Source organism: Salvelinus namaycush, chromosome 14, assembly GCF_016432855.1.
Source record: "Salvelinus namaycush isolate Seneca chromosome 14, SaNama_1.0, whole genome shotgun sequence".
In the NCBI taxonomy this organism is placed as follows: Eukaryota; Metazoa; Chordata; class Actinopteri; order Salmoniformes; family Salmonidae; genus Salvelinus; species Salvelinus namaycush.
The window spans coordinates 28,935,257-29,079,435 of record NC_052320.1 but is presented as its reverse complement, the minus strand read 5'-3'; the positions used below and the strand labels follow the sequence as shown (position 1 = coordinate 29,079,435).

General features: G+C 42.2%; 1 protein-coding gene across 1 annotated transcript; it reads right to left on the bottom strand.

Annotated features, from left to right (window-relative positions):
* Nucleotides 1-38,287: 38,287 nt before the first annotated feature.
* LOC120058686 (multiple epidermal growth factor-like domains protein 6) lies at nucleotides 38,288-105,781 on the bottom strand. The gene is made up of 33 exons (XM_039007430.1): nucleotides 105,775-105,781; nucleotides 102,358-102,480; nucleotides 99,384-99,509; nucleotides 95,557-95,679; nucleotides 95,310-95,432; nucleotides 94,845-94,982; nucleotides 94,577-94,699; nucleotides 92,119-92,241; nucleotides 91,687-91,860; nucleotides 88,080-88,211; nucleotides 87,524-87,652; nucleotides 87,203-87,331; nucleotides 85,421-85,555; nucleotides 85,014-85,148; nucleotides 74,755-74,880; nucleotides 73,304-73,435; nucleotides 73,016-73,144; nucleotides 72,508-72,639; nucleotides 72,196-72,324; nucleotides 69,948-70,076; nucleotides 68,294-68,422; nucleotides 62,390-62,518; nucleotides 47,854-47,982; nucleotides 47,475-47,603; nucleotides 45,759-45,890; nucleotides 45,369-45,497; nucleotides 45,024-45,152; nucleotides 44,768-44,896; nucleotides 44,287-44,415; nucleotides 44,062-44,190; nucleotides 43,747-43,875; nucleotides 43,387-43,515; nucleotides 38,288-38,307 (listed from the first exon to the last, which is right to left on the bottom strand). The coding sequence occupies exons 1-33, from the start codon at nucleotides 105,779-105,781 to the stop codon at nucleotides 38,288-38,290; spliced, it is 4,068 nt and encodes a 1,355-aa protein (XP_038863358.1).
* Nucleotides 105,782-144,179: the final 38,398 nt, after the last annotated feature.

Genomic DNA, 144,179 nt, shown 5'->3' with positions numbered 1-144,179 from the left:
GCACAGTGAGGTGAAAACCTTTGGAGGATGTCCTGGTGTCAAGAAGGGCAGCAAAGAGGCCACGTCTCTCCAGGAAAAACATCAGAGACAGACTGATATTCTGCAAAAGGTACAGGGATTGGACTGCTGAGGACTGGGGTAAAGTCATTTTCTCTGATGAATCCCCTTTCCGATTGTTTGGGGCATCCGGAAAAAAGCTTCCCCGGAGAAGACAAGGTGAGCGCTACCATCAGTCCTGTGTCATGCCAACAGTAAAGCATCCTGAGACCATTCATGTGTGGGGTTGCTTCTCAGCCAATGGAGTGGGCTCACTCACAATTTGCCTAAGAACACAGCCATGAATAAAGAATGATACCAACACATCCACAGAGCAACTTCTCCCAACCATCCAGGAACAGTTTGGTGACGAACAATGCCTTTTCCAGCATGATGGAGCACCTTGCCATAAGGCAAAAGTGATAACTAAGTGGCTCGGGGAACAAGACATCGATATTTGGGGTCCATGGCCAGGAAACTCCCCAGACCTTAATCCCATTGAGAACAAAACCCCACAAATTCTGACAAACTCCAAGCATTGATTATGCACAAATGGGCTGCCATCAGTCAGGATGTGGCCCAGAAGTTAATTGACAGCATGCCAGGGCGGATTGCAGAGGTCTTGAAAAAGAAGGGTCAACTGCAAATATTGACTCTTTGCATCAACTTCATGTAATTGTCAATAAAAGCCTTTGACACTTATGAAATGCTTGTAATTATACTTCAGTATTCCATAGTAACATCTGACAAAAATATCTAAAGACACTGAAGCAGCAAACTTTGTGCAAATTAATATTTGTGTCATTCTCAAAACTTTTGGCCAAGACTGTACAGTACTGTATTTGTTCATCTTTAAGCTTTCATTACTAAAATAATGATAGAAATACTCTTTCAAAATGCCAATGTTTATTTAGATTAATTAAGGATCGGTGTCACGCTAGCGCGTCAACTTCCGGTGAAACTGGAGGGCGCGTAATTCAAAGAACTTCTTATTAATATTATGGATTTTAAACATTTAGGTACATATAAGTGTCCTATATCGGCTGAAAGCTTAAATTCTTGTTAATCTAACTGCACTGTCCAATTTACAGTAGCTATTACAGCGAAAACATGCCATGCGATTGTTTCAAAATATTTTGATGAAACATACATTCACATATAAAGATGAAATATTCACTTACTTTTTGAAAATCTTCCTCTGATTTGTCACCCAAAGGGTCCCAGCTATAACATGTAGTGTTGTTTTCTTAGATAAAATCCTTCTTTATATCCCAAAAAGTCAGTTTAGTTGGCGCCATCGATTTGAGTAATCCACTCGTTCAACATGCAGAGAAAGGAATCTGAAAATCTACCCCTAAACTTTGTTTCAACAAGTCAAAATACATTTCAATTTACTCCTCAGATACCCTAAAATGTAATCAAACTATAATATTTCTTTCTGAAAGAAGTATGTTCAATAGGAAACCGATTATAGCAGATGCGTAATTTCTTTATGGCGCGCGCAAACATGGATTTCCAAGACTGTGTCCTTCTACTAAAACTGTTATTTATTATTTGTTTTTGAAGTTACAAGTCTGAAGCCTTGAAATAGATTGCTGACACCCTGTGGAAGCCATAGGAATTGCATCCAGGGAGCTATTTTACAATATCAGCTTTTTCTTGCATTTCTATTGTGTTATATTCTCCTACATTATTTTAACATTTCTACAAACTTCGAAGTGTTTCCTTTCCAATGGTACTAATTATATGCATATCCTGGCTTCAGGGCCTGCGCTACAGGCAGTTTACTTTGGGCACTTCATTCAGGCAGAAATTGAGAAAAAAGGGGCCTGACCCTAAGAAGTTATGGATCCATAACGAATTACTATGGGAATAAATATCACTGAATTACAGAAATATTGTGTCATGTGTGCTCCCTCTCCGGCCTCTAGGTCACCAGGCTGCCCGTTAAGGCGCACATCTGTTACCATCGTTATGCGCACCTGCGTGTCATCAGACTCACCTGGACTCCATCACTTCCCTGATTACCTTCCCTATATATGTCACTCCCTTTGGTGCCTTCCCCAGGTGTCATTGTTTCTGTTTCTTGTCTGTGTGCTGTTCATGTTTCTTGTTTTGTATTATGTTCCCTTTATTTTATTAAAACACTCACTCCCTGAACTTGCTTCCCGACTCTCAGTGCACATTGTTATAAATTGGAACCAAGTTGTCTAATGCAGGTAAACAAATTGTTGCTTACTGGAAAATACTTTTTCAAACACACACGGTCACGTCGTACAGCGCCATTATGGCTATAAGCAGGTAGCTGGACAATAAACTTGCCTAGAAAGAGGGTAGGGGAAGAATTCTATCGTCAAATGTATTTCTTAGTTAGGTTGGCCGTGATTGGTTGCAATTTCAGTTTAATCCACCAGAAAAAATCATATAACAAAAAGTATTATTATTATGTATCTCATCCGACCGTGATTGGGAGTCCCATAGGGTGGCGCACAATTGGCCCAGCATTTCTCTCCCTCTGAAAATAGAAATAAATGTTTTGGCCTTTACAAATATTATTTTGGCCTTTACTCAGATTACAATCGCTCACTTTAGGTTTTTGAAAATTAAATAACCTCCAAAATATATTTATATATTATCAAGTTGATGGCACGGTCACATAGTCCTGCACCTACATGAGTGACTCACTCATTCATGGCTTTGGATCAAAATAAATAAGTACCAACATTCTTTAATAAAGAAATGTTTTGGTTATCCTGACCTGGACACCATGTACAGTATTATAATAGCCCACTATGGGCTATTAGCAGGACAATAAACCTTTACCAACACCTCTCTGTGTTTTGTTACTTTGTGCTTCAAATCCTATTGCTTCTAACTTCAATATGCTCTTTAAATAAATAAGACCTACACAACTTTTAACAGCACATTACTCAACACTAGTGAGACTCATGTCGCCTGCGGTAGGCCTACAGTATATCGAAAAATATGACGTGACTCTCCACCATTAATTACATATAGAGGATTAGAGGATTCTAAATTAAAACCAAAAGCCGCCTCATTGGTCTCCCGGTGGCAGCCGGCACGGGTATTGAACCTGCATCTGTAGCAACGCTACGTATAGAACCTACAGATGCAGGTTCGATACCCGTACCGGCCGCCACCGGGAGACCCATGAGGCGGCTTTTGGTTTGCTGTTTACCCCTACATGATATGGAAACATGTAGTAACCGAAAAAGTGTTAAACAAATCAAAATATATTTTATATTTGAGAATCTTCAAAGTAGCCACTCTTTGCCTTGATGACAGCTTTGCACACTCTTGGCATTCTCTCAACCAGCTTCACCTGGACTGCTTTTCCTTCACTCTGCGGTCCGACTCATGGAAAACCATCTCAATTTGGTTGAGGTCGGGGGATTGTGGAGGCCAGGTCATCTGATGCAACACTCCATCACTCTCCTTCTTGGTAAAATAGCCCTTACTCAGCCTGGAGGTATGTTTGGTCATTGTCCTGTTGAAAAACAAATGATAGTCTCACCTAGCTCAAACCAGATGGGATGGCGTATCGCTGCAGAATGCTGTGGTAGCCATACTGGTTAATTGTGTTAATTCTAAATAATTCTAAATAAATAAATCACAGACAGTGTCAACAGCAAAGCACCTACACACCATAACACCTCCTCCTCCATGCTTTACGGGAAATGCACATGCAGAGATCATCCGTTCACTCACACCGCGTCTCACAAAGACACGGCGGTTGGAACCAAAAATCTCCAAATTGGACTTGAGACCAAAGGACCAATTTCCACCAGTCTAATGTCCATTGCTTTGGTTTCTTGTCCCAAGCAAGTCTATTCTTATTATTTAGTAGTGGTTCCTTTGCAACAATTCGACCATGAAGGCCTGATTCACACAGTTTCCTCTGAACAGTTGATGTTGAGATGTGTCTGTTACTTGAACTCTGTGAAGCATTTCTTTGAGCCGCAATTTCTGAGACTGGTAACTCTACTGAACTTATCCTCTGCAGCAGAGGTAACGCTGGGTCTTCCAGGAGAGCCAGTTTCATCATAGCGATTGATGGTTTTTGCGACTGCACTCTAAAAAACTTTCAAAGTTCTTGATATTTTCCAGATTGACTGACCTTCATGTCTTAAAGTAATGATGGACTTTCTTTCTCTTTGCTTATATGAGCTCTTCTTGCCATAAAATGTACTTGGTCTTTTACCAAATAAGGCTATCTTCTGTATACCACCCCTACCTTGTCACAACTCAACTGATTGGCTCAAACGCATTAAGATGGAAATAAATTCGACAAATGAACTTTTAAGAAGGCACACCTGTTAATTGAAATGCATTCCAGGTGACTACCTCATGAAGCTGGTTGAGAGAATGCACAGAGTCTGCAAAGCTGTCATCAAGGGAAAGGGTGGCTATTTGAAGAATCTCAAATATAAAATACATTTCAAACCTTTTTTAGTTACTACATGATTCCATATATGTTAGTTTATAGTTTCGATGTCCTCGCTATTATTCTACAATGTAGAAAATAGTAAAAACAAAGAAAAACCCTTGAGTAGGTGTTCTAAATCTTTTGACTGGTACTGTATATATTCTTATTACATTCCTTTACTTAGATTTGTGTGTATTAGGTAGTGGTTGTGGAATTGTTACATTACTTGTTAGATATTGCGGAACTGTCGGAAATAGAAGCACAAGTATTTCGCTACACTCGCAATAACATCTACTAAACATGTGTATGTGACCAATAACATTTGATTTGATTTGATATGGTTTGGGATGAGTTGGACAGCAGAGTGAAGGAAAAGCAGCCATCAAGTGCTCAGCATACAGTATGTGGGAGCTCCTTCAAGACGGTTGGAAAAGCATTCCTAATGAAGCTGGTTGAGAGAATGCCAAGAGTGTGCAAAGCTGTCATCAAGGCAACGGGTGGCTATTTGAAGAATCTCAAATATAACATATATTTTTATATGTTTAACACTTTTTGGTTATTTCATAGTTTTGATGTCTTCACTATTATTCTACAATGTAGAAAATAGTACAAAGAAAGAAAAATCCTTGAATGAGTCGGTGTGTCCAAACTTTTGACTGGTACTGTAAATGTAATAATATTCGACTAGTATTGGACTTGACAGACTACAACGAGCACGTTATACAACAAAAAGTATTATTATTAGAAAGATAGCTTTATTATTAGAAAGATAGCTTTATTTTATTTCTAGACTTTTACAAGGCTTTTGATATAGTTGAACATAATTTTATTTTTGGGACTCCTCGATTTTTTGGTTTTGATCAATATTTTCAAAGTGTTATTAAGTCACTTTACAATAATAGTAACATCTCTGTTAAATTATCCCATGGAACTTCACAGAGATTCGACATTAGACGCGGAATTAAATAATGCCCAATTTCTCCTTTTTTTATTGGTCACACAAGTTATGGCTCTTCATATCAATAAGGATAGTTTTAGGGATAATCAGGCACAAGATAAAGAGATAAAATGTTCACAATTGGCTGACGACACCATCAGTTTTTAAAAGATCATAAGGAAGTCAGGAAAGCTATTGAGTGTATTAATGCCTTCTCACATGTATCTGGTTTATCTCTGAATATGACAAATTGTGAATTATTTGCGTTGAAAAGATGTGACTTAAATTCAATATGTAATATCCCTGTAAAAGATGTGATCACATATATTGCTATTAAAGAATAGCAAAGATCCGAAAGAAAGGGCCAACTTGAATTTCTCACCTATTGTAGAGAAAATTGGAACGAGATTTAACTCTTGGTTATTTAGAAGTGTTTCTTTATTTGGACATGTACTTTTGTCAAAATCTGAAGGTCTGTCCAGATTAGTTTATACCACCCTTGCCTTGGATATTCCTCTGTCAGCAACTAAAATGGTTGATACAAAATGATTAAGAAAAGTGGTAATACTGTATGTAGCACCCAAAGTGAGGGAGGGTTGAACGCTCTGGATTTTAAAACCTCTAATATAATCTTTTAGATCAAATGTATACAAAATGATTTAAGAAATAAGGATTGCATTTGGAAGATAACAGATTGGTGGTATCTAATAAGGTGAAAGAAGAATCATACACACTCATTCATTGAATCTACCCTGTAAAGAAATGTATTATACACAGATTCAAAATAGCTATTGATAACAAATGTGTATTTTGTGGTTGTGACCCAGAGACTCTTGACCATTTATTTTGGGACTGTTCTTATGTCAGAAGATTTTGGAGTGAGATAGAAGATTTTATTTAAAAAGAAAAAACTACTAATGTTGATTTGAAAGACTGATATTATATTTTATTTTGATCCATATGATATGGACTCTGATTAAACTTTCATTGTTCATTTGTTTATTTTTCATGGCAGATTCTTTATCCATGAAAGGAAGTGGGCGGAGAACAAACCCCTCTTCACATTGTTTAAGATAGTTTTGAAATATTATTTTGAAATTATCACTAAGTGTAAAAACAAGAAAGCAATACGTACCATAAAACTTTTTGACAAATTGAAAATATATCTTGATATTTAATACCCCTGTCTGTTAGGTTTATGTACTCTTGTTTGTATGTTTCTGTTTTTGTATTTGTTTTGTTCATACAAATATAATAATAAAAATTAAATAATTACATCCCCCTTCTGTTTGAAAAGACCTGGATGGTGATTGGGACGTCACACTCCCTCTTTACTAGATTAAAGCTAATAATCTCTCAATAACGAGACTAAATCAGGACTGTTAAACTGCATTCTTCTCTGGTTGGTTCCACTGTGTTTTGGCATGCATATTTCCCACAGCAAGTAAGAGTTGATGTTATTCACTTTTGTGAGCAAAAGCAAATGGGTACTTTTATGACTCACCTATACTTGTAAATCAGGCTGATAGCTAGATATAATAATATGCTCAAATTAAGGAGATTGATTCCCAGTACATTTTCAGATTCAAATCTACAGATTTACAGTCATTGAATGATGAACATGAGGGGGAATAGAGAGTCTACCAGGTATGAGTGGAGAAGATATATTTAGGAGGTGTGTTTGTCTGCAATACTCAAATGATAGTTTGTCACATGGCACTCTGGTGGACAGCACTACAGAGCACAGCAGGACCCCCAGTTCCTAGCGGCTCCACTTCTAATTAGATTCCACACCAAATGAAAGCCCTGAGAAAGCCTAAATCACAACCAGAGGGCCCTGCTCTCTGCTATTTTATCTCTCTATAGCTTACACACACATTGCTCATGAACTCAGTGACTAGCCACAAAGCGGAAACTAACACACACGATATCTCTCCACTCATTCACTGAACATGTCCCATGTTAAAGTCCCACCCAGCCAACTTACTTGTCAACAGAAAGCAGATCGTGAGAGCAACAAAAATAAGAAAACAAATAAATTCCTATAAGTAGTGACGAAATAAGTACAGTAATCTACTGAATCCTTTTGACTATGTAGTAAAACCAAACAGCAAGAGAGCTACATAACACAGTTAGGCATAAGTATTGAAAGAAGAAAAAATCTAATCGCTCAGCGTTTTGATTAAAACCAGGAAAAATGACACCATTGTAGATGGTTGCACCCCCCCCCCCCCCCCCCCCCCCCCCCCTGCAGTGTATTGTGGTAAAGGCCAGGATGCCCCTGGTTACCTTCCTGGGAAAGTAGTGCAGGGCTTATAATGAAGTAGGAACTCCTGCTGCAGCGGTGATTAGGACGAGATGCCTTAGCTATGAGGCTGCTAGACCGTGTGTCAGCACAGTCTCCTGCCCTGCAGGACTGAAGTCATTCACTGTAACACAACACTGACCCCAGAGCAGCTGAGTGGCTGAGATCTCACACCCTCTCTCCACACATTTAGTGCGGCGCTCAAGCAGCAGAGGTAGGAAGTAACCCCAGAGATTAAAGATATTACATGGTGAAGAAGAAGGGGAGGGGGGACTTCGACAGCGGATCTTAAAGCTAGACAGTTTTTCTTTACCACAGTGCTCTGCCATACAGCAAGCACCATATAAAAAAGGATAGTGCTGATGCATTCAGAGACGTGTTGGAAAGTATATTTGTTATGCTGGTCAGGACAGTTTTATGTGATTGAGGAAGATGGCAATAGGCCCATATATTGTTAATGTTCTGCACACACTTACGTTACAAAACAGCAGCTGACAGATTATTACTGTATCATGATTAAGACAGAAAAGTGGAGAAATCAAGAAACTGATCATCAACTTCCTCAGATAGAGAAGTGAATAATACTAATATACTAATGTCAGAATTATTTAGCAACTCTGACTTTGTCTAGACACAGATTCAAATGAGTTTGTTTGGGTCCTGTCCTGACCATCACTCTGGGGGGCCACATGTTTGGGAGACAAAGACATTCCAACCAGGAGACAACAACCGTCTCCATATTAGGGAGAAGGACCAAAACCTCGTTCCACGGCTTGACCGTGTCTCTGCTGACGTAATGCCAGAAAGCCGACTGGAAATGCCAGGAATGCTAGACTGCAGCTCGATAGGAGACCATGTTCACCTTATTGGCTACTGGTGAGCAGAGCCTCAGAGACAATGTCCATGATGAGTTCCCACACAATAGGAACAAGACATTTATGACTCTTTGGCCATGGAAAAATGAGAAGAGGTTCACACTCGGGACACACCGGTGCTGTAACCCCGCTGACACCCCAGGAATGGGAATGCTCGGCTTGACTTCCTGACATTTTTTAGCAAAGAGATGAGTGGAGTTTACAGGGCTGGAGAGAGGGTCTCCCCACAGCGCCCAATGAGCCTGTCCCATTTGGGGTGATTTAAATGCCTGGTTATTACCTTTCCCAACCATTGTCTCTGCAAGTCTTACAGGCCAATGCCTTTAACCATTTGTCTCAAAACTCATTATCTGAAGTCAGCAGAATTCCTGAATGGCATTATTCCACTGCAGCGTTTCCCAAACTCGCTCCTCGGGACCCCAAGAGTTGCACATTTCGTTTTTTGTCCTAACACTACACAGCTGACTCAAATAATGAACTAATCATCAAGCTTTTATTATTCGAATCAACTGTGTAATACTAAGGCAAAAACCAAAATGTTCACCCCTTTGGGTCCCCAGGACTGAGTTTGGGAAACACTGTTCTACTGGCATGTGAAAATGACAAGTCGAAAACTAGGCAACCCAAATTAAAATGTTAAGCCAATCTCAATGCAAGGAATGTGGGCTTCCATTGATCATGAACACGACAATCTTTAAAATATATTGTAGGTAAGAGACAAAAATCTATATTTGAAGTGTTGCCCTATAAATTAATTTGATAATAAATAATAAATAAATAAATAAATAACTTCTCATAAATCGGCATTACGAGTCTGAAGTTGTTTATGATTGCCACCTACAGGCGTTAAAGGGACATCACACCTCTTCAATGGAAACGGTGGAAGGACTTATTTCGTGAGCATAGGTCGTGCATCATAATTTCCTTGAAATGACATGTCTGTCAGAATGCCCTATTTTCCCCGTTTCCAATCTTCCAAAAAGATAATCAACGCAGTAAAAAAAAGAAGCATCTCTTAAAAATGCATTGGCTTACAAAATTGTGTTAGAAATAGGTGTTCATAATACTTTGTTGATAAATCAAACAATACAATCATATACAGGTAGGCCCAGGTTGTTCAAATAGGCTATACACCAACAATCAAAAGCATTCAATATACAGAAAATGGTCAGTCAGTGACTGAGAGAAACTGGTGTAGCAGGCAGAGGAGAAGACTATGGCTAACCCACTGGGATTCTATGGGATCATCAGTCGTTTGGTAACAGGTTTAAAATACCTGTGGCTTAATGTATGTTTATCTTATTCTCTAAGGATGTTTATGCAAGTGATAATGAACTATCATACTCAGTAAGTTGGAATGTCTGCAAACTGCAGCAATCATTCATGTCTCTGTGATAGGATAGGCCTAGCCTACTCTATACGTTCATTTAAAATCGCTGACTCCAAGGTGTACATTAAATGTTCATAGAGATTTTACATATTTGTAAAATTGTCTTACATTAATTGCTAGCTAGCTAAATAACCCTAACCCTTTTCTGTCAATTTAGTATTTTCTTCATATTTAGACCTATCCCAATTAAATTGGTGTGCAGTGATGTTATCGGGAGCATATTTTGATACCTATCACACATAGCCCCAATTAGAACCATCTTCCACTTGGGGTTTACTTACTCAAAAGACAGGGAGAAAACAGACCCCCTTTTAACAAGTGTGCTCCATTCTCTAGTTTGCTGGAAGTTTACCCACATCTGCCACAGCCCCTAACCCCTGGAAGAGAATGGGTCGCTGCAAAGGTCAGAGGTCAGTACTTGTCCTATTGTGGTCTAGAGCCAACTCCAATCCAAGGCTACTGTCAGCAGGGGAGAGCGCTCAGGTAGTTTCAGGTCCACCGGGATGAAACTTGAACAGGGATTGTTGCTTTGACATGGTCTGCTGCATGGAAGAGGTTAAAAGGGACGGTTCAGATTTTCTAATTAAGATATGGACTTGCGCTGCTGCGCAAGCTCCACTCTGTCTGTAAGGTGACCTGGTGCTATTCTAAAGGTTTATTACAAACCCCCTCTCTTTCCCTCACTGTCTTTCTCTCTCTCAATTTCTTTCTCTTATCAGCAAGACATCGTCTATAATTGACCTGATTCCCAGATTCTAGTTCCCTCTGTGACCACCCTTGCTGTTGCATAAAAATGGGCAGCGTAGGTGACAGAGACTGCCTGACCGAAAAGAAAGGAACGTACAAGAATGTATTCTTCAAATGGCATTGAAAAGAAAACAGAAAAATCAGCATAATGACCAGCTCCTCTCCTCCCACACGTCCACTCGCTCCCTCTCTCTCTTAGACACACACACACACACATACACACACATACACACTCCTTCACCTCCCCCTCCTCTCTTCCTCATCCAAATCTTGATTAACCTCCTCTCACACACCCCCTTTCCCTCCCACACACATTCACATACACACAATGTGCCTTGGGGGCCCCCTGACAGATGGGGAGAGAGGGGGTTCTTGGGGGTTTGCTTGGGACAAATGGCAGCCTGGTTTAGTGTGTTGTTGTCAGTATTTGAATTGATCCCTTTGGACCACAGAGGCTTCTCACTGCCAGTGTGTCACAATGGCAACAAGTGTGTGGAGCTGGGAGCAAGCTTGTGGAGGCATGGGACCCTCACTCATGAATGATAGCTTAGCAAATGTCCCTCCTTTCATTGCGGGCATCGCTCGTTTTCTTTCACACTCTCAAAACGTAGCAAAGCTTTTTATAATTATTTATTTTTTTTTGGGGGGGGGGGGGGGGGTTGATTGGTTTGAGATTCTGACATGTAACTTTTTGTCAGATTTTTGGGGTATTTTATGTATGGTAAATGTCTATGTGTTAAGTGGGTGAGCTCAGTCTCACGGTACTGTCTGAGGGATGGTGTAAAGCTATCTGTCATCAGCTAAAGGGACTGAATGTGATTGGGTTCCATCTGAAAGGGCCTTTCTGGGAGGTCTTGATGTTTTTCATCCCAGTTAGATAAACGCCATGTGTGACATTCCATAAATTCAACTAGATAACCGCAATAACAGCCTCACAGAGAATAAATCACAGTTCTATTTATGTTGATTCATTTTATTCCTTGCCATTCTGTAGAAATATCTACGGATAAGATCATGAGGGAATTTCCCAAGCACATTGTCACAGCAAACCATAAACTCCACTATCAAATGTGTTTGGTTTGATGTGGCTGCTATGTTCATGAAGAATATCAGACCTGGTTTCATAGCGTTTGTTTTCTTTCAAATATTTAAGCTGCACTTACCTGGCGGAATCGAACCAATGGAACAGTCCCAAACCCCACCCATCTGGCATTGCAGGAAGGTTCAATCAAATGCTCAAAGTATACGGAAGAAAACCAATATTATTTTAACCCAGGTCTGGGCCCGTATTCACAAAGTGTCTCAGAGTAGGAGTGCTGATCTAGGATCAGGTCCTCCCTGTCCATATAATTTTATTCATTATGACTGAAAGGACAAAACTCATCCTAGATCAGCTCTCCTATACTTTGAGACACTTTGTGGATACAGGCCCTTACATGGTCCTATACATGTGAGTAATGAGATCCCCCCCCCCACCCCCGGGATTAGAGCTCAGCTGAACGCCAACTCTGACCCCCTCAATGACCCGGCGGAGGAGGAGAGGCTTGGTTAAGGACGTAAAAAAAAAAATGGAAGGTGATCGATTGATTGGCAAACAAACAGGATGGACAGTGTGGCAGAGCAGAAGGGACTGGAGGGAAGAGTTTGGGGTGTCAAATCAAGTAAAATCTAATTTTATTGGTCACATACACATGGTTAGCAGATGTTAATGCGAGTGTAGTGAAATACTTATGCTTCTAGTTCTGACAGTGCAGTAATATCTAAGAAGTAATCTAACACATTTACAACAACTACCTTATACACACAAATGTAAAGGGATGAATAAGAATATGTACGTATAAATATATGGATGAGTGATGGCCGTGTGGCATAGGCAAGATGCAGTAGATGGTATAGAATACAGTATATATGAGATGACTAATGTAGGATATGTAAACATTATTAAAGTGGTGTTATTTAAAGTGACTATTGATACCTTTATTAAGTCCATTTATTTAAGTGACCAGAGATTTTAGTCTGTATGTTGGCAGCAGCCTCTCTATGTTAGTGATGGCTGTTTAACAGTCTGATGGCCTTGAGATAGAAGCATTTTTCAATCTCTCGGTCCCAGCTTTGATGCACCTGTACTGACCTCGCCTTCTGGATGGTAGCGGTGTGAACAGACAGTGGCTCGGGTGGTTGTTTTCCTTGATGATCTTTTTGGCCTTCCTGTGACATCGGGTACTGTAGGTGTCCTGGAGGGCAGGTAGTTTGCCCCCGGTGATGCGTTGTGCAGACCGCACCACCCTCTGGAGAGCCTTGCGGTTGAGGGCGGTGCAGTTGCCGTACCAGGCGGTGATACAGCCTGACAGGATGCTCTTGATTGTGCATCTGTAGAAGTCTGTGAGTGTTTTAGGTGACAAGCCACATTTCTTCAGCCTCCTGAGGTTGAAGAGGGTGTACTCCTGCTCTGGTGCCTGTTACACCACAATTGATCACAGCTCATTACGCTAATCCCACAGAACAGTTAACCCTCCTTTTAATAGATTTCACTCTACCACCATATTCAAACCACAATATGGGTATAATGCAAATACGACCAATGATGAAGCAGTGAGCAGGTTGTAATGGCAACAGGTTACAAGTGTACTGTACTGTACTACTTTTCATTCCTTGCTGAGGATGTTTTTTGTAACACCATGTATGGCTTGTAAAGGGGTGATTGCATGCATTATAGTTTAGTGAATGGACAACATGTGGGCCAATATCTAGATTCTTATTACGCTTTGCAATAACTTCATTAGTCAATATGATTGTGAAATATGGCCCAAAATGATCTATACATATAATGATGTTCTTGAGATGTGCATCGTCTGAGGTCTACACTGGTTATAGGTCAAATAGCGAATGTACAGTACATACAATTCATACATACCTAGGTTTCAAGACGTTACGTTCTCTCGCACTCCTCATTCGGCCTGCCTAGCAATGGCAAGTACATTACCATGTGTTTGAGTTGGGTAGGTGTAGGGGTATGCACGTATTGTTCAACAGGCAAGGTCCGCATATTAAGAAAACACAGGGCAGAGAACAGCGAACTGACAAGGAGCCTGAATGAGAATCAATTAATTTTCATTTACCGCCATTTTCACTGGGCTTCAGATTAGCACCTGTGTACCTCAGGCCAAACTGGCTGAGGCCTTTTAGTGGGGAGCGAGGGGGACACATTAAGATAATGACACAGGGAGAGAGGGAGACAAAAGAGAGGGAAAGGCCGTCCTCTGCTCTCATTAGCACCATAGTGCCCTCCCTTCGCTGACTATCGTCACACAGACCCCACTGACTGATGGTTAACCACCACTACCAGTGGTGTGCCAAAATCTGAGGCAGGCCACTAATAGCTGCTAATGGGCAACAGGGTACCAGTGAGCTCAGACCCAATCAGGACTGTAGAGAGCACCTTTTTCACACTACTGAGCCAAACTTAACAGAGCCGAGCTGATATGTACTGGGCTGGAGTGGTTGTGCATTCATCATAATAACTGGAACCATGCTGGAAAGGACAATCTGAAAAGAAATGATCTGAGCCAGCAGATTACAGTTGGGATCGGCACAATAGTGTGATGAACAGACGGTCATTCATAGCACATCACCGCCATCTACAGCCAGATCATATAGTATTTATAACTTGTTCTCTTGTGGGCTTTGGAGAATGGTGATCCACCTCCAACCTTTAAAAAAAAAATGGACAGTATGCATTGATAGTCTGTAGGATAACTTTATACCGAAATAATGCTTATTTGTTGTTCAAAGAAAGCATTGTGAGAATTATATATATGCAGTTGAAGTCGGAAGTTTACATACACCTTAGCCAAATACATTTAAAGTCAGTTTTCACAATCACTGACATTTAATCCTAGTAAAAATTCCCTGTCTTACGTCAGTTAGGATCACCACTTTATTTTTAGAATGTGAAATGTCAGAATAATAGTAGAGAGAAGGATTTATTTCAGCATTTATTTATTTCATCACATTCCCAGTGGGTCAGAAGTTTACATACACTTAATTAGTATTTGGCAGCATTGCCTTTAAATTGTTTAACTTGGGTCAAATGTTTCGGGTAGCCTTACACAAGCTTCCCACAATAAGTTGGGTGAATTTTGTCCCATTCCTCCTGACAGAGCTGGTGTAACTGAGTCAGGTTTGCAGGCCTCCTTGCTCGCACATGCTTTTTCAGTTCTGCCCATACATTTTCTATAGGATTGAGGTCAGGGCTTTGTGATGGCCACTCCAATACCTTGACTTTATTGTCCTTAAGCCATTTTGCCACAACTTTGGAAGTATGCTTGGGGTCATTGTCCATTTGGAAGACCCATTTGCGACCAAGCTTAAACTTCCTGACCGATGTCTTGAGATGTTGCTTCAATATATCCACATAAATGTGCTTGTGGAGTGGTTGAAAAATGAGTTTTAATGACTCCAACCTAAGTGTATGTAAACTTCCGACTTCAACTGTATACATCATTTTTGTGGCACTAGTGAACAATGCTCTATAGATAGCAAGTAAGCAAACAACGAACACAACCATGTAACTAGTCTCTCTCTCTCTCTCTCTCTCTCTCTCTCTCTCTCTCTCTCTCTCTCTCTCTCTCTCTCTCTCTCTCTCTCTCTCTCTCTCTCTCTCTCTCTCTCTCTCTCTCTCTCTCTCTCTCTCTCTCTCTCTCTCTCTCTCTCTCTCTCTCTCTCTCTCTCTCTCTCTCTCTCTCTCTCTCTCTCATGTTAAAAGTGGCAGATTGTGGAAAAGAAGCCAAATTAAAATGGGATTAGATGTGAGAAGCTGGGGGGGTGGTCAGCGCTAGGAGCAGGATGCTGTTACTAGGGTCCACGTGTAGGGCGGGATCCAGACAGTATGAAATGGGGCGGAAGGTATGGGCGAAGAAAAGAGGATGAAAGCACAAATGAGGGAAGGTTGCAGACAGGGTCACAGCTGTGACATTACGGAGACAATAGGGGAGACTGGATAAAAGTGTGTAGACATCCCATCTTGCCCAAAGCTGTCTCTCAGCTGGTTTGATCACCTGTCTATTAAATGGGAACATATTTCTCAGCACACACAAAAGGAGAGACCGCTGACAAGGGAGAGGGGCCTTTAAGTGGTTGGATTATAACACTGGGGGCAGTAAATCCCATTTCCTCTCGATTTGGGTGACTGGACTGGACAAGCTTGTTAGACCCGCATATGTGGATGGATATCTACAATATTGAGTGGAGGATTTTGTTAACGGGAGGCATACAGGTCAGGTGTTACATATGACGTCTGCACACTATATAGGACAGACAGGTTCCCTTCAAAAAGGGTTAGTAAGGGACTGGTGTTTCACCATCCCAAACACCGACTGTGTCAGGGCAGCAGGCCTCTAAGTCAACAAGTAATATCAATCAATTCAGAGCTCCTTCCCTAAAGGTTCCTGCATGCACATTGTGCACACACATTGACATACTTATACTCACGCATACATACAAAATGTAAGCAAGTCACTAAGAGAGAGGATTCCAGCCTGCCTCTTTAAGCTGACCACAAGCTGTGCACCCCATGAGCTCTGCATGATTTAAGGCCCGTGTTTGGGGGGCTTTGCATTGACACCCAGACAGATATTGGACTGACCTCAAGTCCTTTTCCACTCAAGAGACACCACCCTAAAACAAAAGCAGACACGACAGCGAAGAGGGGGAGAAAATAAGATGGCTTAATTGTTCTCTCACAATTAGCCCATCACTCAAGAGGAACATTAAGCAATCTAGCAAAAAAGTAGCAAAGGGAGGTGGCAGGAGAAGAAAGGGATGAAAGAGGAGGGGGCACTAAAACACCTACTGAGCGAGAGTGAGTGAGAGGCCCTGCTATTGAAGGCGAAAAAGACAAGGAACAGTTGACAATACTGTACAATGCTGTTATGCACCATTAACTGGCACGGGGGGCAGGGACAATGAGGCTTATGTCCCCAGAGAGAAGGGGACAGCAGCTCCAGAAGATTTGTCCCTTTCAGCCCATATGCTTTCCGGCCGCCTCACAGGATGCTCCTGCCGCCACGGCCGCATGCTCGGCATCTGGACACACGAGGTCCCCGGTCACCTCGTGACCAGGGAGCGAGTAGGGGGAGGGAGGCAGGCAGGGGGGGGGGGGGGGGGTCACTTTAGGAACACTAAAAGTTAATCTAGTTTAGATTTTTTTGTAATTGTGGTTTCCCTGAAGCATGAGTAAAGTGGCTGCACAAGGTTATAATGTTTGCCCCCTTGTCAGTGTTAGAGAATATCATGAGTCTATTCTGTTTTGGAGACAGTATTTTACATGCATTAAAGTAAAGTGATTATAGCATGACATGTTGCTTTCATGAAATCCTTGCAGTTTTGATCCATAACTCTGCCTAGAGTGCTGAAATAAATTCTACTTGGAACCTACCTCTAGCTTTGTATGGAACATGCAGTAAATACATACAGGCTTTTCAGAGATGCTAGTGTCTGTTTTTGTAAGATAATGCATTTGAGTCTGCATGTGGGCAATATCTGTCCTGAAAGTATGTTGTTACAAACTTTCCCTTTACTTTTTGCTATGTTGATATGTTTCTCGCAGAAGCTTGTTTTGTGCAGATGTGAATATCTGAATAATTTATACTATTCTGTGTTTGTTCCTGAGTAACACAGGGTCCTATCTTGTCCCTTCTGGACAAGTGACAAAGAACTGTCACAATGATTGACTGTGGAACTGCTGCCTGCATTTCAAACAAGAGACCTGTCCATCTTTAACACACAGACCCTCAAAAACAAAAGGAGAAGAGAGAAAAGGAGGAGTCGGGGCGCAGCCCAGAGAAGAAGAATCACCTCTTAACAAGTGTTTACCCTCATTCTGTTGCAGAGCTGTGGTGCAATAACCTACCGTAACAAATGGCTGCCCCTGATCCAGAAAGAAAACTCAGAGGCTGGTGAGGTCAGGGGTCACTAACTCTGCCATTGTCCCTGACAGGGCAAGCACACTCCAGCTTTTCTCTAGCTTTCAAAGGCCTGTGCTGAGGGTGGAAAGATAGGCCTGAAAACACTGGGTTGGGACCAGGGGCTTTGTGGTAGCTGAGGAAGAAAGAATCAGTCCCAAAAGGTTAAATGAAGAGCGAAAGGGCCCTTCTGTCCAATTACTGAGGGAAAAATGCTCCTTGTGACCTGTCGGGGTCAGAGTTCAGTGCAGCCTTTGGCAGCGGCACACTCAGGCCCTTTGTGGCCCACATGAGATGAACCTCCGCAGTGTTTATCTAAGTGACTCCCCGGCCAATAGTAAGGGTATAAATAATTTTGGGGCCTGAATGCTGCCACTTAACAGAATTAATTTATAGACCTGGACCTTGGCGGGTCAAATTCTTTAACAAACCTGTTTAGCGCGTGGATGCACATGAGGACGATCCATAGAGGGGATTTCTAAAGCATTTCTCTCATGTTTTCTTGTCCAAAAGAGAAGTGAACAAAACTATCCATGGGGTTGTTCTCATCATGGTTTCTATACCAGTCCTAATCCATTAGCATCACATAGGACCCACTTAGAACAGAGACACATAAATACACTAAAGACTCTCTACATCAGATTCTGTCCCCAGCAAAGCTATAGGGACCAAGTGCTTTTTTTGCTTTCAACTCGAATTGAGAAATGAAAAATGCAAGTCTTGCCAAGTCTCACCTTGAGTGCGACCTCCATCTCTCCCTGCCCCCCTCCCGTCGCTCCCGCCTTTGAGTCCGGGACTTTCCCAATCTTCTGCCCACCGCTGTCTCGGGCTGCACTTGTGGTGCTAATACCTGCTCACACAAAGCCCGTTGGAGTGGCGTGGTGAGGCTTGGATTAGATTGCCGGAACTACTCCCCCCTGAGCACATTGGCCACCAGGGATTAACTGACTGAATTAATCATCTAGTAGTTGTTAGGTTAACAAGCAAGGTGCAATCATATTACTGGTTCTGATCTGACTTTTCCCTCTATTTCCTACCTGTTAACGCACCACAGTCAATTCTAAATCTATCCAGGAATCCCTGGACCATGATGTTGTGTGGTGTTGGCCATGGTGATTACCCCGGTGGGGTTGGGGATGGCACAGGTGGTGGTGGCTGAGCAGGCCAATGACAAATTCAAAGGCTCAAAGCTATGGCCTCTAGTGAGGGACTGAAAATGACTAAAAAGTCATCTCTATTGAACCGTAAATAAAGCTTTGAAAAGATATTTGAGTCAGATTTCAGATAGACGTTTGAACGTTCCAGTGAATCTTTGATTCCACAAGTCGATAACCCAGCTCGTTAGCCAGCATTAGCAGCCATCTTCACAAAAAGGGTTTGCAGAAGCTTGTAGAGTATCCATGTTAACAAAGTTTGCACTTGGGAGTCAAAGGTCATGGGACCAAACTCTTATTGGTGAGAGTTTGTAATAAAACAGCCTAGAAAAGGTATTTTACCGAAACGTTGACCACAATAAATGTGCAGAGGTAAACTCGTCTAAGCAGGAGTTTTTCTGCAAAGCAACATCTTCAACCATATTCAACTATTTCAAAGATTCATATAAGGATAATACATTCATTAGGCCCTAATCTATGGATTTCACATGACTGAGAATACAGATACGCATCTGTTGGGCACAGTTACCTTACAAAAATGTAGGGGTGTGGATCAGAAAACCAGTCAGTACCTCATGGGACCACCATTTGCCTCATGCTGTGCGGTACATCTCCTTCGCATAGAGTTAATCAGGCTGTTGGTTGTGGCCAGTGGAATGTTGTCCCACTCCTCTTAAATGGGTGTGCGAAGTTGCTGGATATTGGCAGGAACTGGAACACGCTGTCATACACGTCGATCCAGAGCATCCCAAACATGCTCAAAGGGTGACATGTTTGGTAGGTATGCAGGCCCTGAAAGAACTGGGAAATGTTCTGCTTCCAGGAATTGTCTACAGATCCTTGCGACATGGGGCCGTGTATTATCATGCTGAAACATGAGGTGGTGGATGAATGGCACAACAATGAGCCTCAGGATCTCGTCACAGTATCTCTGTGCATTCAAATTGCCATTGATAAAATGCAATTTTGTTTGTTGTCCGTAGCTTATGCCTGCCCATACCATTACCCCACCACCACTATGGGGCACTTTGTTCACAATGTTGACATCAGCAAACCTCTTGCCCACACGAGGCCATACACGCTGTCTGCCATCTGTCTGATACAGTTGAAACCATGAATCATTTGTGAAGAGCACACTTCTCCAGCGTGCCAGTGGCCATCGAAGGTAAGCATTTGCCCACTGAAGTCGCCTATGACGCCGAACTGCAGTCAGGTAAAGACCCTGGTGAGGAAGAGGAGCACGCATATGAGCTTCCCTGAGATTGGTTCTGACAGTTTGTGCAGAAATTCTTCGCTTGTGCAAAACCCCAGTTTCATCAGCTGTCCGGGTGGCTGGTCTCAGACAATCTCGCAGGTGAAGAAGCCGGATGTGGAGGTCCTGGGCTGGAGTCGTTACACCTGGTCTGCAGTTGTGAGGCGGTTTACGATAGGGAAATTAACATTAAATTCTCAGGCAACAGCTCTGGTGGACATTCCTGCAGTCAGCATGCCAATTGCACACTCCTGCAAAGCTTGAGACATCTGTGGCATTGTGTTGTGTGACAAAACAGCACATTTTAGAGTGGCCTTTTATTATCCCAAGCACAAGGTGCACCTGTGTAATGATCTCGCTGTTAAATCAGCTTCTTGATATGCCACACCTGTCAGGTGGATGAATTATCTTGGCAAATGAGAAATTCTCACTAACAGGGATGTAAACACATTTGTGCACAACATTTTAGAGAAATAAGCTTTTTGTGAGTATTGAATATTTATGGGATCTTTTATTTCAGCTCATGAAAGATGAGACCAACATGTTGCGTTTATATTTTGTTCAGTATATTTGAAATGAAAGTCTTCAAATAAACTAGAGAACAATCCATCAACGCCTTGCTGCTCTTAAATGAAGCGGCCTGGAACAAAGTATGTGCTATGAAAGCTTTAAGTCGCTTCCGCTGTGGAATCCATTTTGCATGCTACCAGAGTACGGTCCATGGTACTGGGACAACAGGACAATGTGTGAGGGTGAGATGGGAATGGGGGGATGGAGGTTGGAGCCGTTGTTGAGGATTTTCCTCTCCCTGGGATTCTTCTCGGCAGGCCCTCTCTCCATCCCTCAAGACTTGGGCTAAGCCTGTTGGACACGCATCAGGCCTGGTGAAGGGGAGAGTCTAGGGCTCCCAGGGGCTTACAGGCCCTTAGAGGAAGCGGGGTGACCTTTAATCAAGGATCAGGAGCCAGGCCTGCAGCTGAAGGCCCCCAGGAGCCCTGATTATACCGCTGGCCTTACAGCCCACTGCCGCAACATAGCATCAGCCGGGTTGAGATGAAGCGGTCAGCACAGGCACGAGGTATATGACAACACGGCTTAATCTCAATAGGTTAGCGTTATCCTCATCCCCATACACTGGACAACTCACTCCAGAAAACCCATAAGGCAGGGGTGCATGTACAGTATATACCCTACTCTCCAGATCTTCACTGTCTGCAGGTTTGGTCTGCTGGTCACCAACTCAAAGACAAACACAAAAAATGTAATTATGCCTCCCGAACACTGTAGTTGTCCCTGACTGATAGATATTCCCAAGTGAAGTTTGTGCATGGATTGAGATTCAGCTAATGTGCATATTTCCTCTGTGTTTATCAGAGAGCCAGGCTCGTCCTCCAATGGATTGGTCATGAAATACAAATGGTGTCAGAAGTGGTATTCTTAAAGCACATAGTGGTCCGTAAATTGTTACCGTTTAGTATACTAAGTTCAGCTGTGCGGCGTGTTGACCGCTTTCCCCGTCTATCCTTAGATAAGCCAGAGTCGCAGGTCACCAAATGGAGCAGCTCACATTTCTGTCTCTGGTGTTGAGATTGGGGTGGAAAAGGCAACATTAGGGTAACATTAAGGTTAACGTTCTGACCACTTAACTACTGATGTTACAGAAAGTAACCATTTCCAACTTTATTATGCATCTCATTCTGCTGGGTCAGATGGTGACCTGCGACTCTGGCTTATCTGAGGATAGACGGGGAAAGCGGTCAGCATGCCGCAATTGGCGCCCAAAATAGGAGACGTACTTACTTGTTAAATCTGTCATAATTGTCTAATCCAGAAAACGAAGAACATTACTGGTAGGCTGGGGAAATGTTCTTAGTGATGTTGATTGGCAGATTCACTCGTACCGTAAGTGCTTACTATTTGTTTAGCAGTTTCATAACAGATAGAGGCTTAGGACAGCAGGGGTTGTGGAGTGGAGGCAATAGAACCGCTGAAAGCCTCACTGACAGGGAGGCAGCGTGACACTAGCCCTAGAATCATCACTGAACCTACCGCGCAGTTAGTCTCATGCTAGATGGCATGGATCTGCTCTTTCTTTACCCGAAGAATGAGCGGGCACTCAATTAAGGGCTGCCCATTGAGCCTGCAGAGTGAGCTTGAATGCGGGCCCCTCCAGAGGAATGAAGTCCCATGAATAGATGGCAGGCCCTCATGAAATATTAAAGAGCGGACAGATTTCCCACAATATTTGTACACCTCCCTTTGTGGGGATTTCTCCCTCCATTGAGCCTGAAACTGTTAGCACATCCGCTCTGAAGCGCGGCCCGCGGAACTATGCTAAAGAGTCCCGCGGTCCGGGGCATCAAACGACGGGCCCCCTCTTCCCTCCCTTTTTTTCTCTTCAGTCGTTCTCCCTCTCTCGCGTTCTCTCTCTCTATGCCCATGACCATGGCTTACAGAGTGAGAGAAGTCCTGAGCTATTCATGGAAGGGATTACAGCAGTTTTAATGACCACCTGCCCTTTCTCCTGCACTGTATTGTGTAGTGTTGGGCCGAGCAGCTAGGATTTCTCTGTTTTTAAAGGGTCAGAGACCAACTACTGACCCTTGTCTCCACCATCACAAACCTGACGGGCATTGCCCCCAGATAGGTGGTGGGGTCATAGTTAATGTTATTATTAACAGTCATCCATCCATTTAGCCAACATGGTCATTTCATAGGCTACAGCTTCTCTTGTGTGACAAAAATAATGTTCAAATTAAACCCACAGCTTGTCAATGTATTAGTGTTTTAAAGTGGAGTGAGTAATACTGGGCTTAGCATGACTCATATTGCCTATAAGATAATGGCTGACATTTGTAGTGCTAAAGTCTTCTGCAAAGTGCCAAAAAATGACAATAAACCTCAGCATGATTTCATTCAAAATTCTTCTTCAACAACGTGAATTATGAAGAGGCAACTGTTTATGCATTGCTCAGTTTACTGAACTCAAGTTAAATAATTATGAATTGCTCAGTGTACTGAACTCAAGTTAAACAATTATGAATTGCTCAGTGTACTGAACTCTAGTTAAATAATTATGAATTGCTCAGTGTACTGAACTCAAGTTAAATAATTATGAATTGCTCAGTGTACTGAACTGTAGTTAAATAATTATGAATTGCTCAGTGTACTGAACTCAAGTTAAATAATTGCCTACTCATACCACTAATTGTTGTAAGGATCTGGGTGTAGCTGGTGCAGAGGAGTCAGGCGCAGGACAGCAGAGATGAGGAACACAAGGAACTTCACTCAAAATGTCCAAATACATGAAGTAATACCAAGCCCACAAACATCGGACTGAACTTACAATAAAACAATCACGCACAAAAACCATGGGGAAACCAGAGGGTTAAATAATGAACATGTAATTGGGGAATTGAAACCAGGTGTGTAAAACAAAGACAAAACAAATGGAAAATGAAAAGTGGATCAGCGATGGCTAGAAGGCCAGTGATGTCGACCGCCGAACACCACCCGAACAAGAAGAGGGACCGACTTCGGCGGAAGTCGTGACAATTGTTGAAAAATGTTTTAAATTAAATCGCACTGCAAGATTATAATGAGGTTTATGGTCATTTTTGCACATTGCTTTTTCACTAACAAAATGTTGCCCAATGTGTTATGTTAATAGAAATATAATATATAATATAATATGGTTATGTAACAGTTAATGGAAGTTATGATGGGCCCTTACTATTCTTTTATGTCCTTTGTGGGCTGCTCTTATCACAAACAGTTTTGTGCTGATGAATTTTAAGCATAGAACCTACAATGTTTCATACACTTGAACATTATACGGCTTGGCGTGTTCTGTATCTATCTATAATTAGATGACATTTGCAGTTATTTGTGGATTTCACCTACCAAAAGACTTTCAAGAGTAGCTCAGCCATCAGAAGTAAACAAGTGATTTTTGACATTCTCTTTTATTTCATTGCTTTTCTCCCCTTGTCCATCTTTCCTCGCCCTCTACCCATTCCTTTCACAAACGCATGCGCACGCACGCACACACAGGGATCAGGCCTGAGTGCTGCTGCATGGAGAGCTCAGGCAGCTTGGTGAAGGAGGTGGTTCAAGCTGCCATTAGCATCAGAATGGCAACATATTCCTGCCGTGAGTCAACATTAGTTCATTTCAGAATCGAGGGGTTGAAAGGCAGGCCAAAAAACTATAGCTCTCTCCTCTGGATAAGTGCTCTGGGTCCTAACAGTGGCTGTGCCTTGCACCGTGCTTGCGTGTGTGGTCCATCCTCATTGTGGAGTGAATGAACTACACCTGTTCTGTATCTCTTTGGAATGTATAGTGGCTCACAAACAGGTCTCAAGGCCCGTCAGTGGCTTTTCCAGCAAAAGTACACAGCAAAGTCACTCTCCCCTGTGTAAGAGTTGCATTGTCTTCACATACACATGGCTATCACATGTTGTACTTGTGTCAATGGGGGGGGGGGGGGGGGGGGGGGTGAGTACTAGGTAATGAATAGGGAACATAACCAATGTATTTAGGTGCTTGTGCCTTTGTCCCAGCTTCATGCCTTTTACTGTAAGGACACAATTACATCTGATGAAGACCAGTACTGATGAAGAATATTAAACAGCAGACTATAAAATGGGGAGAATTGGCAACCAAGATTTGTACAGTGTTCTTTGTACATACATGTATATTTTAATAGTCTGCTATTTAATAGTAACATTTTATAATAGGGCATCACATTGCCCTTTTACACCACACCTCTTGCCCATCACATTGGATCTGTGTGTGAGTGAGAGAGAGAGGGGTGTGTCTCTGCACTACACTGTCCAATCCACCAGACCTCCAGCTGGGTCCACAGGGGAGAGGAGTCCCATGGTCTGGCCTCCATATGCTAGCGCTCTGGACCCAGGCTGTCAGTGTTAGCCCCAGCACATGGAGGGCAGGCGGGGGTAAGCGGGGGGCTGCGTCCCTACCAGTATTGTGCGGAGGGGACGGGAGCCGAGCGGGGCCCAGCAGGAGAGGAGAGGCCTTTTCTAAAGAGTGAGCCAAATGAAGCTCCTTTCTCACACCCTGCTTTCTCTCTCCCTCCACATATCTCTCTCTCTCTCTCTCTCACACCCTGCTTTCTCTCTCCGTCCACATCTCTCTCTCGCTCTCTCTCTCACCCTGCTTTCTCTCTCCCTCCACATTTCTCTCTCTCTCACACCCTGCTTTCTCTCCCCCTCCACATTTCTCTCTCTCTTTCTTATTCACCCACACCACCTCCATTCTTTCTTCTCTGGGCTGGCAGATTGATACACTCGCTGAAATGTGATTTTTGTTCCAGTGTTCTCTGTGAATTAACCTTTCTGAAACCGAACCGACCATTCCTCTTTCCCACTACCCTATTCTTGGCTAAATTCAATCGAGCCACACTGTTTTTCAATCATTTTGTACACAATCAAGTCGCTCGCGAGAGGATGTAAGGAAGGGACCAGACAAATCTCTTTGGTCTTTCTATACACTGTCTCTCATTTTGAATTCCCACATGTATTGCTGATCACCAGTCTGAATGGTCCTGATTAAGTGTTGTTTTTGTGGTCTCCGCACTTGAATTTCAAAGCCCGAGGGAGACATTTTCCCTTTTGTCTTTGACATCAAAGATATTTGGGACGGAGTGTTTCTCAGCGACTGAGGAATCATCAAGTCTAATGTGTGTTTACCAACCACCACCCAACCAATCTTGGACTATGAAACTATGGGATCACCATGCGGCATAACACGCATTCTTCAGGTGTTGGTGTGTTTTTGTGGTGGTACTGATTCCCATAGAGATCCTATATAATTCTATACGTAATTCAATGGTGCTTCCTGAATTTGTTTCTGTCAAAAACAGAGATATTCTTCCTTTTTTGTGTTTGGTTAAAGAGGACTTTTATTTTGATGATCACCTTAATATATTAGTCATGTCTGCTATTCAGTTCCATAACTGGTGTGGATTGGCCTGGGTTTTAAAGCTCCAATTGTCAATGGTCCCAGTCCAGTACAGGACAGACCATAAATAGGCTGTGGAGAGTCATTCCTTTAACCTCTCTGGGATATGTGGGACGCTAGCGTCCCAACTGGCCAACATCCAGTGAAAATGCAGAGCGCCAAATTCAAATAAATTACTATAAAAATTAAACTTTCATGAAATCACACATTCAATATACCAAATTAAAGCTACGCTTGTTGTGAATCCAGCCAACGTGTCAGATTCCAAAAATGCTTTACGGCGAAAGCAAACGATGCTATTATCTGAGGATAGCACCCAAGCAAACAAACACAGACCATCACATTTCAACCCTCCAGGCGTGACACAAAACGCAGAAATAAAGATATAATTCATGCCTTACCTTTGACGAGCTTCTTCTGTTGGCACTCCAATATGTCCCATAAACATCACAAATAGTCCTTTTGTTCGATTATTCCGTCGATATATATCCAAAATGTCCATTTATTTGGCGCGTTTGATTCAGAAAAATACCGGTTCCAACTCGTGCAACATGACTACAAAAGTTACCTGTAAGCTTTGTCCAAACATTTCAAACTACTTTTGTAATACAACTTTAGGTATTTTTTAACGTAAATAATCAATAAAATTGAAGACGGGATGATCTGTGTTCAATACCGGAGGAAAACAAAGTGTAGCTAGCTTTCAGGTCACGCGCCTCTAACAAAGAGTACACTTCCCTCTACCCTCATTCTGAACAGTGTTACTTCTTCATTTCTCAAAGGAAAAACCTCAACCAATTTTTAAAGACTTGACATCCAGTGGAAGCGATAGGAACTGCAAGAAGGTCCCTTAGAAATCTGGATTCCCAATGAAAACCCATTGAAAAGAGAGAAACCTCAAAAACTAAAAAAATTACAAATGATTTGTCCTCTGGGTTTCGCCTGCCAAATAAGTTCTGTTATAGTCACAGACATGTTTCAAACAGTTTTAGAAACTTCCATCCAAATGTTCTATCCAAATCTATTAATAATATGCATATCTTAGCTTCTGGGCATGAGTAGCAGGCAGTTTAATTTGGGCACGCTTTTCATCCAAAATTCCAAATGCTGCCCCCTATCCTAGAGAAGTTCCTTTAATGAAATAGTAGAGGGCACTGCTGAGTACAAATATACTGTGTGGATTAACAGAACTATCACAGGGAGTTTGTTCTATGTAAGACTGCCCAGCAACTCACATGTCTTATTTCAAGTTTGGTCTACACATGGTATACACCATCCAACTAAATGCTTACTTGTAGGTTCCTTCTCGACAATGCAACAACAATAAGAAATAAGAAAAGATTAGAATACAAACTTAAAGTAAATGGCTCAGTAGAATAGAATAAACATTTTAGGAAGAGTATAATTCAGGAAGGCACAATTTATTGTACAATATTTACACATCAGAGAAAGGGGGATTGGGAGGAAAGTGCTTAAATTGTGCAGTATTCGCAATAGTAAATAAGAATCTGGTAGCAGCAATTGTGATGTGTGTGTGTGTGTATGTCTGTGTGGGCGTGCGTGTGTGAGTGCATGTGTGCTAAGTTGCAGAGAATCAGTGCAGGTGTTCAGTCCAGTTCAAGTGTTCAGCAGTCTGATGGCTTGTAGATAGAAACTGTCTCTGAGCCTGTTGGTATCAGACCTCATGCTCCGTTTTCCCGACGGTAAGGGAGTGAACAGCTCGTGGCTGGGGTGTGTGGTCCATGATGATGCTGCGGTACTTCCTCAGGCACTGTACATATAACAGAGTGAATAGTTGAAAAAGCAAGAGAAGATTGATATATATATCAAAAAGAAGTACTACATTTACTGTATTTGTGTAATCTAATGGTAGGCAACCTAGTGTTACACATTTTTAGGTATACAATATCATTGACTCCAGCAAGGTTATGGTGATTTTGTATATTATAAATTGTGTGTTAATGTTGTACTATAGATTATTAAACTGCTAAAAAGTTTGACTATAAAAGTCAGTATTATTAAAATAACATCAAATTGATCTTAAATACATTGTAGACATTGTTAATTTTGTAAATGGCTATTGTAGCTGGAAACTAGTACAAGGCTGTGTACTACTACCGTCACAGAACAGCGCAAACTGGCTCTAACCAGAATAGAAAAAGGAGTGGGAGGCCCCGGTGCACAACTGAGCAAGACAACAAGTACATTAGATTGTCTAGTTTGAGAAACAGACGCCTCACAAGTCTTCAACTGGCAGCTTCATTAAATAGTACCCGCAAAACACCAGTCTCAACGTCAACAGTGAAGAGGCGACTCCGGGATGCTGGCCTTCTAGGCAGAGTTCCTCTGTCCAGTGTCTGTGTTCTTTCTCCCATCTTAATCTTTTATTTTTATTGGCCAGTCTGTGATATGAATTTTTCTTTGCTACTCTGCCAAGAAGGCCCGCATCCCAGAGCCGCCTCTTCACTGTTGACATTGAGACTGGTGTTTTGCTCCAGATACTCAAGTAGATTGACCTCAAACCTCATTGTTTGTAGACATGTTATTATTAATTGTGTGAGCCAAACTTGCACATTATGGAAATTAAACGTAGATCAAACTGTGTAAAATGACTGAATGGCCAGGAGTGGAATTTGTGAAAAATATTTTTTTTAAGTGCTGATTTAGTAGCTGAATTCCTGGTGATTTTCCAGACTGATGTTTTTCTAACTATTTTGAGTACATGTTGGCTGAAATAACAACACTATAACATAGACATTTGTATCCGTAATTTATATATGACTATGACAGTGATGGTATGGTACTATGGAATTATTGCCACAATTGTAAACAAGAATTTACTGTTTTTCATAAACCCAGCTGTTGAATGGGGAGTTATTATCTCAGAGGTTTTATTGATTTTCAAGTCTGCTCTGACCATGTTCCTCTGCTGCCCTCTACTGTTGTTGTTCTGAACTACAAGTAAAGTGACAGATCAAAGGATTTATCTCAATTCATTGATACCTTGCACCCTATCTCCTCTCGCCTCTTTCTCAACAACACATAGCATTTTCAGCCTTTTTTTTGTACCATATCTTTTGCTTTATCCACTAGGTGGCAGAGGGTCATGCATTTGTACATTTGTACCATATTCTTTTATGTCACGGCCGTTTAGAAGTATTACATCCACTGCTGGCTGGTGGGCGGAGATCTCGGCGGGAATGGGCTTACTGTAATGACTGGAATAGAATAAATCAAACAGTGATGTGTTTCAATTACAATCAGCCCGCCTACGATATCTCCCCCCACAAGAGTCCTCTGATTGCATCGTCATGTGTGCTGGGACTAGACGCCAAACCATCACTTTTTTCATTATTTCAGTCCAAATACTGCTAAATAACTCATATATAGCATGGTTTATCCAGGAGAGTATCATCCCAGTATCATACCGAAAAAATGTATTGCATTCCTTTGTAAGAGCTGATAAATTACAATCTACACAATGTGCCACTGGAGTAGTACAGGATTACGCTGTACAGAACAGAATCAGTATAACTTCATTATTAAATCACTCATGAATAAATACTACATAATGTCATCTGACATAGGTACAAGAGATACCAAACACAGAAGATTTCACAGGTCCACAATTCAGATCTTTAGCCAGCTGACGTCAGCAGTATAACTGCTGTATGAGGAGAATGAATGAATGAATTATTATTGTTCTTCATAATAATTAAATGTATTGTTCTTCATCAAAAATGAAATTATTTCCACAGCTCACCAGTACATTTGAAAAGTAGCTATAACATTGTATTGTTTGTGTTTAATTAAATTATAATTTGAAACTAATTTGAGACATGCCCAAATTATGTAGATTGAAGTTGCAGTCTGTGATTGGTACATCCATTTTTTGATTTTTAAATTAATGATATATAGTAGTTGATTATTGAAGAATATAACTAAAAGCCTCATGAGCTTAGTTCAACTGTTGTACCTCATCAAAACCCCCAAATCTTGTTTAACTCCATTGGTTGTAAACAATGTAATTGTAATTGTACTTGCGAACATTAGAAAAAGTTTCAATTTAACATGGACCTCCAGGTCAAAATGCGCATCAGCCAATTAAAATCGTTGAGGTTGAGGTACTTGAACATGATAGAACGCTACACTGTATGTGGTCCCATCAGATAACCTGGCACACGTTAGCCCTGTGGTCCCATCAGATAACCTGGCACACGTTAGCCCTATGGTCCCATCAGATAACCTGGCACACGTTAGCCCTATGGTCCCATCAGATAACCTGGCACACGTTAGCCCTGTGGTCCCATCAGATAACCTGGCACACGTTAGCCCTATGGTCCCATCAGATAACCTGGCACACGTTAGCCCTATGGTCCCATCAGATAACCTGGCACACGTTAGCCCTGTGGTCCCATCAGATAACCTGGCACACGTTAGCCCTATGGTCCCATCAGATAACCTGGCACACGTTAGCCCTGTGGTCCCATCAGATAACCTGGCACACGTTAGCCCTGTGGTCCCATCAGATAACCTGGCACACGTTAGCCCTATGGTCCCATCAGATAACCTGGCACACGTTAGCCCTGTGGTCCCATCAGATAACCTGGCACACGTTAGCCCTATGGTCCCATCAGATAACCTGGCACACGTTAGCCCTGTGGTCCCATCAGATAACCTGGCACACGTTAGCCATATGGTCCCATCAGATAACCTGGCACACGTTAGTCCTATGGTCCCATCAAATAACCTGGCACACATTTGCCCTATGGTCCCATCAAATAACCTGGCACACGTTAGCCCTGTGGTCCCATCAGATAACCTGGCACACGTTAGCCCTATGGTCCCATCAAATAACCTGGCACACGTTAGTCCTATGGTCCCATCAGATAACCTGGCACACGTTAGTAGCCCTATGGTCCCATCAAATAAGCTGGCACACGTTTGCCCTATGGTCCCATCAAATAACCTGGCACACGTTAGTAACCCTATGCTAACTTCACCAGCTGACAGTGACTATTTCCTGTACCAAATTCTGCTTCATCTTATTAACAAAGATCTTAGACTTTGTAGCCACCAACCAATGGTATTTCTTAAAACAGGTCAACTTGGCCACCAGAAGGATATTTTAAACCTCCAAATTCAAGGTTTACTTTTGTTCCACTAGATCTGTAAAGTGTAGTGTCCCACTCAATATTGCATGATGCATCCTTGACAAGGCAGGCTACTAGCTACTAAATAAAAAAAAGCAAGTTTTTGCATATGACAAAATCCCATGTTTTTGCCAATCACACACATTCATGTGTTTTCACAGCAAAAAAGATGTAGGAGGATTATATAACATGTAAATGTATATTCATACAATGTAAAAAAATGTAGCTAACGCTTGTAATTATGTCAAATAGCTGTAATCTACGTCTCCTTTACCGCTATCACTAATTGGTGGTATGGTCCACAAAGAAGTTAAGTCCAGAGAAAGCAAAATACGATGGACGAGAGTTCAAATCCCCCTTGTGGCAAGGTTTTTATTTTAGGAAAAAAACGATCCACTGTTTGTCCTCGAGTCAAATAACACATAAGTGACGAAATAGACGATAATAAAAATGCATATAAAACTTTGTAGGCTTACATTTATGTGTAAATGTCCATGTAATATGACTATTAGGCCATAGCAGTGTTTGCCTTTAAGAGGACCTTCCCCAAACTGTTGCCACAACGTTGGAAGCACAGAATCGTCTAGAATGTCATTGTATGCTGTAACATTAAGATTTCCCTTCACTGGAACTAAGGGGCCTAGCCCGAACCATGAAAAACAGCCCCAGACCATTATTCCTCCTCCACCAAACTTTACAGTTGGCACTATGCATTGGGGCAGGTAGCGTTCTCCTGGCATCCGATAAACCCAGATTCATCCGTCGGACTGCCAGATGGTGAAGCGTGATTCATCACTCCAGAGAATGCATTTCCACTGCCCCAGAGTCCAAAGGCAGCGAGCTTTACACCACTCCAGCCGACGCTTGGCATTGCACATGATAATCTTAGGCTTGTGTGCGGCTGCTTGGCCATGGAAACCCATGAAGCTCCCGACAAACAGTTCCTGTGCTGACATTGCTTTCAGAGGCAGTTTGGAACTCGGTTGCAACCGAGGACAGACGATTTTTATGCACTTAAGCACTTGGAGGTTCCGTTCGGTGAGCTTGTGTGGCCTACCACTTTACGGCTGAGCCGCTGTTGCTCTTAGACATTTCCAATTCACAATAACAGCACTTATAGTTGACCAGGGCAGCTCTAGCAGGGCAGAAATGTGATGAACTGACTTTTTGGAAAGGTGGCATCCTATGACGTTGCCACGTTGAAAGCCACTGAGCTTTTCAGTAAGGCCATTCTACTGCCAATGTTTGTCTATAGAGATTGCATGGTTGTGTCCTCGATTTTATACACCTGCCAGCAACGGGTGTGGCTGAAATAGCCGAAACCACCAATTTGAAGGGGTATCCACATACTTTTGTGTAGACATATTGTATTCATTAATGGCGCCTGACGGGACGGCTGCCGTTTTATGTGCTCCAAAGCAACTATGCTGTTTTGTTCCTTTTTTCGCGTTATTAGTATCTTATTTTGTACATACAGTAATATTGCTGCTACCGTCTCTTATAACCGAAAATAACTTCTGGACATCAGAACAGCGATTACTCACCTTGAACTAGACAAAGATTTTTTCCTTTAATGAGTCCAACGCAAAGGGTATACTGCTATCTCGGGAACTGGCCCAAATCCCCGTCATTTGCGTGAAGAAAAGACTGAGATAAAGGGGGCGGCGGTCGGGCTGCCTTCTGAGAATTTGTAGGCGAGTGAGTAAACACCCTCTACCATCAGTCCTATTAGCCAACGTACAATCACTGGATAACAGAATGGATCAGCTCCGATCAAGGATATCCTACCAATGGGACATTAAAAACTGTAATATCTTGTGTTTCACAGAGTCGTGGCTGAACGATGTCATGGTCCATCGGCAAGATGGAACAGCTGCCTCTGGTAAGACAAGGGTGGCGGTCTGTGTCTATTTGTAAATAACAGCTGGTGCACAAAATCTAATATTAAGGAATTCTCTGGGATTTGCTCACCTGAAGTAGAGTATTTCATGATAAGCTGTAGACCACACAATTTACCAAGCGAGTTTTCATCTATATTTTTTGCAGCTGTCTATTTGTCCACCACAATCTGATGCTGGCAGTAAGATGAGCTGTATACTCCACACAGAGACGCGTACAATGCTCTCCCTCACCCACCATTTGGCAAATCTGACCATAACTTTATCCTCCTGATTCCTGCTTACAGGCAAAACTAAAGCAGGAAGCACCAGTGACTCACTCAATAAGGAAGTGGTCAGAGGGCGCAGATGCTAAGCTACAGGACTGTTTTACTAGCACAGACTGGAATATGTTCCGGGATTCTTCCGATGGCATTGAGGAGTACACCACATCAGTCACGAGCTTCATCAATAAGTGCATCGATGGCGTCGTCCCCACAGTGACCATACGTACATACCCCAACCAGAACCCATGGATTACAGGCAACATCTGCACTGAGCTAAAGGGCAGAGCTGCCGCTTTCAAGACATCCTGCTATGCCCTCCGACAAACCATCAAACAGACAAAGCGTCAATACAGGACTAAGATTGAGTCGTACTACACCGGCTCCGACGCTCGTCGGATGTGGCAGGGCTTGCAAACTACTACAGAGTACAAAGGGAAGCACAGCCGCGAGCTGCCCAGTGACACGAGCCTACCAGACGAGCTAAATAACTTCTATGCTCGCCTCCAGGCAAGCAACACAGAAGCACGCAAGAGAGCATCAGCTGTTCTGGACGACTGTGTGATCACTCCCTCCTTAGCCAATGTGAGTAAGGCCTTCAAACAGGTCAACATTTACAAGGCTGCATTGCCAGATGGATTACCAGGATGTGTACTCCAAGCATGCGCTGACCAACTGCCATGTGTCTTCACTGACATTTTCAACCTGTCCCTGACCGAGTCTGTAATACCAACATGTTTCAAGCAGACCACCATAGTCCCTGTGCCCAAGAACACCAAGGTAACCTGCTTAAATGACTACCGACCCGTAGCACTCACGTCTGTAGCCATGAAGTGCTTTGAAAGGCTGGTTATGGCTCACATCAAAACCATTATCCCAGAAACCCACTCCAATTTGCATACTGCCCTAACAGATCCACAGATGATGCAATCTTTATTGCACTCCACACTGCCCTTTCCCACCTGGACAAAAGAAACACATGAGAATGCTATTCATTGACTACAGCTCAGCGTTCAACACCATAGTGCCCTCAAAGCTCATCACTAAACTAAGGACCCTGGGACTAAACACCTCCCTCTGCAACTGGATCGTGTACGGCTTAAAGTGGTCCTATGGACAGAAACTCCAATCTCCGCTGTGGAGCTTTGCAGCTCCTTCAGGGTTATCTTTGGTCTCTTTGTTGCTTCTCGGATTAAAGCCTTCCTTGCCTGGTCTGTGAGTTTTGGTGGGCGGCCCTCTCTTGGCAGGTTTGTTGTGGTGCCATATTCTTTCCATTTTTTAATAATGGATTTAATGGTGCTCCGTCGGAAGTTCAAAGTTTTGGATATTTTTTTTATAACCCAACCCTGATTAGTACTTCTCCACAACTTTGTCCCTGACCTGATTGCCGAGCTCCTTGGTCTTCATAGTGTCGCTTGCTTGGTGGTGCCCCTTGCTTAGTGGGTTTGCAGACTCTGGGGCTTTTCAGAACAGATGTATATATACTGAGATCATGTGACAGATCATGTGACACTTAGATTGCACACAGGTGGACTTAGTTTAACTTCTTGTCAATATGGGGGCGCTGTTTTCACTTTGTAAAAATTCGTTCCCAAATTAAACTGCCTCGTACTCAATTCTTGCTCGTACAATATGCATATTATTATTACTATTGGATAGAAAACACTCTCTAGTTTCTAAAACCGTTTGAATTATATCTGTGAGTAAAACAGAACTCAAGTTGCAGCTAACTTCCTGTCAGGAAGTGAGAAATCTGAAATCGGGCACTCTGTTCCAGGGTCAGTTTATTAATTTGCATGTAATCTATGAGTCGACATGCACTGCATACGATTTCCCCTAGATGTCAGTAAGCAGTGAGAATTGGAATGGTGTTGCTAGGCAGATCTGAGGCCATATAAAGGGTCTTGGAACGTGGGGTGCACTCTTTTCAACGTTCGTCATGGCGCAAGACAGACCTCAGGATGGCATTCTGAAAAGCTCTCGTTATAGGCCCTAGATATATCCGGCTCTGATTTTATTCGATATAGGTGTTAAAGACATCATAATGTAGTTATTTTAAACCGAGTTATATCAGTTTATATCAGTATATTGCGATTTTCGAATATTTCTTTGTGCTGCGTTATGAAGAGTTGGGCACGTCTGGGCCACATAGCTAATGTTTGCTGCTAATTCCTAAGTTGAAGACGTCAATCTACAACCGAGCAATGATGATTCTGGACAAAGGACCACTTGCACAAGATTCTGATGGAAGCTCATCAAAAAGTAAGAACTATTTATGATGTTAATTCGTTGTTCTGTTGAAAAATGTAAAACTACTATTCCGCCATTAATTTCGGTGCGGTCTCGCTTTAACGCACGCTGTATGTCGTAGTAACGTTAATTAAAAAAATCTAACACAGCGGTTGCATTAAGAACTAATGTATCTTTCATTTGCTGTCCAACCTGTATTTTTTAGTCAAGTTTATGATTAGTTATTGATTAGATTAGGTGCCTCTCCCAAGATTTCTCCCGACATTTTGTTGGCAGCTTGGCTACTATTCTCATTGTATAACCACGATTTGTGCCGCTAAATATGCACATTTTCGAACAAACAATATATGTATTGTGTAATATGATGTTATAGGACTGTCATCTGATGAAGTTTTGAGAAGGTTAGTGAAAAATTTAATATCTTTTGCTGGTTTATTCGCTATCGCTAACGTGCATGAATCAATGCTGCTGTGTGGTTGGCTATTGTAGTAAGCTAATATAATGCTAAATTGTGTTTTCGCTGTAAAACACTTAAAGAATCTGAAATATTGGCTGGATTCACAAGATCTTTGTCTTTCATTTGCTGTACGCTGTTTATTTTTCATAAATGTTTTATGATGAGTATTTAGGTAATTCACGTTGCTCTCTGTAGTTATTCTAGTTGCTTTGGTGAGAGTTGTGATGGTGGCTGCAATGTAAAACTATGATTTATACCTGAAATATGCACATTTTTCGAACAAAACATATGCTATACAATAAATATGTTATCAGACTGTCATCTGATGAAGTTGTTTCTTGGTTAGTGACTATTTATATCTTTATTTGGTCGAATTTGTGATAGCTACCTATGCAGGAAAAAAATGGTGGGAAAAAAAAGTTGTGTCTTTTGCTATGGTGGTTAGCTAATAGAAATACATATTGTGTCTTCCCTGTAAAACATTTTAAAAATCAGAAATGATGGCTGGATTCACAAGATGTGTATCTTTCATTTGGTGTCTTGGACTTGTGATTTCATGAACATTTTATTATATGATATCCCTGTGGCTTTAGGCTAGGCTATGCTAGTCAGCTTTTTTGATGGGGGGGATCCCGGATCCGGGTTTGTGACTTGTTAGTTTTAACTAATTATGTGACTTCTGAAGGTAATTGGTTGCACCAGATCTTATTTAGGGTATTCATAGCAAAAGGGGTGAATACACATGCAAGCACCACTTTTCAATTTTTGGGGGAAACAAGTAATTTTTTCCCATTTCACTTCACCAATTTGCACTATTTTGTGTATGTCCATTACAAGAAATCCAAATAAAAATCTATTTAAATTACGGGTTGTAGTGCAACAAAATAGGAAAAACGCCAAGGGGGTTGAATACTTTAAGGCACTGTACACAGCGGTTGGAACTAAAAATCTCAAATTTGGACTCATCAGACCAAAGGACAGATTTCTACTGGTCTAATGTCCATTGCTCGTGGTTCTTAGCCCAAGTAAGTCTCTTCTTCTTATTGGTGTGCTTTAGTAGTGGTTTCTTTGCAGCAATTAGACCATGAAGGCCTGATTCACACAGTCTCCTCTGAACAGTTGATGTTGAGATGCGTCTGTTACTTTTATTTGGGTTGCAATCTGAGGTGCAGTCAATTGCCGATTTTTGAGTCTGGTAACTCTAATGAACTTATCCTCTGCAGCAGAGGTAACTCTGGGTCTTCCTTTCCTGTGGCGGTCTTCATGAGAGCCAGTTTCATTATAGCTCTTGATGGTTTTTGCGACTGCATTTGAAGAAACTTTCAAAGTTCTTGAAACTTTCCGGATTGCCTGACCTCCATGTCTTAAAGTAATGATGGACTTTCTTTCTCTTTGCTTATTTGAGCTGTTCTTGCCATAATATTGACTTGGTCATTTACTAAATAGGGCTATCTTCTGTATACCAACCCTACCTTGTTACAACACAACTGATTGGTTCAAATGCATTAAGAAGGAAAGAAATTCCACAAATGACCTTTTAAGAAGGCACACCTGTTAATTGAAATGCATTCCAGGTGACTACCTTATGAAGCTGGTTGAGAGAATGCCAAGAGTGTGCAAAGCTGTCAAGGCAAACGGTGGCTACTTTGAAGAATCTCACATTTAAAATACATTTTGATTTGTTTAACACTATTTTGGTTACTACATGATTGTATTTGTGTTATTTCATAGTTTTGATGTCTTCACTATTATTCTACAATGTAGAAAATAGTAAAAATAAAGAAAAACTCTTAAATGAGTAGGTATTGTAAAACTTTTGGCGGGTAGTGTATATATTATTTTGTATACTTCAAGGGGTCTTAAAATTCTAAATCAAATAGATAAATGATTATTGGTAATACTTTCTTAAAACAATTCCATATAGCTTTGTAGAACCCCACCCCCCTCCCCCATCTTAGACTATTAAGGATTAACACGCCCTTGCAGGATTGGACCTCTAAATAGTGGACGTTTTAAGCAAACTATTATATTAAGTATTCACTATAATCATTATTATGTGCATGTAAACATATCCATTATCCTGCCCTTTAAAGTCATTTACAGGTGACACCATTGTTTTATGGCATCAATCTGTCTTAAAATGGATATTATTTTGAAATATCTTTCAAATAATTAGCATTCAGGGAGAGATCAGGTAATCTGGTCACAATGCGGACACAGTAAACAGATAAGAGACACATTTTAATACCATGTGTAGATGCAACAAACCATGTTAATGCAAGGTGTAAAATATGCTTAAATGGCTACCTGGGCTGCGTTTAGAAAGGCAGCCAAATCAGATCTTTTTTAAATGTGTATTTTATGTAGCTCTGAAAAAGATCTGATGTGAAAAGTTATGTGTAAACGCAGCCCTGGTGAGTCAAATTGTGATTTTTTTTTTTAAGTATAAGAAGAAGAAGGCCAGCATCCCGGAGTTGCCTCTTCGCTGTTGACGTTAAGACTGGTGTTTTGCGGGTACTATTTCATGAAGCTGCCAGTTGAGGACTTGTGAGGTGTCTTTCTCAAACTTGACACTCTAATGTACTTGTCGTCCTGCTCAGTTGTGCACCGGGGCCTCCCACTCCTCTTTCTATTCTGGTTAGAGCCAGTTTACGCTGTTCTGTGAAGGGAGTAGTACACAGCATTGTACGAGATCTTCAGTTTCTTGGCAATTTCTCGCATGGAAAAGCCTTCATTTCTAAGAACAAAAATAGACTGCCGAGTTTCAGAAGAAAGTACTTTGTTTCTGGCCATTTTGAGCCCGCAGTCGAACCCACAAATGCTGATGCTCCAGATACTCAACTTGTCTAAAGAAGGCTACTTTTATTGCTTCTTTAATCAGAACAACAGTTTTCAGCTGTGCTAACATAATTGCAAAATGGTTTTCTAATGATCAATTAGCCTTTTTAAAATGATAAACTTGGATTAGCTAACACAACGTGTCATTGGAACACAAGAGTGATGGTTGCTGATAATGGGCCTCTGTACGCCTATGTAGATATTCCATGAAATATCTGCCGTTTCCAGCTACAATAGTCATTTACAACATTAACAATGTCTACATTGTATTTTGGATCAATTTGATGTTATTTTAACGGACAAAAAAACTTTGAACGGTAGTGTGTATGTATGTTTGTGTGTGTATATGGCAATCAATTCTAAGAATTCATGTTAACTTGTTGTATAGTTGTTGTAGCTCTTTTTGGAAGCCAGACAGATCACAATATGTAATGTGGAGAGCCACCAGAAGATGGTGACAGAGGCTTCTGCAGGAATGTAGAACACCTTGACTTCATATTGCATTTGACCATGCAGTTTGATCACACTGGCTGGCAATGACCAAGATGATCATTTTAATCCTTGTCCCATACCTGTATGTGCTTTAGCAAACTCTTGTGATTATTGCTCCCATACATACAGTCAGAGAGGTTTGCTAATGTACATACAGATCTGGAATCAGGCTAAGTAAATGTATAGCATCTGTAGAATAGTTGTACATGACTCCCCTCTGCTATCCCTGGCTCTATATAGGGCAGATGCAGCCTAAGGGCATTTGCGCTTAGACTGCATGAGATGATGAATATGAGCTTGAAAAGCAGTGGAATTCCTCTTTAAATACATTCTAAAGCTTTACTTCTGGTTTAAGTTATATTTTGCAGCGCACATACTACAATCCCAAAATTGCTTTATTGAAAACCGCAGCAATTTTCCCTCCATTTCGCTGAGGAGCTGTAACTTACTTGGGGCGGCAGGTAGCCTAGTGTGTTGGACTAGTAACCGAAAGATTGCAAGATCGAGTCCACGAGCAGACAAGGTAAAAATCTGTCGTTCTACCCCTGAACAAGGCAGTTAACCCACTGTTCCTAGGCCGTCATTGAAAATAAGAATTTGTTCTTAACTGACTTGCCTAGTTAAATAAAGGTAAAATAAAACAAATAGAGTTTAAAGCATATGGACTAAAGCCTATTGACCTGTGTGCATGACTGTGCACATCATCAATACTGGGTGCAGACTTTCTAAATACTGTAGAACATTTCATTCAGATGAACTTTATCCTGAATTGTTTCTTATCGTTAAATCAACTGTGTCATAGGAGTCTGTATAGTGCAACGGTGGCAGCAAAGAGAACAAATGGATCATGTGTGTGTAAACTATTGTTTTTGGAGAAGCCAATAAGCAGGACTACAACTTCAATGATATTACTCCAATGTACAACAAATTTTATGAATGAAAAGCAAATCTCCTCAATGTGAAAACCTCCTTCCAATGAGGTACTACCATATCGTGAGAGTATAAGTACAACATGATTGTATTGTAGACGTGAACACATTTACATACATGCAATGTACAGACAAATACACACAGTTAAGCATGGTACATGATTTTCAACAACTAAACTGCATTTTACAGTAAATAATGCCGCAAACCTCTGCATAACTTTGTCCTTTTTGGAATTTGACCCAGAAATGTCCTCTTATACAGGGCAAACTAGAAAAAGTGTACCAGTGTCAGGTAACTCTTGAGTACCTTTTGAGAGTCAACCGCATAACATGAAGTGTAGCAGAGTCAACCCCATAAAAAAAGTATAGAAGAGTCAACCCCATAAAAAAAGTATAGAAGAGTCAACCCCGTAGCGTGAAGTGTAGCAGCGTCAACCCTGTAACGTGAAGAGTAGCAGAGTCAACCCCATAAAAAAAGTATAGAAGAGTCAACCCCATAAAAAAAGTATAGAAGAGTCAACCCCGTAGCGTGAAATGTAGCAGAGTCAACCCTGTAACGTGAAGAGTAGCAGAGTCAACCCTGTAACGTGAAGAGTAGCAGAGTCAACCCTGTAACGTGAAGAGTAGCAGAGTCAACCCTGTAACGTGAAGAGTAGCAGAGTCAACCCTGTAACGTGAAGAGTAGCAGAGTCAACCCTGTAACGTGAAGAGTAGCAGAGTCAACCCTGTAACGTGAAGAGTAGCAGAGTCAACCCCATAAAAAAAAGTATAGAAGAGTCAACCCCATAAAAAAAGTATAGAAGAGTCAACCCCGTAGCGTGAAATGTAGCAGAGTCAACCCTGTAACGTGAAGAGTAGCAGAGTCAACCCTGTAACGTGAAGAGTAGCAGAGTCAACCCTGTAACGTGAAGAGTAGCAGAGTCAACCCTGTAACGTGAAGAGTAGCAGAGTCAACCCTGTAACGTGAAGAGTAGCAGAGTCAACCCTGTAACGTGAAGAGTAGCAGAGTCAACCCTGTAGCGTGAAGAGTAGGATAGTCAACCCCGTCAAGCAAAATGTAGCAGAGTCAACCCCGTAGCGTGAAGTGTAGCAGAATCAATCCTAGTGTGTTATGTGAACTCCATTGTCTCATCAATGTCTGCGACTAGACAACTCTCCATAAATGGCATCTACCAGTTCATAGGTCCCGGCGCTGACACCAATAGAATGTCTCGGTACAAATTCTCTGTTGACACCTACTGGTATTTAGTTCATCAAGTCCATGCCATTGCACTCCCATCTCTGTATAAACAGTCTATTGTTTTGAGTGTGTCAGTTCAGTTTCGAGCTCTGTGACCTCTAGAGGTGACCAGTAAGCCCCAGCTGGGGGTCAGTCAGTAGGGGGTGCTATACTGGAACAGGAGTCTGTGAGTGCTTATTTTCTTGGTTTCTGTTGGGACTGCTGTGGAGACGTGAGGACCCTCCTGCAGACGAGAAGACAGAGAGAGAAGAAAGAGCGTTCTTTTCTTTAGACTGAATTCTTATGAAACAGCTTTCATTATCATTTTAGAAATGTCATCTTTTATTCATATACAGTAGTGGAAAAAGTACCCAATTGTCATATTTGAATAAGAGTAAAGATACCTAAGGATCGTACCCTATTTTTTCAATTTTCGCCTAAAATGACATACCCAACTCCCTGTAGCTCAGGACCTGAAGCAAGGATATGCATATTCTTGATACCATTTGAAAGGAAAAACTTTGAAGTTTGTGGAAATGTGACATTAATGTAGGAGAATATAACACATTAGTTCTGGTAAAAGATAATACAATGAAATAAACATGCATTTTTTTCATCATCTTTGATATGCAAGAGAAAGGCCATAATGTATTATTGCAGTTTAGGCGTAATTTAGATTTTGGCCAATAGATGGCAGCAGTGGGTGTGCAAAGTTTCAGATTGATCTAGTGAAGCATGGCAATATTGGACAATATTTTGCATCAAGTCTTCCCAAATGTGCTGAATTGGTCAATTGATACATTTTCAAGTACATAACTATAGAGAACATACAAAAATGATATGGTAATACAAAATTTAAGTTTACACACTCCCAGGAATGTCATACAAATCAGATTTGATTGGTTACATACACATGGTTGCAGATGTTACTGCGAGTGTGGCGAAATGCTTGTGCTTGCTTGCTTCTAGATCCGACAGTGCAGCAAAATATAACAAGAAATAATACATTTTTAAAAACTAAATACTGCATAGTTTCCTAAGGACTAGAAGCGAGGTGACCCTCTCTTACTTAGACTCCATGATGGATCATTAGCTTATACACTAACTTTCACACATCTAGATGACCGGGCGGGGTGGGGTGGGTGTAGAGCCAGAGACAGCAGGGACTCAAACAGTAGAATCCAGTTCCTACATTTGAATACAAAATTGTATTTTATCAATCAAAGATATGCTACATTTTATCTCTGGGACCCTCAGGATGACAAATCAGAGCAAGATTACTGAATGTAAGTACATTATTTACCTTCAGAGGTGAATGTATCAAACCAGTTGCCGTGATGTTTTTTGTTGTTGTGCACTCTCCTCAAACAATAGCATGATATTTTTCACAGTAATAGCTACTGTAAATTGGACAGTGCAGTTAGATTAACAAGAATTTAAGCTTTCTGCCCATAGAAGACATGTCTATGTCCTGGAATATTTGCTGTTTCTTAGAACTGTCACGCTAATCACATTAGCGCACGTTAGCTTAACCGTTCCGGTATAGAAACACCTATCCTGTCGAGGTTAACTACTTAAGTACTTTACACCACTGTTCATATATTGTATTGCCATCTGCTTGCTTTTTATGTCCTTTATTTGTATTGTTTTATTGTAAAGTGTGTCCCAAGTTGATTTTTATCTTAAATGTCTCTGTACATGTGTGTTTTTGTATAGCGCCATAATCAGTGGGATATTTATCCTTGTCATGCAGTCCTTAGTGTAGCATGCTCTGTACCGTCACCTTATTAATACACGTACCTTCCTGACAGGTAGGTCCTATCCAGCCCTGTAGACAAGTGCAGCGGCCGTTCCGTGGATCACACCGTGCCCCGTTCCTACACTCACAGCTCTCAGAACAGTCCGGGCCGTAGTGGTTCACTGGACAATCTGGACACGACCCAGACAGGGAAACAAGAAGTACGACAACACTTTTAGATTGTAGTGTTGTTTGGCATGGTTGAATCCTTACATTGACTTTAAGTCTAACTGCATTGATGTTAATGGGAGACTAAGTGAACATTTGACTTAAGTGGAAGTTAGGAGTCACCCCATAGTCATTTGAAGAATGTTGATAAATCACACTACTTCAATATTAGATAAAAAGAAACAAACAACTACTTGTGTCACAGCGCGTTCCCATCTTCCCTGTGGGGCACAGACAGTGGCCAGTCATGGGGTCACATGGGGTGTCCCCCTCGCAGTCACATGACTGGTTGCAGCCCACCCCGAAACGACGCTGCTCACACTCTGTAACAGGGAATGAGAGGGAGCATTCATGGCACACATGGATATGAGAATGAAAAGTAATCCCCATCCTTCAGCATTGCAGGTAAAAGACTATGACTGGGGCATGTAACAGTCCCACTTTATCAGCAATTGTATCTACTAAATCTCAGCCTAATCCTTATTTCTGACTGTTAAACTGCCTTTCACCTTTCTCACAGTGGTATCCATGGTAACCAGTAGGGCAGAGACAGTGCCCTGTGCTTGGGTCACAGGGGGCGAGGCCTCGGCACTTACACTGGCGCTGACAGCGGTGGCCATAGAAACCAGCAGGGCAGGCTAGACAGAACATTAGAACATCAGACAGAATATTAGAACTTTAGAACATCAAACAGAACAACAGGACATCAGACAAACTGAATGGCCCTGCCTCACCATGTTCACACAGGTGACCATAGTATCCCGGGTCACACTGGCACTCTCCCGTCACTCTGTCACACGTCCCGTTGTTATGACAATCACACCGCAGTTTGCAGTTGGCTCCGTAACTCCCTGATGGGCACTCTGAATGACCAAGCAACAGAAAACACATACAAAACCTTGTCATGGGTAAGCAATGGAATGGTGTCACGGGTTCATGATATCAGGGGCACTCAAATGGAGTCTTCACATCAATTCACAAAACAACACAACGAGGTAAATGTGAAATGTGAGCTGTTGACATGGTTGTCACGACAGGGGTTTAAATACTATTTGAAATAAATGAAATACTGTGTATGTGCTTGATTGAGCTTTCTGATGCAATTGAACCAATATAAATGTCTCTGCAAACATCACCTACCTGGCACTCCAGGTTGGATTAAGCAAATAAGCAAAGACATTGAAAGATTTAAAATAGTATGTATAGTCAGGTCACCTGTATCACAGCTGGGTCCGGTCCAGCCTAGTCCGCAGGTACAGCCTCCAGAGACCAGTTCACACACACCACCGTTACTGCAGTTACAGTGCTGACCACAGTCTTCCCCATACCAGCCCTGGGCACAACCTGACACACACACACACACACACACACATACTATAGAATGTCAATAAAACTTGACGGGGTGGATTATTACATTGATTACACTCACAATGAGTGAGCAAGAATAAACAGAAATATGTGTGCGTGTTACCCTGTCTGCAGTCTTCTCCCCGCTGGCCCGCCTTGCACACACACCTGCCCGTCTCTGGGTCACTTCGTGCCCCCTCGCCACACAGGGCCACCCTGGCACAGTCCTGCCCATAGCGCCCTGATGGGCATGCTGGTAGAACCATAGGAAAAGATAGGGGAAAGAGAGGAGACCATACCAAATGTTATATGGTACTGATCAAAAATACATGCAATTACCATTTTACTTTCTAATGTTGAACTAAATACTATGCACATATCAATGTATTATATGTAAATGTCCACTCTCCCCTCCTTCTGTCAATAGCCTATGGATATGCCCATTCCCCTGGCACACTTTGATACTCACTGGTGTTGCAGTCTGCTCCAATGTACCCCGATGGGCACTGACAGGTGCCCGTGGTGGTATGGCACACACCGGCATTCAGACACTGGCACGGGCGTTCACAGTTTGGGCCATACCGTCCCATGTCACACTCTGTCGAGGCAAACACACACAGGACGTAGTTGTGGTAGTTATTATGGTTAAAACATTACCTACTGGTAAGAGCAACGGTTTCTTCTGATCAGCTGATGTCATAACTAGGGCCAAGAGTTTTTCCTAATCAGGTCACATTGTGGAAAAACTCCTGAACCTAACTATGACTATTGTAAGCTAACAAACTTTCAACAGTGGAATTCCTTTGTGACTTGGTTAAGGAAGTGTGTGTCTGTCTGTGTATGTGTGTGGGGTGGTTGCCTTGATCACAGTTGTTGCCATGGTAACCCGGGGCGCAGAAGCAGAGGCCGGTGACAGGGTGGCACAGCTGGTTGGTGCCAGAGCACTGGCACACCTGGTTACAGTTCAGCCCATACGTGCCAGGTTGGCATACTGGCAGAGAAACACACGACACACACATCAACTCCCATACAACAAAGGTACAGTGCATTCTGAAGTATTCAGAACACTTGACTTTTTCCACATTTTGTTACGTTACAGCCCTATTCTAAAATGGATTCAATAGTTTTTTTTCTTCTCATCAATCTACCTCACAATGACAATACAAAAACAGGTTTTTAGAAATGTTAGTAAATTTATTAAAAATTAAGCACCGTTGGTAGTGATTACAGCCTCAAGTCTTATTGGGTATGACGCTACAAGCTAGGCACACCTGTATTTGGGGAGTTTCTCCCATTCTTCTCTGCAGATCCTTGTCAAGCTCTGTCAGGTTGGATGGGGAGCATCGTTGCACAGCTATTTTCAGGTCTCTCCAGAGATGTTCGATAGGGTTCAAGTCCAGGCTCCGGCTGGGCCACTCAAGGACATTTAGAGACTTGTCCAGAAGCCACTTCTGCGTTGTCTTGGCTGTGTGCTTAGGGTCGTTGTCCTGTTGGAAGGTGAACCTTCGCCCTAGTCTGAGGTCTTTAGCACTCTGGAGCAGGTTTTCATCAAGGATCTCTCTGTACTTTGATCCATTCATCTTTGCCTCGATCCTGACTAGTCTCCCAGTCCCTGCCGCTGAACAACATCCCCACAGCATGATGCTGCCAACACCGTGCTTCTCCGTAGGGATGGTGCCATGTTTCCTCCAGAGTTCCGTTTTGGTTTCTTCAGACCAGAGAATCTTGTTTCTCCAAATCATGCCAAATCAATTGAATTTACCACAGGACTCCATTCAAGTTGTAGAAACATCTCTATAGAAACAAGATGCACCTGAGCTCAATTTCACAGCAAAGGATCTGAATACTTATGTAAATAACATATTTCTGTTTATATTTTTAATAAATGTGCAAACATTTAAAAAAAAAAAATGTTTTTGCTTTGTCATTTTGGGGTATTGTGTGTAGACTGATGAGGGAAAAAATCTATTTAGTCCATTTTAGAATAAGGCTGTAATGTAACAAAATGTGGAAAAGGTCAAGGGGTCTGAGTACTTTCCAAATGTTCTGTATGCCTACTGTAGCTGGAAATAAGAAAACATGTATATTTACTGTCATTTCATGCAGCACCACCATTACATACAATGCATATCTACCTCATAGGCCCTGTTCGAATACCTCAGAAATGCATCCTTCCTTCCTAATTTCCTTGAGGTTATCATAGATCTGCAATGGTTGGATTGTTGATGGTGAAAGCATACTAGATCTGTACTTACCTCAAGGAACTAAGGATACATTTCTGAACTATTCAAACATGGCCATAGCATTCTGTTCTCTATTACTCTATTCTCCTATCCCTCTGGCTCTAGCTTCTAGGCTAGACCAGAGCTCCCTCTACAGGCACTTAATACACTATGACACACCACAATCTATCACCAAACTAATGCTAACTTGTTAGGTTGCTAAACAGCTGATTTCTAATCATTGCATGTGTCATTGCAGAGTCTGTTATTTTGTTCAATGCAACACAAAACAAGAAAAACAGTACAATACACAACACATCTTCACTATCCTTCAGCTTCCCCAAGTCACTCACTTTGCTCACAGCCATTGCCAGTGAATCCAGGGGGACAGCCACATTTGCCAGACACATGGTTACAGGAAGTGCCGTGGGGACAGTTACAGTAGCTCAGACAGTCATTCCCATAGGAGCCAGGTAAACAGGCTGTGGTGAACAGGGAAATTACATATGTTCAATGAGGTCAATGCATAGTCTATTGTGATTTACAGTATATACAGGTCCTTGTAATAAATAGTTACTATACATTCATATTTTACTATATATCAGGACCAGTATTTATAAAGCGCCTCTGAGTAGGTTTGCTGATGTATGATCAGGTATCCCCTGTCCATGTAATCTTATTCATTATGATTTAAAAGGCTAGACTGATCCTAGATCAGCATTCTGGCCTTACCTCTGTCACACTTGGGTCCCCTCCAGCCAGGAGGACACAAACACACACCGCTGACTTGGTCACACACATCCCCATGGCTACATCGACACCGCTCCTCACACCCTGGGCCAAACAGGCCAGCCTCACACGCTGTTTAGGACACAAGTGCACAAAAAACAAAAACATGTTGAACTGCTGTCAAAATGCTTATGCTCCTCTGCACTGCTGCTTCTCATATTGAACCGCAAGACGTAGCTCTTACCCTTGGCTTGGAGACAAAAGCTTTCTATAGGCTACTACCACCATCACCATTATCAAAGACCATCTACTACGCTGTTGTTGCTGTTGGGATTAAGCATACACAAACACATTCACTGTTTAAAAATGTGAATTTTATTGATTGAAATAGTTAAAAAGCACCAGAAAGCAATGTACAGATAGCACACATCGATCTGCACAACATAGGCACAATGTATACAGGATACTTTGGGAAGATGCAGTTTAGGCATAGTTTGCTTATTGTCAAGACTATTCTGTCTATTCTGATGTCTCGGTGACGTCTTCCCAATGTGCAAACGCTCTCTGAACTACATATTAACTAAAGATTTTGATACGTCGGCCAAAGGTGTGCATGTTTACTGGGGTGATATAAAGACATTAGCATTGCAACAAAAAGTACCTGTACTTAGGCGTTAGTATAGGCTAACACTTCAAAATAATAATAATAATAAAAAATAGAAAATATATATTTTTTAAAACAGAGCAAGAGAGTGCAAATAAATATAGTCCTAAACCTTTTTAAAAATAGGAAGAAAAATTCTACTTTGTTCTTATAAACAAATTGTTGAATGAAAAAGCAAAAAGAGGGCTATGGTAGGCTACTGCACTCAAAGTTGAAGCTATAAAAAAGGCAATAGGGCCTATTATCTCTCATAAACAAATTGTAAAAAGAAAGATGTGCCATGCACTCACAAAGCTATTGTCTATTGTTAGGCTACAGTCAGTTGTAGAAGGCCTATGGCACACACTAAAGTTAGCCTAGGAGCTTTTAAGTCTTCCTCCTCCTTGAGCTGGGCCAATTGTGCGCCACCCTATGGGACTCCAAATCACGTCCGGATTTGGTTGCGCAAATGCACATGGACTTCTTGGCAAGTTGAGCCAAGAAAGAAAAGCTAGAGTGTTTATCCCGCCACCATGACAGAGGGTCATCTGATGCGTCCGGTACCTCCTCTTTCAAATAGTGCATCATCTTGGTGTCACAGCGCACTATCAAGGGTGGCGGAGTTAAGCTTAGAGGGCCCATTTCCTTCTTAACCTGTTGAGGATGGGGGCGCTGTTGTGACTATTTATGCTAATCGTGTAATTTTTGAAACGGCTTCCCACAAAATCCTTGATCGTACAATATGCATATTATTATTATTATTGGATAGAAAACAGTCTATAGTTTCTATAGGAGTTGAAATTTTGTCTCTAAGTGGAACAGAGCCCATTCTACAGCAATTTCCCTGACATGGAGTCAGATTTCAGAAATTTTGGCCACTGTTCTGGAGTCAGTTAAAAGGGCACTGTTATTGCTATGACTATACGGACACTGCTTACGTCTTCCCCTGGATGCCTTTACGTGATGACGATTTGAATGGGGTCGATTGCGCGTTCACAGGCCCTATAAATAAAAAAACCCTGTAGGTAGGAGCTCCTTTGCAGCTGCGTCATGCGCGTGGAGGACATCGACCTGCTATTTTTCCAAGCGTTAGTTTAGCCTGTTATATTTTTCCGGTCATGTTTTTACTCGTTATAGGAGTTAAAAACATCATAAGGTAGTTAATTTAAAGCGTTTTATAGCAATTTATATCCGTTTAGTGCGATTTTGGGACATTTATTTCTTTAACGCTGTGAATAGCTGGGCACGCTTCCAGTTCATCCCGAACGCAGTTGGCATTTCCACATGGCAAGAGGACAGCTTTCCACCAAAAGACGATTACTCCCAAGAAAGGATCCTTTGCCCAAGATACTGATGGAAGAACAGCTCAAAGTAGGACATTTTTATTATGATAAATCGTGTTTCTGTCGAAAAATTTTAGTGGCTTAGGACGCCATGTTTTTTGACGTAGCTTCGCTTGGCGCAAACTGTATTGAAAAGTAAGGATAAATTAAAAAATGTAATTCCGCAATTGTATTAAGAATTAAATTGTCTATCAATCCCTGTCCACCCTATATTTTTTAGTCACGTTTATGAGTATTTATGTATAAGAGTAGATCACTGTCTAAGTGGCGCAAGGACATTTTCTGACCAGCTGAGCTACATTTCACATTGTCTAACCATGATTTTGGTGGCTAAATATAAACATTTTCGATCAAACTCTATATGGATTGTGTAATATGATGTTACAGGAGTGTCATCTGAAGAATTCTGAGAAGGTTAGTGAAAAAATTAATATATTTTGGCGATGTTGACTTTTATCACTCACTTTGGCTAGAATCAATGCTGGGCTGCTATGTGCTATGTGCTATGCTAATATAACGATTTATTGTGTTTTCGCTGTAAGACACTTAGAAAATCTGAAATATTGTCTGTATTCACAGGATCTGTGTCTTTCGATTCGTGTATGCTGTGTATTTTTACGAAATGTTTGATGATTAGTAAGTAGGTAAACACGTTGCTCTAAGTAGTTTTTCTATTCCATTTGTGACGGTGGGTGCAATTGTAACCTATGCCATCTACCTGAAATATGCACTTTTTTCTAACAAAACCTATCCCATACCATAAATATGTTATCAGACTGTCATCTAATGAGTTTTTTTCTTGGTTAGGGGCTATAAATATCTTAGTTTAGCCGAATTGGTGATAGCTACTGGTGTTGGTGGACAAATAAAAGATGGTGGATTATGCTAATGTGTTTTTAGGTAATAGATGTACATCTTTACATATTGTGTCTTCCCTGTAAAACATTTTAAAAATCGGACATGTTGACTGGATTCACAAGATCTGTGTCTTTCATTAGCTGTATTGGACTTTAATGTGTGAAAGTTAAATATTTTAAAAAAATATTTTTTTTGAATTTCGCGGCACTGGTTTTTCAGTGGGGGTGGGGGGGGAGTGCCGCTAGCGGCACACTCATCCTAGACAAGATCCCCTAGATTCCTCTTTTTAGATGGGGGAGGTGCACAGCCATACCCATCCGTAGTGGCAGCGGCACCACTAGCGCCGACTCTGAGTGCTGCCCCCAGTTCCAAGCAGGCCTAGGGTTTCTTTCGTGTCCCCCAAGCTATCTCTCCTGCAGCTTTTGTACCGGGGATCGAGAAGGGAGGCCTTTGACAAAAGTCCCTGTAGTTCCAGTGCTCTGTACTTGTCCTGCAATACACTGCCCATCTTCATTTTTATATTTCTTGTGAGCTTGGAGTCGTGGGGGTTTGGAGAGAGAATTTGTCCCATTAAAAGTTGAAGAATGGGCTTAACTGACGATGCTGTCACATAAGTCTTCCCAGGGGGACTTGAGAGACCAATTACTCGAGATGTGGTGATCAGTCAGGCTCATGTACGGGGTCATGGTTGCACTAGACCACATATCTGTTGTGAGAGAGAAATTGGGTATGTCCTTGAGTTCTTGGAGAATTTCTTCCATTACTTTCTCATACAAATTGGGAACAGCTGTTTGGAAAAAGTATCTCCTCGACGGTAACTGTTTGTCAAGTTCCTGCAGCATTTCTTTAAATGCTGGCTTTTCAACTGTACCAAAAAGCACCATCTCCATGACCAGTGTCGATTTTAGCATGTCAATCTTGGTGGGGCAAACTCAACATTATTTGTGGGGATGCATGCCAGCAAAGGCACTAGACAACACATCTCATTTACTGCCTTTTTAAAAAACATAACTGATATGGCTGACTTGCTTAAACAAATGTGGTTTCTACTGACAATTGAGACGTACAAACTATGGCATAAGGGAACAATGAGCGGATAAGAGGCAATCCGTGATTTTGATAAAGACATTAATGTTGATAAAGACATTAAGACGGACGTAGTCAGTGCAACTATTTGTTCGGCACTTTTTAAATGTACTGCGACAGAATTCAGAACGTGGGAAGTTCTTACAGTATTTTCCCTGTTCACCAACTCAGAACCGCAGGATAAATAAAAGAGGGCATATAAACAGACAATGAAAGCTCTTACAATATTAAATGATGACATTTCTCTAAAACAGGCTTTAGGCTACATGTGCACCACCAAGTCAGAACAGAAGGCTAAGTTCTGAGAAGGAAAGAGACCAAATTATTAGGGTGAGACACATGGGCTACTAACATCTTACTACACAACATACACTTAGTATTACTTTCTTAGCTACAGTGTACGTATCCCCCTGGCATCTTGCATCACTTATGCAGCAGCATACAAGACATTTTCTGGACTCACATTTGTGGCGCGGCGGTCCTTCATGTGGGCAAGTTTTGTCATCTTTGTCATCAAAGTCTGTCATTCTTTGCTATTGATGGTGCTTTCAAGACAACTGGGAACTCAGAAAAAAACAAGGTTGAATCATGACGTCAGTGATCTTCAGGTTGGAGCTCTAGAAAGATGCCAGAGTTCCCGACATGGAATTCCGAGTTGGAAGACGTTCAAAACGTATTTTCCCAGTCGGAGCTTGTTTTTTTCCGAGTTCCCTGTTGTTTTGAACTCACTGAAGTCTGAGATTTCCGAGTTCCGAGTTTTCAGGCGTTTTGACCGTGGCAGAAGTCATTCTGGCTTGACAGCATGGCCAATGTATTCAACCTTGTCTGACCCGTGGTGTTGCATGTGAATGTTTATATTTTTAAGCTTGGAAAAGATACCATTAAACCCAGACTTCGACCACACACACTCTCCACCGAATAGCAGGCAGGGGAAGCCAAATAGGGATTGCTTTGCAACGCTTGCAGTTAGCCACTGATTCCTAACAAACCACTCATTGTTGAATTTGCGATTTCAAACTTGTGTAATGTTGATGTCCAATGGCCGATGAGCACCGATACGTTTCATCTATAATTTCTCTTCATATGACAAGGATTAGATTGTCAACTTGATTCATGATGATGACTGCCTGTCTAGCTTGCTAACTAAGATTTTGAAAGTATGATGGTGACATGTCCAATCAAAGCTATGATATAACTTAGATATAACGTGATTTGACGTCATTTTATCTGTGCCCAATTACCTTGAGCCTTCTTGGATGGGCACTTCTAATGTAAATATATGGCAGCACCCAAGGGGGCTTGAACGTTCAATCAATCAATCAATCAATCAATCAATCAATCAATCAATCAATAACATTTAGTTATAAAGCCCTTTTTACTTCAGCCGATGTCACAAAGTGCTGTACAGAAACCCAGCCTAAAACCACAAACAGCAAGCAATGCAGATGTAAAAGCACGGTGGCTAGGAAAAACTGCCTAGAAAGGCAGGAACCTAGGAAGAAACCTAGAGAGGAACCAGGCTCTGAGGTGTGGCCAATCCTCTTCTGGCTGTGCCGGGTGGAGATTATAACAGTACATGGCCAAGATGTTCAAACGTTCATAGATGACCAGCAGGGTCAAGCTCTCCCTGTAGATTTTGCGGTGACGTAGTGTCCCCATGAGTGACAGAACACTGAGCCAATCACGGGGCAACACGAGAAGATTGCCAACCCCTACGCTCTGTATTTTCCGCTGGCTGCCCCTCCACCAAAGAAAGCACTGAGCTAGGCTGAAACACCTGCATTTTGGAGATGCCTTTCTCAAGAAAGCAGAATGCAAAAAAAGAGACCATGTTTGTTTGCGGCTTTATTAACAATACGTATTTTTTTACATTGTTTGCAAACTGATATGTGACACGTATTAATTCCAAAAAAACATGCAAAACAGACAACCATTTTTCTTTACCCCCTTTTTCTCCCAAATTTTGTGAATCCGACCTTGTCTCATCGCTGCAACTCCCCAAAGGGCTCGGGAGAGGCGAAGGTCGGTTCATGCGTCCTCCGAAACATGACCCACCTGAACAAAAATATAAACGCACCATGTAAAGAACAGTGCAAACTGGCTCTAAACAGAGGCGACTCCGGGATGCTGGCCTTCTAGGTAGAGCTGCAAAGTTCTAGGCAGAGTTGCAAAGAAAAAGCCATATCTCAGACTGGCCAATAGAAATAAAAAATTAAGATGGGGAAAAGAACACAGACACTGAACAGAGGAACTCTGCCTAGAAGGCCAGCATCCCGGAGTCGCCTCTTCACTGTTGACATTGAGACCGGTGTTTTGCGGGTACTATTTCATGAAACTACCAGTTGAGGACTTGTGAGTCTTCTGTTTCTCAAACTAGACACTCTAATGTACTTGTCCTCTTGCTCAGTTGTGCACCGGGGCCTCCCACTCTTTCTATTCTGGTTAGAGCCAGTTTGCGCTGTTCTGTGAAGGGAGTAGTACACAGCGCTGTACGAGATCTTCAGTTTCTTGGCAATTTCTCGCATGGAACAGCCTTCATCTCTCTGAACAAGAATAGACTGATGAGTTTCAGAAGAAAGTACTTTGTTTCTGGCCATTTTGAGCCTGTAATCGAACCCACAAATGCTGATGCTCCAGATACTCAACTACTCTAAAGAAGGCCAGTTTTATTGCTTCTTTAATCAGAACAACAGTTTTCAGCTGTGCTAACATAATTGCAAAAGGGTTTTTAATGCTCAATTAGCCTTTTAAAATTATCAACTTGGATTAGCTAACACAACGTGCCATTGGAACACAGGAGTGATGGTTGCTGATAATGGGCCTCTGTACGCCTATGTAGATATTCCATAAAAAATCTGCCGTTTCCAGCTACAATAGTCATTTACAACATTAACCATGTCTACACTGTATTTCAATTTGATGTTATTTTAATGGACAAAAAAATGCTTTTCTTTCAAAACAAGGACATTTCTAAGTACCCCAAACTTTTGAACGGTAGTGTATATAAAATAAATAAATATATATATAAAATAAGCATCAGCTTGCTCCGACGGGCATCTGTAGTGCCGCCAGTTGGGAGAAGTGTGACGAGGCAGTGTGAGGCTCACCCGCTGGAGGAGTGTGGCTGCTCGCTGACTAAAAGCGGCCTGTAGTGGGAACCCCGCCTGTCTAGTCGATAGGCAGCTCTGCTGTCATACCACAGCCCTAGAATTTGGAGGAGTACTCATTGCTAACTGGAAATATCACATAGGCTAATTAATTTGGGGCTAATTCGCCACCTGAGAAAGTGGTTAGCTAGAGTGCTAACTCTAAATAATATTGCTGTTAGCAAAGCCATGTAATTTATGTCTACAGTACCAATTCAGTTTGGACACACCTACACATTCCATGAGTTTTCTTTATTTTTACTATTTTCTATAGTGAAGACATCAAAACTATGAAATGACACATATGGAATCATGTAGTAACCAAAAAAGTGATAAACAAATCAAAATATATTTTCTATTTTGAGAATCTTCAAAGTAGCCACCTTTGCCTTCAAGTGCAGGTTCCGCATTTTTGGGGGGGGTGGGGGGTGGAGGTGAGGAGCAAGATTATTTAAGATACTTTCTGAAGAGGTAGGGATTCAGAGGTGTTCGGGAAGATGGGCAGGGACTCTGCTGTCTTAGCTTCAGGGGGAAGCTGGTTCCACCATTGTGGTGCCAGGACAGAGAAGAGCTTGGACTGGGCTGAGAAGGATCTACACTCCCATATGGGTGGGAGAGTCAAGAGACCTGAGATGGCAGAACGGAGTACTCGGATTGGGGTGTAGGGTTTGGCATAGCCTGAAGGTAGGTGCAGTTCTTCTTGCTGTTCTGTAGGTAAGCACCATGGTCAAAACATGATTGCATTTTGAAATGTTGTGCAACAAGAGAGTGAAAGTACATAGGCTACAACACAGCAAGCAGGAACTCTGTGGAGTCCAGATGACTGACTGACCAGTGGGCCAGGTGTAAATGGTTTGAGGCCACCAACCAGTATGAATAAAAAAGAAGCCATCCACCCTTGATGGGTGGTTAGCAGGACAATATAATCTTGCTGAGATGAGAACAAGAGAAGTCTTGAGGGTGAGATAAATAACAGAGTAATTACAATTGAGCAATTAACACTGGAGTGATAGATGTTCAGATGAGGATGTGTAGGTAGAAATACTGGTGTGCAAAAGAGCAGAAAACAACAAAAAACAAATATGGGGAGGAGGTAGGCAGTTGGTTGGATGGGCCATTTACAGATGGGCTGTGTACAGCTGCAGCGATTGGTAAGCTACTCTGACAGCCGATGCTTGAAGTTAGTGAGGGAGATATACTGTAAGTCTCCAACTTCAGTGACCCAACACACCGCCAGGCTGTGTAAGGGCTATTTGACAAAGAAGGAGAGGGATGGAGTCCTGCATCAGATGACCTGGCCTCCACAATCACCTGACCTCAACCCAATTGAGATGGTTTGGGATGAGTTGGACTGCAGAGTGAAGGGAAAGCACCCAACAAGTGCTCAGAATATGTTGGAAATCCTTCAAGACTGTTGGAAAAGCATTCCTCATGAAGCTGATTGAGAGACTGTCAAGAGTGTGCAAAGCTGTAAACAAGGCAAAGGGTGCCTCCTTTGAAGAATGTAAAATATAAAATATATTTTGATTTGGTAAACACTTTTTTGGTTACTACATGATTCCATAAGTCTCCAACTTCAGTGATTTTTGCAATTCGTTCCAGTCATTGGCAGCAGAGAACTGGAAGGAAAGGCGGCCAAAAGAGGCGTTGGCTTTGGGGATGACCAGTGAAATATACCTGCTGGAGCGTGTGGGTGTTGCTATGTTGACCAGTGAGCTGAGATAAGGTGGAGCTTTACCTAGCAAAGACTTGAAGATGACCTGGAGCCAGTGGGTTTGGCGATGAATATGTAGCGAGGACCAGCCAACGAGAGCATACAGGTCGCAATGATGGGTAGTATATGGGGCTTTGGTGACAAAACGGATGGCACTGTGATAGACTGCATCCAATTTGCTGAGTAGAGTGTTGGAGGCTATTTTGTAAATGACATCGCCAAAGTCAAGGATCGACAGGATAGTCAGTTTTACGAGGGTATGTTTGGCATCATGAGTGAAGGAGGCTTTGTTGTGAAATAGGAAGCCGATTCTAGATTTAATTTTGGATTGGAGATGCTTAATATGAGTCTGGAAGGAGAGTTTACAGTCTAGCCAGACACCTAGGTATTTGTAGTTGTCCACATATTCTAAGTCAGAACCGTCCAGAGTAGTGATGCTAGGCGGGCGGGCGGGTGCGGGCAGCGATCGGTTGAAGAGCATGCATTTAGTTTTTAAGATCAGTTGGAGGCCACGGAAGGAGTGTTGTATGGCATTGAAGCTCGTCTGGAGGTTTGTTAACACAGTCCAAAGAAGGGCCAGAGGTATACAGAATGGTGTCGTCTGCGTAGAGGTGGATCAAAGAATCTCTATCTGAGAAGTAATTAGTGAACCAAGCGAGGCAGTCATTAGAGAAACGAAGGCTGTTGAGTCTGCCGATAAGAATTGGCCAGGTCGATGAATACGGCTGCACAGTACTGTTTTTTATCGATGGTGGTTATGATGTCATTTAGGACCTTGAGCGTGGCTCAAGCCCAGAAACCGGATTGCATAGTGGAGAAGGTACGGTGGGATTCGAGATGGTCGGTGATCTGTTTGTTCACTTGGCTTTCGAAGAATTTAGAAAGGCAGGGCAGGATGGATATAGGGCTGTAACAGTTTGGGTCTAGTGTCTCCCCCTTTGAAGAGGGGGATGACCACAGCCGCTTTTTAATCTTTAGGAATCTCAGACAATATGAAAGAGAGGTTGAACAGAAAGGTAATAGGGGTTGCGACAATGGCGGCGGATCATTTTAGGAAGAGAGGGTCCAGATTGTCTAGTCCAGCTGATTTGTAGGGATCCAGATTCTGCAGCTCTTTCAGAACATCAGCGGTCTGGATTTGGGTGAAGGAGAAGGTGGGGGGGGGGGCTTGGGCTAGTTGCTGCGAGGGATGCAGAGCTGTTGGCTGGTGTTGGGGTAGCCAGGTGGAAACCGTGGCCAGCCGTAGAGAAATGCTTATTGAAATTCTCGATTATCGTGGATTTATCGGTGGCGACAGTGTTTCCTAGCCTCAGTGCAGTGTGCAGCTGGGAGGAGGTGCTATTATTCTCCATGGACTTGACAGTGTCCCAAAACTTTTTGGAATTAGTGCTTCAGGATGCAAATTTCTGTTTGAAAAGTTAGCCTTTGCTTTCCTAACTGACTGTGTATATTGGTTCCAGACTTCCCTGAAAAGTTGCATATCGCAGGGACTATTCGAAGCTAGTGCAGTGCGCCACAGGATGTTTTTGTGCTGGTCAAGGGCAGTCAAGTCTGGAGTTAACCAAGGGCTATATCTATTCTTATTTTTTTAAACGTGCATGCTTATTTAAGATGTTGAGGAAGGCACTTTTGAAGAACAACCGGGCATCCTCTACTGACGGGATGAGGTCAATATCCTCCCAGGATACCTGGGCCAGGTCGTTTAGAAAGGCCTGCTCGCAAAAGTGTTTTAGGGAGCGTTTGACAGTGATGAGGGGTGGTCGTTTGACCGCGGACCCATAACGGATGCAGGCAATGAGGCAGTGATCGCTGAGATCCTGGTTGAAAACAGCAGAGGTGTATTTAGAGGGCAAGTTGGTCAGGATGATATCTATGAGGGTGCTTAACAGATTTGGGATTGTGCCTGGTAGATTCCTTGATAATTTGTGTGAGATTGAGGGCATCTAGCTTAGATTGTAGGATGGCCGGGGTGTTAAGCATTTCCCAGTTTAGGTCACCTAACAGTACAAACTCTGACAATAGATGGGGGGCAATCAATTTACATATGGTGTCCAGGGCACAGCTGGGAGCTGAGGGGGGTCTGTAAAAAGCGGCAACAGTGAGTGACTTATTTCTGGAGAGATGGATTTTTAAAAGTAGTAGCTCGAACTATTTGGGCATAGACCTGGATAGTAGGATTGAACTCTGCAGGTTATCTCTAAAGTAGCTTGCAACTCCACCCCCTTTAGCAGTTCTATCTTGACGGAAAATGTTGTAATTGGGGATGAAAATTTCAGAATTTTTGGTGGCCTTCCTAAGCCAGGATTTTGACACGGCTAGGACATCAGGGTTGATGGAGTGTGCTAAAGCAGTGAATAAAGCAAACTTAGGGAGGAGGCTTCTGATGTTAACATGCATGAACCCAAGGCCTTTCCAGTTACAGAAGTCAACAAAAGAGAGCGCCTGGGGACACACATGGCCTGGGTTAACCTCTACATCACCAGAGGAACAGAGGAGGAGTATGATAAGGGTGCGGCTAAAGGCTATAAGAACTGGTCGTCTAGTACGTTCGTAACAGAGAGTAAAAGGAGCAACTTCTGGGCATAGTAGGACAAATTCAGGGCATAATGCACCGACAAGGGCATGCTAGGATGTGCGTACAGTGGAGGTAAACCTAGGCATTGAGTGACGATGAGAGAGGCTGCATCTTTGGAGACGTCAGTTAAGCTAGGTGCGGACTCCGCATGTGTGGGGGGTGGGGCAAGGGAGCTAACCGAGGCATGTAGAGCGGGACTAGGGGCTCCGCAGTAAAACAAAACAATGAGAGCTACCCTAAACAACAGTATACAAGGCATATTGACATTAGAGGGAGGCATAAAGCAATTACAGGTGTTCATTGGGAGGGCTAAGACAACAACAACGGGTAAATAGCAATGAATGGGCAGAGAGGTTCAGTTAGCTACACACAGGGCCTGAGTTTGAGGCTGGGGCTGACAGATAAACAAAATGAAGTACCGTGTTAAAACTTCTTATGGCTGCAGGGGCAGTATTGAGTAGCTTGGATGAAAGGTGCACAGAGGTGCCCAGAGTAAACGGCCTGCTCCTCAGTCACAGTTGCTAATATATGCATATTATTATTAGTATTGGATAGAAAACACTCTGACGTTTCTAAAACTGTTTGAATTATGTCTGTGAGTATAACAGAACTCATATGGCAGGCAAAAACCTGAGAAGTTCCACTTCCTGTTTGGATTTTTTCTGAGGCTGGTAGTTTTTCAACCAAGCTCCCATTGACATTACAGCGAGATATGGATGAGTGTTCACTTCCTACGGCTTCCACTAGATGTCAACAGTCAATAGAACTTTGTCTGATGACTCTAATGTGAAGGGGGGCCGAAGGAGACAGGAATGAGTAATCACTGCCATGAGGTGACCACGCATTGAACATGCGCGTTCACGTGAGAGGCAGCTCCGTTCCATCGCTCAACTGAAGTCAATGTAATTCTCCGGTTGGAACGTTATTCAAGGTATATGTTAACAACATTCTAAAGATTGATTCAGTACATCGATTGACATGTTTCTACTGACTGTTACGGAACTTTTGGACATTTCATCACGTTTTAGTGAACGCGCTTTGTGACTTTGGAATTGTTAACCAAACGCGATAACCAAAGTAGCTAAATGGACATAAATAACGGACATTATCGAACAAATCAAGCATTTATTGTGGACCTGGGATTCCTGGGACTGCATTCTGATGAAGTTTATCAAAGGTAAGGAAACATTTATCATGTAATTTCTGGTTTCTGTTGACTCCAACATGGCGGCTAATTTGACTCTTGTTCTGAGCTCCGTCTCAGATTATTGTTTGCTTTTTCCGTAAAGTTTTTTTGAAATCTGACACAGCGGTTGCATTAAGGAGAGGTATATCTATAATTCAATGTGTATAACTTGTATTATCATCTACATTTATGATAAGTATTTCTGTTGAAACGATGTGGCTATGCACTATCACTGGATGTTTTTGGAACTAGTGAATGTAACGCGCCAATGTAAACTCCGATTTTTTTATATAAATATGAACTTTATCAAACAAAACATGCATGTATTGTGTAACATGAAGTCCTATGAGTGTCATCTGATGAAGATCATCAAAGGTTAGTGATTAATTTTAGCTATATCTCTGCTTTTTTGTGACTGCTATCTTTTGCTGGAAAAATGGCTGTGTGTCACGCCCTGACCTTAGTTATCTTTGTTTTCTTTATTATTTTGGTTAGGTCAGGGTGTGACGAGGGTGGCATGTGTGTTTCATTGTCTTGTCTAGGGGCTTTATATATCTATGGGGTTTTGGTATTGTATAGGGTTTATGTATGTCTAGGTGTGTGTAGTTAGTCTAGGCATATGTAGGTCTATGGTGGCCTAGATTGGTTCCCAATCAGAGGCAGCTGTTGATCGTTGTCTCTGATTGGGGATCCTATTTAGGTTGCCATTTTCCAGTTTAGTTTGTGGGTTATTGTCTTTGTGAAGTTGCATGTATGCACTCTTTGTTTATAGCAGTCACGTTCGTTTTGTTAGTTTGTTTAGTGTTCTTCGTGTTCTTCGTGTTTATTCGTCGTTTATTAAAAGTATGTATCCACATCACGCTGCGCTTTGGTCTCCTCACTACAACGATCGTGACACTGTGCTTATTGTGGTTTGGTGTGACCTAACATAATCGTTTGTAGTGCTTTCGCTGAAAAGCATATTTGAAATCGGACACTTTGGTGGGATTAACAACAAGACTACCTTTTAAAATGGTATAGGAAACATGTATGTCTGAGGAATTTTAATTATGAGATTTCTGTTGTTTTGAATTTGGCGCCCTGCAATTTCACTGGCTGTTGTCATATCATCCCGTCACCGGGATTGCAGCCATATGAAGTTAATGAACAGTCCAGTAGGCATCAACTGTGTAGCCGAGTGATCATAGGGTCCGATAAGCGGCAATGGACCAAACAGGGACCCGCTCGGCCTTCGTCACTACGCTAGGCGAGCGGGAGACACGGCGCTCAGAGAGTTAGCGGGCCAGGGCTAGTAGCTGGGTCCTCACCGACATCAACGACGCAGAGGCCGGTTGAGAGCACATCGGCCGATATACGTCAGCAGACCAGTTGTGATGGATCGGCGGGGCTCCGTGTCTCAGGGTCCAGGCCAATTGGCAAGAGAGGTATTGTAGTTGGTGTACTTCAGTTGCTAGCCGGGGGAATGGGCCTAGCTCCAGGCTAACTGGTGCTTGCTTCTGGACAAGGGCGTTAGCCACGATAGCCACTCGGTAGCAGCTAGCTAGCTGCGATGATCTGGTGTAATGGTCCAGAGCTTGCGGCAGGAATCCGGTGATGTAGCGGGGGGGGGGGAAGCAGTCCGATATGCTCAGGGCAGATATTATCCGGGCTATCCGGGCTAAAGCGGCTGGTGTCTGTGCTAAAGGTAAAGACTGCTAGCAGTGACTAACAATGACTAAATAGCTAGTAGCTAATTAGCTAGCTAGCTTCTGATGGAGGTTCCAGTTATAAGGTCTAAAGAAAATAGCAGATCCGTACCACGTAGGGTGAGGCGGGTTGCAGGAAGGTATATTTACTTCGAAAATGGAAAAAGAGATTGAAATATATACAGAAAAAATCTGAATATTTACATGGGACAAAACACGGGACAAAAACAAACACATCTTGCTGCTACGCCATCTTGGAGAATGTCATTTTACGGTAACATGGTTAGGATTCTTATTCCTTACCTGTCTGACAGTGCTGTCCTACCCAGCCTGGGCCACAGCTGCACTCTCCAATGCGGCGGTCACACACACCGCCATTCAAACACTCACAGGGCTGAGCACAGTCCACCCCAAACCAGCCATGGGCACACTCTGGGGACAGAGAGAGAGACAGGAAGAATTCCTCATTAATAAAGTTTTGTCACGAGAATGTTAACTTAGTTACCATGGAAACATATTGTGACACTGAAGCATATGACTGCAGGAGACAGTTGTTCCAGAAGTTGAAGAAAAATCTAGGTAAATATTACTTGTGTAGAGAATTTTTTTATTGTCAGTCATTTCCAAACAAGCTAGAAATTTCTTGAATTTGTGGTAGAATTTAGATTTATATATATATTTTATGTATTTAGTGTAAACTATATGCTAGCTGTAATACTAGCCAAATTATGCTAAGCAGTATGTCATTTTTTTTCCTAAAACAGTAGAAGCATAATTTCCATCAGTCATTTTCATCACAAACTTAACTGTGGTGGAAATTACAGAAGGTGGTGGAAATGACAAAAATCCATTATGTTATTACTTTTAACTTTTTTTATTAAACTTTAGGCTTATTTAATCATATTTTAAATTCCTTTAATCTAGAAAATGCTCCAAAGTGTGCACAATTGGAAAACTTAAGTAGTATTTTTCTTTGTTTTTAGAAGATTCCACATAAAACAGCACAGAGGTCACAGACATAGAAACAAAATAAAAAACGATTCTTAACGAACATCTGCAAAAAGACAGGGAGAGATACTGGAAGAAACAACAGAAGGGAGAAGTGAAATCTATCTCTGAGCTTACAAAGCGAGAACAAAGAAGCAAGAGATGGCAATGGAAATGCAACCAATGGAATAGAAGACAGACTTTAAAGAGAACAGTTGCAATTGCGACCTACCTATCAGGTAACACAACACCTTATTCACCAGATGACTTGCAGCCAGAACATGAGGCCATCATACCTGCCCCTAACTTACCTGTCCTGATGCACGCCCTGATACCCCTTCCTCATCATCTGCAACAGGAATGAGAAGTCGAATACTTGATGGAAGGAAAAAGGTTGGAAGAGGTTGCTCAAAAACAGAGATCTTTACATGACAAATGTCAAATTTGATAAAGCTTAACGGAAAACTGAGAAATACAAAAACAGGTATGATCAACTGATGAAGAAAATGGAGAGACGATATTCCCAAAAACGAAGACAAAACAGAAAATGAAGGGAACTCCGAAGAACTTGAAAAGGATTTTATTGTTTCAAAATGCCATCATTGCAGAGTTAAAGCAAAAGTATCAAAAAAGGCGCTGTGCCAAGGACAAACAAGTGGCTTCAAAAACGCTCAGAGGCAACATCCTGAGAAAGTATGGCCTGGTCAAAGACACAAACATGGATTTTCAGCAAAAAAAATGAGCGCAAATGAAAACAGGCCAACAAGTCTTCAATACTACAGTAAAAAGCAGTGTAACATAATTAGCACTGCCACAGAAGAGAAAATCACTAGATTCTATGAACGTGATGTCAACAGTACAGCAACAACAGGGAAAAAGGACACGCAAGAAAGAAAAGCAGAGGCGCGTGTTGAATGGCACCATTCAGAACCTTTATCAGAATTTTAAGAGGGAATATTCAGAGATTAAAATGTCCTTCTATGAATTCCGCAAAATACTTCATTTTTGGGTTGTCAAGCCAACAGTCCAGGATAAAGACACATGCCTCTGCAAAACCCACGCCAACCTCCAGTTCATGGCGGACAAACTACAGATCAGCTGCAGCAACAATGAGAACCTAATTGAGTCTTTGTGCTGTGAGATCCTGAAGAAAGAGTGCATGTACACAGAGTGCTCCCTTTGCCAAGCGAAAGAGCTTAAAACATCTGACTTTGATGCTGGTGAGCAGACATGGTGGTTTGAGTGGAAAAACAAAGCTAAAGAGAGAGAAAAGGGAAAACAAATAGGGAAACATGGATAAGTTCACTTTACATTTGACAGTTAAAGAAAAGGTGTGTGGCACACTGCATATTCTACTGTAGGACTTCTCCAAAGGATTGAAAGAGAAGTTGGGGAAACACGTGTACAGTCGTGGCCAAAAGTTTTGAGAACGACACAAATATACATTTTCACAAAGTCTGCTGCCTCAGTTTGTATGATGGCAATTTGCATATACTCCAGAATGTTATGAAGAGTGATCAGATGAATTGCAATTAATTGCAAAGTCCCCCTTTGCCATGCAAATGAACCGAATCCCCCCAAAACATTTCCACTGCATTTCAGCCCTGCCACAAAAGGACCAGCTGACATCATGTCAGTGATTCTCTCGTTAACACAGGTGTGAGTGTTGACAAGGACAAGCCTGGAGATCACTCTGTCATGCTGATTGAGTTCGAATAACAGCCTGGAAGCTTCAAAAGGAGGGTGGTACTTGGAATCATTGTTCTTCCTCTGTCAATCATGGTTACCTGCAAGGAAACACGTGCCGTCATCATTGCTTTGCACAAAAAGGGCTTCACAGGCAAGGATATTGCTGCCAGTAAGATTGCACCTAAATCAACCATTTATCGAATCATCAAGAACTTCAAGGAGAGCGTTTCAATTGTTGTGAAGAAGGCTTCAGGGCACCCAAGAAAGTCCAGCAAGTGCCAGGACCATCTCCTAAAGTTGATTCAGCTGCGGGATCGGGGCACCATCAGTACAGATCTTGCTCAGGAATGGCAGCAGGCAGGTGTGAGTGCATCTGCATGCACAGTGAGGCGAAGACTTTTGGAGGATGGCCTGGTGTCAAAAAGGGCAGCAAAGAAGACACTTATCTCCAGGAAAAACATCAGGGACAGACTGATATTCTGCAAAAGGTACAGGGATTGGACTGCTGAGGTCTTGGGTAAAGTCATTTTCTCTGATGAATCCCCTTTCCGATTGTTTGTGACATCCGGAAAAAAGCTTGTCCGGAGAAGACAAGGTGAGCGCTACCATCAGTCCTGTGTCATGCCAACTGTAAAACATACTGAGACCATTCATGTGTGGGGTTGCTTCTCAGCCAAGGGAGTGGGCTCACTCACAATTTGCCCAAGAACACAGCCATGAATAAAGAATGGTACCAACAAATCCTGCAAGAGCAACTTCTCCCAACCATCCAGGAACAGTTTGGTGACGATTAATGCCTTTTCCAGCACGATGGAGCACCTTGCCATAAGGCAAAAGTGATAACTAAGTGGCTCGGGGAACAAAACCTCGATATTTTGGCTCCATGGCCAGGAAACTCCCCAGACCTTAATCCCATTGAGAATTTGTGGTCAATCCTCAAGAGGCGGGTGGACAAACAAAAACCCACAAATTCTGACAAACTCCAAGCATTGATTATGCAAGAATGGGCTGCCATCAGTCAGGATGTGGCCCAGAAGTTAATTGACAGCATGCCAGTGCGGATTGCAGAGGTCTTGAAAAAGAAGGGTCAGCACTGCAAATATTGACTCTTTGCATCAACTTCATGTAATTGTCAATAAAAGCCTTTGACACCTATGAAATGCTTGTAATTATACTTCAGATTTCCATAGTAACATCTGACAAAAATATCTAAAGACACTGAAGCAGCAAACTGTGGAAATTAATATTTGTGTCATTCTCAAAACTTTTGGCCACAACTGTACAACATTCAACACCAATACTCCAGACTGAGAGAATTAAAAGACAATCTGCGGAAAGAGATCAACGTGCATATTGACTTTGCAGAGAACTCAGGGGCGCAACTTTCACTGGGGACATGCCCCCCCACATTCTGAAATTGCATTCCCCCCCAGTTTTATCATTGGAATGTGATACAATATGAGGCAATGGTGTTGTAGCTATATGTTACTCATATTGATGTTACACAGGAAACGGAAACCAATTGTTACTTACCTTATTCATGTACTGGATGTGCTGGTTGACAACATGCCTAGTAAAGTTTGCTTAACTATATATCTTTGTTTGTCGTGACTACAACACAAAGCATATTGAAACAGGTGTACTTTAGGACCATGCAGACGCCTCCGAGCAGTCGGGTAGGCTGTTTGGAGTGTTTATCCGACTGGGTAAAACAAATTATAATAATTACCCCCCCCCCCCCCCCCCCCCACACTTCTAAAACCAAAGTTGCGCCTCTGAGAGAACTACTTGTGTAAATACACCAGTGAAATCCAGGCAGTTCACTTTGGTGATTCTCACAAGCAGGTGACCCTCCACACCTGTGTTGGGTATACCACAAATGATACAGTTTCACTTTGCTCCTTGAGCTTTTCTATGCAGATGACCCCTCTGCAATCTGGGCTCATGAAGAAGTGAACAAGTCCCCATGTAACAAAAGAACTCCAGGAGGACAAGGTCGTTGATTCAGCTGCCTTGAGGAGGAAGATGTTCCATGTATTAGATTCTTTATTCTGTATAACTGCATAAACTGATCTTTGTGACCAATCTGGCCGTAATGTAGCTTCTCTCTCGAAAACATTGAGTTTTGAAAGAAGACGTCACACACAAGAGGCAATGATGAGAGAGCTGTACTGGTACACATCTAAGCAACTTCTATGGTCAAACACGGGGGTTGAATGCCAACATTAAAGATTAAGAGGAGAATGAGAAGATTAGATCCTGGTAAGAGCATGTTTTATCTGGAGCAGTTTGCTCCTCTCAAGTTGTGAGGTGTTAGACTATTTCATGTCACAGACCTGCATGGTTTGGCATCAACATTCTCAGTGCCAATACTTGTTTTATTCTGTAGGCAGTCGGTAGTTTAAATTTTTTCCCACAGCCCGTTGGTAAGAAATGACACAACAAATGATATGGTTTCTCTCTTTTGCTTCCTCCATAACCCACTTCCCTTGTTATGTAAAGCCTACTTACAGGAAATGTATTTGTATATCACACCAGCTGACTTGCTATTCGGAAGCCATTCAATACATAATAAAAAAGGTTTACATGCTGAATGCACCGAGGTGTCTGTTTTAAACTACTAGCACACAGCTCGGACACCTATGCATACCATTTTTCAAATGTATTAAAATGTTAAAAAAGGAAATATCACGTAACAAATTGTGGAAAAAGGGAAGGAGTCTGAATACTTTCCGAATGCACTGTAAGTGCTCAGGTAAGAACTGTGAATTGACCTTTGATGGCTCACATCTACACTACCACAACCTTTTGTGATTGGAAGAACCACTTATTGCAGCCATTGTTCGAAAATGTGCTGAGATACAGTACAATGGGAGGGGGAGGGGCACATACAGGAGGTTGAAGTCATCTATTAAGGACTTATTATATGGTGTCTGCATGGTATACATAGTTGTAACTCGGTCTAGCCAGCACATATAGTGGACTGATCAGCGAATCACCCTGAAAATAAATGATATAAATCTTAACGACAGTGATTTTGGAATATCACATGATCCGTTCGAAGTGAATTATTCATCCAAAAAGTTGTTACTCACCTAATAATGTAATTAACCACAGGATAGCACACCAACTTATTACAGTGTGAAAAAGATCACATTATCTGTTCGACATGTTTATTAGCCTACATTATCTGACAACTTATTACATTACCCTGTTAAAAAGTTATTGCATTATGACAAGTTATAACGTTATCTGCTACTGCATTATAGGGATACTGTGAGATTCTGGCATTTACCGTCCCTGTAGACTTTCAGTAATTGCGCAAACGCAAACCGCTAACTTCCTTCATACGGAACGCAGACATACAAATGGTATCCACGATTTCATCTGACTTTAGGTAAGTAGAACAAAGGACTTAAATGCCAGAATCTCGCAATATCCCGTTAACTGTTGTAGAGGGCCTAAGTGCATTGGAACTCTCCCAACCCCCCTTCTTCCCAATTTGGTCCTGGAAGTTGATCCACCACTTACCCAGTTCGCAGGCTGCCCCAGTCCATCCGCTGGAGCACGAGCAGCGCCCAGAGAACTGATCACACACCCCTCCGTTGTGACACAGGCAGTGATGATGGCAGTCTTGTCCATAAAAGCCTTCTACACATTCTGAAAGAAAGATACACATCGCTGTAAACAGAAGCTAGATTCCACCATATTTCAAACATACACAAGTCCATTCCATTTTGATCCATGAAGTAGAGTGAAAAAGTTGAGTGCACACTTCAGGGGACAGGGAAGATAATCAAAGTGCAGCCACTGTATTGTATGTATAGTCTGTTCTATTTCAACCCTTTATGGGGAGGGAATGACTGCACACATTAGGGAGAAGGGTAGAGAATCAGGGTGCAGCCACTGTCCTGTATGTATAGTCTTTGGAAAGGGAGGGAATGTTACCATTACTTATCATCAAGGACGTTCATTATTTCTTCAAGGAAATGTACAGATGTGGAGGCTTGAATAGCAGCTAAATATAGCATGCTTTTCAAATGTACTTTCCAATTTTGTAGGCAAAATAATACATTCTCTGTTACGCAGGCACACATTGATATTGATATTGATATTTTAAGTAGAAATTGTCCACCAGAATGGAATTTTAAAAGCCTGTTATATTAAATGAAGTGCCTTTTTAACAAACACCACATGGAAAATCCAATATATCAGATTTTGAATATGAATCAAGACTTGCTAAAGTGCCAAAATTCTCACAACTTCTAGGAAGACTAACTCACTTAACACCAAACTTTTGCCAAGTATTCCCCATCATTGTAAAGCCGTAGTTATTTTTGTTGCTTTGAAAAAGTCATTTCTGAATGTAACAGTATAACTTTAGACCGTCCCCTCGCCCTGACCCAGGCACGAACCAGGGACCCTCTGCACACATCAACAACAGTCACCCACGAAGCGTCGTTACCCATCGCTCCACAAAATCCGCAGTCCTTGCAGAGCAAGGGGAACCACTACTTCAAGGTCTCAAAGCGAGTGACGTAACCGATTGAAACGCTATCAGCGAGCACCACCGCTAACTAGCTAGCCATTTCACATCCGTTACATGAAGAATATAATTTATTTTCATGTGATAAGTGATTCATTTCCATCTCATTTTAAGACCAACCCTGTTATAAAAACGGAACTCTCGTTTAATATGGTGAAACTATTCCTTTTTTTTTTTTTTATTCTTCAAAAGAAACATTGAAAACATAACAGTAAACTCATAGTGTAAAAACAGGTGAGCTAGTTCTGCTTTTTTGGCAATTTTCTGGGGTTTTATGGTGGAAAACAGTGCATCAAGCATAACACGTCAACCCTGTTACCCATAGATAGACAGGATAGAACATAAAAAAATAATAAAAATGTTAAGCTTGCATGTCCCTTCCTGTAGCACACAACACGCTTACACCCCTCCTGTCACAAGGGGATTTACGGCTGATTTAAGATGCAATGTCAATCCTGTTACGGTCAACTCTGTTACTTGAATTGGGACTTAACTGGCAGTTAATATTATTTTATTTTTATACCACACACACACACACACACACACACACACACACACACACACACACACACACACACACACACACACACACACACACACACACACACACACACACACACACACACACACACACAGTACCTTTCTCACAGCTGGGGCCGATCCACCCTGGCGTACACTGGCACTGCCCACTCACAGGGTCACAGGTGGCATTATTACGGCATTCACAGGTGTGTTCACACCCACGGCCAAACCACCCTGCCTGGCATGCTACCACAGGAACAGGGCACAGAAAGTTAGAAAACAGCCATAACATACTGTAACTGTATACAGATACAAAGGGTGTTGTGACAGTTGTGTGCCATGCTCGGCTCTCCACACAACACACACACACGCACACACACACAGGCGCTGGCACACAAACACACACACAGGCAGGCGCACACACACAGGTACACACACACGCACACACACAGGCACATTCTTTGTGGGCCCTCCTCAGACTTACCATTAGACAACCAAATCTTACTAAGGGCCCCCAAAAGGCTAGAGTCGGCTCTAGGCAGGGGCCTCAGACTGGCCTATACCTTGGGCCTCCAATTCACTAAGTATGGCCCTCCTGGCACCCCATTACCAGTCAGAACTGAAAAATGACTATGTTGATCCAGGGGGTTATGCAATGCCACATTTATTTATTTTTATTCAACCTTTATTTAACTTGGCAAGTCAGTTAAGAACAAATTCTTATTTTACAACGACAGCCTACCCCGGCAAAACTCTTCCCTAACCCAGATGACGCTGGGCCAATTGTGCGCCGCCCTATGGGACTCCCGATCACAGCCGGTTGTGATACAGCCTGGGATCAAACCAGGATCTGTAGCGTCACCTCTAACACTGAGATGCAGTGCCTTAGACCGCTGCGCCACTCGGGAGCCCACACACATGCAAGCGGGGAACATGAGGGGTATTCACCAGACACGTCATTACCACTTCCTTAAATCTACTGCCACCAGTTTTTTTGTTTCTCTTTTCTTTTATCTGGTGGCTAAAGAAATCCCATGGATATTGGTTTGATGCATGTTTGGTTCTATTCAAGCTGTTAAAGACCTGCTCCGGTACTTTGGCGACTACTAAGTCTTTTTTAAACCTCCCGCTTGGGGCTGGATGTGTCAATGTGTGGTTCATACATGCATAATCTATGAAATTGTTGTCTTACCTCAATTAGCCACAACATCCCTAGTCTGAAAGCGACTGTCATTTTCCCTACATTTTCCCCCACGCGGGCCAGCCCCCTAGAAATTCGAGTTCTAGCCAATGAGCTTCAGCCACTTGCCATTTGAGTGACACATAGCAAGATCCACACACAGCAGAGCGAAAGAGGAGCAATGACAGTGAACATATCTGCACATATGTGACGTAGTAATACATTTTTGGGGACCACTTTTGTCTCGTGAGCATTACTTTCAGAACTACTGGCTAAAATGTATACAAAAGTACCAGAGAATCTCTATTAAATGGGTGTTCCATAACATTTTCTCACACAAACAACTCTTAATGTGATGTTAGTGGAACATTTAATTATTGGAGAAATTAAAACAATCTGATTACGGTGCGGAGTTGAACTATTGAAAGTATCTTAAGTAAACTATAATGCAATAGAACAGATCTCATATGTTTACTGACATAATTCCTTTGTGTGCTTTTGTCTAGTGTGTTAAACATTTACATTTTAGTCATTTAGCAGAAGCTCTCCTCCAGAGCAACTTACAGGAGCAATTCGGGTGAAGTGCCTTGCTCAAGGGCACCTAGTCGGCTCAGGGATTTTAACCAGTGACTTTTTGGTTACAGACCCAACGCTCTTAACTGCTAGGCTACCTGCCGCGTGTTCTGTATGTGTATGGATGGATGGGTGCATGGGTGGGCAGGATGGAATTTGCATAGAGGATCTAGGCCAATGGGACTCACTGATGTTGCATTGTGGTCCGACCCAGCCGTCTGGACAGTGGCAGGCACCCGTCAGGTGGTCACATCGGCCCCCGTTAGAACACTGACACTGCTGCTGACACTCCAGCCCATGGAAGCCATCGGGACATGCTTCACACACACACACACACACACACACACACACACACACACACACACACACACACACACACACACACACACACACACACACACACATACACACACACACACACACACACACACACACACACACATACACACACACACACATACATACATACATACACACACACACACTTTTTTAAATGTCACCTTTATTTATACAGGTAAGTCAATTAATTACGACCTTACACACCTCAACATATCATGTGGGCATGCTCAGATACTCAAATTAGTTATCCAACACACGCAAACACACACTTACATTTTTCACAGTATGTGCCGGTCCAACCAGTGAGGCAGGTGCAGGCTCCACTAACATGCTCACAGGCTGCCTCATTGGCACATTGGCACCTGTGTCTGCAGCCTATGCCAAAGGAGCCTTCTGGGCACTCTGTGGCAGTGCCAGGACAGAGAGAGAGAGAGCTCAGAGAGAAACTAAAACACTTTCCCCTTCTAGTGACTTTGTTAAGGCATTGTCCCCAATCCAGCTAGTGTATGTACAGTTACACACAAATCGACACACACACATGAATGTGCACAAGCATACACAAGGATATATACTGTAAGTGTTTACTCTGTTGGCAGCGGGGTCCCGTGTAGCCCGCCTCACAGTGACATTGCCCCGTGATGAGGTCACAGCTGCCATCGCTGCCCGGGCACTCACACATGTTAGCACAGTCCGCCCCCCAGCGCCCGGCATCACATGCTGCCATGGAGACAGTGGTCAGAGGTCAACACAAGGTCATGACCCCCATAAGTCATATATCTCATATTTATCCCACACCTTTTCACTAAAACAGTCATGATCAAAGAAGGAACCAACTAATGAACTACAATGTTATTATAACTATTATTACAAGCTGTGGTGGCAGCAGACCTGGGTTCAACTACTTTAATCTGCCTGGAGCGCAAGATGGGCGAGGTTTTGCAATTTTGCAACTCTTCTATTGGTTCCGTTGAGCCAGGGAATTAAGCCAAGATTTCAAATAGTATTGTATTTGAACCCAGGTCTACGTGGTAGTGCAGACCATAAAGTACTCCAGTGAGGATTGTGGGTCACACAATCAATCATCCTTACTTACCTCTGCTGCAGCTGGGTCCAGTCCATCCTACAGGACAGGCACAGTTGCCCGTCACCGGGTGGCAGCGCCCACCGTTATCACACAAACAACGTAGCCGACAACCCAGGCCAAATCTACCCACCGGGCAGGCTACGAAAGAGAGATAGTGTGGTCAATTATACTTAGTCTGAGGACTGGTGACTAGTGTGTGTGTGTGTGTGTGTGTGTGTGTGTGTGTGTGTGTGTGTGTGTGTGTGTGTGTGTGTGTGTGTGTGTGTGTGTGTGTGTGTGTGTGTGTCTTTCTCTCACCGCTCTGACACAAGGTGCCCATGTATCCAGGTTGACAGCAACACACTCCATTGTGTTTGTCACACACTCCCCTGTTCTGACAGTGGGGACAGGAGCCTGAGCAGCCCACACCCCAACGACCCTCCTCACACTCTAACAGACATGAGGGGAGAGAGAGGGACAGAGAGAAAGAAAGTTAGAGATAAAAAAGACTCCAAAGCTGTCCTTGTGAATGAAATGTTATATTCTTCATATGGGGCTAGTACTACTCAGCATTATTATTCTAACCAGTGTTCCATGACTAAAGAATGATTCTCATATGGATTATTTGAAAATCTAATTTCATAAAGTGCTGTGTCCCAAATTGGAAAAAACTATTTTTCAATAAAGAATTTTGCTAGGACTGTCTAGGAGTGGTTTGAGTGGGGAGAGAAAAAAATTAAATTAGCTGTAATTGGCAGAGAGGTTTAGAACTCTTTCTTATTAGCCTATCAACAAATTTACCGCAGGGTGATGTCACCATGGAAGGCCAAAACTCCCTCCCATCAAAACGAGTTGAAATTGAAGGCAGTCTTTTCAAACAGCTCTTACACTAAAAGGGTATTATCATTTTCAAAATGTCACAGTATTATTCCAACTTCATAGCGTGGAAATATATATAAAACACAGGAAAATCACGTTTCTGACTGCACTGGGCCTTTAAGTACTCTCTCTTCTCTAAAACTGCCAGGCTCAATTCCATCACCTCTTCCAAGGAGCTCGTATTCCCAACAATGTCCAGGAGAATTTCAAACGGACCAGAATGGAAAAACATTAAAGATGCAATCACAACATGTTTTCTGGGTTGTTTTACTATGGTTAGCAGTTGAAGAGAGATGTGTGCCATCACATTGTTGAATATAACACACGTACTGCTCTGGCCAGCCCATGTTGAATTGAAGAGAGCTTTTAAAGAGGACAGACCGTGGCCGATACTGCGGCACAGGGATTTTTCCATGCCAGTATGCCAGGAGGATATTCCTATGGGATTTGTCATTATGCCTGGCCAGCCAGAAGAGGACGGGCTCCGGTTCTAGGAGGACTGGTTCCTCTACCTACAGTTTTCCTTGTTTTTCAAACGCCTTGGGAGGTTGAGTTTTTTTATTCAGTGACAGCTTTATTTTTTGTACAGTTAATATTCTACCTACCTAGTGCCAGACAAATGTCTTTGGATATTTTCCTAGCATCTGTTGAAGGCCATGGCATTGACGGCCTAAACGTCATGATTTGAATTTGAAGTAGATAATACAATCTCATGTTTTTATGATAGAGTCCTGCCTTTTCCTTCCTGATGTTTGTGCAGTACACGTAAAGAAAAAAGAGAAAACATATTTGATTTATTGATTGGAACCCCTTGCACCCTCCACCCAAGTTCCTCTTCCCCCATGGCCCTACACGACATGCCCTATTAGCATGTTGCCCCCCATCCTTACCAGTTTCACAGTGCTGTCCCTTCATCCCTGCAAGACAGTGACACTGTCCTGTCATGTTGTCACACGGGGAGCCAGAACAGTGGCACGATTGGTTACATCCAGCCCCGTAGTAACCCTCTGGACAGTCTGTGAAAGAAGACACACACATTTATGATTTATTGACAGATAGTATGATGATATACAGACGAAAAACACACTATACTATTTTATGTTTACACAACTGTTTGGCTACCCTCAATTGAACTGAATTTGGATGAATATGTTTGATTAGATTAATATGTAGGAAATATATGTGGATGGGTGTTGGATAGCATATGCGTTTCCTTTGTCAAGTTTGTCTGATATCCCCCTTGGCATGTGAATGGTGGATCTAGAGTGGCTTGCGAAAGTATTCACCCCCCTTGGCATTTTTCCTATTTTGTTGCCTTACAACCTGAAATTAAAATTGATTTTTGGGGGGTTTGTATCATTTGATTTACACAACATGCCTACCACTTTGAAGATGCAAAATATTTTTTATTGTGAAACAAACAAGAAATATGACAAAAAAACGGAGAACTTGAGCGTGCATAACTATTCACCCCCCAAAGTCAATACTTTGTAGAGTCACCTTTTGCAGCAATTACAGCTGCAAGTCACTTGGGGTATGTCTCTATAAACTTGGCACATCTAGCCACTGGGATTTTTGCCCATTCTTCAAGGCAAAACTGCTCCAGCTCCTTCAAGTTGGATGGGTTCCACTGGTGTACAGCAATCTTTAAGTCATACCACAGATTCTCAATTGGATTGAGGTCTGTGCTTTGACTAGGCCATTCCAAGACATTTAAAAGTTTCCCCTTAAACCATTTGAGTGTTGCTTTAGCAGTATGCTTAGGGTCATTGTCCTACTGGAAGATGAATCTCCGTCCCACTCTCAAATCTCTGGAAGACTGAAACAGGTTTCCCTCAAGAATTTCCCTGTATTTAGCACCATCCATCATTTCTTCAATTCTGACCAGTTTCCCAGTCCCTGCCAATGAAAAACATCCCCACAGCATGATGCTGCCACCACCATGCTTCACTGTGGGGATGGTGTTCTCGGGGTGATGAGAGGTGTTGCGTTTGCGCCAGACATAGCGTTTTCCTTGATGGCCAAAAAGCTCAATTTGCGTCTCATCTGACCAGAGTGCCTTTTTCCATATGTTTGAGGAGTCTCCCACATGCCTTTTGGTGAACACCAAACATGTTTGCTTATTTTTTTCTGGACACTCTTCCGTAAAGCCCAGCTCTGTGGAGTGTACGGCTTAAAGTGGTCCTATGGACAGAAACTCCAGTCTCTGCTGTGGAGCTTTGCAACTCCTTCAGGGTTATCTTTGGTCTCTTTGTTGCCTCTCTGATTAATGCCCTCCTTGTCTGGTCTGTGAGTTTTGGTGGGTGGCCCTCTCTTGGCAGGTTTGTTGTGGTGCCATATTCTTTCCATTTTTTAATAATGGATTTAATGGTGCCCCGTGGGATGTTCAAAACTTCTGATATTTATTTATAACCCAACCCTAATCTGTACTTCTCCACAACTTTGTCCCTGACCTGATTGGAGAGCTCCTTGGTCTTCATAGTGTCGCTTGCTTGGTGGTGCCCCTTGCTTAGTGGGTTTGCAGACTTTGGGGCCTTTCAGAACAGGTGTATATATACTGAGATCATGTGACAGATCATGTGACACTTAGATTCCACACATGTGGACTTTATTCAACTAATTATATGACTTCTGAATGTAATTGGTTGCACTAGATCTTATTTAGGAGCTTCATAGCAAAGGGGGTGAATACACATGCAAGCACCACATTTTCGTTTTAAATGTTTTAGAATTTTTTGAAAGTAATCTTTTTCATTTCACTTCTCCAATTTGGACAATTTTGTGTATGTCCATTACATGAAATTAAATTACAGGTTGTAATGCAACAAAATAGGACAAACGCCAAGGGGGTTGAATACTTTTGCAAGGCACTGTATCTAGTACAGAATGTCCAGCAATTCCCCATCTGCTAATGTTGATTTGTATGGGAAACCAGGGATGTGTACGCACCAGTAAAATGTATTGAATCGATAAATGCCAGGGAGAGGGAGGGATAGAGAGTGATGGGGGTGTACAGAGAGAGAGTGAGAGAAAGAGAGAAAGGGATGGAGATATACAGTACCAGTCAAAAATTTGGACACACCTACTCATTCAAGGGTTTTTCTTTATTTTTACTATTTTCTACATTGTAGAATAATATTGAAGACATCAACACTATGAAAAAACACATATGGAATCATGTAGTAACCAAAAAAGTTTTAAAATAATCAAAATATATTTTAGTTGCCACCCTTTGCCTTGATGACAGCTTTGCACACTCTTGGCATTCTCTCAACTAGAATCACCTGGAATGCTTTTCCAACAGTCTTGAAGGAGTTCCCACATATGCTGAGCACTTGTTGGCTGCTTTTCCATTACTCTGCGGTCCAACTCATCTCAAACCATCTCAATTGGGTTAAGGTTGGGTGATTGTGGAGGCCAGGTCATCTGATGCAGTACTACATCACTCTCCTTCTTGGTCAAATAGCCCTTACACAGCCTGGAGTCTTTTGCTCGTGTTTCTTTGCCCAAGCTAGTCTCTTCTTATTATTGGTGTCCTTTAGGAGTGGTTTCTTTGCAGCAATTCAACAATGAAGGACTGATTCACGCAGTCTCCTCTGAACAGTTGATGTTGAGATGTGTCTGTTACTTGAACACTGTGATGGATTTATTTGGGCTGCAATTTCTGAGATTGGTAACTCTAATGAACTTATCCTCTGCAGCAGAGGTAACGATGGGTCTTCGTTTCCTGTGGCGGTCCTAATGAGAGACAGTTTCATCATAGCGATTGACGGTTTTTGCGACTGCACTTGAAGAAACTTTCAAAGTTTTTGAAATTGTCCACATTGACTGCTCTTTAAGTCTTAAAGTAATGATGGACTGCCGTTTCTCTTTCATTATTTTAGCTGTTCTTGCCATAATATGGACTTGGTCTTTTACCAAATAGGTAAAAAAAAAAATAATAATTATATCACATTCACATAAGTATTCAGACCCTTTACTCAGTACTTTGTTGAAGCACCTTTGGCAGCGATTACAGCCACAAGTCTTCTTGGGTATGACTCTACAACCTTGGTACACGTGTATTTGGGGAGTTTCTCCCATTCTTCTCTGCAGATCCTCTCAAGCTCTGTCAGGTTGGATGGGGAGCGTCGCTGCACAGCTATTTTCAGGTCTCTCCAGAGATGTTCGATCGGGTTCAAGTCCAGGCTCTGGCTGGGCCACTCAAGGACATTTAGAGACTTGTTCCCGAAGCCACTCCTGCATTGCCTTGGCTGTCTGTTTAGGGCCGTTGTCCTGTTGGAAGGTGAACCTTCGCCCCAGTCTGAAGTTCTGAGCACTCTGGAGCAGGTCTTCATCAAGGATCTCTCTGTACTTTGCTCTGTTCATCTTTGTCTCTATCCTAACTAGTCTCCCAGTCCCTGCCACTGAACAACATCCCCACAGCATGATGCTGCCACCACGTGCTTCACTGTAGGGATGTTGCCAGGTTTCCTCCAGACGTGAAGCTTGGCATTCTGGCCAAAGAGTTCAATCTTGGTTTCATCAGACCAGAGAATCTTGTTTCTCATGGTCTGAGAGTCTTTAGGTGCCTTTTGGCAAACTCCAAGCAGGCTGTCATGTTCCTTTTACTGAGGAGTGGCTTCCGTCTGGCCACTCTACCATAAAGGCTTGATTGGTGGAGTGCTGCAGAGATGGTCGTCCTTCTGAAAGATTATCCCATCTCCACAGAGGAACTTTAGAGCTCTATCAGAGTGACAATCGGGTTCTTGGTCACCTCCCTGACCAAGGCCCCTTTCACCCGATTGCTCAGTTTGGCCGGGCGGCCAGCTCTAGGAAGAGTCTTGGTGGTTCCAAACTTCTCCATTTAAGAATGATGGAGACCATGGTGTTCTTTGGGACAGTCAATGCTGCAAAACATGTTTGTTTTGGTACCCTTCCCCAGATCTGTTCCTCGACATAATCCTGTCTTGGAGCTCTACAGACAATTTCTTTGTTTTTGCTCTGATATGCACTGTCAACTGTGGGACCTTATATTGACAGGTGTGTACCTTTCCAAATAATGTTCAATCAATTGAATTTAAAACAGGTGGACTCCATTCAAGTTGTAGAAACATCTCAAGGCTGATCAATGGAAAAAGGATGCACCTGAACACAATTTTGAGTCTCATAGCAAAGGGTATGAATACTTATGTAAATAAGGTATTTCTGTTTTTTTGTTTTAATAAATTTGCAAAAAATATAAAAACCTGTTTTCGCTTTGTCATTATGGGGTATTGTGTGTAGATTTCTGAGAAAATGTTTAATTTAATCCATTGTAGAACAAGGCTGTAACATAAAATGTTGAAAAATTGAAGGGAAGGGGTCTGAATACATTCCAAAGGCACTGTATACAGTGGCTTCAGAAAGTATTCACACTCGTTACAGCAGAGAGAGAGAGAGAGACAAAGAGGTAAAGAGACAAAGAGACAAAGAGACAGGAAGAGAGCCAGAGATTAAGAGACTCAAATCAAATGTTATTTCTCACATGCTCAGAATACAACCTTACCGTGAAATGTTTACTTGCAAGCCCTTAAAACCAACAATGCAGAGTTTTTTTGAAAGTAATTTTATATTAATTTTTTTTATTATTAAAATATATATATAGCAAATAATAATAACAACAAGGCTATGTACAGGGGATACCGGTACCGAGTCAATTTGCGGGGGTACAGGTTAGTCGAGGTAATTTAAGTAATATGTACATGTAGGTAGGGTTACATCTGCATTGCTTGCTGTTTGGGGTTTTAGGCTGGGTTTCTGTATAGCACTTTGTGACATTGGCTGGTGTTAAAAGGGCTTCATAAATACATTTGATTGAAATACATTTGATTGATTAAAGTGACTATACATAGATAATAAACAGTGAGTAACGGCACTGTAAAATAGGTGGTCAATGCATATGGTCGGGTAGCCATTTGGCTTGGGGGTAGAAGCTGTTAAGGAGCCTTTTGGACCTAGACTTGGCGCTCCGGTACCACTTCTCGTTAGCTGGAGTCTTCTTTTTTTTTAGGACCTTCCTCTGACATCGTCTGGTATAGAGGTACTGGATGGCAGCAAGCTTGGCCCCAGTGATGTACTGGGCTGTACGCATTACCCTTTGTAGTGCCTTATGGTTGGATGCCGAGCAGTTGCCATACCAAGTGGTGATGCGACCAGTCAGGATGCTCTCGATGGTGCAGCTGTAGAACTTTTTAAGGATCTGAGTGCCCATGCCACATCTTTTCAGTCTCCTGATGGGGAATAGGCGTTGATGTGCCTTCTTCACAACTATCTTGGTGTGTTTGGACCATAATAGTTTGATAGTGATGTGGTCAGCAAGGAACTTGAAGCTCTCAATCTGTTCCACTACAGCCCAGTCGATTTGAATGGGGGTGTGCTCGGCACTCCTTTTCCTGTAGTCCACGATCAGCTCCTTTGTCTTGCTCACGTTGAGGAATAGGTTGTTGTCCTGGCACCACACTGCCAGGTCTCTGACCTCCTCCTTATAGGCTGTCTCATCGTTGTCGGTGATCAGGCCTACCGCCATTGTGTCGACTGCAAACTTAATGATGGTGTTGGTGTCATGCATGGCCATGCAGTCGTGGGTGAACAGGGAGTACAGGAGGGTAAAAAGCACATACCCCTGAAAGGCCCCCGTGTTGAGAATCAGCATGGCAGATGTGCTGTTACCTACCCTTACCTCCTGGGGGCAGCCCGTCAGGAAGACCAGGATCCAGTTGCAGAGGGAGGTGTATAGTCTCAGGTTCCTTAGCTTGGTGATAAGCTTTAGGGCACTATGGTGTTGAACGCTGAGCTGTAGTCAACGAACAGTATTCTCAAGTTGGTGTTCCTTTTGTCCAGGTGGGAAGATTATGATTGCGTCATCTGTGGCTCTGTTGGGGCAGTATGCAATTTGTTGTGGGTCTAGGGTTTCTGGGATGACGGTGTTGATGTGAGCCATGACCAGTCTTTTAAAGCACTTCATGGCTACAGACGTGAATGCTACAGGTTGGTAGTCATTTAGGGTGGTTACCTTGGTGTTCTTGGGCACAGGGACTATAGTGGTCTGCTTTACACATGTAGGTATTACAGACTCAGTCAGGCAGAGGTTGAAAATGTCAGTGAAGACAGTTGTATGCTCTGAGTATGCATCCTGATAATTTGTCTGGCCCTGCGGCCTTGTGAATGTCGACTTGTTTAAAGGTCTTACATCGGCTACAGAGAGACGTGATCACAAAGTTGTACAGAACAGCTGGTGATCTCATGCATGGTCCAGTGTTGCTCGAAGCGAGCATAGAAGTCATTTAGCTCGTCTGGTAGTCTTGCGTCACTGGGCAGCTCGAGGCTGGGTTTACCTATATAATCCGTAATAGTTGGCAAGCCCTGCCATTTCCGACAAGCGTCAAAGCCGGTGTAGCAGGATTCAATCTTAGTCCTGTATTGACACTTTGCCTGTTTGATGGTTTGACGAAGGGCATAGCGGGATTTCTTATAACAGTGTCCCCCTCTTTGAAAGCGGCAGCTGTAGACTTTAGCTCAGTGCGGATGTTGCTTGTAATCTACAGCATCTGGTTGGGATATGTACGTAGAGTCACTGCGGGGATGACGTCATCAATGCACTTATTGATTAAGCCGGTGACTGAAGTGGTATACAGTACTCCTTAATGCCATCGGATGAATCCCGGAAGATATTACAGTTTTTAATGTCCCTTTGGTAGGATATTCTCGAACGGAGCTCATCCAGTTTATTCTCCAGTGATTGCATGTTTGCCAGTAGGACGGATGGTAAAGGCGGATTATCCACTCGCCGACAAATTCTCACCAAGCACCCGGATCTGCGAATCCTGTATCGGTGTCTCCTCTTCATGCGAATGACAGGGATTTGGGCCTGGTCCGGGAGGAGCCGTAAATCTTTCGCCTCCGAGTCATTGAAGAAAAAATACTTGTCCAGCCTGAGGTGAGTAATCGCTGTTCTGATGTCCAGAAGCTCTTTTCGGTCATAAGAGACAATGGCCCCAAAAAATACACAGAATAGCGCAATTGGTTAGGAGCCCGTAAAACAGTAGCCATCCCCTCTGGCAACTTTCTCTGAGACCCTGTACTCATTTACAGATTGAGGGTATCCTTCCCCTCCAGAGTGCCCAGAGTATCCAAATTAAAATGGAGGGGAAAGTTGAAAAACATACCATTAAGAGAGATGCAGATAAACAGAGGGAAATTAGAGGAGGTAGGCCAGCACGATTCCCCTCGCTCCCCGATATTTCTAATTGATTGGAGATGCAAGTGTCTGATCGCTTAATGGCTTCCAGATGACAAGAAACTCACCGCCAGCTTGGTGTTTCAATTAAACTATTCTGGTTGTTTCTGTCTGTTATTGACCCACACACATAAACGGACACACATAGACACACACACGCATGCATAGCTACATACACACGCAGACACAAAACACCAATATAGGAACTCACTTATGCAGTAAGTGCATCTTCACAAACACACACACTTCATGGATGCAAGCATGCATGTATGTAAACACGCATTCACGCACACACACACACGTCACCTTATTCTCCCACAGAGTTTGAGTACATTCATTACACAATGACCATCCTATTAGCCAGACACCATTGTGGGAAAAACAGAGGGATAAGTAAAACGATTGAAGGATGGATGGAGGAAGCAGACTCAACGGACAGCCCCGGTTCCCAGACCATCACCCTTGGAGGCATCCGAGGTCAAGAACCATAGCCCCACACATTCACACAGCTGCTTGTCAGTGTAGCCACCCACCCACAACCCAGTAGGGGAGACCGGGGTACGTCAGTTGGTGTGGGGGTGCTGTGAGCTCTGCTTTTTTCCATTGTCAAAATGTCACCCCATAATGAGCACATCTGCTCAGACCTAATGACTCCAATACAGGGGTCTCCAACTCCTGTCCTTGGGGAGCTACAGGGTGTACAGGCTTTTGTTCCACTCCAGCACTAACACATGTTTCAAATAATCAAGGTTCTGACGTGCAGCTAGTACAGGTAATTCTTCAGTCTGGACCTTGATTAGGTGAATAGTACCCTATACATTTTTTAAAATTGTTTGCCTGATTCCGTTTTGTTTTTATTTGAATTCTTTCAGGTATACACTCTCAAAATCCCACTTTTTTTACAGAAAAACTAAATAAATGATGTCCACAAAAGTCCACAAAAATGAGTGCAGTCAAAAATGTGATATACCTGCGTTTTATATTTTATTTTATAGAGCGGTTTGAAAAGACTGCCTGAAATTTCAGTTTGTTTTTGTGGGATGGAGTTTTGGCCTTCCATGGTGACATCACCATGCAGTAAATTAGTTAAATAGACCAATAAGAAAGAGTTCCAAACCTCCACCAATAACAGCAAATTTTCAGATCACTCCCAGACAGTCTTAGCAAAAGTCTTACTTGAGAAATTGCCCTTCGCTATGAAGCTATTTGTGTTTCTTTTTGACAATTTTAATTGAAAACAATTCACAACAAGGTACTTAATTGTTACCCAAAAATGATTTGACATGGAGATGAAAACGGCTGCATTGGAGCTTTAAACCACATCAGGAGACCACTTTTGAGGTCTTAGAAAAATAGAAGAAATGCAAGTGCGCACCAGCAAGATACCTTTGTTTGGTTAGCAATGTCTCTGTAGTGCTCATGTGATCGCAGAGTTTGCAAAACAAATGGCCACTGGATTGATGCAAATAATTATGATATACCAGGTAGGCATAGGTTACTTTGTAGTTAATATTTAATGGAGAAGGTTTTTGGGAGAGCCTTTCCATCTCTACCAGAAGAAGGTTATCATTAGCATCATCGCTAACGGCTACACATATGCGCACACACACACACACACACACACGTGCCGTTTCAGAAAGTTGCAGGAAAATACAAATCACTGATGCATTTGTTACGGATGTGAAATGGCTAGCTAGTTAGCGGGTACGCGCTAGTAGCGTTTCAATCAGTTACGTCACTTGCTCTGAAACCTAGATGTAGTGTTGCCCCTTGCTCTGCAAGGGCCGTGGCCTTTGTGGAGCGATGGGTAACGATGCTTCGTGGGCGACCGTTGTTGATGTGTGCAGAGGGTCCCTGGTTCGCGCCCGTGTCGGGGCGAGGGGACGGTTTAAAGTTATACTGTTACATTGATGCTGTTGACCCGGATCACTGGTTGCTGCGGAAAAGGAGGAGGTTGAAAGGGGGGTGAGTGTAACGGATGTGAAATGGCTAGCTAGTTAGCGGGTACGCGCTAGTAGCGTTTCAATCAGTTACGTCACTTGCTCTGAAACCTAGATGTAGTGTTGCCCCTTGCTCTGGGGCCGTGGCCTTTGTGGAGCGATGGGTAACGATGCTTCGTGGGCGACCGTTGTTGATGTGTGCAGAGGGTCCCTGGTTCGCGCCCGTGTCGGGGCGAGGGGACGGTTTAAAGTTATACTGTTACACATTTTGTTCTTCTCTTATGAATAACTTGGGCAAATTCATGCATTTTCTAATAAGTTCAATACATTTAGTTGATTTTCTACTAGTTGATTTGAATACATTTTTTAATATTGTTGAATTTAGTTTTATTGTCTGGATTCCGTGATTCTGTCCGGAACACAGATTTTATAGGGCCCTAGGTGAAGCAGGTCTGTTGGAATTGGGTTAGAACCAAACCCTGCACACCCAGGCCTGTAGCTCTCCAGTACCAGAGTTGGAGACACCCCATCCGTCTCTTGTTGATTATTGTGTAACTGCTCAGCACAAACCGCAAGAGAGGGGAAAACAGAAGACCAGTGTTGAGTACCACATCTAAAAGAAGACAAGCTCATAAACAGCTGCAACTACTGTGTGTATGAAAGACCGTGAGTCCATGAGAAACACCATGAGAAAACTAGCAAAAACAAACATGAAACCAGTCGCTTTGGAATCTAGCCATGGCAGAGAATGAGTGCAATAGACTTAGATGCCATACTGTGCATGTGTGCATGTGCGAGTGAGTGTGTGTGTGTCTGTGTGCATGTCTCCAAGCTTTTTATGTTGTCTCGCCTGAGGGAGTTAGAAGAAACAAGAAATACACATTTCCAATGCATGGACAACAAAGTACTATTCTGCATTGGTCTGGGTTGGTATGCCATGCACTGTACCCACCTAGGTCACAGTTGTCCCCATGGAAGCCAGGTGGGCACTGGCTCAGACACTCCCCTGTCACATGATCACAGGGTACCCCAGATGGACACTGACATGTCCTCTTGCAGGCCAGGCCATAGTATCCTCTATTACACTCTAGAGGAGAGGAGCAAAAGTGGGTTAAAGGTACTGGTTACACATTTAGGGCCCATTTCCTGGACCGAGATCAAGCCAGATAGAACCATTCCATTGACGTATGTGTGTTTTGTTTGTTTGTGTGTCTGTGTGTGTGTGCGTGCATGTACATAGCTATATGTATATGTGAATGCGTGTGTGTGTTTATGTGTGCATGTGCATTCGTGTGTATGCTTGTGTCTGGGTACGCTTGTGTGTGTGTGTGTGTGCAGAACATCTTCTGGACCACTGACCCTCCTGGCAGTTCTTGCCCTGGTAGCCTGGTTTGCAGACACAGGAGCCATGGTTGCGGTGGCACTCTAGGGTGTTCTGTTGGACACACTGGCACTCCTCCGAGCAGCCAGGGCCGTACGCCCACTTAGGACACGCTGGGGAGAGACAGCACACCAAGCGTTAAACACGACTGCAGGCCTGATAGGGTACACACTGCCCAACTGTTTACATGGTAGTGCAGGGGAAGAGGGGTCCGAGGCCCTTATTCATAAATATGGGTTTAATCTTATCTTGATTATTGTCCAGTCATATGGACAATATGAGCACGTCTTGCTCTTCATTGTAATCAGAAGGCTAATATTAATACTATGCATGCCAGTCTCTCTTGGCTAAGAGTTGAGGAAAGACTGACAATCACTTCTTGTATTCATAATAAACATTAATGTTTGTCCAAATTGTTTGCATAGTCAACTTACACACAGCATTAACACACACACTTACCCCACCAGACATGCCACCAGGGGTCTTTTCACCATCCCCAGGTCCAGAACAAATTCAAGGAAACTAACAGTATTATACGGGTTCATGAGTGCATGGAACTCCATTTCATATAGCGCAAGTGAACAGCAAACGTGGTTTGAAAAAAACAAATAAAGCAACACCTCACGACACAACGCCTCTCCCCCATGTGACCTACTTGTTGTGTGTATGTACTGACATGTATGTGTAACTGATAGATGCACACACACAACATGTTAATGTTTTTAAATGTATGTAAATTGTAAAGTCTTTTGTCTGTAATGTATTTTCTGTTGTGTGTTGGACCCCAGTAAGACTAGCTCTCACCATTGACGTCGGATAATGGGGATCCAAATAACTCAAATCAAATAAAGCATCTTAGAGTTGGTGTTCTGATTTAGGATCAGTTTTGCCTTTTAGATCATATTGATCACAACAGAGGGGACCTGATCCTAGATCAGCAATCCTACTGGCCGAACAGCCCCATTTCACAGTAAGATCCAGATGTACCAGGAATGAGTCCTTCCTTGAGGTAATCACTGGTCCTGGCAATCAGAGAAATGGCTACAGGGAGTGAAAGAATTACATAAAGCAGTGGTTCCCAAACTGTGGGGAATGCTGGGTTTTTAAGGAACTCAGTCTGACTTTCAACTTACTCTTGAAAGTTGTAATAGTAGAATGCACAAGGTGCAATTTCTAAATTGGGTAGCGCATCATCATTTGTCCTTTTGTCACGTCAGTCACTGCAGACCTTAGAGAGCTATTTATAACTTGTCAGAAATGTCCAGATCAACTAGCCGAGGTCAGATAACGTTTTTTAGCTAGGTGTTTTTGCCCATTGGTTTTGACATTCAGGGAGAAAATTTTCTAATGTTTGAGCCACTCAGATACAGTGTCACATGAACACATATAAGACATGGCAAAATGTATAGAATTGTGGGAAATTAGCTTTAAAACCACAAAATGTTCTCTCCACCCCATATCAAAATGCATATAATTGCAGGAAATTTTCTTTGAAATGGCAACAAACAAAAACTATCCACACCATGGCAAAACATATGTAGAATTGCAGGAAATAAGATATAAACCTGCAAAATGTTCTCTCCTCCAACAAGAGGGGTGAGAACCGTCGTGGACAGTGCTTGTGCCCATAGAAATAGCGTGGGATGTTCCCCTATGACAGAAGGGGGTGAAAAGTGTTTGGGAACCACTGACATAAAGGAAATAGAGCGAAAGAAACTACAGGTAGAGGTAGAGAGGCAACGAGACATCATTCCACTCACTTAGATGACAGAAGCGCCCGTAGAGCCCAGGATCACACAGGCAGGCTCCATAGGTACGATGGCAGCGCCCGTTATTGGCACAGTTACACTTCTTATTGCAAAGTTTCCCATACAGGCCCTTAGGACAGCCTACAGAGCACAGAGACACAGAGGCAAGAGTAGAAAGTACAACATATTATAATGTGCACCAATATTAAGATTTGCACTTTTAGGACAATTCCATTGGTTCAATTGCAAGCTAAATAAATTGTACATTTTTGAGAGAATGCAATGCTATATTGATCCAGTGCTGCATGATAACATGAATCTGTGCCAACTCACCATCCTGGCACATGTCCCCGCTGATGCCAGGCGGGCAGCGGCAGTGCCCGTTCACAGGGTCACAGGTGGCACCATTCTTACACTTACAGCTGAAGGAGCAGTTCCTGCCAAAGGTGCCCTCTGGACAAGCTGGGCAAAAGGAAGGAGAGAGAGAGCGAGAGAGGGTGAGAGAAGCAGAGACAGAGGTAGGGCGTTATTTCTCTCAACAAAGCTATATACAGTAGATACATCATCAAAATAAGGAATTTTCTGTAGGATGATTATGTCTGACAGAATGTGAAATTCCATTTAAACATAAGGTAGGCCACTTGTATAGCTTCACCCAGCAATAGATAGAGAAACATCTGGTTAGAACTTAGATGACTAGTAACACAACAAACTGTAGCAAAATTTTTGCAAAGGAAATGTTTTGCAGTCCCCTCCATGTTTACACTGGTTTGCTTTCGTTTAGTTCCTAGTAAATACATTCTCAGGTAATCAGCATCACCTGTGACTTTGAGGGTTTAAACCCTGTTGATGTTTTGATGTTTTGTTTTCTCTGCATGGCTTCACTCACTCTGGTTGCAGACAACACCTGTCCACCCATCAGGACAGTCACAGTGGCCCTCCTCCATGTCACACACGCCACCGTTGGAACAGTCGTCACACGTCAGGCTGCAGTCGTAACCAAACGTGTTGTTTAGACACACTGGGGAGGTGGAAGAAGAGGAGAAGAAGGAAAGGAAGAGGAAGTAAAAAATATATACAGTAGCAGTCAAAAGTTTGGACACACCTACTCATTCCAGGGTTTTTCTTTAGTTTAACTACGTTCTACATTGTGGAATAATAGTGAAGACATCAGAACTATGAAATAACACATATGGAATCGGGTAGTAACCAAAAAAGTGTAAAACAGATGAAAATATATTTTAAATTTGAGATCCTTCAAAGTAGCCACCCTTTGCCTTAATGACAACTTTGCACACTCTTAGCATTCTCTCAATCAACTTCATGAGGTAGTCACCTAGAATGCATTTCAGTTAACAGGTGTGCCTTGTTATAAGTGAATTTGTGGAATGTCTTTCCTTCTTAATGTGTTTGAGCCAATCAGTTCTGTTGTGACAAGGTAGGGGTGGTATACAGAAGATAGTCCTATTTGGTAAAAGACCAAGTCCATATTATGGCAAGAACAGCTGAAATAAGCAAAGAGAAACAACAGTCCATCATTACTTTACGACATGAAGGTCAGTCAATCCAGGAAAATATCAAGAACTTTTAATGTAGGATAGGCCCCCTTTTTAAAATTTTCGCCTAAATGACATACCCAAATCTAACTGCCTGTAGCTCAGGCCCTGAAGCAAGGATATGCATATTCTTGATACCATTTGAAAGGAAACACTTTGATGTTTGTGGAAATGTGAATTGAATGTAGGAGAATACAACACAATAGATCTGGTAGAAGAAAATACAAAGAAAAAGACAACAGTTTTATATAATTTTTTCTCTACCACCATCTTTGAAATGCAACAGAAAGGTCCCAAATCTAGCCATCACTCTGGTGTCCACAAGAGGGCAGCAGTGTATGTGCAAAGTTTCAGACTGATAACTTGAAGAATGAGCAAGCTACATGACATTTAGTGTGAAGTCACCCAGGTACATTTGGGCAAATCGTGAAGGACGCACTTACATTGACATTACATTTTTCTGCAAGAATATCATCAAATCTGTGTACCTGTCCTTTGATTTAGCTTTTCCAGTATTAGTAGCCATATTGTAAGTTCAACATTTGCAAAACATCCAGTTTTCATAACTTCATAACTCTCCATATTCTTGCCATCTTTGTCCAAAAGGAAAAGGCGTGCTGTTGCACAAGGTTAGCAGCAAAATTGTGTGACAGATACGGGATTTCCTCCCGTAAAGCCCAGCTCATTGGCTATCTAGCTAGCTAGATTGTTTGACCCCGATTGGTGCTTATTTGACAAAGTTACAGTCAATCAAGTGAAGACCGCCCGCGTCATCTGCGAGGCATGAAGGCGTCACTCTCTGACCAAATTTCTTGTCCTATAGGATATATTACACTCCTAATTATATAGTGGTAACGTTCTGGTTACGTCCTATGATCTCTGAGGAATAAATACGAACATAATTTGACTCGTTGAAACAACGTTTAGGGTTAGATTTTCACAGATTCCTTTCTTTGCAAATTGAACGAGTGGAAATACAAAATCGATCATGCATGCTATATGGACCTGTTTAGGATATGAAAAAGTACTTTATCTAACAAAACAACACTTCATGTTATCTCTGGGACCCTTTGGATGATAAATCAGAGCAAGATTTCAGAATGTAAGTACACATTTCACCTTCAGAGGTGAATTTATCAAACCTATCGCTGTGAAAAAAGTGTTTTGTTGTTAGGAGCTCTCCTCAAACAATAGCATGGCATTTTTCGCAGTAATAGCTACTGTAAATTGGACAGTGCAGATATATTAACAAGAATTTAAGCTTTCAGCCAAAATAAGACACTTATATGTAACGACATTTGTTGTTTCTCTAAAATCTGCGATTGTGACACACGGCGCTGCATGATTTACAACTGTCCCGTTGACGGGACGCCTATCCCTTTAAAATTTCTTCAAGTGCAGTTGCAAAAACCATCAAACGCTATGATGAAACTGTCTCTCATGAGGACCGCCACAGGAAAGGAAGAGGATAAGTTAATTAGAGTTACCAGCCTCAATAATTGCAGCCAAAATAAATGCTTCACAGAGTTCAAGTAACAGACACATCTCAACATCAACTGTTCAGAGGAGACTGTTGTGAATCATTTCTTCATGGTCGAATTGCTGCAAAGAAACTACTACTAAAGGACATCAATAATAAGAAGAGACATGCTTGGGCCAAGAAACACGAGCAATGGACATTAGACCAGTGGAAACCTGTCCTTTGGTCTGATGAGTCCAAATTTGAGATTTTTGGTTCCAACCACCATGTGAGACGCAGAGTAGGTGAACCGACAATGTGTGGTGCCCACCGTGAAGCACGAAGGAGGTGTGATGGTGTGGTGATCCTTTGCTGGTGACACTGTCTGTGATTTATTTAGAATTCAAGGCACACTTTACCAGCATGGCTACCACAGCATTCTGCAGCTATACGCCATCCCATCTGATTAGTTGGACTATCATTTGTTTTTCAACAGGACAATGACCCAAAACACACCTCCAGGCTGTTTGACCAAGAAGGAGAGTGATGGAGTGCTGCATCAGATGACTTGGCCTCCACAATCACCCGACCTCAACCCAATTGAGATGGTTTGGGATGAGTTGGACCGCAGAGTGAAGGAAAAGCAGCCAACAAGTGCTCAGCATATGTGGGAACTCATTCAAGACTGTTGGAAAAGCATTCCTCATGAAGCTGGTTGAGAGAATGCCAAGAGTGTGCAAAGCTGTCAAAGGCAATGTCACGACTTCCGCCAAAGTTGGTTCCTCTCCTTGTTCGGGCGGCTTTCGGCGGTCGGCATCGCCGGTCTTCTAGCCATCATTGATCCATTTTTAATTTTCCATTTGTTTTGTCTTGTGTTCCCACACACCTGGTTTAAATTCCATCATTACATGTTGTGTATTAAACCCTCTGTTCCCCCCCATGTCCTTGTCCGGAATTGTTTATTGTAAGTGCTTGTGCACGTTATTTCTGGTGTGCAACGGGTTTTGTACTCATTGTATTGATTATTCTGTTTACGGTGATTTTTATTATTAAACGGCGCCATTGTAACACAGTTTTTGCTCTCCTGCGCCTGACTTCTCTGCCACCAGTACGCACCCCTTACAGGCAAAGCGTGGCTACTTTGAAGAATCTAAAATCTAAAATAAATTTTGTTTTGTTGAACACTTTTTTTGGTTACTACATGATTCCATGTGTCATTTCATAGTTTTGATGTCTTCAATATTATTCTACAATGTAGAAAATTGTAAAAAATAAAGAAAAACCCTTGAATGAGTAGGTGTGTCCAAACTTTTGACTGGTACTGTATACGTAGATAAATATTGAGAAAAGGACTTGGAGTAATCTTTTAAAATAACCAAATTCTACATCGGTGCAAACAAGCTGTTTAGGAACTGCTTATAAGCTGCTTGTATAGGTGTTACGACAGCCTTATGTAGATGTTACTACAGGTGTATGTATACCAAAGGTCTGGGTGAGGGTGCTCTGGGCCCGCAGCTCTCCCAGGCTGTCCTCATCGTAGTCGTCATAACGCTCCAGCGGCTGGAAGTAGTCCCTCAGCAGGGTTATCTGGGGCAGAGGGCGCTCCACTGCGATGCGGCTGCTCCACTCCAACGCCTCTACTGCCCCCTCCAGGGCTGGAGGGAGAGAGTACAACAGTCATTGTCATTCTCCTTGCACACTTTCTCTCCAAACTAATATCCAGTTGAGCATGCCACTTATTAACATAAAGCAATTTGTTGCTTGTAAACTCTGGGCCCTAGCTATAGCCTTTAATTAACTTGTACTGCCAGTTATAGCCTACCACTAAGGCCCAGAGTTTTTCCCAGTTCTGGCCCAATGTATTATTTCTGCCTGACTACCACCAAGACTGGATTCATATCTGATCCACTTACGAATACAAGAGACACGGTCCTCATCTAGCCGGTGTCCTAGGTGACAGTAGCACTGGAAGGAGCCGGCTGTGTTCTGGCAGGTATGGTCACAGCCTCCGTTGTCTACCAGACACTCATCCACATCTGCAACATCAACAACCAGAAAATGCAGATTTCCTGAAGAAAATGTATGTGCTTGCTTCAGCAGTCTAAAATATATTTCATGGTAGTCTCAGAGGTTTAAATTGTTAGAGGCAAATGTACAGTTTAAGTTGAAGCAAGCACCCTTATTAACCTGTTGAGGACAGAGGGCGCTGTTTTCACTTTGGGGTAAAATCGTGCCCAATTTAAACGGCCTCGTACTCAATTCTTGCTCGTACAATATGCGTATTATTATTACTATTGGATAGAAAACACTCTCTAGTTTCTAAAACCGTTTGAATTATATCTGTGAGTAAAACAGAACTCATTTTGCAGCAAACTTCCTGACAGGAAGTGGAAAATCTGAAATCGATGCTCTGTTCTAGGGCCTGCCTATAAATGTCCTTGATATTTATTAGTATACATGCACTTCATACGTCTTCCACTAGATGGCGACAGGCAGTGAGAGAAGAAATGGAGTGTATAACTTGATCTGGGGTCGAATAAAAGCTCTTGGCATGACATGTCACCAGTTTCCTGTTTTCTGGAGAGCGCGAGAAGGGACCTGGTATTGCCTTCTGAAAAGCTGTCGTTATAGACGACTAATATCTCCGGCTTTGATTTTATTTGATAAATGTGACAATATCATCGTAAAGTATGTTTTTTCAATATAGTTTTATTAGATTATTGAAATTTATTCGGGACGTTAGGCGTGTTGCGTTGTGTGCCTTTGTTCAGGAAGGAGAGCTTCGCGCTACTTTGCTAGCTTTCAGTGCTAATTGACTGGAGAAGAGGACATTCTAAAACCAAACAACGATTGTTCTGGACAAAGGACCCCTTGTACAACATTCTGATGGAAGATCATCAAAAGTAGGACCCATTTTATGATGCTATTTCATATATCTGTCGAACATGTGAAATAGTAGTTTGCGCCCAGATTTTGGGCACGCTCTCGCTATAACTAAGCTGGATGTCGTAATGAAGTTATTTTTAGAATTCTAACACGGCGATTGCATTAAGAACTAGTGTATCTATCATTTCCTATACAACATGTATTTTCTAGTAACGTTTATGAATAGTTATTTGGTCAGAATAGTTGAGTGTCATAAAAATATCCGCACATTCTGGGAAAAAGACGCTACGTTAGCACAATGTATAACCACTGATTTCAGCTCTAAATATGCACATTTTCGAACAAAACATAAGTGTATGTATAACCTGATGTTATAGGACTGTCATCTGATGAAGGTTTATGAAGGTTAGTGAAAATTAATATCTTTTGCTGGTTTATTCGCTATCGCTAACGTGCCTATTGCTATCGCTAACGTGCCTTGATGAATGAATGCGGTAGTGTGGTAGGCTATTGTAGTAAGCTAATATAATGCTATATTGTGTTTTCGCTGTAAAACACTTAAAAAATCGGAAATATTGACTGGATTCACAAGATGTTTGTCTTTAATTTGCTGTACACCATCGATTTTTCAGAAATGTTTTATGATGAGTATTTAGGTATTTGACGTTGGTGTCTGTAATTACTCTGACTGCTTCGGTGCTATTTGTGACGGTAGCTGTGATGGTAGCTGCAATGTAAAACTGATTTATACCTCAAATATGCACATTTTTCGAACAAAACATAGATTTATTGTATAACATGTTATAAGACTGTCATCTGATGAAGTTGTTTCTTGGTTAGTTTGGTTGGTTCTTGGTTAGTTAGGTTGGCTTTGTGCATGCTACCTGTGCTGTGAAAAATGTCTGTCCTTTTTTGTATTTGGTGGTGAGCTAACATAAATATATGTGGTGTTTTCGCTGTAAAACATTTTAAAAATCGGACATGTTGACTGGATTCACAAGATGTGTATCTTTCATTTGCTGTATTGGACTTGTTAATGTGTGAAAGTTAAATATTTCTCAAAAATATTTTTTGAATTTCGCGCTCTGCCTTTTCAGTGGAATGTGGGAGGAGTTCCGCTAGCGGAACCCCGGTGCCAGACAGGTTAAAACAGCACAGAAAATGGCATTAAAGAGCACCATAGGTTCAGCATCATCATGACATGACATTGTCGTACACAGCGAGGTGTCTTCCTGCTTAGAAACATCAACAACGGAACTCAAATCTGCCAAGACTGCGATTATTGGCGCCATCCAATTTGCCCCCTTGTAGTATACATACAGTGTACAGTATATTGGGAAGAGCCAACTATTACAATCTTGACAGATTTAGATTCTGTTGATGTCTTTAAGTAAGCAGTAAGTCATAACACTGTGTAGATAGGTTTTAAAAAACATATTTGATCCCATTTTGATCAAGGAAGTTATGTTGCTTAATAGAACGTACCATCACAGCCACACCCATCCGAATTGAGACGGTAGCCAGCCCCGCAGTAGCATTCGTAGCCCCCGGGATAGTTGGTACAGTCCTGCTCGCAGCACGAGCTTCCCACCTCACACTCGTCCAAGTCTGAAACATACACAGTCGTTGTTGACAAGTCTGTCTATGGAGAGATTTGAGTGGCAATTTTTTCAATAACTTTGAATTAATGTAAAATTCTAAATTATTTGCAGATAAAAATCACTCCATATCGATCAAACTGCTCTTTGCTCACCCACACATGTCCTGAGGTCGTCGTCCAGGTGGTAACCGTGGTGACAGCTGCAGACAGGTCCGAGGGTGGAGTGTTGGCACTTTTGGGAACAGCCTCCGTTGGCAGTCTCACAACCATTCACGATCTCCATCTCGATTCCTTAAGAGAAAGAAATATGGCCACATGCCCAGAATATAGGAGTGTCGTTGCATTGTGAAGTTCTGCTGATCTGCGCAGACATTCGAACTAGCATTAGAGTTGACTGAGAAAGATTGGGAGTTGACTGAGGGTGAATAAGAGTTGACATAGTGAATGTTAGTTGACTGAGAGAGAAAGGGAGTTGACAAAGTGAATAACAGGACTGAGAGTGAATGTGAGTTGACTGAGGGTGAATGGGAGTTGACTGAGTGAATGAGAGTTGACAGCGAGAATGGAAGTTGACTGAGTGAAAATGATAGTTGACAGAGTGAATGGGAGTTGACTTACGATAGCATTTCCTGCCATTGGCACCCAGCTCGTATGCTGGGTTACAGACACAGGTGAAGGAGCCCTGGGTGTTATGGCAACCGTGGGCACAAGCAGCTTGGTCGGTCTCACACTCATCAATGTCTGGGACACACACACACACACAACTTTGAACTACTTGCTTTTGAGCATTATCATCATAATCCTCATCACCACCATAACCAATAAAAACATCACCAGACTCATTTAGCAAATGATGGATATTCACCTTCACAGTTTTTGCCATCCTGTGCCAGTGTGTATCCAGGAAGACAGTTGCACTGAGCTCTCCCTCCGTCATTCTTGCAGGTGTGCATACAGCCCCCATTTCTGTCTGCACAGGGGCTTCTTACTGAAATACAGTTACATGGGATGAGTACACACACACGAACATTGAAAGAAACATACACGCACACAAACGCACACACACATTTCATAATATGCACTTGTCAGCCCTTCTCTCTCTGACTAATAGAGATATATGCATAACACACATAAGCAACATACACACACACATTGTGATGGCCCTGAACCGTCTCAGTGCTTCTCCTTCCAATAGGGCGCTCCCCTATTAATTCCCAATTAAATAGCCAGCATCAGCAGCTCATAGTGGGTTGGTGATGAATGAGGATGTGTTCAACCCTCAGTTCCGAAGCTTCTTTACTCAGTTTGTTTTGTTGTATTTAAAAGTGTGCTTTGTAGCCTAGTCGCACGTTTAACCAGGATCGGATCCACTCATTGCTTCCTTTGGACTACACATCTGTTGTTCTCCGCTAGTTCTTCATGGCCTTTCTCCGCTGGAGATCTGTTGGCGGATTGGATTGTCTGACTGACTGATTGACTAGAACTATTTTGCATACAGTATTTCATTTGTTTTAGAGTGATGTATACCGTGATGATTTAAGACTTATTGAGATGTGATATTCTTCATGGTTGTATGGTAAAATAGTTTATATTTTGATTGTATGATTGAGACTGGGTTTACGCTACACTTTATGAACGAACAAACATTGCGTGACTAAGGTCACTTGAGTTCACTGTATGGGACTTTTCTGAAGGAACCAGAGCTCATTATTTGTTATATTATTATGTGTGTGATCATTTATGTTGGTAATATAACCCACACAAAAGAATAGAGTTGTTTTGAAGTTATTTCCAATGTTTTAAGGGTTTATGAAAAGTGTATGTCCATCCTGACTTTTACGTGAGTCCTTTGTATTGGTGTAAACTTGACGGACCAGACGGGACTCATTCCCTCCCAAACCAAAAGGAAAAATCAATATTTTCTCTGGTAGGCACAACCTACCTGGCACCCCTACAAACAATAACCTCAAGTCAAAACCGTTACAACATACACAGACTGACAGAAACACACACACACACACTTCATTTTCTCTTGCTAGCCCTTCTCCCCTGTGGATTTAAGGGAGTAACTGGGTAATGGGGTTAAATGGGGGTGTGGTTACTTTCTCTGTGCAGAACAGGCCATAATTACTTCCATGTCTGCACCCCCGAGAAGTGAATTTCCAAGGAGCTCCACTTACTAGAAATGATGCACTTTTTAAAACTTTTTAGATGTTTTCTTGGTAGTTAGTTGTTGATGTATGGAAGATGAAGTTAGACAGTGCACATCTAGCTAAGCAAGAAATGGAGAAGGCTTCATATATTGTAAAGGGACAGAAAATCAGAAAAGGTAGGAGATGTCCACATCTGCCCAAAGATAGAATGGATACAGCAGTAACAATGTTACTTTTTCACAATGCAGGTTTGTTTGAAATCCACCCTAGGTGGATAACTATTTAATGCGTTCCTATATGTCGCTTTTGGATCGGGGTTTGGTAACCATAGCAACAGCGGAACTCTGGTAATCCTCCTGAAGATTGCATTTACCAGCCATTCTGCTGGCAAGACAGACCATTGGTCAGAGGTCGCCAAGGCGATGACGGCCTAGTCGGACTGGTCTCTCTCTCAGACCTTGGAGTCTGATACAAGACAGGAGGAATTTCAAAGCCTGCCAAAGTGCACAGTAATTTAACATATAGGGTTATTACAGTGTTCACTCCCAAATAGCTGCATTCTCTATATTACATCCTAATACATTTATATAATTGTATCCCCCCTTTAGTGCTAAAATTGGCCTAATGCATGTCTGGTATCAAAACCATTTAAATATTATTTCAATCCTATTGGATCTAAAATAGCATTGACATCTCTCAAAGTGCTTTTTTTCTTTTGATGTGAAAATGTGAAATTCCAAGAATATTAAATACGTCCATATGTCTTGATATATAAAATATGACATGATATATCTGAGATCTACTTGTCGACCACAATAAGAACCGTCTGAAGGATCTGAGCTGCCAATGGGCCTTGGGTAAGGACTAAGGACTGCCAGGCACGATATCTGAAGCCAACCACTCCAGCACAGCTGTATCCTCTATCTACTATATCTTTAGCAGGAGGAAATCTGGGTGCTATAGTTTGGCCTAGTAGTCATTAACACAAGCTAGTAAGTACAGTTTCGATGAACATAATTGGTGCCGTCTCCAGCTTTTAAGTACGTTTCAAATTCATTGCGAGCCATGGCTGTCAAACGCCTTTATGTGGTCATACCAAATGGGCATGGGAAACAACAATGACCACATGTGCATTTGAGTTTGTTTAAAGTGCTACTTTTATGAGGATGCAGTGTTTGTCCACGGTTTTCATGAGCCTTGTTTGAGAAAATAATGTGGAGTTGGTAAGGAAAACACCAGGCTGGAGTTAAAGTCATGGAATTGCATCAGGTTTATTCGGCCCCACGACAGACAGACAGACAGACAGACAGACAGACAGACAGACAGACAGACAGACAGACAGACAGACAGACAGACAGACAGACAGACAGACAGACAGAGCTGTTGAAGCACAGACCACAAAGCCAACACAGTCAACACAGCCAACACAGCCAACACAGTCCGCACAGCCAACACAGTCCGCACAGTCAACACAGCCAACACAGTCAACACAGTCCGCACAGCCAACACAGCCAACACAGTCCGCACAGTCAACACAGCCAACACAGCCAACACAGCCAACACAGACCACAAAGCCAACACAGTCAACACAGTCCGCACAGTCAACACAGCCAACACAGCCAACACAGTCCGCACAGCCAACACGGTCCGCACAGTCAACACAGCCAACACAGCCAACATAGCCAACACAGTCAACACAGTCCGCACAGTCAACACAGCCAACACAGTCCGCACAGTCAACACAGCCAACACAGTCCACACAGTCAACACAGTCAACACAGCCAACACAGTCAACACAGTCCGCACAGTCCGCACAGTCAACACAGCCAACACAGTCAACACAGTCAACACAGTCCGCACAGTCCGCACAGTCCGCACAGTCAACACAGCAAACACAGCCAACACAGTCCGCACAGTCCGCACAGTCAACACAGCAAACACAGCCAACACAGTCAATACAGTCCGCACAGTCAACACAGTCCGCACAGTCAACACAGTCCGCACAGTCAACACAGTCCCCACAGTCAACACAGTCAACACAGTCCGCACAGTCAACACAGTCCGCACAGTCCGCACAGTCAACACAGTCCGCACAGTCCGCACAGTCCGCACAGTCAACACAGCCAACACGGCCAACAAAGTCAACACAGCTAGCATCTCCAGCACAGTCAGCATTTTGTAATTTCACCTCAGCCCTGACACGGCAAACAAAGACAAAAAGGTTTTTGCTGCATGGAGATTCAAGGCCAAGATGGACTGAGAAATTGCGTGTCCACCCACATCCACTATAATGTTTAGGAACAACAGTGCAGTAACATTGATTACATTGGTTTTGACAAAACTAGTGTAATGCGACACTACATCATGGTGGATCATTGCTATCAGTCAGCCACAGAACACATATGTGTGAGCCATGCAACACTTCTAGATAAACAACCATCAACTTGATCTGTGTCTGGACATGACTTTATTATTCATATTGAACATATGGAATATTACACGGACAGACTTTTCTTTATGGCAGTCTAGCGGCACTTACATATGCAGTGTTTGCCGTCCTCTGCGAGCTGATAGTTGGGTCTGCAGCGACACTGGTAGTGAGCCGGGGACAGCTGCACACAGTTCTGCTCACAGCTTCCATTGCTGACGGCACAGGATCGGACGGCTGGAGACAAACACACAGAGAGCGACAACAGATCAATAATTAAAGGTGATGTATAGTACACAAATAAAGTTGATTTATTATCATATGAAGAAAAAATACCTGTTTAGATGCTCTCAAAGTCTAATGCAGACAGACACAATTTGACCACTATTGTTTTTTGTTCCAATTACCTACATTGACACAGGCCCAGAGTTTTTCATGAGAGCAGGATAAACTCCTGGCCCTAACAATGACTAGTAATTTTTATGAACATTACATGTACAGTAGGTCTGCTTTCTCTGACAGCAGGAGCAAGTGTTCGTCTATATGTTATCTCACAAAGAGCGAGACACCACGAGATCGTTTCAAACATTTGATTTATCATAACCCAAGGTGAACTGTATCTCTTTATGAGAAGTAGCTCCTCCATTTTCATTTGGATGAACTCAGAAAAGGGAGTCCCAGTTTCAAAACCAAAACAAACATGTACCCCGTCTCCACTCCACCCTTGGAACGTGATGATCGCAGATACTGTCTGCAGAATCTGTTTTCCCTCCGATTGCTATCTCGGAAGAAAAGCCCAATAATAACATGGAGAGAAATGCCGGAGATAATTCATTTTTTGCTGCTCCATTAGCGAGCCATCGTGTTGGGCCAAGAAGCGTATGGACAGCAGGGGGTACTTACGTGGCTCATTGCAGTGGACCTTATACATAAACAACCCCTGCCGCTAACCTCTAGGCCATTGGAACCTTACGTACAGTATATCTGACAGGAATGGATAGATATAAGCAATATGGTAGTGGCTTAACCAATATTGCTTACACCTAGTCCTGTCAGATCTACTAAAGTACCTAGAGTGATATAGGGGAAATGGGTTGTTTCTGGACAGGGCCTATGTTTATGGAGGAAAGCCATGAGATTGTCTTCCCCTGACTGGCAACGTGCCCCGGGAAGCCAACATGAGTCAGCGGACAGTGTTGCTTGGGAAGATAGATTGCCCATTTGCTCTCCATTGTTTGTAAATCAATCAACACTCCACATAGCCAATATGTGAGCCAGGTAGGCATATAGCGTTGGTCCAAGTTTCACTGATTCTCAAAGAACAATGATAGTTTTCCTAATGATGGATGAGTTGGCTCTTTTGACTGTGCTAAGATCAAATGAGACTGACTGTCTGCAGTTAGCTTCTATAGTACTTGCTCCTGGTTTCAGGAGGAATCACAGGAACAGAGCTCTTAGTGGAGGGAGGCTCCAGAGCACTCTAGTGTGAAGAGGGAGAGAGACATGCTTTCCTGGCTGGGTTGGTTCATCTGGGTATGCTAGGGGACAGTTGAGACTACTTAGGGCTCATAATCTAAAAGGCCAGACATACATGGGTCGACACTTTTTTCAGGGAAAGGTAGGACTTCATTGAAAGGAAATGAAGCATTATCAAGAGTGAGTCTTTCCTTTAAACTTTTGTGAAGTAGGATCACAATACTCATATCTTTTTCAGTAAGCCATATCACACACAGTTTATTAAGGATGTCTTATGTTTTTCTACTGTTTGGAGCATCGTTGAGTTCATCAGCTGCCTTTCATTTAAAGGAGGAAAACGAGGCCTGGTGAAAAACAGCGTGAGAAAGACGAGACGGTTTGGTTGGCACATCATGCCATCAGAGGTTTCCGTGCCTTCAAAGCAGCCTGATTAAAATCTAAATAACTCTATTGATTCTGCGCTTCTGGACTGCACACAGATGATGTGCATAAGACTACAGGGAATCTAAAATTAGCGCGTGTGTCGAAGCACATGGTCTGCCTCTTCAATGGTGGAAAGGAAAAGCAATGTGATTGAAAGTCTTTGTAGTTGAGCTGAGAGGACAGCATTTGGGGTGGTCAACCCTGGAGAGCTCTAAGTGGTGCACATTTTGTTCCAGCTCAGCTTTAACAGTAACACACCTGTTTCTACTAAATAACTGTAAGACCTTGATTAGCTGAACCAGGTATGTTAGTGCCAGGCTGGAACAAAAGCCTGCACACCCAGTAGCTCTCCAGGAAAAGGGGTTGGCCACCTGCACTCTAAATCATCACTCTGCAGAATTCTATTCACAAACTGAGGTAGTGTAATTTGGGGCCCATTTCGAGTATCTCTGTGGTAATTACTCATTGAAAAATAACAGGCACACTAACATTTCATCCAGACCAGCTCTGGTCAAAGCCAACTGTGTTTCAACAGGCCTCGGGGCTTCCCACCCACTGGGCACACACTGGTTGAATAAACGTTGTTTCCACGTCATTTCAATGAAATTACGTTGAACCAATGTGGAAAAGACGTTGAATTGACGTCTGTGCCCGCTGTGCGGTAATGCTCCCTAATCAATCAGAGAGAGAGGTATCCTGACACGCTGTTGTTGTGTGCCATAGCTGTTAATTAAAAGCTTTCTGATGCATCACTGGAACTCGCAGAGGAAAACAGATGAGATCTAAGCGAGAGAGTGTGTGTGCGCATGCACACATATGTGAGAGAGAGAGAGAGAGAGAGAGAGAGAAAGAAAAGGGGGAGACACTGCAATACTATATACGCCCAGACACAAACCTGCTCTGACAGGGCTGCTGGGGAACAGTGGGAAAGCTTGTCTTCTGCCAGCACAACAGACTCTTTGATTCCCCCTTTTGACACAAGCAGAAGGTGGAGACCCCTCTTTCACTGCTTTGATGTGAGTCCCAGCTTCTCCCGTGGCCTAGCTTCCAGACGGTGAGGGCAACAACAGAATACATCCAGTACGTTGGACCAGATCCACCTGATTCATCCCAAACCTCCCTCACCCCCGACCCCTTCACCCCTTTGACCTCAGGTGACCCCTCCACACCCTCCCCTGGATCTTACCGATGCAAGTCCGGCCATCTGTGTGCAGACGGGTGCCCGGGTTGCACTCGCAGTAGTACGAGCCCCTGGTGTTGACACATCGGTGCTGGCAGCCCCCATTATAGACCTGACACTCATCAATATCTGTGGGAGAGAAATGACAAATCAGTGTAATCACTCTTTAATAGTAAAGAACAGTAAATTGTGGTGGAACAGCTCTGCCTAGGCCCAGGGCCGGCATTATGAGCGGGGCTTAGAGGGCCTGGCCTGCCCTATCGTACCTTGTAATATTGATAATTTATTTGACCGAGATGCACACCGACAGAAAGACCTATCAATCTCAGATAAATCTTCCAAGTGAGCAAAACAGCGCCTCTCTGTCTCAGTATGTGTAGCTCATGTACAGTCGTGGCCAAAAGTTTTGAGAATGACACAAATATTAATTTCCACAAAGTTTGCTGCTTCAGTGTCTTTAGATATTTTTGTCAGATGTTACTATGGAAATCTGAAGTATAATTACAAGCATTTCATAAGTGTCAAAGGCTTTTATTGACAATTACATGAAGTTGATGCAAAGAGTCAATATTTGCAGTGTTGACCCTTCTTTTTCAAGACCTCTGCAATCTGCCATGGCATGCTGTCAATTAACTTCTGGGCCACATCCTGACTGATGGCAGCCCATTCTTGCACAATCAATGCTTGGAGTTTGTCAGAATTTGTGGGTTTTTGTTTGTCCACCCGCCTCTTGAGGATTGACCACAAGTTCTCAATGGGATTAAGGTCTGGGGAGTTTCCTGGCCATGGACCCAAAATATCGATGTTTTGTTCCCCGAGCCACTTAGTTATCACTTTTGCCTTATGGCAAGGTGCTCCATCATGCTGGAAAAGGCATTGTTCGTCACCAAACTGTTCCTGGATGGTTGGGAGAATTTGCTCTCAAAGGATGTGTTGGTACCATTCTTTGTTCATGGCTGTGTTCTTAGGCAAAATTGTGAGTGAGCCCACTCCCTTGGCTGAGAAGCAACCCCACACATGAATGGTCTCAGGATGCTTTACTGTTGGCATGACACAGGACTGATGGTAGCGCTCACCTTGTCTTCTCCGGACAAGCTTTTTTCCGGATGCCCCAAACAATCGTAAAGGGGATTCATCAGAGAAAATGACTTTACCCCAGATCTCAGCAGTCCAATCCCTGTACCTTTTGCAGAATATCAGTCTGTCCCTAATGTTTTTCCTGGAGAGAAGTGTCTTCTTTGCTGCCCTTTTTGACACCAGGCCATCCTCCAAAAGTCTTCGCCTCACTGTGCGTGCAGATGCACTGACACCTGCCTGCTGCCATTCCTGAGCAAGCTCTGTACTGGTGGTGCCCCGATCCAGCAGCTGAATCAACTTTAGGAGACGGTCCTGGCACTTGCTGGACTTTCTTGGACGCCCTGAGGCCTTCTTCACAACAATTGAACCACTCTCCTTGAAGTTCTTGATGATCCGATAAATGGTTGATTTAGGTGCAATCTTACTGGCAGCAATATCCTTGCCTGTGAAGCCCTTTTTGTGCAAAGCAATGATGACGGCACATGTTTCCTTGCAGGTAACCATAGTTGACAGTGGAAGAACAATGATTCCAAGCACCACCCTCCTTTTGAAGCTTCCAGTCTGTTATTCGAACTCAATCAGCATGACAGAGTGATCTCCAGCCTTGTCCTCGTCAACACTCACACCTGTGTAACAAGACATTCACTGACATGATGTCAACTGGTCCTTTTGTGGCAGGGCTGAAACAGTGGAAATGTTTTTGGGGGATTCAGTTCATTTGCATGGCAAAGAGGGACTTGCAATTAATTGCAATTCATCTGACCACTCTTCATAACATTCTGGAGTATATGCAAATTGCCATCATACAAACTGAGGCAGCAGACTTTGTGAAAATGAATATTTGTATAATTCTTAAAACTTTTGGCCACGACTGTACTGTATCTGATGCTGTCTGGACAAAATGAATATGGCATTAGTTTGAAGGGGGGTCCCTTGTGGCCCAGCAGTTCTAGTTGAAAAAAAATGTGTGCAGCACTTGCAGACATCGGAGGTCCCATGAAAAAAAAAGCGCCCCCTATTTAAATCAAATAACCTTCCAACTGATTCGTTCTGGCACCGGTCCTGCCTAAGCACCAGAAGCCCAGCAGGCCACTTATAGAGAAGCCATTAGACACACACAGAGCAATCAGCAATAAATACAGGCGCATGTCAATCTCACAGGGCCAGGAGGTAACTGGAGACAGATGGACGAAGGCCAGGACGGTTAGCAAAGCAAGTACTGGAGGGCTGGTAAACACACACACACACACACACACACACACACACACACACACACACACACACACACACACACACACACACACACACACACACACACACACACACACACACACACACACACACACACACACAACCAGCCCCCTAACCACAGAAGTCCTACGACATCTTGACAACCAACCACTACAATGGCATTGTCTTCCGACGCAACGCTTGTACTTCAAGCGACCTGTCTTGTAGGACGTAGAACTCATATTCAAATTGTAATATTCCAGGACATCAGCCATTTAACAATGAAAACAGACTTCCTATTTTTTTATATGACTCCCCATGAATAAGGCAGAATAATTAGCTAGCTACACTGAACAAAAATATAAACGCAACATGTAAAGTGGTGGTCCCATGTTTCATGAGCTGAAATAACAGATCGTAGAAATGTTCCATACGCACAAAAAGCTTATTTCTCTCAAATGTTGTGCACAAATTTGTTAACATCCCTGTTAGTGAGCATTTCTCCTTTGCCAAAATAATCCATCCACCTGACAGGTGTGGCATATCAAGAAGCTGATTAAACAGCATGTTCATTACACAGGTGCACCTTGTGCTGGGGACAATAGAAGGCCACTTTAAAATGTGCAGTTCTGTCACACGACACAATGCCACAGATGTATCAAGTTTTGAGGGAGCAAGTGGCGTGCTGACGGCAGGAATTCTCACCAGCAGTTTTTGCCAGAGAATGTAATGTTAATTTCTCTACCATAAGCTGCCTCCAACATCATTTTAAAGAATTTTGTAGTATGTCCAACCGGCCTCAGAACCGTAGACCACGTGTATGGCGTCATGTATGCTGATGTCAACGTTGTAAACAGAGTGCCCCATGGTGGCGTTGGGATTATCGTATGGGCAGGCATAAACTACAGACAACAAACACAATTGCATTTTATCAATGGCAATTTGAATGCACAGAGATTCCGTGACGAGATCCTGAGGCCCATTGTCATGCCATTCATACACACCGCCATCACCTCATGTTTCCGCATGATAATGCACAGCCCCATTTCGCATGGATCTGTACACAATTCCTGGAAGCTGAAAATATCCCAGTTCTTCCATGGCCTGCATACTCACCCGACATGTCACCGATTGAGTTTGGGATGCTCTGGCTCAATGTGTAAAACAGCTTGTTCCCGCCAATATCAAGCAACTTCACACAGTCATTGAAGAGGAGTGGGACAACATTCCACAGACCACAATCAACAGCCTAATCGACTCTATGCGAAGAAGATGTGTAGCGTTGCATGAGGCAAATTGGTGGTCACGCCCTTACCTTTTTTTTAAGGTATCTATGACCAACAGATGCATAACTGTATCCCCAGTCATGTGAAATCCATAGATTAGGGCCTAATGAATTTATTTCATTTGGCTGATTCCCTTATATGACCTGTAACTCAGTAAAATCTTTGAAATTGTTGCATGTTGCGTTTATACTAAATTATTAAACACGTTGTGACAGTGATTTAGTAGTTTGCAAATTTGAGAAAAAAATGATCAAATTCTGTGCAAGGAAGTCGGTCTCCAGTGCTGTAACTTGATCAGCTGCTTAGCTAACTTTTTAGCTAGCTTTCTGACATAGCTAGTTAGCTTTCTAGCTCTATCTTAATTGACATAAAAGGCTTGCTTAAATTACACTGAAGTTGTCGACATACAGTCCCAAAATTTGGAGGGACTGTTATCAGAAATCAGTCCGTAAATCAGCATGATTTATGCTAGCTCCATGAGTAATTCAGACAGCTTTGAGGCAGAAATGGGGTTCAGCAGACGATGTCACCTAGGTAATATTATCTAATGTTAGACTCCACATTGTAGCCAAACTACGTTTGATCTATCCCATTAGTCTTTGCGAGATACGGGACAGATCAGTGCAAGCAATGCTAAAATGGAGTATATCTACCCCATTTATTACAACAAAAATTTACCTTACACCTGGATTAGGAATGGCACTGGAAAATTAACATATGGCCCCATACAAGCTTCCTCAAAGGCAGTAAACATCATCCAGTTCCTCTCCATAACAACCAGTTTTATCTGTCCTTCACAGGCCAGAGGTCAATGATTCCCTTACAAAAAAATATTGCGGTTTTGAAACTGCAGTTAAAGTGCAGTAACTGCAGTCGATTGTGGTATTTTGGACGCTGTAATTGCAGAATATGTGCAGTTATACTGCACTCTAACTACAGTTACACTGCAAATTACTGCAGTAAGAAAATTGTTATTTTGGATGCAGTATTTGTAGCATACTGTGGTTATAATTCACTCTAACTGAAGACTGCAATCGTTTTTCATAAGGGTTCTCTGTGCCTCTATTAAAACTTTATCCAGAGGCTCCTATGACATTAAGTGTCCTTCAGGGGCCCGTTTGAAGACATTCTCTTCTGGATATCACCGCTTCAAAGAACACTACCATGGGGAAAATACATACTCAGCACAAACCTGCAGCTATCAAAAACGTAATAGTTTCCTGCACAGTAGATTTAGCTCTATAAGCTACACATTTGTTCTTCTAAGGAGCCACATCCATACAATGCACAAGATACATATTGCAGACAAAAGCAGTCATAACAAATACAGTATGTCACTATGAAGAGAGTTGCTGACTCCATCAAAGCAATGAAGTGACATTTTCTTAATAAGATGAGAGCTTATTCTCCATTCAAGATTTATGGAGAACAAACATGGTTTCCTTAGTTTCTTTGAAATAGAGCCATCGTTCCACAATGTCAAGTCCAGTAGCATTCCACGACACGCTTTACTGTTATCATTTCAAGGCACTGTGGTCACACGGCTCGCCTTTCAAGCCTATGAGAAACCATCTGTGACGCAGACATCCCCTACTTCCAACTTCAACAAAACCAGAGACCACCAAAACAAGACGAATGGCAGAATGAGAGATAGGCTATGAGGAGGTATTTGGCTTTTGAAACAAAGACCATTGGATGTCCTCTGATGTCCTCTGTCTTCTAGTCTGGAGCTATATTAGGGTCCACTTGGGGGCAAGGCCTGAAAGAGCCTTCAGAGGACGTTACTAAAGCCGGAAGGAAAGGTCTGGAGGCCCAGGAGTGGAGAGTATCCCCAGTTGCCATTAAAACTGGGCAGTGTGATAAGCAGTAAATGCCTGAAGTGATCAGCCAAATTATGTTTACTGGATTTATCTTGGTACCATAAGAGATTTGGAGTTACAGCAAAGTTCTATCTATGTATCAACCTATATGGAACAAAAATATAAACGCAACATGGAACAATTTCAACGATTTTACTGAGTTACAGTTCATATAAGGAAATCAATCAATTGAAATACATGAATTAAGCCCTAATCTATGGATTTCAGATAACTGGGCAGGGGCGCAGCCATGGGTGGGCCTGTTAGGGCGTAAGTCCACCCACTTGGGCTCCAGGTCTACCCACTGGGGAGCCAGGCCCAGCCAATCAGAATGAGTTTTTCCCAAGAAAAGGGCTTTATTACAGAAATAAATATTCCTCAGTTTCATCAGCTGTCCGGGTGGTTGATCTCAGATGATCCCACAGGTGAGGAAGCCAGATGTGAAGGTCCTGGGCTGGTGTGGTTACACGTGGTCTGCGGTTGTGAGGACGGTTGGAAGTACTGCTAAATTCTCTAAAACAATGTTGGAGGTGGCTTATGGTAGAGAAATTAACATTCAATTCTCTGCAGTCAGCATGCCAATTGCACGTTCTCTCAAAACGTGCGACATCTGATGCATTGTGTTGTGTGACGAAACTGCACATTTTAGAGGTGGCATTTTATTGTCATCAGCACATGGTGCACTTGTGTAAGGATCATGCTGTTTTATCAGCTTATTGATATGCCACACCTGTCAGGTGGATGGATTATCTTGGCAAAGGAGAAAAGCTCACTAACAAGGAAGTAAACTAACTTGTGCACAAAATTTGAGAGAAATTAGCTTTTTGTGCGTTTGGAACATTTCTGTGATCTTTTATTTGAGCTCATGAAACATGGTACCAACACTTTACATGTTGCATTTATATTTTTGTTCAGTATATATTTGAACATTTGGACAAATATCAAATCCAACAAAAACCTTGCTGCCAGCCAATGCAAACAAATGTACATATGAGGGAATATTTGCATTTCATGTAGAATTTGGCCAAGTAATCCACGTGATGTGTCTGGGCGAGGTCAAGGTTGTCAGTTGAAATGACCTGAAAGTCCATTAACAGACAAAGGAAACTTTCTAAAATAAATGTATTTATTCACTAAGCTGTCTCTTTCATCCTCAGATTGTATTTACAGCCATTTGTTTCCCCATACAAAACACCATTCATGTGGTCCCAGACACAGCTGGAGGGGGGAGGGGGTCATTGCTACAGCATTTAATCACTTTCCTCCCAGAAAGCCTTGCAGCCAAGAGACTCTTGCTGCCAGACGTTATCTGTTTTCACATGGCAAGGAGCGTGTAATAGTTCTGCCCAAAATGTGGAGCTCAGAGACCCATTTACAGCATGTTAATGTATAAGGATCAGAGACCCATTTACAGCATGTTAATGTATAAGGATCAGAGACCCATTTACAGCATGTTAATGTATAAGGATCAGAGACCCATTTACAGCATGTTAATGTATAAGGATCAGAGACCCATTTACAGCATGTTAATGTATAAGGATCAGAGACCCATTTACAGCATGTTAATGTATAAGGATCAGAGACCCATTTACAGCATGTTAATGTATAAGGATCAGAGACCCATTTACAGCATGTTAATGTATAAGGATCAGAGACCCATTTACAGCATGTTAATGTATAAGGATCAGAGACCCATTTACAGCATGTTAATGTATAAGGATCAGAGACCCATTTACAGCATGTTAATGTATAAGGATCAGAGACCCATTTACAGCATGTTCATGTATAAGGATCAGAGACCCATTTACAGCATGTTAATGTATAAGGATCAGAGACCCATTTACAGCATGTTAATGTATAAGGGTTTGAACATCTTGCTACTTTTCACAGCCAAGGGACAATTTACTGCTGAAGGGCCTTGAGACCAATTGGATAGAGAGAGAATCCAAATAAAAACAAAGATATGTCCGGATTAATTAGTGGAACGACAAGAGATGAAAGCAGAAAAATAACACAAAGAGGGTGAGAAATGCATGGTCAGGGACCTTAGTTAAATTGCTTTAACATACAGGAGCCAAACAAGGAGTTACTCAAAGTGAAACACTCATATTTCAAGTTGACTGACACATATCACCAACTGTTATACATATAGAATACAATTATGCTTAAGAAAAACCACAACGTCATGGTTCTTCCATGCTCTTCCAAATGGCCATTTTCATACAGTATATGTAGACACTGGTATGGTGCTGGAGATAATGAATATAAGGTTGAAAAATTGTGGAATATTGCCGTTTGACAATGATGGAACGAGTGGCCTGTCTTGAAAAACAGTGTCAGACAACCCCCAAGTGCCAGACAACCCCATTGGGCGATGTAAGGTAGAGGAGGGTAATGTAGGGTATAAGAGTACAGTCAATAGGGGCACTAGACTGCAGCTTTGATTAAACGTCAGTCTCCCTCTGATGGACGAAGAGAAGCTTGTCCAGACAGCTCAACAGACAGTCTGGCACACTCTCTGAGGCAGCCCATGATGATAAAAGGGCTTATCAGAAGCCTTAATTGCATTCAGGACTATTGTGATGATGATTAAAGTCCTGCCTATTCTACTCCAGGAGATAAATAACTATGTCTGACCCCTGAGGTCCACCGTACTTAGATGGCCAACAGCCTTTGTGTTGATGGGGCGTCTGAGCTGATATACAGTAGGCACTACTAATTTATCTCTCACTGCGCTGGCAACCCTATTTACATTCTGCCGGCAAGATATCTGGGTTGTCAATCATTGTCTTAAGGAGGTAGGCACTTGATATGCTATATGTTTTTCTCCCCCAATCGACAAAGGCATGAGTTCCTTTTTACCAAACAAAACAATTGAGAAAGACGAAAAAATAAGGGACGGGAGGGTAACAGCATTAACTTTTCTTCACATTACAACGGAACTAAATCTGGTCTAAGCGTCAGTTCCATAACCTTATATCCTCTAGATAAATACAGGGTGAAACATGAAGATGAATCTAATAAGAAACGTGGCTGTTCACGGGTCATGAATGTTAAGACTCCACAACAAAGTGGTCAGTACACATTTCAATTTGAGAGATGATAGCTGTTTCCACATGTAATCAATCATATGGCTTAGAGTAATTTTATTAAGCTGCTAGCATAAGCAAGACGTGACAGGTTTTCATAAGACGAAGCCAACAGGCAGATCAAATCCAAAGCCACATCAACACTGATGGAAAATGGGGATTCATGAAACATGCCACGCAGACTTTACACACTCGCGCTCACACAAGTTCGCTCACATGCACACACGCTCAGACATCACAATTGTTAATAAAGCAGGAAAAAAAGGAACAACAGCCATTTCCATAAAATTCTGTTTATCTGTGCCTGTGCAGAACATACACTGAGTGCATAAAACATTAGGAACACCTGCTCTTTCCACGACAAACACTGATGAGGTGAACCCAGGTGAAAGCTATGATCCCTTAATGATGTCATCTGTTAAATCCACTTCAGTCAGTGTTGATGAAGGTGAGGAGACAGGTTAAAGAATGATTTTTAAGCCTTGAGACACTTGAGACATGTATTGTGTATGTGTGCCATTCAGAGTTTTGAGTGTGTCAAGAACTGCAATGCTGCTGGGCTTTTCAGGCTCAACAGTTGCCCGTGTGTATCAAGAATGGTCCACCACCCAAAGAACATCCAGCCAACTTGACACAACTGTGGGAAGCATTCGACACCTTGTAGAGTCCATGCCCTGACGAATTGAGGCTGTTCTGAGGGCAAAAGGGGGTGCGAATCAATATTAGGAAGGTATTCCTGAAGTTTTCTACATTCAGTGTATACTAGCCTCCGATTTCAGTGAATTAAAGGACATACTACACTGCATACAGTACAAACTGTACATTCGGAAAGTATTCAGACCCCTTGACTTTTTCCACATTTTGTTACATTACAGCCTTATTCTAAAGTGGATTAAATAGTTTTTTTCCCTTATCAATCTACACACAATACCCCATATTGACAGAGAAATAAACGTTTTTTTAGATATTTATTTTAGAAACAAAAATATCACATTTACAAAAGTATTCAGACCCTTTACTCAGTAATTTGTTGAAGCACCTTTGGCAGCGATTACAGCCTCGAGTCTTCTTGGGTATCACGCTACAAGCTTGGCACCCCTGTATTTGGGGAGTTTCTCCCATTCTTCTCTGCAAATCCTTTCAAGCTCTGTTGGTTGGATGGGGAGAGTCGCTGCACAGCTATTTACAGGTCTCTCCAGAGATGTTCGATTGGGTTCAAGTCCGGGGAGTTTCTCCCATTCTTCTCTGCAGATCCTCTCAAGCTCTGTTTGTTGGATGGGGAGAGTTGCTGCACAGCTATTTACAGGTCTCTCCAGAGATGTTCGATTGGGTTCAAGTCCGGGCTCTGGCTGGGCCACTCAAGGACATTCAGAGACTTGCCCCGAAGCCACTCCTGCATTGTCTTGGCTGTGTGCTTAGGGTTGTTGTCCTGTTGGAAGGTGAACCTTCACCCCAGTCTGAGGTCCTGAGCGCTCTGGAGCAGGTTTTCATCAAGGATTTCTCTGTACTTTGCTCCGTTCATCTTTCCCTCAGTCCTGACTAGTCTCCCAGTCCCTGCCGCTGAAAAACATCCCCACAGCATGATGCTGCCACCACCATGCTTCACTGTAGGGATGGTGCCAGGTTTCCTCCAGACGTGACACTTGGCATTCAGGCCAAAGAGTTCAATCTTGGTTTCATCAGACCAGAGAATCTTGTTTCTCATGGTCTGAGAGTCTTTAGGTGTCTTTTGGCAAACTCCAAGGGGACTGTCATGTGCTTTTTACTGAGGAGTGTCTTCCATCTGGCCACTGTAACATAAAGGTCAGATTGGTGTAGTGCTGCAGAGATGGCTGTTCTTCTGGAAGGTTCTCCCATCTCCACAGAGGAACTCTGGAGCTCTGTCAAGAGTGACCATCAGGTTCTTGGTCACCTCCCTGACCACGGCCCTTCTCCCCCGATTGCTCAGTTTGGCCGGGCGGCCAGCTCTAGGAAGCGTCTTGGTGGTTCCAAACTTCTTCCATTTAAGAATGAAGGAGGCCACTGTGTTCTTGGTGACCTTCAATGCTGCATAAATGTTTGGGTACCCTTCCCCAGATCTGTGCCTCGACACAATCCTGTCTCTGAGCTCTACGGACAATTCCTTTGACCTCATGGCTTTGTTTTTGCTCTGACATGCACTGTCAACTGTGGGACCTTATATAGACAGGTGTGTGCCTTTCCAAATAATGTCCAATCAATTCAATTTACCACAGGTGGACTCCAATCAAGTTGTAAAAACATCTCAAGGATGATCAATGGAAACAGGATGCACCTGAGCTCAATTTCGAGTCTCATGGCAAAGGGTATTTCTGTTTTTTTTATTTTTAATACATTTGCAAACATTTTTTAAACCTGTTTTTGCTCTGTCGTTATGGGGTATTGTGTGTAGATTGATGAGGAAAAGTATTTTTTGATCCATTTTAGAATAAGGCTGTAACGTAACAAAATATGGAAAAAGTCAAGGGGTCTGAATACTTTCCGAATGCACTGTAGTCTAGGGGAGACTGGGGTTGGTTGTCACAGCGGTGTTTCCTGCACAGTAGATTTAGCTCTATAAGCTACACATTTGTTCTTCTAAGGAGCCACTTCCATACAATGCACAAGATACATATTGCAGAAAAAAGCAGTCATAACAAATACAGTATGTCACTATGAAGAGAGTTGCTGACTCCATCAAAGCAATGAAGTGACATTTTCTTAATAAGACGAGAGCTTATTCTCCATTCAAGATTTATGGAGAACAAACATGGTTTCCTTAGTTTCTTTGAAATCAAGTCACTGACCTCTCACCAACAGCCATGAAATTCACACTGACTAGCACAACACAACTCAGTTGTAATGTCCTAAACAGCTGCCCTGGGGTCTCTCCCACACTCACAGCCAGCATCAACATGTTTGGAACTGGAACCACGACCAGAGATGGAACACACATGGCTCAGATAAAGTTTGCAGTTTGGCAACCTGTGGGGGTTACAAGACTGTGGTCCGCTGCGGTCCAATATCACAACATTTTTCAGGATTAGAGGTATGGAGTGCAGCCGAACCTTGGTTTTGGGAAGTAGCATTGGCGTGTGCGTGATTGCGTGCGTGTGTGTGCACACATGAATGTGTGTGCATGTGTGAGTGAGTTCTTGTGTGTGTCCATGCATGGGTGTGTGTGGTGCCAGGATCTCCCTGTGCTTGCCATACTCTTACTGGACAATGATAAGACGCATTCAAAAAGCAACTGAACTCCAACTGTCATAAATCAGCAGGATCACAGGAATTCACCAAGTCAAAGAAACAACAAAGGAACTGCTGCATCTGCAGATTGAATATGCCAGGTAGTCTATAACTAATATCTAGTCCAAGGGTGTTTTCACACTTAGTCCCTTTCAGCCAATTTTTATGGTTTGCTTAATTTTGGGGGCAGTGTGAACACTCCAAAGGAACTCAGACTCCTCAAAGAGCCCGCAAAGAGAACCGAACTGAACTGAGATCATCTCGAGAGGTGGTCAAGTTCCCTTTTTTAAGGCAATGTGAAAACAAAGCTCCCCAGATTCGCTTGTCATTATTCCTACACCACACGCCTGACTACTGCAACACCAGTTCCCCTGCCATAAACCCTCACATTGGTGCCACAAAAGAGAGAAGATGATGAGAAGATGATGATGTGCATCATTTTAGTTCAAGATTACTTGTTTGTGATAATGTGATCTATAGGCTAAGAGAGCTTCATAAGCTGTTTATTTAATTGTGGGGTTTGAATAGTGTGAGAAGACAACATATTTGATGAGAACATATGGTACAAAATCAATTCTAGCTCTCAAAGTGCCTGTAGCCTACATTGGTGTACAATTTTCAATTACAGCATTATTTAATCTTCAGTAATTCTTCTGCTATTTATTCTGTTAATAATTATATTTACATGTTAATATCGTCTTCAAATTACAATTATTATGTCTCATGAAGAAAGTGGAAAGTTTTAAGTTCCTCGGCGTACACATCACGGACAAACTGAAATGGTACACCCACACAGACAGCGTGGCGCAACAGCGCCTCTTCAACCTCAGGAGGCTGGCTTGTCACCAAAAACACTCTTTTACAGATGCACAATCGAGAGCATCCTGTCGGGCTGTATCACCGCCTGGTACAGCAACTGCTCCGCCCACAACCGTAAGGCTCTCCAGAGGGTAGTGAGGTCTGCACAACGCATCACCGGGGGCAAACTACCTGCTCTCCAGGACACCTACACCACCCGATGTCACAGGAAGGCCAAAAAGATCATCAAGGACAACAACCACCCGAGCCACTGCCTGTTCACCCTGCTATCATCCAGAAGGCGAGGTCAGTACAGGTGCATCAAAGCTGGGACCGAGAGACTGAAAAACAGCTTCTATCTCAAGGCCATCAGACTGTTAAACAGCCATTACTAACATTGAGTGGCTGCTGCCAACATACTGACTCAATCTCTAGCCACTTTAATAATAAAAAATTGGATGTAATAAATGTATCACTAGTCACTTTAACTTCTCTAGGGTAGGGGGCAGCATTTTCACGTTTGGATGAAAAGCATACCCAAATTAAACTGCCAGCTACTCATCCGCAGAAAATAAGATATGCATATTATTAGTAGATTTGGATAGAAAACACTCTGAAGTTTATAAAACTGTTTGAATCATGTCTGTGAGTATAACAGAACTTGTTTAGCAGGCGAAACCCCGAGGACAAACCATTCAGATAAAAAAAGTTTGAGGTCACTCTCTTTTCAATGAGTTTGGGAAACCAGGTTTCTAAGCGACTTGCTTGTTCCTACGGCTTCCACTGGATCTCAACAGTCTAGAGAAATTGGTTGAGGTTATTCCTTTGTGTAATGAAGAAATACGGCCATCTTGAAGTCGAGTCACTCTAGGTGTCCTGTGAGATAGAAGCGCATGACCAGAAGGCATGCTACGGTTGGTTTTAATCCTGTATTGAACACAGATCATCCCGTCTTCAATTTTATCGATTATTAACGTAAAAAAATACCTAAAGTTGTATTACAAAAGTAGTTTGAAATTTTTTGGCAAAGTTTACAGGTAACCTTTGAGATATTTTGTCATCACGTTTGAGCAAGTTGGAACCTGTGTTTTTCTGGATCAAACGCGCCAAATAAATGGACATTTTGGATATATATCGACGGAATTAATCGAACAAAAGGACCATTTGTGATGTTTATGGGACATATTGGAGTGCCAACAACATAAGCTCGTCAAAGGTAAGGCATGAATTATATTTTTATTTCGGCGTTTTGTGTCGTGCCTGCAGGGTTGGAATATGCTTATCTCTCTTGGTTTACAATGGTGCTATCCTCAGAAAATAGCATCGTATGCTTTCGCCGAAAAGCCTATTTGAATTCTGACATGTTGGCGGGATTCACAACCAGTGTAGCTTTAATTTGGTATCTTTCATGTGTGATTTAATGAAAGTGTAACGTTCGTCTAAGTCGTCCTCCTCCTCAGACGAGGAGAGGCGAGAAGGATCTGAGGACCAATACGCAGCGAGGTATGTAGACATAATGATTTATTATAACAAGACGAAACACGATGAACACTTGAATAAACTATAAAACAACAAACGACGTTAAACAGACCTGAACTTACGAACTTACAATAGACACGAAGAACGCACGAACAGGAAAAATGAATGAACGAACGAGACAGTACTGTGTGGTGGAACAAAACACAGACACAGCGACAATCACCCACAAACAAACAGTGAGAACAGCCTACCTTAATATGGTTCTCAATCAGAGGAAACGTCAAACACCTGCCTCTAATTGAGAACCATATCAGGCAACACATTAACCCAACATAGAAACACATAACATAGACTACCCACCCCAACTCACGCCCTGACCAACTAAACACATACAAAACAACAGAAAACAGGTCAGGAACGTGACAGAAAGATTCATTTTATAGTAATTTTCATAGTAATTAATTTGAATATGGCCCTCTGCATTTTCTCAGGCTTTTTGCCAAGTGAGACAGTAGCGTCCCGCCTAAACTCAGATTTTTGGATATAAATATATACTTTACCGAACAAAACATACATGTATTGTGTAACATGAAGTCCTATGAGTGTCATCTGATGAAGATCATCAAAGGTTAGTGATTAATTTTATCTCTATTTCTGCTTTTTGTTACTGCTCTCTTTGGCTGGAAAAATGGCCACGGCTTTTGTGGAGCGATGGGTAATGATGCTTCGAGGGTGGCTATTGTTGATGTGTGCAGAGGGTCCCTGGTTCGAGCCCAGGTAGGGGCGAGGAGAGGGACGGAAGCTAAAGCCCACACTGATCATTTAGTGACATGGCAGATGTCAACACACACAGACGCCATGATTCAGAATTATAATCTCTCAGACTAGGGGTTCTCTTGCATTCCAGAAGATATAAGTGACATTGTCTATCGTCATACAGTACAGCCAGGACTGGTATACTATATCAGGGAAGGGCAACTTTGTAGGCTTAAGCCACAATTATTATATATATTTTTTCCAGTCTTAAGGTTGAGAGTTCAAATCAAATAGCAGTTTTTTCCCCTCCCCTCCCCATGGCAAAATGAGTAGAATTGCATGAATACAAAATACCCAACAAAATGTATTCGCTTAGGGTTCCCAAAAGGCTAGGGCCGGCTCTGACTGCATCTGTGGCTATGTATGTGAGTACGCAGACCCTCAAGCCACTGCTGCCCCTCATGATGACTTCAATTTTTTTATGGCCACCACCCCCATCAAAGTCGTTACTATGGTAGAGCACTGTGCACACAGCACATACTTCTCACTCACCTGCACCATGCATGTGTCCTGTGTTGTAGCCACTGTATCCATAAAAACAGGTGAAGCAGTTCCTGCGTTGGTAGCGGTATCTGCCCAGCCTGTTATTAGCTCCCCAACTAGGGCTTAACTGACTCCAAAAGCCCACTAGAACCACCATAAACCATCCTATGGAAGCCATGGTCTAAACAGCACTGAAAGTAAGAGATAAGTATCTACAAAGAACTAAGATAACTACGATGTGTAGAGAGATAGAGCTTATACCATGCTGTCGATAGCATGATCGACAGGAGGTATGATCACCGCACCAGTTGAGTCATTTTCTTTGGTATTTCAGGCAACCTTTTCTCTTTCTCCCTCCCTCTAACTCTCTCTCTCTCAGATTTGACGAACATGTTGTATGTGATTCTCTTTTGCTTGGGAGCTCCTCCCTCTCTCCCTCTCTCCCTCTCTCCCTCTCTCCGAAGACAGGTCCACTCTCCTGCTCCTTTGTTCCTCCCTCCTTCTTCCCTCCTCCCTGCCTCCTCAGGTACAGTGACAGAGACACAGTTGTACAGAGGAGCTCTAACAACTGGACCGCACAGGAACATTCACTGAGATGACATCACACCAGAAAAGCCAAGCACTGTCACACCTTTCCCTCTTTCCTGTAACTCCTAATGCCATAGAGAAACTTATTGTAAATCCCACTGATTTCATGGCAACAAAAATGGGAGAGCTTGAGTAGGCCTGCGGCTACTCTACATGTAACTGGGATTTTGACAGCTAGCTGGCTCGTCACAGGTGACCGTAAGATGAAAATGCAATAAATGATGGAGGAAAATATGGAAATATTACAGCAGAGGTCAACATATTATCTTCATGAAAAGGGATCGCCATGGAGGTATTAACCTGCCAATAAAGGATAGAGGGAGGGGGGGGGAGCGTAGGAGGGAGATAGAAAGAGACTGCTATTTTGGTTTTACAGCTTGTCCAGCAAGCAGAATTGAGGACATGTGAATGGAAGTGATTACTGAAGAGAGAGCAGAAAGGAAGTCAACAGTAACAGCATGCCCACCTCATCTCACTACCCATTGAGGATAAGACAGAAAACCATTATCACACTGTTACTTTTAAATTCTCAAACATTGGGCCTGGGGCTCTGTTTATCCCCGTTCACAACCATCCCCACACAAATAACACAATAAGGTAATAATCTTTCCAGGGTGATGAACGACACAGTCCAAAAGAGTTCCCAAGATGTTGAATTAAACCACAATAAAAGTCTCTCTCCCTATCCTTGGCCACCTGCCGCCTTATATGTCACAACTTTATCCAAAGTATTACACAGAGCTCACCAGACAGAGGTCAACCCTCCTAGAGTGAATTGAAGTGACATAACAAAAAAATCCCCATAAAAATCCTCAGTTTAAGGTAGAGATATCAGGTTTTGCATTGGATGTGTCTCAATCCACTGCATCTGCCGGTGTTATGGAAAGGGGAGATTCTCACGAACACCATGGTGTTCTCTGTTTAGCTCTACGACCATCTGAAGTCGGTACTGTCGACGTGCCAACTTCTGTCTGTAGCGTCTGAACCGTTTGGGTTAAAGCTAATGTCACCCCACTGTGGAAAGGGGAGATTCAATCAAACTGGGAACTTGACAAAACCTCCAGGCGACCATTTCGTGACGTCCCAGGATGTCCTAACGACTCATTATTGTTTGCAGGTAACTATTGCAGATTATATGTTTACAATTATGGCCTACAGATTCATTCAGGTCTTTTTTTATCTCTGTGTGCGTGGGTGCGTGCGTGCGTGTGCGTGTGTGTGTGTGTGCATGTGTACATTTCAATGTGTGCTTGTGAGTGTCTCTATGTATGAGTATTCCTGTATGATGTGCATGAGTTCGTTTGTGTCATAATTGGCAGTGGGTGGTGGTATGTGCATCAAATTGAGGGAAGTAGTACATAAAAACATTGATTATTAAGCTTACAGTTCAACATTTACTGGCAAGTTATTACATTTACCAGGTTTATTACATAAAAAATTTGAAAAGTTATTACAAATAGAAATATTCATACATTTTCCGGTGTTATTACATTTATCGTTGTTGCAGGCCTTTAAAGGTGAACGAGAGAAAGAGAGCAGAACAGAGGGAGGATCTGGGGGGAGTAATATGCGAAGAGACAGAGCTAAGGGAATCAACTCCTCGCTTCTGTCACCAGGACTGTCAGGAATACAAGGAGAGAAAGGTGACCTGTTGGATATAGTCTAGCGTCCATCCATGCTACTAGCATACTGATGGACTGCGCATCAATGGTACTGATACAAGGGCTCCAGGCTAGAAAAGGCATGATTACTTACTGCTAATGGACCTGTAATGCCTTCCCAGTGTATTAAAGTCTTCAGAGTAACCCTTACATTGCACTCTGTGAGAGAGCACCGACTCTGGTCATTAATGGGCCATCTGAAGAGCCCATATTGCGACTGTCGGTCGCTTAGTTTCAGTCTCCCATGTAGTAAAAGTAGCAACAGGGGGAACCAAGAGCCACAGAAGGGAGCTTCCAAAGCACTAACCACTGGAACATTCTCATAAGAACACACACAAAGAACACATCTATTACAAGACACTCATCTGACCAAAAAACTATAGTAGTGTCCCTGAAGGACATTACGTTTGTCGAGTACAAGACACTACACTACCTACACTACACTAACTCAACACGGACACTTCCTGACATAAATCAAGACGTCAATGCCATTTTGGACATGAAAGGAATTGTGGGAATTGCGAGGGCTATTTTTTGATGTAATCAATCATCGACTGCTGTGCTTGGATGGGAGCAGCGAGAGAAGGGCCAACTTCAGCTGAGTGAGGGAAATTATAGGTAATAGCGTGCTCAAGTGATGTGCCAGGCAAGCCATATGTGAGCTCATCTATAGAATAACAAATCCTGAAGTACACGGCTGCATGTACAGTAGGAGACTTATAGAAGAACATTGGAACTAAAAGGCAATTTTACAGGCTGTTCATTACCGGGAAATCACTAACTTTTAGGATGTGGACTATGTCCCAGATAGCAGACAAATCTGGGCCAGTTAAGGCAATTAACAGAAAGTTAATTGTGGTCCGAGTGCGGCCAAGTGGGATTGAAAAGTTCACACATTTGTTGAAGATGGCAGTTTTCAGGAGTGTGTTTGATTTGAAAAGAAGTGTGTCCTAGATGAAGGCAGTTGACATCTTCAACCTCATAAGGATCCGCCCCTTTTTTTAAAATTTTCACCTAAAATGACATACCCAACTCTAACTGCCTGTAGCTCAGGCATTGAAGCAAGTATATGCAAATTGTTGATACCATTTGAGGAAACACTTTGAAGTTTGTGGAAATGTGAAATGAATGTATGAGAATATAACACATTCAATCTGGTAAAAGAAAATTGCAAAAATTGTATTTTTTTTTGTGCCATCGTCTTTGAAATGCAAGAGAAAGGCCATAATGTATTATTCAGCCCGTTGTAATTTAGATTTCGGACACTAGATGGCAGCAGTGGATTCGCAAAGTTTTAGACTGATCCAATGAACCATTGCATTCCTGTTCAAAATGTTGTGTCAAGACTGCCCGAATATGCCTAATTGGTTTATTAATAACTTTTCAAGTTCATAACTGTGCACTCTCCTCAAACAATAACATGGTATTCTTTCACTGTAATAGCTACTGTAAATTTGACAGTGCAGTTAGATTAACAAGAATTTAAGCTTTCTGACAATATCAGACATGTATATGTCCTGGGAAATGTTCTTGTTACTTACAACCTCATCGCATTAAGCCTACGTTAGCTCAACTGTTCCGTGGGGGACCCACCGATCCCGAAGAAGAAAATCAACAGTCCATGAGCCACTTCCCTGAATGCATACGCTTCCTTCGATGTACGTCTCTTAATAGGACATACACTCGAACACAAGCCGCAAGCGTTGCTGTGCTGATGATGCTGCGGATATAGCAGGCAGGCAGTATTCCCCACAATGGTGTCTCACATCCTGAGGCTGTTCTAATATGGATACCGTAACGCAAATGCTTGGCTGGTGTACCATAAGTCTATGATACAAACCAAGTACTCTGTGACATTTTAGACAGAGATCAGCAGCCAGTAGGACCTGATTATTAAGAGATTTGGGCTGTTCACTTCATACTGGTTCGTACCTTCCTTAATGCACCGTCATTGATTAGGCTAAAGGCCTGCTTTGAAGTGGGAGCATTGATATTGGCTTTGACTCAATGATCCTCTGTCATTTCCATGGTATTGTCCTATCTTTTATAGGTGCTGTCCTCAAGCCAACAGGTCTGGACTTAACCCTTGTGTAGTCTTAACATTCTGTATACTCCCCTTGTCCTAAGGGTAAAAATGACCTGCCTTCACTAAACCCCTAAAATAAAGCATCTTCATTGAATTTTAAACCCCAAATCTATTTTGCATGAAGATACAACCTGTCATTCATCACACATTTTGTGAATATCTGGGTTTTCCCTCTTCACAATGCAGAAAGACTGCATTTAATCAGTGGACACCACTTGTTTTTATTACAACACACCTGTCATAATTGTTCTCTTTAGTAAAGTAGAGGTTTATTTTTATTATTATTATTGCTAAAGGTACTGCATAGGTGTAAACATAATTTTTTAAACAAGAGATAGCACGTGTATAGCCTAAGAAAGTAGCAGAAAGTAGTTTTGAATGCATTTTATTGAAGGGAAACAATAACAGTCTTGAACTTTTTTGGCAACATAGTGATATATTCTTATATACCGTACAATGAGGAATTCAACTCCAAAATACTAGTCTTCTCCCATTTTTTGAACCATTGCCCCCACCCACAAGGTGTATAAACAACATCAATAAATAAGAATAAAATAAGATAATAGATTCAAAACAAAAACGTGAAGAACATAAATCAATCAACTCTAATTGGCTGGTGTGATGAACATGTAGAATGTTGAGGCGATGTCCTGGGCATGGGCAACTGCATGTCTTGTGGTCCATGGGGTCATCCTTATGACATTTTGTGCTGTCATCCTGCCCTGATGACAGGTTATTTTGCTGTTCTTTGACAAAAATGTCTCTCTTTCAGCTTGGGGGATTTCTTCTTCATCTGAAGATGATGCATCATGCTCTGGGTTGAATTCTTCCCCATCTCCTTCTTCAGATACCTCCTCTTCTAAATCATTGTTCTCTTGTTCCTCCTGGACATCTGAAAAAATCAGATCTACGACCTATTGGGCACTGAAAAGTGCACTCATGGCTTCAGCAAAGAGAGAATTCAGGGGACTGTCATCTGCATCACCTTTATTGCCTCTGACTGCATTCGCCATTAGGTAACAATGCTTTCAAGACATTTTTATTTTGTTGGAAATTTTGTTTATTTTGTCTGAAATTGTTTTTATTTTGTATCTGAACTTGCGTCATGTGTGGGGTCATGGAGGGGTCGTAGAGGGGAGATGCTGCACATGCACAATAACGTTTTAGTTTTGTCTGAGTTCAATCAGTAGCACACAATCTCAATTTCTCATTGTGTACGTATGTGTGTGTGTGTCTTTGTGGTTTGTGGTGTGTAAAGATTTTATAATTGCCGGGTCAATAATGACCCTAAGACAGTCTTTGTACCCTGGTGGTGTACAGCTTTCATGGAAATGTTAACAAATGTGATGTTTCACATTTTCTAATATTGGGGTCACTCTTTGAAAAGTCATCCAATTTCAAGTTGAAAAAATATAATTTAGGGTTTTTTCTCGTCTGTTAAACATAGTGGCGGGTCATTTTTGACCCTTAAGACAACACAGGGTTAAATAGGACACACACACACACACACACACGTGCAAACACACACACACGCACACACACACGATCATTGTAGCACCAGTAGATCTCTACTATGGCTATAGGCTCAGTATAGATTGTTCCCCACAGTGACAAATGATTAATTCCTTGCCGTGTGTGTGCTTGCTTGTGCATGTGTGTGTGTATACATGAGTACATGTGTGCATTACTCTCACTCACACACACCTACATACAAACCCAAACCCACACACAAACACTCCTGCTTCTTGTAATAGAGCACGGCACATGGACACAGCTCCTGAAGGCTTCTTTTGATTAATGAGGCCAAGGAAAGACAACTTTGCAGTTCTTTCAACCCCAAAAAGCCAAGAGTTAATGTAAACCAGACAGGACATTCTTAATTTTAATGGCTTACAGCTTTCCAAACCTTTGCCTTTTTTAGATGGGTGTTGGGATTCCTACTGTTGGGATTCCTATTTTTCCTACTGTAATAGAGCAATATTTTTGGTGTCACAGATTGTTCTGACAATTCCCACAAAAACTTAATTGGGAGGAAGAATGTTTAACATGCTTTTTACATTTGTACCACAAACCATTTTTGAGAAGATCTTGATGAAAGTGGCTATTTTAGGCCCTTTTTAAACCTATATGGACTATGGCAGTGGTTCCCAACCTTTTATGGTTATTGTACCACCAACTGAAATTTGCTCTGCCCGGAGTATGCCTGAAGTACCCCCTCATGTGCATTTTACCAGTAACCCTATGGACTCGTGAGTCTTTTCAAGTACCCCCATTGGGTGCTAGTACCCCTGGTTGGGAACCGCTGGTCTATATGTTCATTGTCTACATGTACATGACTCCTGTAAGACCCTATAATCCGTGAACCGTACATGGTACATAGAACATCTTGTTTTCATTATACTCCTTATAGTGCACTCTAAAATATGGAGTATGTCTACATTAATTTATTAAGCATGAATCACATCTTAATTTAGCTTACTTTTAGACATTGTTTGGAACAATTTACTCTTAATTTAAAACACATAACATTTCAAGAGTGGGCTCTCTGGTACTTTTAAAGAAATTATCCATTTGATATAAGGAAAATTACATTATAGGTAATTAACCGATCACATCCCTATTGTAGGATTGCATATTCAGCAAAACACCAGCAGAGGGAGTTCCCTTTGAATCCATTTTCACATTCACAGTATTGGTTGTGCTTATAAAATGTATCATAACTTTAAAAGCAGCAGAGAGCCCACTCTGGAAAGTGGATGTACTTGTAGAGTATATTGCTTAAAATAATATGTCACAAAATTAACAAAATCAAAAATGGGTACTTTTTAGACATTAACATTAATAGTTTTAATGTTTAATAAATTCATATATAAAATTGTATTACGGAATGTATAAATACTCCATATTTTAGAGCACACTATTGGGATTATAATGAACTCAAGGTGTTGTCTGTATCATGTACGGTTCACAGATCATAGGGTCTTAAAGGAGGCATGTACAGTACCAGTCAAAAATTTGGCCAAACCCACTCATTCAAGGATTTTTCTTTATTTTTACTATTTTCTACATTGTGGAATAATAGTGAAGACATCAAAACTATGAAATAACACATATGGAATCATGTAGTAACCGAAAATGTGTTAAACAAATCAAAATATATTTTAAATTTGAGTTTCTTCAAAGTAGCCACCCTTTGCCTTGATGACAGCTTTGCACACTATTGGCATTCTCTCAACCAGCTTCATGAGGTAGTCACCTGGATTATATTTCAGTTAACAGGTGTGCTTTGCTAAAAGTCCAATTGTGGAATTTCTTTCCTTCTTAACGCGTTTGAGCCAATCAGTTGTGTTGTGACAAGGTAGGGTTGGTATACAGACGAAAGCCCTATTTGGTAAAAGACCAAGTCCATATTACGGCAAGAACAGCTCAAATAAGCAAAGAGAAACGACAGTCCATCATTACTTTACGACACGAGGGTCAGTCAATCCGGGAGATTTCAAAACTTTGAAGGTTTCTTCAAGTGCAGATGCTAAAACCATCAAGCGCTATTAAGCGCCATCAAACTGCTCTTAAATGCAAATAAAACTAAATGCATGCTCTTCAACCGATCGCTGCCCGCTCCTGCCCACCCGTCTAGCATCACTACTCTGGACGGTTCTGACTTAGAATATGTGGACAAATACAAATACCTAGGTGTCTGGTTAGATTGTAAACTCTCCTTCCAGACTCACATTAAATATAAAATTAAATATAGAATCGGCTTCCTATTTTGCAACAAAGCATCCTTCACTTATGCTGCCAAACATACCCTCGTAAAACTGACTATCCTGCCGATCCTTGACTTCGGCGATGTCATTTACAAAATAGACTCCAACACTCTACTCAGCAAATTGGATGCAGTCTATCACAGTGCCATCCGTTTTGTCTCCAAAGCCCCATATACTACCCACCACTGCGACCTGTATGCTCTCGTTGGCTGGCTCTCTCTTCATATTCGTCGCCAAACCCACTGGCTCCAGGTCATCTATAAGCCTTTGCTAGGTAAAGCCCCGCCTTACCTCAGCTCACTGGTCACCATAGCAGCACTCACCCGTAGCACGTGCTCCAGCAGGTACTGGTCACCCCCAAAGCCAATTCCTGCTTGGGCCGCCTTTCCTTCCAGTTCTCTGCTGCAAATGACTGGAACGAATTGCAAAAATCACTGAAGCTGGAGACCCATATCTCCCTCACTAACTTTAAGCACCAGCTGTCAGAGCAGCTCACAGATCACTGCACCTGTATATAGCCCATCTGTAAATAGCCCATCCAACGTCCTCATCCCCATACTGTTATTTTTTATTTGTTTTGCTCCTTTGCAACCCAGTATCTCTACTTGCACATTCATATTTTGCACATCTATCACTCCAGTGTTAAATTGCTAAATTGTCATTATTTCGCCACTATGGCCTATTTATTGCCTACCTCCCTTATTTTACCTCATTTGCACACACTGTATATAGACTTTTTCTCTATTGTGTTATTGACTGTATGTTTATTTATTCCATGCGTAACTCTGTGTTGTTGTTTGTGTCGCACTGATTTGCTTTATCTTGGCAAGGTCGCAGTTGTAAATGAGGACTTGTTCTCAACTAGCTTACCTGGTTAAAGAAAGGTGAAATAATAAATTAATAATAAAACACTGGCTCTCATGAGGACCGCCATAGGAAAGGAAAACCCTGTGTTACCTCTATTGCAGAGGATAAGTTCATTAGAGTTACCAGCCTCAGAAATTGCAGCCCAAAAAAATGCTTCACAGAGTTCAAGTAACAGACACATCTCAACGTGAATCAGGCCTTCATGGTTGAATTGCTGCAAAGAAACCACTACTAAAGGACACCAATAATAAGAAGAGACTTGCTTGGGCCAAAAAAACACAAACAATGGACATTAGACCGGTGAAAATGTATCCTTTGGTCTGATGAGTCCAAATTTTAGATTTTTGGTTCCAACCACCATGTCACTGTGAGATGCAGAGTAGGTGAACGGATGATCTCAGCATGTGTGATTCCCACCGTGAAGTATGGAGGAGGAGTGGGGGTGCTTTGCTGGTGACACTGTGTGATTTATTTAGAATTCAAGGCACACTTTACCAGCATGGCTACCACAACATTCTGCAGTGATATGCCATCCCATCTGGTTTGCGCTTAGTGGGACTATCATTTGTTTTTCAACAGGACAATGACCCAACACACCTCCAGGCTGTGTAAGGGCTATTTGACCAAGAAGGAGAGTGATGGAGTGCTGCATCAGATGACCTGGCCTCCACAATCACCCGACCTCAACCTAATTGAGATGGTTTGGGATGAGTTGGACCGCAGAGTGAATGAAAAGCAGCCAACAAGTGCTCAGCATATGTGGGAACTCCTTCAAGACTGTTGGAAAAGCATTCCAGGTGAAGCTGGTTGAGAGAATGCCAAGAGTGTGCAAAGCTGTCATCAAAGCAAAGGGTGGCTACATTGAAGAATCTAAAATAGAAAGATAAGACTCTCAGAAACACGTACATACTGTTTCTCTCTACTATGCCCACAAGCCTTTAGTGTCACGCCTGCTCCCGCTCTTCCTCTCCCTGGTGCTTGAGGGTTCCAGGATCCCCAGCATTACGCATTCAAGCCACCATCAATATGCACACCTGCCTTCCCCTCGTCACGCGCATCAGCGATCATTGGACTCAATTACTTGTGTCATTACCTTCCCGATATCTGTCTGTTCCCAAGCTCTGTTCCCTGCTTCGGGATTGATTGTGATATGTCCGTGTTACCCGTGTTCTGACGCTCTTCCTGTCTTGTTCTATGTCTGTTTCCTATTAAATGTTTGACTCCCCGTACCTGCTTCACCTCTACAGCGTCACTCCTTACATTTAGAACCGAGGGAACAAGACCAGGCACTAAATCAGACTGGGGGAAAAAGAACATCAATGATGATATTTTCCACACAGATCTTTCAACATCATTGCCTGATGATCTTCTAAACTTAAAATAAAATAAAATAGTATTTGTCACATGCGCCAAATATAATAGGTGTAGACCTTACCGTGAAATACTTCATTACAAGCACTTAACCAACAATGCAGTTTTAAGAAAAATATGGAGTTAAGAAAATATTTGCTAAATAAACTAAAGTTAAAAAAATGTAACACAATAAAATAACAATGACGAGTGCATTCGGAAAGTATTCAGACCCCTTGACTTTTTCCACATTTTGTTATGTTACAGCCTGTAACGGTCGTCTGAAGAAGAGGGAGTGGACCAAAGCGCAGCGTGGTAAGTGTTCATGATTTATTTTCAAAAAACACTTGAACAAAATAACAAAGAGCAAAACAACAACGAACAGTTCTGTCAGGTGCAGAAACACAAAACAGAAAACAACTACCCACAAAACACAGGTGGGAAAAGGCTACCTAAGTATGGTTCTCAATCAGAGACAACGATAGACAGCTGCCTCTGATTGAGAACCACACCAGGCCAAACACAAAGAAATAGAAAACATAGAAAAATGAACATAGAATGCCCACCCAAATCACACCCTGACCAAACCAAAATAGAGACATAAAAAGCTTTCTAAGGTCAGGGCGTGACACAGCCGTATTCTAAAATTGATTAAATTAAAACAAAAAATGAATCCATTTACACACAATACCCGATAATGACAAAGCAAAAACAGGTTTTTATATATTTTGTAAAAAATGTATTAAATAAAAAAACAAAAGTATTCTTACCCTTTGCTATGAGACTTGAAATTAATCTCAGTTGCATCCTGTTTCCATTGATAATCCTTGATATGTTTCTACAACTTGATTGTAGTCCACCTGTGGTAAATTCAATTGATTGGATATGATTTGGAAAGGCACACACCTGTCTATATAAGGTCCAACAGTTGACAGTGCATGTCAGAGCAAAAAATAAGCCATGAGGTTGAAGGAATTGTCCATAGAGCTCAGAGACAGGAATGTGTTGACGCACAGATCTGGGGAAGGGTACCAAAAAATGACAGAGCTCCAGAGTTCTTCTGTGGAGATGGGAGAACCTTCCAGAAGGACAACCATCTCTGCAGTACTCCACCAATCAGGCCTTTATGTTCGAGTGACCAGACGGAAGCCACTCCTCAATAAAAGGCACATGACAGCCTACTTGGAGTTTGCCAAAATGGCACCTAAAGGACTCTCTGGTCTGATGAAACCAAGATTGAACTCTTTGGCTTGAATGTCAAGTGTCGCGTCTAGAGGAAACTTGGCACCATTCATATGGTGAAGCATGGTGGTGGCAGCATCATGCTGTGGTTATCAGGAATCAAGGTAAGACCCAGATGCAGACACGTCAAATTGACAATGGTTTAATATTCCAACGGGGCAGGCAATATACAGGTCAAGGCAAGCAGGGGTCAGTAAACCAGAGGTGGGGCAACGGTACCGGACGGCAGGCAGGCTCAGGGTCAGGGTAGGCAGAGTGGTCAGGCCCGTGGGCTCAGAGTCAGAACAGGCAAGGGTCAAAACCAGGAGGGCCATCAAAAGAGAGACTGGGAAAAGCAGGAGCTGAGAACAAAAATGCTGGTTGACTTGACAAACAAGACAAACTGGCAACGGACAAACAGAGAACATGTATATAAATACACAGGGGATAATGGGGAAGATGGGTGACACCTGGAGGGGGGTTGGAGACAATCACAAGGACAGGTGAAACAGATCAGGGTGTGACAGTGGGGATGTTTTTCAGTGGCAGAGACTGGGAGACTAGTCAGGATCGAGGGAAAGATTAACGGAGCAAAGTATAGAGAGATCCTTGATGAAAACCTGCTCCAGAGCACTCAGGACCTCAGACTGGGGCAAAGGTTCACCTTCCAACAGGACAACAAACCTAAGCACACTACCAAGACAACACAGGAGTAGCTTTGGGACAAGTCTCTGAATGTCCTTGAGTGGCCCAGCCAGAGCCCGGACTTGAACCCAATTGAACATCTCTGGAGAGACCTGGAAATAGGTGTCCAGGAACGCTCCACATCCAAGCTTGAGGATCTGCAGAGAAGAATGGGAGAAACCATCCAAATACAGATGTGACAAGCTTGTAGCGTCATACCCAAGAAGACTCGAGGCTGTAATCACTGCCAAAGGTGCTGCAACAAAATACTGAGTAAAAGAGTCTGAATACTTATGTAAATGTGAATATAAATATATTTATATATATATAGTACATTTGCAAACATTTCTAAAAACCTGTTTTTGCTTTGTATTAATAGTGTATTGTATGTAGATTGATGAGGGAAAAAACTATTTGATCAATTTTCGAATAAGGCTGTAACATAACAAAATGTGTAAAAAGTCAAGGGGTCTGAATACTTTCCGAATGCACTGTATACAGGGGGTACCGGTACCATAACCACCAATACCTTTCTGATGCATTTGAGTCACTTCAAACTATACTGTCTTCAGATTGAAATGCTGTCAGACTGATTTATAATAGATTGTCATGGCCCAAATTAAAAAAAGTAAACATTACCTAACTTTTTTTACATGATGGGTTCACCAGAAAATGTTGATATGAAACTGGGGTCGCGGACCATAAAGGTTTGGGAACCCCCGTTTTTGGGAGTTTGTGAGTAGGGCCCAGAGCATTGCTGACCATGTGACCTGACCAGGAAAAACTCTGGGTCTTCGATATAGGTCATAAGACTTCTGACTAAACATGATTTATTTTATGCTGTGTCGTGGACATGGTTTATTAAAGTCAACTACTCAGTCCTTAGCGTTGATCACTTAGATTATTACAATACTGCTTTTCCTACCGTAGATTTCACAGGGACATTTGCTATAGTACATCCTTGGAGGTCATTTTGAAAATGGATTAGTTCAAACAGAAACATCTTGTACAGTAACGAGGACTATCCAATGCCAGATAATAATAGACAAAACTCAATGGCAAATAGCTTCCATAAACAACTTTGAATCCTGGCAAATGACTTAAACCGTTTCATTCTATTTCAAGAATTGCACCACTGGCGATGGAAACCACAGACAGCGATCTGAAAAACCACAAACTCCAGTTAGCTGGCTCCAACTTCTGACCTTTTCAAAGTAGATGACAGGGAAATGGCTACACGGTGCACATCCAATTTTCCAACATTAGGAGCAAATATTTTCCAGCTCGTTTTATTGAACCATTAGGAAAAAACATATCTGACTGTTTAATATGTGCGTGACTGTAGAAGAAATGAGCACAACTGTTTGCTTCAATCTGTGCATTCTGCCACTTGTTTAAGCTGCATAATCAGAAGGGAACACATCCATAGCTCTGTTATTGAATATTGATGTCTGTAGGATTCAATGGTTAGGGAAGTTTGGTAATCCGATAGAAAAAATCCTGTGAAAATGAAATACTGTATAATTTCTTCTATTTCACCTTTATTCAACCAGGTAGGCCAGTTGAGAACAAGTTCTCATTTACAACTGCGACCTGGCCAAGATAAAGCAAAGCAGTGTGACAAAAACAACAACACAGCGTTACACATGGGATAAACAAATGTACAGTCAATAACACAATAGAAAAAGTATATGTACAGTGTGTTCAAATGTAGTAAGATTAGGGAGGTAAGGCAATAAATAGGCCATAGAGGTGAAATAATTACAATTTAGCATTGTGCAGATGATGTGCAAGCAGGGATACTGGGTTGCAAAAGAGCAAAAAAAAAGAAATAACAATATGGGGATGAGGTAGTTGGGTGTGCTATTTACAGATGGGCTGTGCACAGGTACACTGATCGGTAAGCTGCTCTGACAGCTGATGCTTAAAGTTAGAGAGGGAGATCTAAGTCTCCAGCTTCAGTGATTTTTGCAATTCGTTCCAGTCATTGGCAGCAGAGAACTGGAAGGAAAGGCAGCTAAAGTAGGTGTTGGCTTTGGGGATGACCAGTGAGATATACCTGCTGGAGCGCGTGCTACAGGTGGGTGTTGTTATCGTGACCAGTGAGCTGAGATAAGGCGAGGCTTTACCTAGCAAAGACGTATAGATGACCTGGATCCAGTGGGTTTGGCGACGAATATGTAGTGAGGGCCAGCCAATGAGAGCATACAGGTCGCAGTGGTTGGTAGTATATGGGGCTTTGGTGACAAAATGGATGGCACTGTGATAGACTACATCCAATTTGCTGAGTAGAGTGTTGGAGGCTATTTTGTAAATGACATCGCCGAAGTCAAGGATCGACAGGATAGTCAGTTTTACGAGGGTATGTTTAGCAGCATGAGTGAAGGAGGCTTCGTTGCGAAATAGGAAGCTGATTCTATATTTAATTTTGGATTGGAGATGCTTAATGTGTGTCTGGAAGGAGAGTTTACAATCTAACCAGACACCTAGGTATTTGTATTTGTCCACATATTATAAGTCAGAACCGTCCAGAGTAGTGATGCTAGTCGGGCGGGCGGGTGCGGGCAGCAATAGGTTGAAGAACATGCATTTAGTTTTACTAGCGTTTAAAAGCAGTTGAAGGCCACAGAAGGAGTGTTGTATGGCATTGAAGCTCGTTTGGAGGTTTGTTAACACAGTGTCCAAAGAAGGGCCAGAAGTATACAGAATGGTGTCGTCTGCGTAGAGGTGGATCAGAGAATCACCAGCAGCAAGAGCGACATCATTGATATATACAGAGAAAAGAGTCAGCCCAAAATTGAACCCTGTGGCATCCCCATAGAGACTGCCAGAGGTCCGTACAACGGGCCCTCCAATTTGACACACTGAACTCTGAGAAGTAGTTGGTGAACCAGGCGAGGCATTCATTTGAGAAACCAAGGCTATTGAGTCTGCCGACAAGAATGCGGTGATTGACAGAGTCGAAAGCCTTGACCAAGTCGATGAAGAAGCTTGAGGGAGCAAAGTGTCTTTTAGTTTCATACAGTCCAACAAACTCTAATGTACAATATCAAAGTTTTCCAGGTGGCTCAATTGACTGAAATATGGTGCTGGCAACATCAAGGTCAAGGGTTCAACCCGAACATTTGCGACATATCACTCACTGTTCGGCGTGTTAGCTAACGAGGACAAGTGTATACAGGAACTGTATGTTGTTAATGAATGTAAAGCTTTCTAAGCATAAGGGTTGAAGCATGTGTATCTCTGCTACTGCTCCTAGCTAAGGTCCCTCTGGTATCACTAATGATAGATTCTGTAAGCAACCAGATCCATCAACATTCACTTGATTAAAGCGTAAATTGTTCACTGACGATTCAGGCCAAAGAATTTGAATGGTCAAAATGTAATTTCTGTTGTTCAAGCACGTTCCAGCCATAAAAGATTCCACAATGCCATAGTAGAAGGGAACAAGGGAATCTTACAGCCAGTTCTCCAGGACCCAAGCCTATACTGGTGGACACATGTAATGAGACAGGTCTGTGTTCCTGGCATACACACACAAGTACATGCCATAGGAGGTTGGTGGCACATTCATTGGGGAGGACGGGCTCGTGGTAATGTCTGGAGCGGAATTCCTGGATGTCATACTCATTTTGGCTTTTCATCTAGTAGAATTCGATGCACAGAGAATTGTCTTTTCACACTCATGTGTGTTCGAGAACAGCTGCTAATCAGAAAAGGGGACACACTCTACAAAAATGAATGAATGGCGGGGAACAAGCGCAATTGCTCATTCGATGACGCCTTCTATGTGACCAATACAATTTGATGACGCCTTCTCAGTGTGGATGAGTAGCATGTTGATATTTGTTGTACTAAACTGTCCCTTCTAAATAGCATGTAATCAGTACGATTAGTACACAGTATGCATTTTAAGTGATGTAAGTAGTAGGCAAGCCAGATTTGGGACATGGCCACAAACACAGAAATCAAATGGAACAGAATGTACCTCATATGCCGGCCCAAAATATATTCCTCCAGTCCAGTGGGGAAAGCAGTGTGTTCTTCATCTCCCAAATAGGTCAGACTATCAGGTCAGTGCAAGGTAACGCAGAGACATGCCAAAGCACACACCAAAATAATATATTTCTCACTGAAATGCATACACACACACACACACACACACACACACACACACACACACACACACACACACACACACACACACACACACACACACACACACACACACACACACACACACACACACACACACACACACACACACACACACACACACACACACAGAGAGAGAGAGAGAGACACACACACAGCAGGTTAACAGTCTTGCCGTGTGCAGACAAGTGAACCCAGCTTCAAACCCAGTCGGTCACATTTATCAAGATTGATGTATCGCTATAAAATCCTTTTAAAGGGGTTCTCACAGTGGCTGATATTACAACAAAAGTTGATACTACCTGGTTTAACAAAGAATATAACATAAAAAGAATACATGTACATCACAGGAGGTTGGTGGCACCTTAATTGGGGAGGACGGGCTCGAGGTAATGACTGGAGCAGAATACGTGGAATGGTATCAAACACATCAAACACCTCGTTCCGGCTATTATTATGAGCCGTCCGCCCCTCAGCAGCCTTCACTGATATACATCACTAAAGTCAATGACACCTAGACGGAAGGAGGAAAATGTGGACTCTTTATCAATGCAACCGTTTATTTTGGTCTCTCTATGCAATAACTCCTACTCTGTGCCACGACTCTTTACTCTTTGAAATAACTTCCACCTCGGCATAACATTTTCTACAACATTCAGTTAGCACTGCGGGGAACAGAAAGCAATCAATTCACATTTAAAGTAAACACAGTGCGAGCAGATCTGCATTCATCACAGCAAAGAAGTCCTGGCACTGCTTCGGGCCTGGCGTCATAAAAATACAGTAGGGCTTTGTCTAGGAAACATAATATAGCTTCATTGCTTTCCTGGCACCCAAAAGCTCAACAAATCCACTAGTTACTTTGATTTATCGGGAGAAACATGCATGAGCTACATAGGCCTCCTGGGTTATGTACATGTGATATCACTTTCATAAGCTACGCTAGGAGGAGAGTGTGGAGAGTGAGTTATGGATGTGTATGGATATGTAGAAGTCAATTCCAGTGCACAGTTTTGATGTTATCCTCTGCTCATAAAGGATTTGTGTGAAGGGCCCAAATTAAGTGTGAGGCCCATATAAATCATAAAATGTTTTGCATGGTAAAACACTTCCACACTGAATCGTCTTTTGGGGTTCTAGTATAGAAGTCAGTTTATAAGAGTGTTTCATTCAGTTCCATGGGATGTGGTGATCAATGTTCTGTACCATCTTACGTTTAAAGGCCCAGTGCAGTCAAAATTCAGTTTTCCTGTATTTTGTATCATATTGTACAACGGCTGATGAAATTAACACTGTGAAAATTTGAAAAAGCGATCAGTGTTATTTCCTGATAGTTGCTGGTTGAAAATACAATTTACACCAGACCTTCTAATCAGCAGGTTTTGCATGGGCCGAGGTTTTGCTTGCCTGGTGACATCACCAGGCGGTAAAAGTGAACAGACCAATAACAAAAATAGTTCCAATCCTCTCTGCCAATAACAGCTAGTTGTCAGGTTACATATCCCTCCCATTAGGCCCCTCCAAAAAGGTCCCTCACTCAGACCACTCCCAGACAGTCCTAGCAGAATTCTTGTTTGAAGAATTGTCTTTTGCTGAAAGCAATTTGTTTTAGCCTTTTGACCATTTTAAATGGAAAGCTATTACAGTTAATTGTTATATTTTCTTGATAGGCCAAACATCATAAAATAATTCAGATGCATGAAGGTTCTTGAAAGAGATTAACAGAAAAAGGACAGGCCTCCTGAAGAAAGGGGGTTGCGTAGAATCTTTAGGGCATGGCCACACATGCATTAACACAAAATAACAACTCATCCTTCTACTTTTCGGACGAGTTGCATACGTGACACACAACTTACCCCATCTGTAATTCTCGCACACAAAATACCAATGTGGCCACGGACTTAGTACAAAACCATCAAACTTGTCAAGGGGTGGCCATGAGTTCACTCATTAGCCTCCACTAAAACAAGTGGAAGAAATCAACATAAGTCCACTGGGGAAATAAGATCAAACTACTGAAGATTAGGGTAATTTAGAGTGTTCTACTAAAACCTTAACATTAATAAACAAAACGTTATAAGTTTGTGCCAGAACCTACCCAAGGCTGATTAGTCTGGAATTTGCACAGCACTGATGTGAGCTTGATCATACGAAGTGTGACTTTCGGTTCACTAATACTGTATCACAATACTGTTCTTGCAACTGGAATAGTTTCCAAAAAGGATTTTAAGAAGTTTGTATTTGTGACTGAGAAGTATGTGACTATTCTTGTTGTTGTTTGTATATGGTATGGCATTTGTTAATAAAGTTCATATGAAAACTGGACTGAGCCATCTCCACGTTGTCCTGTCCCAGGCCAAGCCAAAACCAGTCTTTCCTCTCTCCCTGTGCCTCAAATCAACCCTGATGCACACTTCCTGTTGGAATAAATCTCCCATTAATGGGACTGTGGGCACTGCCAGCGGGCTTAGTCAGTGGAAGCTGATTTTATTTGTACGTCAGAGTCTGGCCGAGAGGAGTTGCTGTAGCTCAGAGTCATTCATAATGTCAAAGGATTGGACTGCTGAGGGAGAGAGGACAGTTGGTTTGAATTTCAACGGCCATTACATGAGTCAATTTAGAATGTATACTTTCTAGATGAGCATGCGAGCTATAAGAACATCTCTGTTCTGTTCAGTATATTTAAAATCTTTAACTGTTTGAACCTACATTCCTTTGGAATGTATTGAAAGGGTGCCTTGTCGCGCGGTGCAGGAACAATTGAATCTTTCTGCGAAGTGTGGGGGGAAAAAATTGTATTAGCACTACTTTAAATGATTGGTATGTACAATCCTGTTACTCTGGTTGTGTAAGTTGCTGTTTTCACCTAACTCTGTACCTAATCCACCACGGCTGTGCACATCTCGTGTTCTTACCCCCACCCTCTGTATTCTGAAACTTGCATGTTCGGAGCGAGGTATCTCTGTTCCGAATGAAGTCTCTACTTATGTCTATTCTAAGAACAAACAGTTTTTAGTACTCACAGGGGAACACAGAGGACTCCGAATATGGCCACCTGATCCAGTAGATATCGGTTGGTTCGACACATTGAGACGGTTGTGGTGGATTAAGGAAATTAAACAAGGTTGGGCTATACAAGGCAAGCCCCGACTCAGAATCGCTGAGCTCTCAGTCTATTCACTTGTGTGTGTGGTGTGACCTGCTCCCTTAATACGTTTTGAATAAAGAAATAACTTAATTGCTGTCTGCCCTTGTCTCGCCTCATTAATGAATTTGAATTTCCACGACAAAAGCGGCTTTAACAATTGAACCGGTCCCTATGGCTCTGTCACAGTAGAGTGTGAGTGAAGTGGAGTAATCATGAGTCAAGTTTAAACGAAACCTCAAAAGGTGCTTTTCCCATTAATGAGTTATAGTAAGAACCAAACCCTTTTTTGCCAACTAATGTAGTTAGTTTGGAAACTGTTGTAACTCTGGAATATAAACCAATGGAAGGTATGGGTACATTTGCAGAACACTCATTTCAAGTATAAATATAATAAATCACATGCTGCCCAAAACGAACTACCCACAAACGCTGGGTAGCCAAAATTACAGCCAGTAACAAGGGGATGAGAGGAACTTGACAAATGCAACAATCATATTTAGTTCTGTGGTTGTCTGTTTTCCAAATGACTGTAAGCTGTTAGCTGTCAGCCATATTGTCTCATAACCTACTTTACGATCAATTGGTGAAATTACAAAGTTTCAACATGATCACTAAAGAGAGCTTTTTTTCTGCAGTGTACTGCAAACAATTGACACATTGTGTCACCTACACTATATGACCTTTGCCTTTACTCTTACAGTGCCTCCCGAAAGTATTCACACCCCTTGACTTATTCCACATTTTGTTGTTACAGCCTGAATTCAAAATGCATTCAATATTTTTTTTCTCACCCATATACACACAATACCCCATATTGAAAATATAAAAACATGTTTTTAGAAATGTGGGCAAATTCATTGTAAATGAAATAGAGAAATATCTCATTGACATAAGTATTCATACCTTTGAGTCAATACTTTGTAGAAGCAACTTTGGCTGTGATTACAGCTATGGGTCTTTCTGGGTAAGTCTGTAAGAGCTTTAAACACCTGGATTGTAAAATATTTGCACATTGTTTTAAAAATTCTTCAGGCTCTGTCAAGGTGGTTGTTGATTATTCCTAGACAGGCATTGTCAAGTTTTCCCATAGATTTTTAAGCCGATTTACAGTACCAGTCAGAAGTTTGGAGACACCTACTCATTCAAGGTTTTTTCTTTATTTTTGCTATTTTCTACATTGTAGAATAATAGTGAAGACATCAAAACTAAGAAATAACACATGGAATCATGTAGTAACCAAAGAAGTGTTAAACATATCAAAATATAGTTTATATTTTAGATTCTTCAATGTAGCCACCCTTTGCCTTGATGACCGCTTTGCACACTCTTGGCATTCTCTCAACCAGCTTCATGAGGTAGTCACCTGGAATGCATTTCAACTAACATGTGTGCCCTGTTAAAATATAATTTGTGGAATTTATTTTCTTCTTAATGTGCTTGAGCCAATCAGTTGTGTTGTCCAAACTTTTGACTGTACTGTATATTTGGACTTGTGTATTATGTTTTTATCCTGCTGATGACAAGCGTACCCATAACATGATGCAGACACCACCATGCTTGAAAATATGAGGAGTGGTACTCAGTAATGTATTGTGTATGTTTGCCTCAAACATAACGCTTTGTATTCAGGACATAAAGTTAATTCCCTTTCCATTTTTTCCCCCAGTTTTACTTTAATGTCTTATTGCAAACAGGATGCATGTTTTGGAATATTTTTATTCTGTACAGGCTTCCTTCTTTTCACTCTGTCATTTAGGTTAATATTGTGGATTAACTACAATGTTAATATTGTGGATTAACTACATCCTCAGTTATCTCTTATGACAGCCATTAAACTTTGTAACTCTTTCAAAGAGCCTCATGGTGAAATCCCTGAGCAGTATCCTTCCTCTCCGGCAACTGAGTTAGGAAGGACGCCTGTATCTTTTTAGTGACTGGGTCTATTGATACACCATCCAAAGTGTAATTAATAACTTCACCATGCTCAAAGAGATATTCAATGTCTGTTTTATTTTTTTTACCCCTCTATCAAAAGGTGTCCTTATTTGTGAGGCATTAGACAACCTCCCTGGTGTTTGAAACTCACTACATGACTGAGATCTTATCACTCCCCTATCTTAGACACATAGGCTGTGAGAACTGGTTAGAACCTGCTTTTATATGTTTTAATGCTTTAAGGGTGTAGAGCTAAGTACCCCTGATCTCTCATGTACTGTAACCTTTCCACCCTCTTTGAGGGGTAAGCAGCTATTTGTGCAGGTTAAGTATAAAAAGATCCTCTCCAGTATGTCCTGAGAGTTCCTATCCGGTATATCCTGAGAATTCCTTTCCGGTATGTCCTGAAAGTTAATATACTGGTTCATCCTGAGAGAGTGATCTTCCTTGCAATTGCTCAAATAAACCTCTTATTGCTGATAAATGAGTTCTGCCCGATTCCACGAATGAGTTTCCCTCAACAATTTATGAGGCATTGGAAAACCTACCTGGTCTTTGTGGTTGAATCTGTGTTTGAAATTCCCTGCTCAACTGAGGGACCTTACAATTATCTGTATGTGTGGAGTGAAGAGATGAGGTAGTCATTCAAAAATTATGTTAAACACTATTATTGCACACAGAGTGAGTTCATGCAACTTATTATGTGACTTGTTAAGCACATTTTTACTCTTGAACTTATTTAGGCTTGCCATAACAAAGGGTTTGGATACGTATTGACTCAAGACATTTCAGATTTTCATTTTTTATTAATTTGTAAATATTTCTAAAAACATAATTTCACTTTGACATTATGGGGAATTGTGAGTAGATCAGTGACACAAAATTAAAATTGTATCAATATTAAATTCAGGCTTTGCGACAACAACACTAGGAAAATGTCAAGGGGTATGATTACTTTCTGAAGGCAATGTATACATACCATGTATATAGAACACTACATACAGCGCACACACTTTACATGCTTCAGTGTGCAAGTCTATACACCGCTCTCTCGCTCATGACATGCTTCATCAAACAAGTGTTCTGCTGCCTGTCAAAATGACACTGCATTCTCAGGATACAAGACAGAGTACACTCCTGACAGGCTGCACTGGGAACAGCCCAGGCCCAGGCCCCAGGAATCCTCTACTCCACAGGAACCAGTGAAAGCACTTCAGATAAAACCTCTTCCTGTTCCCCTTCACTCTCAGATTGGGGAACAACCAGTGATATGCTAATGCTATGCTACCTTAGTATCTCCAAGGAAAGCATCCACAAACACTCTGACTTTGTGTTGGCAAACGGACCTACATGTGTGTCTTTCTTCCATCACCATGGCCACCGACAAACATGTTGTTAACACTAGAACCGCTGATGAGGTCATTTGGATTGCTCATTGTATTATTTATTGTTTTAAGTCATGCCCCCCTCCATCCTTGACTTGTCCTAAATAAGTCTATATAAACACTGTCGTTGTTAGAATCTTAATATCACAAACAAAACTGGAGTTATAACTAGTATCCCCCATTGCCCCTCCTTCTCCCGACAGAAAGGCCTTCTGAAGGTGCCATGCTCAGTTGATAATAACACCGATAAATGCCTGGAAACTGAACAGAAACTACACAGAAACTAATTTCACACATATAAACAACATATGAAATAAATGAAGCAAACTATGATGGGGAGAAAGGGGGAGAATGGGTGAGTTGATGAGCGAGGGGATGTAATCACCAATTGCGAATGAAGAACAGGGCGGCCATTCTATTCTAGTGATTTATTCTAATTATAATCTAAAAATGGTATGTACCCTATATCACTCCACCGAATTCAAGAATTTGTGTCAGTCTACTCTGGCCTACGTGGAGTACACAGTGAGAGAGTAGGTAATTTACAATGGCAAGAAGACCAAGATGAATGGATGCACATGCTGTGTTAGTGATGCTACAAAATCTGAATGAAAACGACTCAGATGTTGGGGAAGAAATGACTCATCACATCTCTGATGATTATTCTTCTGATTCTGAACCTGCACCTCCGAGGCCTAAACGCAAAAATTCCAGAATGTTGCGCACTAAGGTGCCTGCGCCACCACCAAATAGTGAGACAGGAGATAGTAAGGGAGATAGGAAGGGATGGCACCGTTTGGCTAGAACAAGCTGGTGACAATGCTACGGCCGATTAACAGCACAAAATGTCATCACAGAAAGTAGGCCCTACATCTCAAGCAAGAAAACAACATCAGCAACGCACTCACCAGCTTTTTTTTGTCGTTGTCATTTAGCAGACGCTCTTATCCAGAGTGACGTACATGAACAATTAGGTTAAGTGCATTCTCAAGGGCCTTGCTGTCATATCAACACTTATATTCGTTATAATACAATTATTGCTTTTGTGCAGATTTTCACTCTTTATCAAGCACACTTGGCGCTTAAAATTATGTTTAGGCTACTGATGTTTTCATCATTTGACCGCGCATCTTGGTGGTTGGGGTATTTGATTTTTTTCTAATTACAAAAATAAGCTGTTACCGCGTTCCACACATGCTTTCGGTTCCATAGTTATTGTTTACACTGTTCGAATGCTGCAGTCAGAATGACTGCTCATTAGCTTGAAGGGGGGGGGGGGGGGGGTCCTTCGAGGCCCAGCGGTTCTTGTTTTAATGACAAAAGACAGCAATTTCCATTGCGAAAGTAATGCTTAGTTCATTGATCATATTTTCATCCATGAGACGGCACAAATAATCGGTTACACTTTGCTGCTTCATCGTCGGTGCTATTCTATTTCGATGCTTGCTGCCTGTATCTCCAGGTGACCAAATAGTTGCCTTACGGAATCCATATTAGGAACTTAATTCCTCCCCCTCCTCAGTCAGCCACACTAGCCAGAGCATGTGAGTGGATCGTAGCTGGAGTGCAGGTGCAGTTGGATTGAAGCGAGGGGTGGAGTGTGCATAATTTGTCTGGAGCGTGAAGCGGATGTAAAAAATGTTAGATCATCGGCCTTCTCTCTCACTCCAATTTCGCTCCGGTACCGGTCAGTCATAAGGTCTGGCAGCATTTTTCGTTCCCTTTATCACTATAACTTTAATAAGGCCTATTTCTGTTGTATTTATTTAGCCTACCCCACACCACTAGTAATGCGCAGAGATGAGTCGACCAAGGAATATGTTACTGACAGCCTGTGTAATTGATGATGGCAAGACAATGAATGAGTGAATGCTGCAGCACCGGCAACGTTTTACATTCTACAGAGGATATTGTTAATAATGTGGATAGTCTAAAGTTGTCTGTCAACTGTAAAAATGTAGCACAACAGGGCCAGTTACAACTGAAGTATCTGATCATCAATGGATTAGAGAAAAGGGGATAGTTTTTTTAACACAGTGGCCGCATATCATCATGTATGCATTTGCAACTTTTTCATATAGGATTTTTTATTTATTTTATTTATTATATTTTAATCCATTATATTGTTAATCAAATATATTTATGTTGATTGTAATTAGGGTATGGGAATATAAGAGCGTCTACTAGGCTAAATTAACTAAAAAACTAGGCTATGCTGGACGACATTGCGCAGTTATGGTGTTTCTAAAAGTGAACTCAAAGGCACTGTAGTCTGTATTGCCTAATAAGGCATTTTTCTTTATACATTGTTCTTAAATTCAAAGTATATTTTTGCATTTCATTTTCTACAGCCTAAAGGCGCGATTTAAAAGCTTTGTTGATTAAATACAACAAGGTGTTGTTGAAATGCAGAGTGGTCGTGCTGCATAAAGCGTGTCGCAAATGCTTAAAAATGTATTTCTTTCTTTCTTAAAATGGTAGACTATAAAAGATGAATGGAGCGAATTTGGAGCGGCAGTTTTTTGTTCCTGTGAGCGACGAGCGATTTTTAGTGGAAAGGATGCTCGGTGAGCGATGAGTGGGATTTCCAATCAAGCAGAAATGGAGTGAATGCAGGACAGTGGAAAGAGAGTGTTGGATGCGTGGGTCCATCACTGCATCTACATATGCTATGCTTAATGTCATGACAAATCGCTGGAGTATTTCCTATAGGCGTCATCTCCCTCAATTCTTCAAATAAAAAAAATCTCCAAAAGTTCCTCAAGACGGCCTAGCCAACGGCCAAGAGCTCCAGGACCCGAGAGTCCACAAGGGAGTCTGGTATTGATTCGCTGTACTGTACATATATAAGTATCATGGCTAGCGTTTCCAGACAAGACGCGTCGAGCCAACATTAGACAGACTCACTGTAGCTGTAAGTGAATTAGAGTCCTCCACAGATTGGTCTATTTTGTGTAAATCTATGATCATATGATAATATGGATAATATGGAAGCTGGATAGCGCAATAAAGCCTTGACAATCCTATAGTAATTTCAACATCATAAAGCAAATGTTAAATGACATAAAGAACATTCTTAAACACTGATACATTGTCACCCATTCCTATACCTTTTAAATCACACTCTCAAATTGATCATTATACAATCTAATAGTACGGCCAGGAGTTAGTTTAAAGCCATAAACTTTGAAGTGTAACTGCCAAAATAAAGGAAACACCAACACAGTGTCTTAATAGGCGCCACCAGAACAGTTTGAATGAGCCTTGGCATAGAATCTACAAGTGTCTGGAACTCTATTGGAGGGATGTGACAACATTCTTCCATGATAAATTCAATAATTTGGTGTTTTGTTGTTGGTGGTGGAAAATGCTGTCTCAGCTACGGCTCCAGAGTCTCCCATAAGTTTTCAATTGGGTTGAGATCTGGTGACTGAGTCACACACAAACACCCTTGAAACCCCCTATGCTCCTTTGAGACCCCTCTTTCTGGGCATTTTCACACATATTTCTAAACTATAGTTCGAATCAGAGTTAGATTATTTGTCACATTGTATTTTTTTCTCATTTGGTCCGGTTGATTTCACAATGCCACAAACTAAACTGACTAACTAAAATGACTAA

What these genes read in the sequence shown, in the direction of transcription:
- LOC120058686 (XM_039007430.1), bottom strand. An exon ending in TGGCAACAACTGTGATCAAG is followed by an intron (nt 45,498 to 45,758) that starts GCAACCACCCCA and finishes TTGCCTCGACAG; the next exon opens with AGTGTGACATGGGACGGTAT. An exon ending in TGGATACCACTGTGAGAAAG is followed by an intron (nt 43,876 to 44,061) that starts GTGAAAGGCAGT and finishes TCCCTGTTACAG; the next exon opens with AGTGTGAGCAGCGTCGTTTC.